Below are 144179 nucleotides of genomic sequence, written 5' to 3'. Positions count from 1 at the left end.
GGACGAGCCGCTCAAGAAGAAAGCGAAGAAGAAGGCTGATCCCAAGCAAACCAAAAGTCAAAACCGGCAAGAATGGAAAGGCTGGTGGAGCAGTTTAGAGCGGAAAGAGCTCTAAAGGGGGACTTTGAAGAAATGTGGGTGCCAGACCCCACTAAAGTCGGAACCAGCTCAGCCAGGCCACATGTTGATCAATATGATCAATATATTAGAGCTTATGAGGAGTCGGAGGCCATACTGGAGCAGCAACCTGTCGAGCCTTATACTGAAGAGGAAGTACAGCTTTTAAAAGCTGAGCTAAAAAAGGACGACAAGGGAGAAGAAGGAAAGTAGATGGTCTACTGAACTTCGAGAGAAAGACGGGCAAGCAAACAAAGGAAAGCCAAGATGGACTGAGGGACAATCAGCCCTCCTTTACTGATGTACCAAGCCCGAAGAAGACGGAAATTATTGTGGAGGAGACCACAATAGAAATAGAAACAGAAGTTATGGAAAAGCAGGAGGGCGGGACCAAGGAAAAGGAGATAGATCCAGTTCAGCAAAAGAAAGATGATTATGAGGATCTGGTAGCGATCGGATACAGTGAAGAAGAGGCCCTGGAGGCAGTTTATGGGATATCCCTACGAAAACAAGATGATCGGAAAGGGACGAAGGAAAAGACAAAGGGTACAATGGAGAGTGAAGAGAAAATGGACGAACAGAACATACTAGAAGAGCCGAAGCCATTGGAGGTGGTGGCAGAAAGAGCTGTCAAGTTGACAGATGAAGATGAAAAAGACATGCACATGGTGCATGAACTGCTCAGCAAGATTAAAGAAAGATCCAGAGCAAAGGAAGTAGCAATTGAGACAGCAAAACAAAAGGAAGCAGAGTTGCAGAAGAAGTTAGAGAATGCTATGACTGAATCTGAAAGTCATAAAGCATCACTCTACGACGCAGAAAACGAGAGAGACGGCTTGATACTCCAACTAGCCGAAGCTTCAAGAGAGGTAACAAGTTCACAGGAAGCAAAGGAGCGAATAGAAGATGAGCTGGAGGCAGCCAAGGATGAGCTCATTGAGCTAAGGGAAAGAGTCGAACTTCAAGAAAGGACAATCACGAGACTCAGGACCACCCCTAGAGCTAGCAGAGTAGGAACAGAACAAGAGGGAGCCCTCGTACCAGCTTTGGAAGATCAGGTCATAAGTTTGCAAAGAGAGCTAAGGTTAGAGCAAGTGCAAAGATTGCACATGGCGGAGGGATCATTGGCTGCAGAGGAGAGGCTCACATCAGAAAACCAAACACTAAGGACAGAAAATGAGGCCCTCCGCAAACAGCTCCAAGACCTCCAAGAGCAACAAAGAAGAGAAACAGAGACACCACAAGAAGAAGCAGGGGGAGCAGCCATAGAGCTACCAGAAACTGGAGAGGCAACCACAATTGAAAATCCAGCCCCAGTTCAAGAAGTGGCCTCAACTTCAGGAATCTGTGAAGAAGAAGAACAAAGGCTCCAGGACCAAATAGAAAAGTCAACAGAGGAAAGTGCCAAGGCGGAAATGGAATGGGAAAGGAGACTCCTCATCTCCATTAGACTTCAAGGTTTAGACACAAAAGTGCTCCATGAAGAGTGGATGCAACCCAGCCTGCCTTTCCCTCTGATGAAATTTGAAGTGATAAAGACGAAAAAGAGAATAGAGGAGGAGCAGTATGTCGCTCTTTACGAAGGCGACATCACAAAGGATGAACAATCAAAGAAGATTGTAGATTCTCAACCTAGATGGAGGAAAGGTTGGCTGAACAAATACCCAGCCTACCTCATCTACTTGGTAGAGGCTCCAAAGGAGATTCGGGAGGATGCAACCTTCTGCCCGGTGCCAAGAGTCAGAAGCTGGAAAGAGCATGGCAGGATTGCAGAAAAGAAGCCAAATTGGCTTAATTACCCAAGGATGCCAGGAACAAAGGCAGGAGAGAGAATAGGTAAATCCTACATGGTGAAAACCCTAACGGGCACCATCAAACTCTTTACTGGCTCTCCTGACCTTTCGTGTCAGATGCTAAAGAAAATCTGCAGGACTCTCTTAGCATGCATTGAAGTGTTCGCGCCAGATAAAGCCACGACCTCGAGTCTACTATCGACGGCCGACACAGTGACGGATATGATGTATGATCTTTCATTGCAGCCATCACCAAAGGTGTTACATCTCTTATACCAAAGAATTATGTTTTTGCCTAGCTTCCACATGCAAACATTCGAAGAAGCTTTCTACACCGGCTTTTTCACTCACGAAAGCAAAATATTCGGCCCAACCTTGACCATCGGCAACCTACGTTACGAATCACATTTGCAGATGCTCAAGACGACAGGACTCTATTGACCAAGCCTAAAAGTCATGTCAGGGACGACATGAACGCGGAGGGGGGGAGTGTTGAGCCAGCAGAGGATCACACCCGCATTTTTGCTCACACCCATCATTTTGTAACCATTGATTGTAATAAATGTCTTTCCGACATTAATTTTGATTTGAGCCATTCATTAAGTAACGGGACTCAATTGAGTTTCCAGCTTGTAATCCCGAAGTAATTTCACCTGTTGATGTAAATAATTAGAGATGTTCTCACCTCCAAGGCTGAGGTATATAAGCCAAAGTTTTGTAACCTAAAGGAGATTCAATTATTAATCAAAGTGATTTTTTGAGCGCCGTGACTGTGTCTGAGAGAGAGAGAGAGAGAGAGAGAGAGAGAGAGAGAGAGAGAGAGAGAGAGAGAGAGAGAGAGAGAGAGAGAGAGAGAGAGAGAGAGAGAGAGTGTCTTATCTTCTTGCTATGCGAGCTACGGGGCCGCCATTGGAGAAGCGACACCGCCATTGTGTTAGCAACGGTGAGAGCTACGCACAGATACCAAGAGTGCGCGCTATCGGCTTCTATGTGTGGTAAGTTCCTACGAGCTTCGGTGTGAGTTTTCTTCCAACTCGTGTGTCGGAATAGAGCGTGCAGCATATCTATAGAACCACAACGAGTAGAGCTACGCATTAGTACCATCGGGGTCAAGTTTCGGTCACCTGTATTTTTCGGCTTGTCTTCATACGCGTTTGCCGCACGGAGTGGTTATAGGTTGATTTTGTAGTTCAAGTCTTTAGGGTGTTGTTCTTACCTAGTGTATAGACTTCCTCTTGAGTTTGAGATCGATTCAATGATTCTAGATCCTGTTTCGTATAGCATTCGTTCGTAGTACGGATTTCAGTCACCTACGTATTTTAGAACTTAGATTTGATTTCCTTAGTAGTGATTGTCATTAGAAGGTCGAGTAGGTGATTTGACACCCACCTAGTTGTTTCCATGCGCCTGCGGGTCAAGCTCTGTCCTCGTCTGACAAATTCTGTTGTTGGTTGAGTTCTCGCTATTTAGCTTCCGCTAGCGGCGTAACCGCCTTAACATACATAAAACTACCGCGTGTGAAGTAACTCTTCGATTTACTGGAGCAGCTCACCACAGGGGCTTGAGAAAAAAAAATGGGCCTCGAGATCCTGCCAATAAGGTGTTATTTGCAGGTGGTGTGGTTGTCAGTGGAAAATGTCCCCTTTTGTATATGGGTGACATGGCAACACAAAATGCAAAAAAAAAAAGGAAAATGCTTGAGCCTTGCATTATTGATGAGATGGGCAAAACGGGTGCAACTTGATAAGCTGTGTGAGAGCTCGATGGCGAGCGCTGGCAACAGGGGGCACTTATTTGAAATTGAGTAGAGTGCAAAGCGATGTTGCTTGCAGTTTTTCCACAACCGCGAACACCTAAAGATTTTGCCATCTATTGGTAGGGAAGCTACTGAGAAGCATTGACTATGCAGTTGCATAGGGTCGAACAAAGTGAAGAGATGGTGGCTATGGTGGTGCAACAGATCTGAGAGCAACCAAGAGGTGCCAGAGTGAATGGATGTTGAGAGGTAGTCAAGAAAGGTATGGAAAAGATGAGAGTTGTGGTTGATTAGAAGCTTAAGCACGCAAGTATGGGGTAGCACATAAAGAGCTCTAGGGTTGCTGACAAGGCCACGAGTCCGCCTATGTTGGGCAGCTTGGGGTGATACAACAGATAGGTCAAATGATTCTTAATGGATCTAAACGGGTCTAGAGACGAGACTAGAACTAATGGCTCTGCTACCACATGTAGAGATTCGGGTTGGGGTGGATAGAAGTTAGTAGCATTCATGTTATAAGCTAACACTTGTGTAAATTAACAAAGACGAAAACTCAATGACAATTTGAACATAAATTAAAATTGTGTTCAAGAGAGAGTTTGTACAATGAGAAGTGTGTTTTTATATAGCACTAGGATGAAGCATCTGATGATGCAGTGGGTGAGGTGTAATCCTTTTGACCTTCATTCAATTTGGTCTTTGGACTTCATTTAATGAGGTCTTCACAGGTCATGGATGTATGCATGCATGTATGCCTCATACATTATGTGTCGTAGGAAAGATATGGTTCCCACATGAGGAGGTATACACTAACATGTATGATGTGTTCCGTGCTGTTTTTGGGCATGCTGGAGAGGTCCCAATGGGACCACAAGACTTCATCTAGTCTTTCTTGTGTGAGCGTGTGGATGGGGCCTCCTACCATTAGGTGTTGTGTGTGGAGGGCAAGTGTGCCCAATGTGGGGATCTTTCACAACTTACATCCGTCCTGGGCGATGCTAATGCGGGTGTGACAATTACATGGCAATAGTATGACTACCAGACATGCACACGGCTTCAAGGTGGAACATCTCATATGTTGCAGCTTACATCTTATACTGCAACACGTGCCTTCTTCATGCAGGCTTTTAGGTCCTCTATGTATCTATATGTGCAGCATGTGCATCGCGTGAAGTGGTATCATCGTCAGTTTCATGCTTGCCTTGCCTCCTTCCCCATTGACACTGTGGTCTTTGTCTTGGAATTCGCATAGAACTACACCTTTGCCCCACAACAAGAGATCTAGTTTGAATATTACTTCTCTGAGCATGTATAAATGATAATAATTGGAAAATTTACATTCACTTTACATTTTTAGCCACATGATGTAAATGTGTTGTCTCATGTACTCTAACCTTTTCAAATGCTCTTGAAGGTGGTGATCCTTGTCCATATATCAAATCGTCATGCAGAAGCGGCAATTGATGGGGTGGAGGGCTCTGAGGACTTGTGGGTGATCATATGCGAGTACTATTTCTACATTAGTGACGATCACTCTCATAGTGCGCAGTTTGTGCAGCATTATTTCCAGTAACATGATCTTTTATGTCATGATGAGCATCACATCTCATACTCTTTATAGCTATATTTGGTTGGATGATTGTGGTGCGCAATTCAAAAGTGCATCGCGGTTCTTTTGGTTGTACAGATGGCACCATAGCAGTGGCATACCTTACTTCTTTGAGTCGGGGCATGAGAAGGGAGAGCATGCCAGTATAGGCACTTGTGTGAAGCATTCTCTCAGTCAATATCAGCTTCGACTGGACAATGACCGATTTAGAGACGCTAGACAGGCTGTGGAGCGGTGCTCATGGCACATGGCATGTGACTCATCTCCATCCGGTGGATGCTAAATGAGGAGGTTCTTTGGTGTGTGGATAGCCGGGATATTGATCTCACCACCTGGGACTGTGATATTGTAGCAGATACGCACCAGTTTCACAACATTCGGAGCACCACATCAAGGGATCCTACCATCTTTACTAGGTGCCACTCATGCTTTTGCGATGTCTTCGTACATGGCAAGTGGGAAAATTACACCATGATAGAGTGGGCTAACAGGTGGACACTACATCCTCTTTCATCATCACACGATATGATCACATTAAGTAGCTCCATTGAGAGTGTGATCACACAATCTCTCTGATGATGCTGATATTCTCACAGATTACTTGATAGAGGGAGATGGTTTTGTAGTGAGGGAATGCAGAGGGAGTTGACTACTATATTCTTAGATGCCCAACGACCAAAAATTGGCGATTGTGTCTCCCTTGACCGTCCAGACTGATCACAATGGCCATGAAACTTTGCAGGGTCTGGGATTAGTGTGCTCCCCCTACCCTTAAAAAGTTTCATTGCCATCCGTTCCCGTCTTGTTGGTCCAGGGTGGCACAATTGCCAATTGTTTTGGATTTGGGCTTGCAAAGGGCCCAATGACCAAAAATTGGTGATTGTGACACCCTTGACCGTCGAGACGAATTGCGATGGCCATGAAACTTACAGGGGCGGAGATTACTGTGCGTCCCCCACCTTGCAAAGTTTCATGGCTAGCCATTCATGTCTCATCGATCGAGGGAGACACAATCATCAATTTTTTGGCTTTGGGCTCAGTCACCAAGGGCTCAACGGCCAAAAGTTGGGGATTGTGCCACCCTTGACCGCCGAGACAGATTGCGATGGCGATGAAACTTTGCAAGGGTGGGGATTAGTGTGCTTTCCCCACCCTTGGGAAGATTGATGGCCATCCGTTCCCGTCTCGTTGATTGAGGACGACACAATTGCCAATTTTTTGCCTTTGGGCTCTCGTCAAGGGTCCAACGACAAAAAAATTGGTGATTGTGCCACCCTTGGCCGCTGAGACGGATTGTGATGGACATGAAACTTTGCAGGGGTGGGAATTAGCTTTCCTTGCCCTTGTAAAGTTTCATGGCTATCCGTTCTTGTCTTGTCTGTCCAAGGCAGCATAATCGCCTATTTTTTGGCGTTGGGTTTGCCAAGGATCTAACAATTAAAAATTGGCGATTGTGCCGTCCTTGACCGTCGAGATGGATTACGATGGCCATGAAACTTTGCAAGGGTGGAGATTAGTGTGCTTCCCCTACCCCAAAAAAGTTTCATGGCCATCCATCCCCGTCTCATGGGTCCAAGGTGACACAATCGCCTATTTTTTGGCTTTGGGCTTGCCAAGGGCCCAACGGCAAAAAATTAGCGATTCCGCCCTTGACCGTTGAGACGGATTGCAATGGCCATGAAATCTTGCAAGGGTGGAGATTATTATGCTTCCCCCACCCCCGTAAAGTTTCATGGCCATCCGTTCTCTTCTCATCGGTTTAAGACGGTACAATCGCCAATTTTTTGGCTTTGGGTTCTCAACCGCCAAAATTTGGCGATTGTGTCGTCCTTGATTGTTGAGATGGCCATGATACTTTGCAAGGATAGGAATTAGTATACCCTACAAAGATGGCCATTTGTTACTGTTTCATCGGTCCAGGGCGGCACAATCACCTTTTTTTTTTGGGCTTTAGGATCCAACGACAAAAAATTGGCGATTGTGCCGTCCTTGACCGTTGAGACGGATTGCGATGGCCATAAAATTTGCAGGGGTTGGGATTCATGTGCTTCCCTTAGCCTTGCAAAATTTCATGGTCATTTTTTCCCGGCTCATCGGTCCAAGGCGGCACAATCGCCTATTTTTTGGCTTTGGGCTCGCCAAGGATCCAATGTTAACAAATTGGTGATTTTGCCACCCTTGACCATTGAGACAGATTAAGATGGCCATCAAACTTTATAGGGGTGGATATTAGTGTGCTTACCCCACCCTCGTAAAGTTTCATGGCCATCCAATCTCATCTCATTGGTACAAGACGGAACAATTGCCTACTTTTTTGGCTTTGGGCTCCCAACAATAAAAAATTAGCGATTGTGCCGCACTTGATCGTCGAGACGGATTGGTGGATGGCCATAAAGCTTTGCAGGGGTGGGGATTCACGTGCTTCCTCTACCCCTACAATATTTCATGGTCATCCATTACCGTGTCATCGATCCAGGACGGCACAATCGCCTATTTTTGGCTTTGGGCTTGCCAAGGACCCAATGACCAAAAATTGGCGATTGTCATCCTTGACCATCGAGACAGATTGTGATGGCCATGAAACTTTGCAAGAGTGGAGATTAGTATGGTTACCCCACCCTTGCACAGTTTCATGGCCATCCGATCTCGTCTCATTGGTCCAAAGTGGAACAAACACCTATTTTTTGGCTTTGGGCTCGCCAAGGACCCAAATGCAAAAAATTGGCAATTGTGCCATCCTTGACCATCGAGACGGATTGCGATGGCCATGAAACTTTTCAAGGGTGGAGATTAGTGTGATTCCCCCACCTCTAATGAGTTTTATGACCATCCATTCTCGTGCTATTGATCCACGGTTAATGATGACAAAATCGCCAATTTTTGGGCTTTGGGCTCGCCAAGGGCCCAACGTCCAAAAATTGGCGATTGTGCCACCCTTGACCATCGATACCGATTGCGATGGACATGAAACTTTGTAGGGGTGGAGATTAGTGTACTTTCCTTGTCCTTGCAAAGTTTCATGGCCATCCATTCCCATCTCATCGGTCAAGGGCAACACAATCGCCAAATTTTTTTGGCTTTGGGCTCGCCAAGAGTCCAACAACTAGAAATTGGTGATTGTGCCACCCTCGACCGTCCATATGGATTTTGATGTCCATGAAAATTTGAAAGGGTAGGGATTAGTGTATTTTTTCCATGCGTACAAAGTTTCATGGCCGTCCATTCTCGCTTCAGAGGTCAAGAGCGGCACAATTTCCTATTTTTTGGCTTTGGACCTGCCAAGGTCTAACAACCAAAAATTGGTGATTATGTTGTCCTTGATCGTCGAGACGGATTGCGATGGCCATGAAACTTTGTAGGGGTAGGGATTAGTGTGATTTTCTTATCCTTGGAAAGTTTCATGGCCATCCATACCTGTCGCGTCGATCCAAGGCGACACAATCACCATTTTTTTTTTGGCTTTGGGCTCGCCAAGGACCCAATGACTAAATATTGGCAATTGTGCCACCCTTCACCGGCAAGATGGATTGCAATGGCCATGAAACTTTGCAAGGGTGGGGATTAGTGTTGTCATGACAGCTCTGCATAAAAACCAGACATGGAAGCTAGTTAAATTACCACAGGGCAAAAAGGCTCTACCTTGTAAATGGGTTTACAGGTATAAGATCACCGCTCATGATAGTCAACCAAAGTACAAAGCAAGGCTTGTTGCCATAGGCTTTAAGCAAGAACAAGGCATTGACTTTGATGAAGTCTTCTCTCCGGTGGTCAAGATGACTACATTGAGATGCTTTCTTGCATTGGTTGCCATATTAGATTTGGCGTTGCACCAAAGTGGATGTCAAAACAACGTTCTTGCATGGTGATCTAGATGTGGAAATTTGCATGCAGCAGCCAGAAGGGTTTGTTGAGAAAGGCAAGGAAGATTTGGTATGCCAGTTGTTAAAGAGTCTTTATGGCTTAAAACAATCACCGAGGGCATGGTACCATAAGTTCCACAAGTTTATGCTTTCTCAAGGCTACAAACGTAGTGAGTTCGATCACTGTCTATATGCAAAGAAGGCTAACGATGGCAGTTGGCTGATCCTATTTTGTATGTGGATGACATGTTGATTGCTGGCAAGCACTTGGAAGAAATTTCAGCTTTGAAGTCAAAGATGGCAAAATCGTTTGACATGAAAGACATGGGTGAGGCAAGTCATATACTTGGTATGCGCATTGAGAGAGACAAATCAAGGAAGTTGATTTGGTTATCTCAAACAGAGTACATTGACAAGGTTTTGCAACGTTTCAATATGGAGAAGGGAAAGGCATTGAGTGTTCCATTGCCACCATATGTGAAACTTAGCAAACAAGATTGTCCTGTGTCTGAGGAAGAACAGACTGAAATGGATAAGATTCCATATGCGTCTGCAGTGGGTAGTTTGATGTATGCAATGATTGCTACTCGCCCAGACATTGCATTTGCAGTGGGAGTAGTAAGTCGATACATGTCAAACCCAGGCAAGAAACATTGGGAGGCAGTGAAAGGAATATTGAGATACCTGAAAGCTACAAAGAGTATGCGTATATGCTATGGGAGTCAGGAGCTAAGTGTAAAGGGTTTTACAGACTCAGATTATGGAGGTGACTTAGACAACCGAAGGTCTACGTCAGGGTACGTCTTTACATTGGCTGGTGGAGCAGTATCATGGTGTTCTAGATTATAAGATTGTGTTACTCAGTCTACTACAGAGGCTGAATATGTTGCAGCATCAGAGGCATGCAAAGAATCAATTTGGATTAATCGACTAGTAACAAATTTGGGAATCAAAGAAGAGATGCCTGTGTTATATTGTGATAGTCAAAGTGCTATACAATTGGCTCGCAATCCAGTTTATCACTCAAAGACAAAGCATGTGGATGTGAAGTATCATTTCATCAGGGAAATGCTTGAGGATAAGCAACTTCATCTTGTCAAAGTTCACACCACAGAAAATCCTGCTGATCTACTTACAAAAGGACTTTCCTCAGAGAGCTTTGCGCATTTTCGCAAGCAGTTAGGTGTAGGGTAGTACATCACTTCTCTACATCTCTTGTATATTAGCTTCTCTCACACTTAAAGTACCACATTGGACTTTAAGTGGGAGGTTGTTGGGGTATAAAGCCCAATGTGGTCGCCCAGGTAAGTGGGCGGGCCGCCAGGTATGTACACATATTCTTTTGTAAAAATCTAATAAGAACTCACTATGCTCTACACATTACAGTAGAGCGAGTTCACCATATCGTCGTGCTCTTCTTCTCACACTCTCTCTCGCATCGCAGTTCCACTCGTACTCCTTCAACACCAACGGCCAGGACAGCTCAATAGGTTTCGAATTCCATGTTTTTCTTGGTGTCTGTATAATTTTACATTCCAAGAGCTCTTCAGGAGATTTGCACAAGTTAATTATTGATTCAAGGATTACTCTTGTCCAATCAAGGTAGCGGTGGTAACGAATGTTGATGCACCGCACGTTGCTTCTTTGTTGATTATTGACACGATTTTTGTCATGCATGGCATGCGAATTTTCCTATGAAGCAAGGCTCCTTTCTCTCTCATTCAAAGTTCCCAAGAGGAGCAAGGCTCTATACACTTACTTGGTCATAGAGTTTGATTAACAAGTATCTCTTTGATTTATCCTCTTCCTACTATCAAGAGGAGGGGGGACACAGGAAGCAAGGATTCAGTTTGCTAGGGCATGGCTCCAAGGCAAGTTGTCTGTCATTAACGCAATCAGACAACGAGAGGATCCACACTTTGTTGGCAAGTGTGACTGACAAGTTTTCTAAGATATTAGGGGAGCAAGGCTCCGTCTACAAATCCTCAGGAGAACAGTAATCAAGCCAAGCAGATACAAGGTACATCTCTTGTACGTATTTTTCTATTTTTCAGTACATTGTACAATTGGACAAGGTCGATTATTTGTGAATGCTTGACAAGGTCGACTTTCTTTTGCTATAACATTGTGAATTGAAAAGAATATGTGTTAGCTATGAGCACTAGAACTCCATGAGTACTTAAATGAAGCAAAGCTTCCCTTTCGGCACTTGGCATAGCGGTTTCCAAAGTTTGGAATTTGCTATTAGCATATGAACTTGGGGGAACTTGCCAAGATACCTGCAATATTTTACGTCATAAGAGGGCGTATATGATACACTCGACCAGTCCTCATACTAGTACATATGACTATGAGCCAAGTTCAAACAACTTTTTTACTTAGGCATTACCAAAAACCTGGCCACAAGTGGGTGACAAGGTTAGTAAATTTAAACTATGGTTGTTTTGTCTATTTTTTACTTTTCACTTTGCAAAGATCTCTCTGCTCTACAAAGCAGAGTGCTTAGCTAGACTTCATATGAAGCCACTGTACAAAGCAAAGTGCTTTGCCAGATTTCATGCGAAGCAAGGCTTCTCTTATGTACAAAGGTACTATCGGTTGACTTCAGATCCACAATAATGCACACATCTTTGGCACCACGTGGATGTAAGCTCACTGTTTACGTAACGACACATTGTGATGTATCCATGCCAGTGTAATCGTGCAAGGCACGTATACCAATGGCTCACATGGTTGAGATTGTCATTGAAGACAAGGGCTTATTATTCAATTAATTGATCTGTATGCATGGCATACTAGAACGATGGACATATGTCACCCCATCATTGTATACGCTTCTGCTATCACACTAGCTACTCTTTCAAGGACGAGGTAAGTTATTGACATCTTAAAACAATCTTTATTTATGTTTATTCATGGGTAAAGTGCCATACCTAAGTCACTTTAGTATAGTCATGACCACATGTGAATTATGGTACCCCTCTCTACTAGAGCGTTGTACAAGCACACTGTTGCACGCCTATAGGATAAGCTATGACACAGACATGGTATGCATTGGAGCATATGCAAGCGACATACAACACATTAGAATAAGTTATTTCCCTCATCCAACATTCTCTCTATCTCTCTCTCTCTCTCTCTCTCTCTCTCTCCAACTTCTATGAGGGAAAGGTGAAACTAGGCATGATTTTTTTGAAATCTTTCTATGTCAATAAGATAACAGGCAGGGCTAAGAGATAACATGAATGGCTAAGAGCCATCTATTGCCTCTTATTTTGGAATAGCTAAGAGCCATCTGTTTGTAATCCATCAGTGATTGCTTTCAAGATCAAACAATTCTATTCAGTTGAGTACCCATCGATTCTAATGGACAAGCAAGAGTCTTGCCATTAGCAATTTTTGGGCATTATTTTAACACTACACACTTTAAATGTGAAGATCAAGTTGAGTTTCTGAATGTCTTAAACTTGTAAGGGCTTATCTATACCAAGGTGTATAGATGAAGCCAACATTTTAGACAACACGACTATTCACAAAAACCCAAGATTATGGATTTTTAGGTCTAGAAAAGATCCAATTGTGAATACGATTCCAACTTCAATGGATCTCCTATTGTATCTATAGCACTAAGAATGTCTATATGCGTACAATTTTGGGATAAGACCCATCTCGTGATTACTAAATCACTTATTAAGTGTTGATGGTCAATTCTTGGAACCGTCACATTGCACTTTCAAGGAAAGAAGTCCACAAACTGCCAAGGGATATTGGACAATTTCAACTTCCAAAGTAATAAGGGCAAACCCAAGGGGAGTCTCGGACACAGGCCAAGGTCCAACTGTTAGTTGAGCAGTTTTCTTGCAAAGTTTAGCCAAGGGGTTTGACAATTTTAACCAACGGGTTTGAATTGCAAAGGCAGCACCCAAGGTTACATGTGCAATACTATTTGCATATCAAGACTTTTCAATTAGTGTTCCTAAGCCTTTGCAGGCAGGAAATTTGGGCACATGCCTTTCACTACGGATAAGTGAACACTATGTTCAACCTCCAAGTACGCATTTGATTTGGTTTTCTTTAATAAATATTTTTGTTTACTTTTCCAAGTCGGATGCATAAAATTCTATGTTTTCATCCATATTTGCTCTTAAGAGAGATGACAAGGTCATGTAAGAGCCAAGAAATTTGGGTTGTAGTGTCCAAAATAAGTTTTCAAATTACGTAGTTATTGAGCCACTTGTAGGGTTTGATTTGGCACATGTTGTCACATGGGATACAACATGGTCTAGGAACTCAAGGAGTTCGGTTTAGCCAATATGGACTCTAAATAATTAGGGTCCCTCTCACTCACGCCATGGAGTGTTGCAGTTACCTCCACACACAAGTACATCTCGTACTTGAAGGATGTTCTTTTTTCAGACATCCTTACATGAGACATATTCCACATGTGGAGAATATGAGTCTCTGGGACTTGGCACCCACAATTTCATTTATGTGTCGTGACAAAGTCCCTAGGTGCTGACCGAATTTGTTTTCTAGACCATTTTCAGCACGACGTATTAGGAATAATTTCAGTGGAAAAAAATTGTTAGATACTTAAGAACGACTTATTAAGTTACAAGTGTTGCTGTTTAGTCTCTTCATGTATAATTCAGGTTCTCAACCTTGAACACTAGCTATGGTGGGGTTGTTTACTGATATGAGAAAATAGCAAGTTAAGGACTTACACTTGGTTGATGAGTTATGTCAACATGTTCCTTTCATGCAAAGTGAAAAGAGATACTCTTTTCAGTATATCTTTGTTTTGTGATAACTCGTTTAGCATACTCAAGTGAGTTCTAAATGGAGTCTACACAAACCTCAAACAAGTGAATGTTGCTACTATCAGGGACAACTATGCACTACCCATAATATACCACATTATTGAGAGAGTTGCAGGGAAGGAGGCTTATAGTTTTTTGGATGGGTTCTCAGGCTACAACCAGTTGATTATAAAACCAAAAGATCAACATAAAACAATTTTTGAAACAAGGTGGGACGTATTTGCATACATGGTGATGCCTTTTGGTCTGACCAATGCCCCTGCCATTTTCAAAGACTAATGAGTCATGCATTCAAGGAGTATCTCATGCAATTTTTGGAGATATACTTGGATGATGTATAATTCAGGTTCTCAACCTTGAACACTAGTTATGGTGGGGTTGTTTACTGATATGAGAAAATAACAAGTTATGGACTTACACGGTTGATGAGTTATGTCAGCAATTCCTTTCATGCAAAGTGAAAAGAGATACTCTTTTTAGTACATCTTTGTTTTGTGATAGATCGTTTAGCATACTCAAGTGAGTTCTAAATGGAGTCTACACAAACCTCAAACAAGTAAATGTTGCTACTATCAGGGACAACTATGCACTACCCATAACATACCACGTTATTGAGAGAGTTGCAGGGAAGGAGGCTTATAGTTTTCTGGATGGTTTCTCAGGCTATAACCAGTTGATTATAAAACCAAAAGATCAACATAAAACAATTTTTGAAACAAGGTGGGACTTATTTGCATACATGGTGATGCCTTTTGGTCTGACCAATGCCCCTGCCATTTTCAAAGACTAACGAGTCATGCATTCAAGGAATATCTCATGCAATTTTTGGAAATATACTTGGATGATGTATGTGTGCATTCTCAGTTGAGAAGTGAGAACATAACGCACTTGGAAAAATTCTTTGAAAAGTGCACATCTTACCGTATTTGCTTCAATCCTAAAAAATGTGTCTTCACGACAAGGTAAAATCTTGGGCCACATTGTGTTCAAAAATGATATTTCCACTGATCAAGATAAGATACAGGTAATCACTTCACTACCAACACCAACGAGGATAAAGGGAGTACAAGAATGTATGGGTCATTGTGGGTATTATAGGTGCTTCATATACATGTATGTTCTAATAGCAAAGCCCCTGTATGCTCTCATTGCCAAATTTGAGTGGACTTAGGAATGTGAGAAGGCTTTTCACAAATTGAAGGAGGGATTAATTTCTGCTCCAATTTTGCAATCCCTTGATTGGAACAAGATCTTCCATGTACATGTAGATGCATCAGCCTATGCCATAGGGTGCATATTAGCCCGATCAGGAGAGAAAAAAATGGATTTTCCCATTTGCTACTCTAGTAGGCAGTTAAATAATGCAGAGAAAAATTATACCACTACAGAGAGAGAAGGTCTAGGGATGATATATGCTGTCAAAAAATTTAAACACTACCTTCTTGCGAACAAGTTTGTTTTCTTCGTAGATCACCAAGCACTATTGTATTTGGTATACAAACCTTGCAACACTAGAAGAATTTTTTGTTGCTTTATAATATTGCTTGACTTTGATTTCACCGTAGTCGTAAAAAAAGGAATGACACACAAGAGAGCAGATAATCTTTTGAGATTGTTCGATGGAGAGCACCTGACGGTGTTGATGATGATCTTCTAGATGCGTATCTGTATAACATTGAAATGGTTCCAAGGTGGAGGGAAGAGGTCATCCCACCTTGGAGTGAAGATGTCATCCCTCTACTCACCATAGGATCATTACAAGTAGAAAGACAACCACCAATTATTCATCAGACAAGAAATCTCTAGCTTTTAGCTGGACAACTCTACAAGAAAGGTAAGGACGAGATTTTGAGACTATGTGTACAGCCAGACAAGAACGAATACTACCTAAAACTTGCTCATATACAACACATGGGAAACCATAATGGGAAAACACAAACATACCAAAGACTAATGAGACTTGGGGTCTACTGGCAAAACATGGAGAACAATGTCCTTAATTACGTAAAATCATGTGAAGCCCCCTGTAAAAAGAAACCGCTAGTGGAACATGCCACACTCTTTAAAGCACCCAAATGGAGTATTTACATTATTGAGTACTTAAAATCCAAGACCTTACTAGAGGGATGGAATAAGGCACGAATGAGAACTATAGAGGAAGAAGCAAATCACTATTTGCTGATTTCAAACCAACTGTACAGGCGGGGAAAGGACAATCAATTAAGATGGTGTGCTACAAAAGCGAATATTTCTCCATCCTAGAACAAGCACACTCAAGCTAGCCAGGTGGAAATTTTTCTGCTAATAAAAATGCAAAGCTAGTGTTTCATGTAGGAATATGGTGGCCAACATTGTTCATAGATGCGAACGCATATATAAAACGGTGTGATGAATGCCAACGCACAAAAGCACCTCTCGACGAGATGAAATTCCATTACGAACGATGATTGGAGTACGAGCCTTTGCCAAGTGGGGTATAGATTTTATAGGGCCCATCATACCTCCTGCATACCGCATTCACGCACAATATATCATAGTAGCCACCAATTATTTGACCAAATGGGTGGAAGCGAAAGCAAGGTAGAAAAATGATGCATGGAGTATGGCACAATTCTTCTTGGAAAATATCTTTACCAGATACGATCTACCCATTGAGATTGTGAGCGATAGAGAAACACACTTTGTAAACAATGTCATTAAAAGTTTACTCGACAAACTCATGGTGATTTATTGCAAATCAGCACCCTACCACCCCCAAGCTAATGGACAAGTCAAGAGTACCAATAAAATCTTATGCACGGTGCTAACCAAAATAGTGAGTGACTCAAGAACCGATTGAGACTTAAAGCTACACTCAGTGTTATGGGCTTACAGGGTAGCATTTGAAAGACTAGACATCTTAGAGCAACTAGATGAAACTAGAATGAGGGCGGTAGTAGGAATATATGCTCAGAAACGACGAATGAAATCTTTCCATGACCAACATGTAATTAGTGAAGGTGCTGCGAGAAGCGTGTGTGAGTGCAAGTGCGAGGTACCTAAGAATGTGTTTCACTGCTTCCCAATGCTTGCTGCCAGGATTTGCCATATATCGGCTCACCAGTCCCACTGCAAAAGCAATGTCTGGCCTTGTGGCCACCATAGCATACATGAGACTGCCCATTGCCAAAGAATATGGTCATTTCTACCCGCTCAGCATCAGCTTTGGGTGCATTTTCCTTGCTGAGTTTCAAGAATTCCTGCATTTGGGTACTCAATGCTTTCCCCCCTACATATTGAAACGCTGCAAAACTTTCTCAATATATGTTTCTTGGGATAACTCAAGAATACGACGTTTGCAATCTCTTTTGATTCGCATGCCAAGATAAAGTGTAGCATCCCCCAAATCTTTCATTGCAAAATTGTTGCTAAGTGTTTTCTTCAAGTTGGCAATCTCCGAAATGGATTTCCTAGCTATAAGCATGTCATCAACAAATAGAACTAGAATGATTATCGAGCCATCATCTAGCTTTCTCATGTACAAGCAGTGATCCTCTTCGCTCCTTTTAAACCCCTGAGACTTCATATATGCATCAAATTTATGATACCACTACCTTGAACCCTGCTTTAAGCCATTAAGTGCCTTTTTGAGCTTACATACTAGCTCCTCACGAGATGCGTTCTCTTGAACAAACCGTTCAGGCTGTTGCATGTAAACATCCTCATCTAGATCCTCGTGAAGAAATGCTATCTTCACATCCATTTGGACAAGTTCCATGTCCTCAATCACTACAAGACCAAGTACGGTTCTAAGTGTTGTCATCTTGACCGCATGCAAGAAGATTTCATCAAAATCGACTCCCTTTTGTTGTTTGAACCCTTTGGCTACAAGTCTAGCCTTGTACTTTGGATTTGAATCACCTGAGGTAAACTTCATTTTGTAAACCCATTTGCAACGTAAAGCTTTCGCATCATTTAGCAGTTCTACCAAGTCCGAAGTGTCATTAGTAGAATCGACTTATACTCAGATTCCATAGCCTGCTCCCACTACACCACATCATCCGTCATCATGGCTTCTTGGTAGCAGCTTGGCTCATCTCAATCTAGTGGACCGTATCACTCCTTGACCATTGCTATCCGCTCCCTCTGGAGCATTGCTAGTGGAAGGTACATCACTAGCCTGCTGAATTTATTTCACTGTCTCTGAGGCAACATCCTCAAAAGTGACTCTCTGAACCTCTCTTTCCTTGATAGGTTGTTTATGCATCTTTGACTCATTGAAGATCACATATGAACTGCGGATGACTCAACGAGATCCAGGGTGCCAGAGATGATATCCATCTCTCCATCTGCACCATTTCTAATGAAAATACATTTGTGTGACTTTGGCTCTAACTTTTGTCGAAGTTGTTTAGGCACGTGAGCATAAGCTTCACAACCAAACACGTAGATGGTCATAGTGGGGCTTACGTTTAGACCATAACTCTTTTGGAATCTCATAATTCAATGGCATACTAGGCAAACGATTTATGATGTGCACTGCTGTCAAGACGGCTTCTGCCCAAAAGCCTTGTGTGAGATTTGCCATAGAAAGCATGGCTGTGACTCTTTCTTGAATTGTACGATTCATGCTCTCAGCAACTCTATTCTGAGTTGGTGTGTATGGTGCAGTAAACTCCCTTTCAATCCTCCTTTTAGCACATAAATTGTCAAACTTGTTGGAGACATACTCTCCACCGTTGTCAGTCCGCAACCTCTTGAGTTTCTTGCCAAACTGATTCTCAACGAGTGCCAAGAATTTTTGGAACATAGAAAGAACTTGATCCTTATGTTCAAAGGATATGCCCATACCTTTCGAGTAGAGTCATCTATGAGTGTCACAAAATAGCTGCCCCCCCTAGAGATTTGGTTAACATAGGACCACAAACATCACTATGTACTAAATCTAGAGGTTCAACTCGCTTTTGACCCAATGGTAAGTGGACGGACCTAGTCTGTTTTCCATAGATACAATGTTCACAAATAGGAAACTCAACATAAGACAAGACAGGTAAGTAGCCAAAACGAGTCAGAGTTATCATCCCTTTTTGGCTAATATGACCTAGCCGGCAATGCCACAACTCAGTAGATGGAAGATCGGCTATAAATATGTAATCATGACCAACATTTGACGCATGCATGGAATACAAGGTACCGTGCTTCAGACCTCTGAGTACAACAAGATTACCTTTGCGTACCATCCACGAACCATTGCCAAATGTGGTGTTGTAGCCCAAATCGTCAAGCTGAACAACAGAAAACAAGCTCTTAGTCAACTTGGGAACATGTCTGACATTACATAAAGTAAAGTGAGTGCCACTCCTTTGATGTAATTTGACGTTTCTGACACCCTCAATGTCTAGTTCATAAGCATCACCAAGTCTCACTTTTCCATAAGAGTGAGAATAAGTACAGAACCACTCTATGTGGTGTCACATGGAAACTCGCACCAGAATCTACTATCCAACTCTGTGCATACTGCACATCTTCTGTAACAAGAACCTTGACAGGTAGATTTGCTGTGAAGACCAATACGTTAGAGGTGAGTGGCATAACAACCACTGGAAGAGTCTTTACAATAGGAGCATTTGAAGACTCTAACACATTGATCTCCTCTAACTTTGCTTTGCCCTTGTTTGAATCATCAAACTTAGAAGTGTCACTGGATTGTTTATCCTTCTTGCTTTGCTGCCATTTCTTGCAATCCTTCTTCACATGCCCTTTTTTATGGCAGTGATAACACTTGACATTACGCATAGAACCCCGAGACTTACTGTGTGAGCCCCCACGTTCCTTGCTTTTGGCACGACTTTGAGTGTGACCCCTTTGTCTATCACTAGAAACATACGCATCACCATCCTTCTTGCCTTTGAGAGATTTCCTACGAATCTCCTCGGTAAATAGACTCCCATGGAAGTCATTGTACACAAGACCAGTACCAGGTGGTGAGTTGCTAATCGCAGTACAGAACGTATCCCAAGATGAGAGTAAACTGCATAGCAAGAAGATACATTCGATTTCCTTATCGAAGACCAAACCCTGAGTGGTCAACTGAGTGAAAATGATGTTGAACTCATTGATGTGAGTAGAAATAGTGCCCTCTTCCTTAGTAGGAATATCAAACAACTTCTTCATCAAGAAAACCTTATTAGTGGCACTTTTGTTCTCACAACTGGAACACACAATTTATCCCATACATCTCTATCAATCCTTTCTCCAACTATATTAAAGTACAGAGATTCGACCAAATGCAAACGGAGGGTAGATTTGGCCTTAGCATCAAGTCTCTCCCACTCAACATCTGTATACCCGCCCTCTGGGCGCTCCATGATAGGAACTAGCTAGACTTTTTGTATGAGAACATCTTGAATCTGCTCTTTCTTGAGAGCAAAATTCATCCCATCAAATTTCCGAATATTGTAAATATCCTTTTCACCGCTAGATGGCATGGCTGCAAGCTAAAGATAATATGGCGATAAACACTGGTAATTCTAAGAAAAATTCGATAGAGTTTCTCTAGAAAAACTAACAAAATTTCAATCCAAAACTGTCACAAGAGATCAGTAACACATCAAAAGCAATGCTCTCAGAGCATAAGACAAGTGCATCAACCACTAATTGTGCATAAAAAGTCAAAAGCTGACCCAAGACTGCCAACACGGTGTCAAAAGCACCTAGCCCTCTCTATACATGTCCTATGGCGAGGCCACGAAAAAGGGGTACTCCAGCAACCTGTATCACTGAAAGGATCTCAACATTTGAGAATCTCCCAGCTAAAGAAAATCTCACGCTATTGACCCTCACAAAAGGTTATGCAGACAAGAAACTAGTCCAGTCTCAGAAAGGGCCTCCGAACCGAGTCTCAGAAACGGTTGGGACTGCAAGAAATTGGCTACACAAAAGGTATATATGGCAGTTTCCGCAACTCAATGTACATCCACTGTCAACAATACTGCAAGGTGCAATTTACGTGCTCAAAAAAGCACCAAACAAAATGTGCAAGCAGTAAACAAATCCATGCGGGAAGTAAAACCACTTTCAAAAGAGCTCAAGCACTATCAAAATTGCTTAAACGATGCATATGTGCATCAAGTACTCCCACTAAAATTTGTGCTGATGCAAAACACTGTAACCTGTAAGAAATTTGAATGTCCTGTATGTATGCAAGAACCTGTGAGGAGATGGATGCCTAAAAAACCTGAGACAATGTCGATGCCAAAAAGTGCTCCTAATCAGCCCATAAACACCGTCTCAATAGCACATAATAGCCATAAAATGGTTATATACAATCCCAAAATAGTCTCTGAACAACCTGCACATGTGTCCTATATTTGTACTTGTACCTGTAGCAAAAATGGAGTTGAAAAATACAACTCTTGAAGCGTAGCTCGGATAAAGATTTCGACTGCACGAACATCTTCGAAAGGGGGGTAAAACCGCAAGACACCTGATGGAAACGCTCTCGAAATGCTTAATTTTCCGATTCCGAAATCGAAAACCTGTTTGCACTTTTGAAAATGCGCGCACGCGATGACGCAAAAACAGTAGGCACAAACCTTGCTCTGATACCAGTTGAAGGTGCCCCAAGAAGCGTGTCTGAGTGCAAGTGTGAGAGCCAAGAGAGAGAGAGACCTACTGTTGGGTGGAGCGCACAACAACGTTATCCTATTGTTGCAGCTCCTTATTCTTTTGTATTAAAGAATAAGTGTATATGGTTAAGTTAGTAAATGGGTTAGTAATAAGTGGGATGTCTGGCCAGGTTGGCATGAATCTCAACAATTAGCAAGGAGTTACAAAAATGGGCTTAGGTTTTGGTGTATACCCTAAAGCAATACTCCCAAAAACTCAAAAAGTGAGGCATTGGGCCTTTTGCAATACATGATATATCGCAAAGTGGCGCCATCAAGCTTGCAACATTGTCCGGTGAGGAGATGCCTAATTGGATAAGTGGATGCAGGGTAAAAAATATCTTCTCCCATTGACACTAGAAGAGCTACAAACAATTCATGCAGCAGACCAACGGAGAAATCGAGCCATGCTATTTAGGAATAGGCTACAGAAGAAGTCAGGATCAGAATATTAAAGCGGAAGGAATAAGCAAACCTTAAGGAAAATTGGTGGCAGAACAAAGGCATCAATCCTCTTCCAATAACATCAATTCAAACGCAGCCTACATGGTTAGGTGGCATAGATCTATGAATTTTACTTCAACTTCATGATGGTTCCATCGAGCACGCATTAGTGAACACTGGGGCACGAGAAAATGTCTTCAACTACTCAACATTTTTAAAAATGACAAGGGAACCTCTAACGCCAAATACTATTGGGTTCAAGGTGGCCAAACATGGAACAATGAACAGCCTGGGTCATGTCAATTTATCAATAATTGTTGATGGAAATTCTTATCCTCGTCAATTTCATGTAGTTGTGGATACAGACCTTAATGACGGTAGTAATTCTGGGAGTGCCGTGGATGTGCACTTTTAAGCCACACTGAATTGGTAGAACAATACCTTACAACTCATGTTAAATGACATATCTTTTGCCACACCATTCGCATAGTTAGATTACCTATGGGAACCTCTTCTACTAGCACCTGGACTTATACCACAATTTTCTACAAAGGTGATCATGAAAATATGCGTTAAAAAATCCATTATGCAAGCCCATCCAAAGAAAATATGGATACCCAAATGACATTGTACTGAAATTTAACCTACGCCACACCAACCATCACCAAACCTAATTCACACCCAAACAAAAAAAGCTACAACTTTTGTCAAGACAAAAACGCCAATACAATCAAACCATCAATAACCAAAAGAAGTCATTTGGGTATGGAGACTGAAACAAACTCGCCAATAGGATATCTCAAAGTCTTCAAAATCCACATCAAAGCAATTTCAGTGGCATCCAAAAAAGAGGCATCATTCTAAAGAAGATGCAGTGTCAAAACTACGAGGTTTCACTGTCAAAGACAAAGCGTGTCTTCTTCAACTTCTTTTGTTTGGACCACGAAGCTTCAAACTAACCTCATCATCAACAACCCCTGAACATATGGTTCAAAACCCATATCTTGCACCGCATTTTGTTACCCCATGCATATCTTTCATTCGCATCCTAGAGCCACAGTATACGGCTATGCATAGACACTTACTTCGTACCCATGCACCTTGACACATGTTCATTCGGGATGACTCACTATGGGAAGGGGGAAAAAATAGCAGCAAGATAATCATCATTATGTATATATTATTTTCTTATCATTTTCTTTTATTAGTTTTTTAGAGCTTTTTAACTCTCAACAGGCATAATAATGAGCCATATTGACACCATTCATGAAAAATAAGATGCCAGGCATATCACTTAAGGACTGAGGGTCCATCGGGAGGGTAAAAAGAAAGGGAAAAAAAAACCTAAGGGGGAGTAGCTGAGGGGAGAGCCCCTTTGGATGTCCGAAACTCCTAAACGATAGTTTTACGGCCTCGATAAACTGCCCATTTACCTTGTTTGTGGGCTTCCGAAATCTTCTTGAGCTCGTCCTTCTTAATTTTGAGTTGATTTTTTGTCAACTCCTCGATAATCCAAAGCTTTGTTCCTCTGAGAAGACGGGATTGGCATAGAAACTTCAACCGCTCATCTTTGTGCTTGAAAGTAAGGATGCAATGCTCGGGACACACATGTCAATGTGTGTCATTGATCCAAGCAATGACCTCAGACTTGATGTTGACTGGCTGAAGAATGTTGTTGAGCTTGGTAATTTCTTCTTCAAGGGTGTCCTCAATGGTGCACCACGGCAAGGAAAGGCCACCGATGTGGACCTTGAGGGCATTCTCTTCTTGAAGTCTTCGTTCATAGAGCTCCTTTGCTACACAAGTGTTCACTTGGGTGATGGTTTCTGAGTGACTTTGGCTAACCTTTGCCTCAACCTCCTTTACTTTGTCGATGGCGAGGTCAACCATGGAATTGAAGCGTTCTTCTAACTTGTTGAGGTGATTTTTGAGCTCAAAATTCTGTTCCATGACTGGATCGAGTGCTGCTTGAAGCTGGATAATGTGATCAAGCTTGCTAGGGGCTACTAGCACCGCTGCAAAACTCGGTTGTGTTCTTGCAGGTTTCTTTGGGGTATTCATCCCAATGCTTAGGATGGTATACATATCCAAGAAGAGCCCAAGGGAAACCTTATGGGGACCACAAACAATTTGAGAAGGGAACAAAGCAGAACTTGCATTAGCTTCATCAGGATGCTACAAGCCTACAGGCCTGTGTTGAACAAGTCCTGCCACGAGCCGAGCTTGCTGGATTGCCTGTAAGGAGACAGAACTTGTCGAGCTCCAAAAACACATGTAGGTACTTTTCCCAAGGCGGTCAAACTGGCCCAGAACCAACCCCCGACAAAAATTTATTTGGAAATATCTTGACCTCTAGGACCCCAATTGTCGATCTAAAAGGACCGCTGTGTTCCACATCACAAGCACTTCAGGCCCATCCACTGAAACTAGCTTTGACCACCTGGCATCACCTACCCTGTCCGTTTCAGATTTGCAATGCATTGCACCTTCAAACTCAAATATCTTGGACTCTGTAGCACTGCACATTGGTGTTTTATCCCATGACTAGCCAGAAATGCATTAAATTCATGAGACATATACTCCCCCCCTCGATCAAACGGAGGGTGCCCATAGTATATTTTGAGACATTTTCAGCCATAGCCAGAAATTGTTTGAAGCACATAAAAACTTCAGACTTCGCTCTAAGCGGGAATAGCCATGCATGCCTGGAGTAATCATTAGTGAAAGTCACAAAGTAAAGGTAATTGCCCAAGGATGGAGTTTGCATGGGCCCACAAACATCACTATGCACAAGTTGCAACCTACATGTGGCCCTAACTGAACCATCCTTTGGAAACTTAGAATGTTGCATCTTACCCAAAATACAACCTTCACAAACATGTTTGACAGGTGCTTCAAGAGGTGGCAAAGAAGCAACCATATCAGATTTCTGCAAACGTAGCAAACTCGCAAAATCAGATGCCCAAAACGTGCATGCCAAAGTTTTGCATCTGAAATAGCCTTAGAAACCACAACTGCATTTGCAAAATTCTGCCCACACTTGTCATACAAAGTGAGCTTATATAGCCGACGACATAATATGCCAGTCGCACCAATTTCATCACCAAAACTAAGATCATGGACTGTACATCTATCATTCACAAACTTGACTATAAGTCTAAGTCTAGCAAGTGTAGATATAGACAAAAGATTCTTCTTGATCCCATGTATATAAAGTGCATCAACAAGCGTGAAAGAACTACCATTTGTAGCAGTAAGCACAATCTTTCCAACTCCCTGAAGCAGATAAGAGGCATTGTTGGCACAGGTGACTGAATTCCCATGAGGACAGACTCTAGAGAGGTGAACAATTCACCATGTGAGGTAATGTGCTTTGTAGCACCACTGTCAAAATACCACACATGTGAATCTGCAGCAACTGAAATGCAAGCATCATGGATAACAGGATTGTAAGTGCACTCTGCACTTAAAGCCCATTCTGCATCAACATCAGCATCATAGTCTCCTTTCACAGAAGACTCAACAATGGCTGCATTTGTAATGGAACCATCATTTGCAGTGGAATCACCCTCTTTCTTCTTAACCTCTTTTGCCTTGAACTTAGGACATTGCTTGATCAAGTGATCATTAGCTTTACAATAATGGCAATGCATCTTCGTTTTACCCTTATCACCAGAATTTCTAGATAAATTGCTGCCAATAGAAGCATTAGAAACATGCGTTTTTCCACTCGCAGAAGAACCATAAGACGTGGCTGCATCGCTGTTATCACCCTTTCTTTAAGCAGCAATAAAAACTTGTTCAATTGCAGGCTGTCTAGTCCTGTTTTTTTTTGAAAAGTGACTCTTGCAACAGCAATGTGCACAATGCATCAAAGTTGACAACTTCAGGATTTCCTTGGGTCATGAGTCTCCAAGTACTAGCAAAAGTCTGGTAAGAGTCTGGCAAGGCATCAAGAACAGTCTGCACAAGGGAACTGTTTGAAATAACTTCACTTGCAGAAATAAGTTTCTCATTGATATCCTTGACACCAGCAACGAAAGCGTCCATATAATCTTCCTCATGCAGAATCTTTGACTCCATTTCTTTATGTAACAATGCAATTTTTTTCCTCATTGCGACTTGCATAAAGACCAACCAGAATATCCCAAGCCTGTTTTGCAGATTTTGTTGAACGAATGTGAGAAGTAATGGTGCACTTCATAGACAACACAATCAACACATGAGCTTGCGCATCCTTTACATCCCAACGAGCTTGTTTTGCCATAGGCAAAACAACAACAACAACAGCAATCCTTGCAGCAAGACATGCAACATCCTCAACATCGCCTACATCCTTAGAACTAGGATGTACATCAACGCCCTGCACAATATTCCAGAATCCCTTTGACACAAGAACATGTTGCATCATGTAAGCCCACATAGGATAATTTTCCCCATCCAATCTGTCCTCAACAACAAACATCTTGAACACATCTGTGTTGTTGTTAGCCATGGTAAATGGTGCAGTTGATGTGAAAACTTCTTGAAAAGAGGAGAAACGAAGCGGGAACAATATGTGCTATATAGCACAAACCGTAGAAGACAGTAAGGGACCTGTTATGTAGAGAATGGCACTGACAAAAATTCTGCACAAAATGATGAAATAGCTTGTGCAGTACTACATGTAGTGGAAACAGAGGCCGAATTGCGCCCAAATTAGAGATTTGAGTAGACTGGGCTCTACGAGCGACCTTGAAATTATTGTCGACCTGCGAATGCTTGCCAAAGCTCACTAAAATCGAAGAAAGGGAACAGGGCGTATGCTGGAGTTGCTGGCGACTAAGCCCGAGAGGACGCAACCTGCTCTGATACCAATTGTTGGAATTAGGGTTGTAGGAAAACACACACAGCTTGGAGAAGACGAAGGAAGCTCAAGGCACACATTAGAGAGTGTATTACTTAGTGTGCAATGGAAAGATAGATAGCCCTAGAGTGATGGGCGTATATACAATGCACGGGGAAAAAAACCTCCTAAAGAGGGGAAAAATCCCCGGACGGTCCTAGTGTGTTCATACACATCACTACCACATGTATATGGTAACAGGGAGTAGTCGTACTCATCGAGGATTTTCAAGCTTCAATTAGGTCGTTTTTCAATGGTTGATAGCTTAGACTATTAAAGAGTCTAAGAATTGACGTACTTCTCAAGCAAAAAACACAAAAGATTCAATGCTGGTGGACACTTTTCACTATCTTTTGACTGATGTGATTAGGAGTAGGGTAAGTAGGAATCGAGGAAGGTATCTGATCTATTTCACCCTCTAAATTGATATCACTGAAGTTGCTTTGCAAAAAATTTCAGAGTTTTTAGGTACATGACTCATAAGTTGAGTTCAAAGCTTCAAAATACCATTTTGGGTCAGCACTCATTTTGGAAAAGCTGTAGCAACTTACTGATAAGTCAAAGATGAACTTTCAAGGAAAATTTCAAAGACAGATCAAAATTCAAGTTATTACCTTCCCTGTGATAGATGGACGCAAATGTGTTTTTTTTTTTTGGCCAAAAGTACGCAATAGACTATATAAAACCTGATTGCCATCAAAATTCTAAAAAATTGCAATTTTTGGCCTGTAAATAATAAGCACTTTTTTTCTGAGGCCTAAAATTGGAGTTTTTTGCATAAACATCTTGTTTAGGTGATATTATAACACTTTTGTGCAGGCTCAAAAGATTGTGACTCCATTTGAGTGCAAAACTTTATAAACCAAAACAACTTTCACTCTGAATAGACAGGTAACTGAAGGTAAGAACACTCAAAACAAAACAAACATCGCAGGAAGATAAGTTTGTGCATATTCGTGGCTAATATATATATATGGCATGCACATATCTTGATGCACGATTTGGAGACTTTAATTTTAGGAGAAGCATGTTTAAAAAGAAGAAAAGAATCTCTAATCTTGACTTACCTCTTTCTTTGCTAAAAATACTTCTTTGCTAAAAATATTCCTCCTTTCCTAAAAATAATTTCTTTTTCAAAAATACTATTCCTTTCCTAAAACTTAGTCAAAAGTTTCTCTTTCTTTCTTAAGGGTCATAAATATAGTCTTAAGGCTTAAAGCTCCCATAGCAGCCTATTGTTGCCAAGTGAGTTGGGACCATACTTAATAGTTTCCAAAGTTTGATTTTTGATTGTTTTGTTAAAACTCTCTATGATTTAACAAAAATGTGATCCTCAAATACTTTGCAAAATAGCTAAATTTTTTTTATTGAAAATTTTTGGGTATATTACAATCATTACAAGTTAGGGATTCGAGATGTCCTCATCTCGAGAGGAAGTAAGGGTAGTCCTTCTCTCGTCACCAGCTCGTCCATTGTTATGCCCAAAAGGATGGTGTCTTTGGTCTAGTTCAGATACTATGGTTGCTCTATTAGTTAGACATGGGCATCTAATTTGATAATGTCCCAACATTCCACGCTCGAAGCATAGAACATTCAAACGTGGAGGATTTTGTGCATTAGTGGCATAAGATCTTTGTGGTTGTCTTTCGTTGAGAAATCTACTTGGTTGTCTAGCACCATTGAAGCTCTGATTCTGTTCAACTTTCCTTCTAACCCCTTGCTCCTTCATTAAGGATTTAGCTAATTGATTCTCTTAAACCTTGACAAAAATGGGCTACCTTTTGCTCTATGGTCATTGGCTGTGCGTAACGTCTAAGCCTTGCAAACTTTGAATAGTACTCTTCCAGAGATAAGCTCTATTGTTTTAAGCTTAAAAAATCATTCATCTTTATCGCTTCACGGGCAGGAGGAAAGTATCTATCCTTCACTGCTTGTTTAATTTTCCTCCAACTCTGGGAGTTCTCCAATACTCCCATTCCCTTGAGAGGCAAAATATCCCTAACATCGCTTAATTTGTAGGTGTGGTCCTTGTATCAAAGAAGTAATCATCCATACCTTCAATACATACTTCCAAATCCTTCTCAATATCATCACCTTCTCCTTTAAAAGAAGGTGGTTGCATTTGCTTGAGCAACAACTTTTTTTTTTGAATTTCTGTGTAAATAGCATTGTCTGAGGGTTTTCCAATATAGGAGTGATTTAAGGGTTCCCCTGAATATATGAATAGATTAACATCAATGTTCATAAAACTCAAAACACTAAAATATTTTCCAAACATGGATTTATCTATGCCACTAAAAGCTCAATCACATGACTTAACCAATCATGACTTATCCAGTCCCTTAAAACTCAATCACATGACTTACCATTCTTCACTTATCTCAATGACATGACTTAACCAGTCGTGAATTATCCAATCAACTAAAAACTCAATGAATTGACTTAACCAGCCAATTTTTTTTTTTTTTTTGAAGAAAACAACTTGATGTTCTATTCATAAAGTCATCAAAATGTCATGGGGGGGGGGGGGGGGGGTGTTCTACAAAGATCTCTCCATGAGTAACACATTAGAGATTTCAACCATAACTATGATATACATCAATTGGCATGTTGTAATATTCTGGTGGGTTAGGCTATGGGTATAGAAAATGATACACACAAGGAAGCTCGGGGTAGCCAATGAAAACTTTTAACCTAAGGATCTAATACAAATTGCGAGGTCCCCAACCCGAAAGATTGGGGCGACTTGATAGTTGGCTTTCCTTTAATCTCAAGTTCCATTGACGACACCCTAGTTTGATTCCACAAAGCAAGGATACAAGCAACAGAAGAGAGGAAGTCCTCTATCCATCTTGATCATGGTTGTAAGTGTCATACACCATAAGCCAGGTCAATAAATCAAAGGATTCTAATGGAAGCTAATTCCTATATCATAAAGATAAAATCTCATTGACATACCTAGGATCCATAAAAAACGCTTTTTTTCCACATTGAAGAGGCACGGCTGCCATCCCATAAGTCCGAAATGTGATATGAGACTTATTCTAGACTAACTAGTAATATGTGAAAAGTACCCGGCTAAGTGGGTCCACCTGTTTGTATAGACATAGATCTGTTTGGGCATTAGTCTCCCACTTTCCACACTGCACTCACCCATTCCTCTTTTTGAAAAAAATTACCATCACATTGTTTTACAAACAGGGTTCCTTCATTAATTCCGGACACAGGTTCTTTCTTACAGCCCTTCAAACATCACCAAAACAATTCTTTCTCAAACAGGGTCTAATGAAGACCGTCCTATACTTCAACAAAAAGAATTATCCAATTTTCTTATGAGTTTTTCGCTACTACCCGCGGACTTTCTCTCTCTAACCAATTCTTAATATCAAACAACTAACTCTCAACAATTTATGAAACAATGGTAATTTATCGAACAAATCTTTCACTACTCTAATCATATGCTTATTTCTAAAGATACAATCACGTTTCTTGGATGATTTAAGGGCTTGACTTACCAGGTCAGCATATATAATAATGTAAAATTATAATTTTGTCTCATCGGATTAGCGGCGTATTCGACTACCTCCCGTGTTGGATGTTGGATGATGGAAAGGGGGAAGGGGATATGCATACAAAACACAAAACCAACGCCTCTCTATAGCCGAGGATATACATAGTATCCCTAACCACTCAAATTCACCTTCAAAGAAACACAATATCACCTGCAAACATCCGCCATAGTACACCAACACACACCTATCCATCTTGGAAAGCTCAAGCACACACCATGCACTCACAAACTATGATTCCACACTACAAACGCACACAAACCTCTTCCTCACTTTGCACACCACAACCTCGGTTTAGGGTTGCACATAACCACACCGACACCAACACCACAAAGCAAAGCATAAGAATAAAAAGAAAGGGGGCAGGGAATCAACACCATGTGTGGCAATTGCAAGCTCTTCCTTCAAAGAGACAATTATAAAAGCACCTTAGTGTTGTGCAAGATACTCGAGCCTCTTGTTCTTCTTCTCCACGTTGAGCCCTCCTCGTTGAGAACTCCCTCGTTCAAAATTCCCCCAAAATGAAAAAGGCCGTATATGAGGCATTTTCAACTCTTTTCGCATGTTTTTCACCTCTAGACAAGTGTCCCTTTTGCCCTTTTGGGACCGCATTAGCACTCCTAACTTGCCTTGCTTGGACCCGTGTGAGCACCCCTTGAGCCCTGGGGGGATGTCATGGCATCATGACAACCCCTCTAGGCTACTTTCCCTTCAATAAAAAAGTGTGGCCATGGGAGGCCCCAGGGGAACCCACCGCATGTGCTGCCACGTTATCATCCGCTTCAAGCTATCGTCGACAGCTAGCACCACCACCTAATGAGTGCACATGTGCGTGCGCGGTGTGGTGCATGCGGAGAAGGGGGAAGAGCACAAGCCAGTGTGGGTAGAGCAGCCTCACTAGACTCAAGATGAGGAGCTCCTTATTCTCATATGTAATGAAGAATAAGGGTATGTACACACGTGGACGGGTGGTCAAACACTAGACGTTCGGGCGGGCAAAAGGTGTAGCGCCTTTATCGCAACAATCTCCCACTTAAAGGCAATGTGATGATAATTGAGGCCTACTAGCTAAACTACTAGTATGTACAAGAAACTAGGTGAGAGACTCTCTCAACCTACGCCCACTGGCTCACTTTGTCGATCTACACGCAGTCGTATTGGCTCTGGTGGTAGGCTAGTGTGTGTACCCATTCTAGAGCCTGCATGTAAATCCTATAGACAAATCTGTATGGTGTGCAAAGCTCCACAAAGCATCATGCTAGTGTCAGCCATCGTACGGCTGACAATCCCTGCTGCAAATGCTCCCACTACAGCTGCTAGGTCGGGCCTCAATAGTAACAAGTCAAACATGAGACGTCCGAATGCTAGAGAAATCTTCACAAGAGTGGCTGTACTCACCACCCTGTGCTATCTGCAAAAGCTGCATCCTCAGGACTACCCATCGTGTATGGATGTGTCAACACCGACAATGAAGAAGCTACGTCCCTCTCACCCATAGGCAAAAATGTGCATCCTGGCACCAACTCATTAGCCTCTAACATGAGCATGTCAAAAAACTCCATAACTGTCATCTCTATCTATGTCTTTAGGGAGCAGACTTGCTCTGCCTCTGCCTGCACACTAACAACACCTGCTATGTCTCACTAGGCACTGCCGCTCTATCTATGTCTCTACAGAGTCTACTAGCATGTCCTGCACAGCTAAATGCTCCATCTCCTGAGCATGATGGAGATCACTGGCGAAAAATACATGTCTCCATCATGCTGTGTCTCCTGAGCATGATGGAGATCACTGGCGAAAAATACACGTCTCATCTCTCGCTCAAAGCATGCTAGCAAAAAAACAGAGACTACACCGTCTCGAACCTCAGACACATGCATATGATATACTAGGCCACTGCGGACTCCTCTGGCAATCACTAATGAACCGTAATGCATCTGGAAAGACTGCTCTCTAAGCAGTACCTGACAACCAAAAGCTGCCAATTGTCTCACTGAGTAGCTCTATCTCAGGTGAGGAACATAGCACGCATGTCATAGCGTGTATGACGCACCATTGGGAAGAGACAAACAAACATCTCCTGCACCCTCTATGTCAAACGTCAAACCATCGGCCAAGTGCACACAGCCAAGTCTCCCACTAGAAAATGTGCTAAACCACTCACGACATGGTGTGACGTGGAAAACTGCATCGCTATCTAGTAACCATTGTGGAGAAAGTGTGCTAACCATAGACAAATCTGCAAGAGGTACACTAGAGGCAAGCGTGACATCACTGTCATCACTGGCATAGATTGTCACTGGAACTGCCTCTCTAAGATGTGTCAAAGTCGTATCTCTCTAACATGTGTCAAAGCCGTATCTGCATCTCGCATACATCTCCGTTGTTGCTGTCTCATACATCTGAAACAACACGTCTAATGTGTCCTGTGTGACTGCAATGCCAACAACGCATGTATCGGCAAGAACGAGACCGTCGTCTCTCAATGTCACACATGTATGTTGCCATAAGTGAACGCCAAAATGGCAACAAAGTGGGAGATCACTCAGCCACTATGCTAATTAAGTATAAACCGGCCAGCACCTCAATAGTAGAAAACTTGTAACCTGCATGCTGTAGTCTCACGCTCGGAATATGCGTCGATGTGAGAACATGAAGCAAAATCAAAGGAAACCTGTAACCACTATGAGCATACCATAAATGTATGGCTAAGAACCAAACTATGGTGAGAAATCTGGGAAAAATCTGACAGAATCTCCCCTATAAACTGAGCAAAACCTCAAGTACAATCTCAACCATAAACCATGCCAAACTGGCAACAAAGTGGGAGGTAACTTGACCACTACACAATGCTCAAAAGCTTGATCAATCGCATCAAAACTGACATTCACATATGCCTAAAAGAAACTCCACAATTTGCAAACTCTGCAAGCATAAAATGGGACAAACTGCTCAACTGAGCGTAAAGTGCATAACCATATACGCAAGTAGAGAGCAAACTAGCTCAAAACGCATCCCACGAGAGAAATTGCATGTAAAAATATTTGCAAAGACCTGTGAAACCTGTGACTGTCTATTTGTAGCCAAACAAGCATACACAATCACAATCCTCACTCGTGTGAGAGTGGGTACAAGAACATCAATCTATGTCCAAGCTGACAAAACCTGTCAAAATCTGTCAATGTGAGAATAAGGACTCGATCACTGTCAAATTGGGAATATATCGACCACTGTAGAAGATGGCATGACACTGCAAACTTTTATGGCAAGAAGACGGGGAAACACAAACAAAATTTCCTTTGCAAAATGAGTCAAAACTCAACGCAAACCACAAGCAAAAAAACTGTAGATAACTGCCAGAGTGGGAGTCAACTCGACCACTAAACCATCATAGAGCAAAATGTGAATGCGTGCAAACCATGGCGAGAATCTGGGAAAAAGCCGGTAGAGTTTCCCCTAGAAACTGAGCAAAAACTAAAAAAATCTCACCAAACCGCATGAAAACTAGACACACGGTGTTTCAGTAAACAAATCCACAAATGGTCTACATACGCTGCCAAAAGCTTGGCAAACTGCCTCACTCCTGACCGAGTGGCTCTTTGGACATGTACCTATCCAAAAACACTTGTAAACCTGTAAATCTGCTACCTGTGAGCTATACCTAGCTCAAGTTGTATTCACATAAGTATACATAGCCTGAAACAACACCAAACTGTGTGAAAAATGCTCTCTACTGCTCCACAGAAGCTGCACTACAACCTGTGAGCAAAACCGCTAAAGAAATGGCAACTACTACCTCATTGATCGATAAACACATCAATCAAAAATGCTATCCAAGAGCTGTGTGTGCTCAAGGAAGAACTTGCTCTGGAATGGTCCGTCAGAGCCGTATGTTTTGGTATGTGCCGTCGAAGCCAAAACTGGAGATGATTGTCGAAGTCGAAAAGCTGGGGATGGCCGTCAAAGCCATCCCGCTTGCCGTCGGGCAGAAGTGCCAATGCTATGGCCACCTGTGCTCGAAGTCGGGAAAATGATCGATGTCGGCTTTCAACGTCGGGCGAAAGCACGCCAATTGAATAGCTGCCTGATCGATGTCGAAATCGATGCATCAGGACGGCTAATCGTCGAGCTTAAGGCCGATAGTGAGCCAATGCAAAATGTCAAGAGGAACCGCTAAAGCCAAGCCGCTAAATCAATGTCGTAAAATGATGCCAATAGCCGGTGCTCAAAGTCGTGGAGGAGAAGCGCTAAGAAATCGTCGAATCAGTGTCAAAAACTGATGCCGATGTCACCTCCCGCCACCGGACGGGAGTCTTTGATGCCGAGGTCACCTCCCGCCACCGGACGGGAGTCTTTGATTCCGAGGAAACGGGCCGATGCCGGGTGTTGTCCAGGCTTACTCGCCTCCTATAGCCAAACACAATTGTCCACTCTCTCTCTCTCTCTCTCTCTCTCTCTCTCTCTATCTTCAAGCTGGGGTGTGTTTCGCCGATACCGGGATCAAAAATCTATCCTCTCTCCCCCCCCCCCCCCCCCCCCCCCCCCCCCCTCTCTCTGTGTGTGTGTGTGTGTGTGTGTGTCTCTCTCTCTCTCTCGGGGTGAGAGAGTTGTGGTGTGAGAAAGGCGAAGGGCTGCGGTGTCGAGGAGTCGGAGAGGGGGGGCGGGGGGGGGGATGGACCCTTGCACAGAAATTCAAATTTTTGTTTTAAAAAACAAAAAAATCCAAAAGCTGACGAGCACCTACACACTGTCAGTTTTTTGACAAGCTGGGGGAGGGGGAGTGTGTGTGTGTGTGTGTCCACACCATCACAGAACCACTCGATTGTCTGCAGCTCCTGTCGTCTTCCCCAAGCTCAGTGCTGCCTTGCAATTGGGTCCGCTCGGTTTCTCCTGTGCCCCCTGCTGAGACTGCCCGCTGCCTAATTGGCTCAAATGTCGAAAGCCTGGCTGCTTTGCCTTCAATTTCTCACTTTCTTTTGGTTGTCTTTGCCGTCCCCTGCCGAATTTGCACGATTGCAAAATTTGAGTGTGTGTGCGTATGTGTGTGTGGACACACCACCACACACTCCCTTTGCTTCCTCTGCCTTCGATTCCCTCGCTCAAGCTCCCAAGACTTCAAGGCCCGATTTCCTGCATCAAATGCAAGATTGAATTGCAAGCTTGAATTTCACTGCAGGCCTGCCCGACTCAAGCCTTGGTAAGACAAGTCCTTCAAGGAACCTCCATCTGCTTGCCTTTTGCACAAAAGCCCTTGCTCAAGGATGATTTCTTGCACTCAATGCCTTGAGGGGATTAGATCTCCCCTGCTCAAACCCTGCTATGTTTGCAAAAGCCAAAAACCTGCAAGATGCCCTTGGAATCTCCAAGATCTCCCTCTTTGGGAGAGAGGCTACGCACGCCTGGTAGCCGGGAACCGTCGACCTTGCCCAATCTCTCCGATCCGTGCCGGATCCACCCCAAATCAGCCCAATCCGGTGCCGTGAAGCGTCGAGCTCCCACCGAGATCAGTCGCCGTCGAGAGGTTGCCGCCGATGCCTAGCCATAGCTCTGATACCAATTGATGAGTGTGCGTGTGCGTGGATACGTGCGTGATGAGGTGCGTGCGGGAAAGGGGGAAGAGCACAAGCCGGTGTGGGTGGAGTAGCCTCACTAGACTCAAGATGAGGAGCTCCTTATTCTCATATGTAATGAAGAATAAGGGTATGTACACACGTGGGCGAGCGGCCAGAGGACACTGGACATCCGGGTGGGCAAAAGGCGTAGCGCCCTTTTACCCCAACACCACTAACCATTCCACATAGGGCCGCCCGCGAGGGCACACATGCCAACCACAATGCCCATAGGGCATGCGCCATAGCCAGGGAGCTCCCAAGGAGCTCTCTCTCTCCCACCTCTTCTCCCAAATGGCCTCACGGCCTGGGTCAAATACCCCTTGCTCTGCACTCATTGTTGCACATGTGGGTTAGTGTTTGCTACCACGTGGCACGTCCGCAGGGTGCCCACCCTCTTTGAATCCAAAAAAACTCCACGTGGCATTTCTGCCTCCACTTTGCAAGTATGCCATTTTTTGCTATGGCATCCAATCTTCATCTTGTAAAGCCATCGTTGGAGCTTGCATTATTGACTTTAATAACTCTTGAAAATCTTGCTACATTTTGAGACTCCTACTCCCACCAACCAAGGTTGCAAAAAAGAAAAAAGAAAAACATTTGGCCTTCTCCTTCTAGCATTTGCAATCAACTTCTCCTCGCCATATCTTGCCATCCAGGAATCGGATTGATGAGCCGTAAGCTCCAATCAGCTCCACATATTATCTTCTACCTTCTAAAACCTTGTCAAGCCAGAAAAAACATAGAGTTTTGAATGTAATCTAGCGGGCACATAACTAGCCCCTTGTAAAATTCAACTCGCAATATCCCCCCGTCCAAGGTCCGATTGGCATTCTAAAAGGACCGTCATGCTCCACAAAATAAGCACTTTAATCCTATCTGCAAAAACATGCTGTGTCCTCACCTACCCTATCTGCCAAGATTTTGCAATGCACTCTACCTTTAGACATATATAACTTGCACGTTGTGGCTCCGTTTGAGGAGCTGTCTGGACCGGCTTCTAGAGCACTTCAAACAATACATTCTAGAGCATCAATTCAGCACTTTAAACACCTAGATCTACAAACCCAATGTGAGTGCCCGGATGCGGTGCGTGTGCGGAGAGTGAGAAGGAGAGAGAGGGAGACAGAGAGCAGGACACAGGATGTGGGGTGGAGCTCCCAAATCTCAATGTGTGAGCACCATATGAGAATGTGAGTGAGAGCTCCTTATTCTTTGTTTGTATAAAGAATAAGGAGATAAATATGGGCAGCCGGACACTGGCCGGCGGACATGGGCAAAGCACGGTGAGGCACACCGCCTTTACCTAACATTCTCCCACTAAAGGCTGTGTGCCGATAAGTGGCGAGAAGACTAGCCTACAACTAGTATATACAAGAGGTGAGAGAAGACGACTCTCAACCTATGCCCACTGGCTCACTCCAAACATGCTCTAGTGTAGATGCAACATGCATACCACTAGGACTAGAGCTACAATGACACTCATGATGCAGGTATCGAGTAACGACCTGCATGGCTCCACAATGCACAATGACAGTGTCAGTCATTGCACGACTGACAAATCCCACTGCAAATGCACCAACCGCATAAGCAAGATCAGGTCTCGAAACCAAAAGGTCAAACATGAGAGACCCAAAAGCTGACGAAACATGCACTATGTGTGCCAACCTATCCCTGTCAGCAACCTCAGTGCCACATGCATTCTCATTAGGAACCACCTGACTATGCATCACTATGTCAGCATCATCTGGCAAAGGCATATCTCCTGAGAATGACTGCAAAACCGAAAAATCAGCACCACTGCAATCATACACAGCTGTCTGAAGGACATTGTCGCCCTCAAACGTATCAGACGCATCATAGAACAATGCATCGGTCTCTGGCTCAATCGATGTCATCTCAACTGATGACTGGCAAAGATGTGCATCCCCAGAGATACCACTGTCTGCGTGAACATCACCACAAGACAAATGCACAACCTGCTCTCCATGCAGCACATCCGCAAAAGGGACACGCCTCGTCTCTCGCTCCAAACATGGCTGCAAATACACAGAGACTACACCACCTCGTGTGTCATAAATATGCAAAGGGTATACCAGACCACTCCTAGCACCTCTCGCTATCACCGGTGATCCCCTATGCATCTGAAATGACCGCTCTCCAAGTAGTACACAATGTCCACTAGTCTGCAACTGACGCACTGAAATGAGACTCTGACTGAGTCCTGGTACATAACGTACATCTCGTAGCGTAAGCAATGCACCGCTAGGCAAGGACATACATACATCTCCAACACCTTCTATGTCGTATGCTGAATCATCAGCAAACTGCACACAACCAAGTCTCCCACTAGAGAAAGAGAAAAACAAATCATGACGTGGCGTCACGTGAAAAACTGCATGCTCGCCTAGTAGAAAACGCGTAGACAATGTGCTATCCCAAGACACAAAGTAGTCTGAAGGCAAGCTAGACTCAAAAGTGACATGTCCGTCACATGCATACTCTCTAGCATCTGTCCTCATAGTAGCACTATGCATCTGCCTCTTCCGCTGCCTCATACGCCTGAAGCAACGGTGCCTAATATGCCCATCATGGCCGCAGTGCCAACATGTCAGTCGCGATCGTGAACGAGAACCGCCTCTAACCTGAAGCGTCTCCATGCCAAAACTATGGCAAACAATGCTCGAGATCACAAGACTCTCCCACCCGAGAGCAAACCACTGTCTCAAGCAAAGAAGGATACAAAACTCTTCACTCTTGTGAGAGTGGATACAAAAACACAAAACTGTGTCCAAACTGACAAAACCTGTCAAAGTGAGAGTAAACACTCGATCACAAACTATGGCGAGAATCTGGGAAAAATCCGGCAGAGTTTCCCCTGAAAACTGAGCAAAAACTCAAGTACAATCTCTACCATAAACCATAACACTACTCAATGCCAATGAGTAGAAATGCCAAAATGGCTCCACATTTTCACATACAATGGCAATCCGCACTCAACGTACATCAACGGAGTGATCGTGCATAAGCAAGCGCCAAAAGAGTTGCAATCCGGAAACTTGATAAATGCAAAAACAATACTCTCAAGAGAGCTCACTGGCACTTGAAAGTGCTCGCCAAAATGCATATATAATGGGCATCAACTATGCACCATAACCATATGCAAACCCATTCACAAAGACCATGAATCCAAGCACAAAATCACTGCCAAAGTATCCTGTGAAAACCAGTGAAAGAAGCTCCACCTGTGTGCTCCAAAAAACGTGTCTCTCAAGAGAACGCTTTGATGGTGTGTAAACGTCTTCGTACTTCGTTGCCCAAATCTACCAAAAAATCCTCAAACCACAAGCTTAACACAAACTGCAATTGCATCTTCAGCTCAAAATTTATGCACTCAACTTCAAGCATCTCCCGTGCTCTTAAAAGTGCATCAAACTCGCACACAATGCGACAACAGAAAATCTGGAATTTCTGTATACAGTCAGTCTGAGCTGAATATCAGCAAAACGGTGAGGAATTTGCAAAAAGTTTCTTCTGCAAAGTTATAGACCGCGTCGAAACGGATGGGCATGGTGGACTGAATTCTCAGATCTGCATTTTACAAGGAGAAAAACGAATATGAAAACAGTGCTGCTGAGCACACAGTTTTAGGGCAGCACCTTCACTTACACACAATCTTCCACACTCCTTTCTGAGCTTTCACAAGAGCATACATCACTCTCAATTGAGCTCACAAGCTCCCATTGCATTCTCACAAAGCTTCCAAGCTTTCTTAATCTCTCCACCGCCGAGAGCGAGCGAGCTATCGCTTCGAAGCTCTCAAAGCCGCCGTGCTCTCCGCGGTCACCATGGCTCTGATACCAATTGTGAGTGCGCGGATGCAGTACGTGTGCGAAGAGTGAGAAGGAGAGAGAGGGAGACAGAGAGCAGGACACAGGATGTGGGGTGGAGCTCCCAAATTTCACTATGTGAGCACCATATGAGAATGTGAGTGAGAGCTCCTTATTCTTTGTATGTATAAAGAATAAGGAGATAAATGTGGGAAGCTGGACATTGGCCGGCGGACATGGGCAAAGCATGGTGAGGCACACCGCCTTTACCTAACACCCAATTGGCACTCTCGAGCTCTTATGGCCTAAGAAACCACATCAATCATACATCAAAACTGCCCCTTGCCTTCCCAGGCATTATATACCCGCCTTAGCACTTCACCCCACACCTGTCAACATTTGTAGCATTGCACATCACATCTCTCATCATCAACAAACTTTGGTTGTGCCATCATTGGCCACCCCCTAGGATTCCCCTAGTTGAGCATTTATGATCAACCGCATGCATGCTTATTAACCTTCAAAGCCGCAAAGCTAAGCAAACATTGCGCAAATAAAAAAACACTGTAAACCATATGTACAAAGCTTTATTCTTGCTTCCTACCACTCCTTCTCAAGAGGGTTGACCAATCCCCTACATAGCTTGACCTCTTGGATCAAAGACATAACCTAGACCATAGCCATCCATCTACAACAATTGCAAGTAGAATTGTACCCATGCACCTAACCAATGGTACATATAGAGTGCCTGTAAAATTCCCTCACTACTCCATGATTCCATAAGCATCCAATCTACTTCAAATGTAGCATCATCATGCTCACCATACTACTCAATAACCATCCCATTCATACTTAACATATCTTCCCAGCCATTCATTGCACTCTACACCTGTAGCAACTTCAACGACTTTCCTTTCCAAGCAAATAGAGCCATATGACTCCACCAATTCCTCTTGAAAACTATCTTCTTCAACCTGTCCTTGTTCCATAACAAGAACAAATCTATGTTTGTTGGCCAAGCTTTGTACACGTTCCACTACAATTGCATAGTCCATTTCTACCTTCATGAGCACAACCATCAACATGGTTCCACATAGTACCTTAACCTATTTATCCTGTTGCACGGGCGCCAAAACTTGCTCCTGCTCTTCATTTACACTGTTGATCAACATGTCTTCAAACACACAATGAGGGATCGTCACTCCTACCAGCTTAGCCTCATTAGAATCGGTTTGCTCACCATAGGATGTGAACTCTTCCTCTAGACTTTCCTCTTTGCTTGTCTCCCACAAAATCGAGCTCGTATCATCATCGTCATAACCATAGGCCGACTCTGTGTCAGCATCCTTGTCCACCTACTGCTCCACAAATATTTGACCAATACCCTAGCTTTGCACACTTTCTTCATCTACCTTCAGATCTTGGGCTGCATCTCGGATACAATCTACTATTTCGTCATGCATTAGCTTTAAAAAAACATGTTTTACCTCTTCAATGGAATTTTCATCCTCTTTGACAAGCTCATCGTCCATGGGCATAGGCCCATCATAAACTGGAAACTTCAAAGGAGAAAAATCAATCACATGCCTTACCACAATAGGCTGAACAATTGGAACCATCCTCGATTGATCATAGCACACACTACCTTCATAGTTTGCATATACCGCTGCAGTTACAAGGGCATTATTTGCTGAGCAACAGAGGAAAGACGAACAACCTTTTGGTATCATTCTAACTTCCTTAGAAGACAACTTTATTCATTATTTGGATGATGTTGATTCTTCAAGTGCTGCCTGGATAGAGTTAGAGAAGCTTTTCAGCACCAAAGCTAAGTATTCCAAAATGAGTTTAAAAATGGAATTATATTCTCTTCGCATGCATGAAGATGAAAATATTGCAGCTTTAGCTAATAGACTGAAGAGCATCAAAACACAGCTAGTTTATGTTGAAGCCCCTGTGCTAGATGAAGACCTTATAGACGTTTTTCTGAAATGCCTCCTTGCAGAATTTCGTCAAATTGTCACTATTTTAAAGGAGAAGGATCCTTTGCCTTCTTTGGATGGTATTGTTGACTCATTATAGGGAGAAGAGAAACGAGTACCACGAATCAGTTCTTTCGTATAAACTGCATATGTAGCCCGTGGTTGTACTTTAACTGCCAATTCCACCAGGTCTACTACTAGCACTAGACCTTGTGCCATATGTGGATGCAACAATCATCAAACCAAGGATTTTTTCAACAAAAATCCTTGCACCCATTGTGGAAAGACTAATCATCTGTCGAACAAATACTTTAAGAAGAACAAGCGACAGATCAATATGGTTGAAGGTGATGAAGACGATGCAACACCAATGCTTTTTGTAGAAAGTGATGTCTCGTAGTTTGTTTCTTCTTTAGTGTGTTTTTATGCTTTTCGTTATGTCAGTTATTTCTAAAAAATTGTATGGGTTATAGACACTACCATAAATATAATGTTAAGACCACCCTTGTTGTTTGGTTCAGTTCTGGCATGTCTCACACTGATGGTTGTTTGAGGGAAGTACACACACACACACCTATGTTATTGTCAAGGGGGGGACTTCTACTCATGGTTTCAGGTGAATGAACTCTGCCATGGTCTGTCTGTCTTGAGTCCACTGTCAGTAGTTTGGGCTTGAGGGGGGGGGGGGGGGGGGGGGGGGTTGTTGGGTATCCAAGCCCTTTGCAGTGATGTGGGAGCACCTCTTCACACATGCAGAGGCTTAATGGAGTTTGCATGAGTCAAAGAATGGTTGATAGCATTTCACAAAAGGATATATATGTAAAGAAAACTTAATTAAAAAATATGTAGCGTGTTCTTTTTGCAAGCTGAGTCGATCTCTCTCTCTCTCTCTCTCTCTCTCTCTCTCTCTCTCTCTCTCTCTCTCTCTCTCTCTCTCTCTCTCTCTCTCTCTCTCTCTCTCTCTCTCTCTCTCTCTCTCTCTCTCGCTCTCTGATGCATGCCATGGCCTCCCACCTGCACCCTCCATAGCCCTCAACCCTAGCAGGCCAGTGGTTGTAGACAAGAGCTTAGCACACGCTCAAACATCGGATAAAAGAGTGCAGATAGAGTTGATTAATGGCTTAATACACGTAATACTGGTGATTAAATAGAGGTTAAGAGAGAGAAGATTGCAAATAAGAACTCTAGTAATTGATACGACAAAAAGAAATAGAGATTCAAGACTCAAGAGATGCTGACAACTTACAACAGATACATCTTAAGATCTTTGACTGCTCTTTTACAATTCCGTTGCATACGCCCGCTTCAATATGCCCTTCGAATTGCAACCCTCGGATCAGGAAACTCCTTCAAAGTGCACTGCCATCCTTGTGCTCTTGATGCTTTTCCTTTTCCCTTCCCTTGTCTTCTCCAACTGCTCTCAAGCTCCAGAATTTGCTTCTGCTGTCGGTTCCCCAAAAAGCTCCCCCATTAACCCTCAAAATTGGCCCAAAAAGAAGAACCCTCTCAAATTGTGTGCTTCTCCTTTTATAGGAGTAGCTAAGCCCAAAATAAAAAAATTGGGTGTTTTTCTCCCCTTGTACAATCAATCTTGAGCTCAAAATGGCATCTCTTTACATTGCACCCATTTGGCCCACTCATTTTAGGCATCCTTGCATGGCCGCCACATCAGTTAAGCTTCTAATCTCTCTCTCTCTCTCTCTCTCTCACAGCTCCACATGACTCCTCCCCTTTGACCGGCCTTGCCCCTTTGCTTTTCCCGGCCACGTCCTTTGCCTTTGAACTCTCTCCCTCTCACTCTAGCTTTGTTCGTCTGGCTTGAGCCCATTTGCTTTGCCTGACCATCAACTCTCTCTCACTTTCCCTTTCTCTCTCATTCCACAGAACACGTCCCCTTTTGTACGCTTTCCCGTATGCATTGAAGGTTGGGAACGTGCCTGTGCACTGTGTGCAAGCCTCAAAAGGCTGCAAACACACAGCTAGAGAGTCCTAGCAAGCTCAAAGAACAATGGTGTGTCACTCACCTCTCAATGCTTCCGTCGTGAAGGATCCTGTGCTGCAAAGAAGAAGGAGCTCCTGCGATGCCGCGCTCTACCGCTTCACCACCGCCGATGTCGCCACACTGCTCGATCACTCTCTCTCTCTCTCTCTCTCTCTCTCTCTAGCATACACACACACATACACAAAGGAGAAGGATACAGAGATGGAGCAACATCACTTCTTAGATTACAACTCAGAGAATGAAGATTTTTAGGTCAAATGGACCTTTTATAAGAGTTTGGCCCATTCACACATGGACGCTCACACTGGTCGGTCGTTGCAAAACTTCGGTAAAAATAAGATAAGTGGTGCATCTCTCATTGACCATCACCTACACACCTATTGGACCGACAAGCCCGGTCCATGACTCAATCAAATAAATAATATGCGTCCATGGAAGGTGATAGGGTGTCCGTGAGGGTTAATGGCAGTCCCCGTTCCTGATGTAGATTCCGTCCTCAAAAGCTATTGAGATGAAGTACGTTCGTCGAGGTGGAAGAGCATCCGAGATTGAATGTCCTTAGCCTTCTCCAATCACTGCAAAATCAACCAAAATTGGCACAGTAATTGCATTCTCATATACAATTAAAAAGCATTTGCAATTGTAGACAGACAAATTGATTGGTAACAAAATATTAAACAATCTATCAACAATAAACATTAAACTATAATATAATCAAACACATAAACAATTGTAAAGGTAAAAAATTAAACAAGTCTAGGGTCACTAATTTAACGATTGAAAGGCACTAGAGATAAACTATTAATACCATGGGCAATCTTCTCAATTTTCTTTGGTCAATTAAGCTGTTTAATTGCGAGAGCCAAGTATTTTATGTTCGAGGGCTGACTAGAGGCTATACCTAGAAGACCTTGTAGTTAAGCTACGATAAAAGGAATTGCTCATGAAATCATCGCCCGACTTATTTCCTTTTCTTTGACCCCCCAAGGTCTTTTCACATTGACTCAATTTTGATGTGTGTACTTATTTTGTATGGCTTGGGTTTTTTTATTTTCAAGGAAAAGCGCCCACACTGGGAACCTCTAGGGCTCTAGTACCATAGATGATACATGTGAGTGAAGTACCAAATCAAGCTGGGATTTCTCTTCCGACATAAGATTTTACATTGTGGCACTTTTGATTTTTTTAATTTGTTCGTTTTCAACATTTTAATTTTGTAACTTACTGTTACCCTCCCCAGGCTCATAACATTAGTAAACTCCCTTTATAATACTTAAGCTAAAGGTCAATAGAGACTAAGCCCACTAGAAAGCCCTATTACATTGCACACAATGTTGCCTAAATTGGATTAAGAACCTAAAGTAACCATTGACTATTAGGAAGGATTCCCCATCATATTAATAGAAGATCTTTAACTCCTAACTTGGTCAAACCAGCTTAGTCAGACTGCTTGATTCTGAAACCTAGACAAGGGATTATGACAGAAAATTATATAGAATCTAATGTTTAATCTAAGCAAATGTGCGAAATATTGTGCTACCAATCACATTTAAAGCAGACAATCATGGATGCAAAAACAAAGACAATGGACAATGCATATGGTCAAGAAATACCTGTTTGTGTTGATGATCGTGCTTGATTTGAAGAGTGAAAGAGAGAAAGATTCCATGAAGGTCCATATCCTATCAACAGCAACACGTTCTTGTACATACTAGAAAACACAAAGAATACCTCTAAGAGGCACATCAGTGGGAAGAGGCACAAACCCTTATTGAACACAATCAAACGACATAAGGAACCCTAACCTAATTATTTGCACTCCCCCAAGAGAGTCAAGGGAATAGAATATTGTAGAGATTGGGGGGAAATCCTAATACTAAACCCCTACCCTCATCATCGTTGAGAAAAACAAAGTCATGATCCGTGAAACCATATGTGCCATCCGTGTAATCATGTAACTCTTCCTCATCATTAGAGGCACAAATGTTCACTAAGAACATCACTAGACATCTATGGTCATCTTGGTTAAAAGGGTAAGTTTGTACAATCGGAGAGACGTCCTCTACTAAGTATGGTCAATCGTGGTCAAGAGACATATCGGCCATACTCTCACACGCTAGCATATCTACCAAATTCCACTCACATGCAAGCACTGGGTAGACTATGTGAAACACTTGTGCAAAGTAGAGAGGGTACCTCTCACCCAAGGTAGGAGTGGATGACTCTATCGTACTAGCCATATTTGTACACACAGATAGATGATGGTTAGAGTGCAAATATTATAAGGGTTGTGTCAAAAGATTGTGTCTTTGTGCATAATGTGTTTTGATGATTTTGTGTTATGTATATAACTCGTAGGTTTCCAGATTTTAGTTTGCTGGCTCTTGCTCTTTTACTTTTTAATTTTGTTTTTTTGACAAGCTTTTCAATTTCTTCTTGAACAATCTTTGCATACTTAGGATTCATTGGGTAGGGTTGTTGCTGAACTGGTTTAACCATGCTATTCACGGGGATTGTGTGTTGCACCACTGAAGGTGGAACACCTTTCATATCATGATATGTCCAAGCAAATATATCCTTGAATTCCTTGAGAAGTTCTTTAAGTACATACTTCTCAGTCTCCTGTTAGATCTTGGGCAATGAAAACAGGTTTGGACTCTCCTCCTGGGTCTGCTAACTCTATCTCCTTAACTATCGCTAGACCATCATAGACTCCATTGTCTCTATTGATAGGTTTTCTTTGAGCCTTTGTATACACAACCTTACACTCCTCCGTGGTGCATGATTTGTAATGATCGGGTGCAGGGTGTAAGTCTGTGGGGTCTTTTTGTTATGTGGAATTTGATTTCACTTCCACTTCCTTTTGTTGTTGAGCTAACTCTGATTTTGTCGTCTCCTTACGGTACGGATGTGCGATGTCAATGGGTTGTGGACTACACCACATAACGCTTTGAAGCTATTCACCCCAATTATCTACCAGCTTCTAATAAGCATCACATACCCTTATATAAATAAGCCATTCTGCGGTAGATTTCTTTTCACTTATTCTAGCACGCACATTTACTCGATAATGTCGCCTCTTATATCTCTTACTCTTCTTGTCTAATTTTTGATTACGACCGATCTCTAGTGAAGAGTCACTAGATGAATCGCTACTCGTGTCTTCTTCTCTATTGGATAGATTGTCATCTAGGGTACCACTGGGCCCTGAATGGTTTGTCCCGACATTTTCTTTAAGATTCAACTCAGATTATTTGTCCTCAGAGTCAATTTCAATTGATGATTCTAACTGCGAAATGTGTGGGCTATAGTCTTGTGAGACACTACTAGTTCCAATGTTAGTCAAGCTTGCATCTTGTAGGTCAATAGAAGCTATATGTATTACTTCTATCATATTTAAAGGCACAAGTGGTGGCATTTCATCCCCCTCAGGTGTTACCCAGGTCATCCCCCTGTTTCCCCAAGTGTCTATGGTTGCTGCTAGGTGGACCCAATCCACATTGTCAGATTCAGTCATCCCACGTAGAACATCCATATAAGGAGAATATTCCCCAACATCAGTGTCCATTTTACATGTTTAACAATACTGAAATGGGGCCAAGTGAATTGTGGTGTCAGATCTATGATCAATTATAAATCTGTTTCCTAGAGGATGTGCTTGACCAGTTACAAGATCCACTCGAATGACAAAGTCTTGGAACTGCAAGTAGACATGGTTTTTAGACCAGTCATGCACCATTTTTTCTTCCCCCATGAAAGGATGTCCTAAGATCATCTCAAATGTCATAGTGTGCTCGGAGAAATCCATAACAATGAAGGTATTTCTTATTTTGTGTCCAAAGACCTTGATCTTAAGATCTTCTAGCATCCCAATAGGTTTAACAACAGACCATTGGCCATCTTTACTACTATGGTTGTGGTCCCAAGGTGAGGTCTTCCCATAGTTTCCCAGCAATTTTTAGTCACAATGCTAACCCCAGTGCCACCATCAAGGATTTCCTTTAGTGTTAATCCCTTGGTAGTGATTGGTATGGTCGCATTGGATTCATCACTCTCAAAGTATTGTCCCAACTTGTTAACAGGTATTTCTACAACAAAGTTCTCATTTAGGTTGGGTTGTGGATCTAAGTGTTCCTCCTCTATTGGCATCTCCCTAGCTCCATCCATCTGTGCAAACAATTCAGGCATAAGATGTCTAAGAGCACACATTCTACAAATTTAAGGAAAGTTCCTCAGCCCAGCATGCTCTTCTTTTCTCTCTTTTTCTTATTTCTTTCAAGAATAACGAAACTCTTCTAAGAAGCTTTTGATACATATTCTGCTCATGAGTCAGCTTGAGCCAAGATGATCTAACTCACAGCTAGCACGTGGCTAAGATGCTACTCAAATTAGTCTTCATCGGTTCATCGATTGAACACTATTTTGCATAAGGGCTATGAGCCAAACAGGCTAAGAGCCAGTGTTAAACCTAGGATACGATCCACTTGTTGGTATTCCTTGGAAGATTGTTCTCAAGATCGAACAGCACTACCCAGTGGAGTACACATTGATGTTAATTGACAAGAAAGCGTCTTGTCATTACGGATATTTAGGGTGTCATTTTTGCACTACATGTTTTTAGTGCGACGCTCCAGTGAGTTTTTGATAATCTTACACTCACACCAGTTGCTCTCTACCACGGAGTATAGTCGCAACAATCAGTTGTGACAGCATGGTTGTCCATAAGAGCTCGGCAGTTCACTTGTGTGGAACTACGGCGTGTCTATGGACATACTGTTTTGAGATAATACCCGACGGGTGATTGTTACATCACCCCATAGGCATTAAGGATCACAGTTTGATCTGCATTGAGGATCACAGTTGATCTCTCCCAGTTATACTTTCAAGGAAAGAATTCTGCAATCTACCACACACGGTAGCAGACGGACACACTTCTCAAGTTGATTCCAATCATTCTGTACATGGTTGACTATGTTGTTTACCGTTATGTGCTAGTTGAGCAGTTTCTACAAAGAGTCTTACCAAGAGGTTTGACTACGTAGATTCTAATTCAAGGGCTTGGGTTGCAAAGGCAACAACCAGGGTTCCCAGTGCAATACTGTTTGTTTTTTAGGTAGGGGACATGCTCCTCTCCATTTGCATACAGGTAAGTGTACTGATTTGGTATGTTTAGTATGCTTTGCTCGGTGTTTCAAGACGTCTACGTACGCTTGAATAGTACAGACCCATGCCAAGGGCATGTCGGCAACAAAGTATTTTGGGCCAAGTGTCCAATCTATCTTTCTGCCTTATGTAGTTACGAACCTACTTGTAGGGTTCACTTTGGCACATGTTGTCACATGGGATACAACACGGTCTAGGAACTCAAGGAGTTCGGTTTAGCCAGTGGAGCAAGACTAATGAGGGTCCCTCTCACTCCCGTCGTAGAGTGTTTGCAGTTACCTCCACACACAAGTACATCTTGTACTTGAAGGATGTTTTTTTTTACACATCCTTACATGAGACATATTCCACATGTGGAGAATACGAGTCTCTGGACTGACACTGGCGCCATTATTTCAATTATGTGTCACGGCAAAGTCCCTAGGTGCTGGTCACATTTGTTTTCTACACCATTTTTAGCACGACGTATCATGAGCAATTTGTGGCCAGAAATTGTCGGATACTTAGAATGACTTGTTAAGGTACAAGTACTGCTAAACAACATTACAGATGGTTGTTTATACATATAACACGGCTATAAGTTGTTAATGAAAAATTTTCATTATCTGTACCTAGAAGTGATCAATGTTTCACCGTCTATTGTGATTTAGACGTTTCAGCAAGGCTTGCAAAAGATTGCAACTAAAAGTATTTAGTTTCTTTCAGAACTATTTACATTCCTTTTAATGCGTGCTAGGCGCATCAGATTTGCCATAAGTATTGGCAAGGATCATTATGGATATACAGGTTCGGGTTAGTTTTTGCCAAATGCATGCACACTAGGTGTTATGGGCCCTAGTGTTTAGCAAAGGCTAATTTGGAACGGCATGCATATTCCTCAGCTTGTTGCTTATGAAGCATTTTGCACTCTATGTGCACTATCTCTATGAGATTACTTTTGGCTCTACTAATCACCAATAAAGGTCATGGCTTGGTTTGGACGTTTGCGGATTTTTCCAAGTTAACCACGATGGTTATTTCGGACATTGTTGATTCCTCACCAATGTTATACACTATTGTGATTCCCCATTTACCAGACATCTGGGACGACTGTCTGTAAACCGTTGTCGTGCTGTGGCACATATATAGTGGGAACGGGCATTAAACGATTTATCTTGTGACTTTTTGATGCATAAGTATACTTCATATAATACTCATATGCATAAATAAAAGCTTTCTACCATACCTTAGTATTACCTTTGAAGTAATATAAATGTACATTACTATTAGAAAGTACTGCAAGAGAAGTATCAATGATTGTGCCTCTTTTTGTCTGGGGGAAAAGCATTTGTATATTTCCTCTAATATCTCAACTATACCCTACCATATATAAATTATTTTCTTCTTTTCACATTTATTCAATAATATAACCCTTCAATAATTCATACCTTCTTGGATACATACAAGAGGGAAGGGCCCACTGGAAGACTTTATGAAAAGGAAGATCCAAAGCTTCTTGGACCATCCCAATTTGAAAATCCTGACCTATGGACATGGAGAAAAGGCAAAAACCAAGTCAAGCTCTTTTAGTAGGCCAATTTTTCCCTTTGAAGCATGTCAATCCGAGTTACAGGTCAAAAGTTACAGGGAAACCAATGAAAAACCCTCTCACAACTACACTGCAAGAAGAGATGGTAAACAGGTGAATCAAGTGAAAAGAGGTAATCTTGGTCTTTTTCCATAAAATAAGATATTTGGAGGATAAAAGACATAAGCATGTGAATGTGACACCTCAAAGATGCCTTGAAGGACAAGACACACAAGTTGGGACCCCCTGCTGGAGCCACACAGAAGATGCCTAGGTGGGGCCCACATACATCATGCACCCACATGGAGCCTCAACGACTAAAAATTATGAATTTCATGATATTTTGAGTCATAATATTTTCCATTTTAAGAAATATCCAAAGAACATTTGATTTGGGCTAACTCTTTAGCCTAATCAAGTGATTATGTAAAACATGGCTCCCTCACCTATAAAAAGGACAACCTTCTCTTCATTGGGAAAAAGTTAGGAGTGAGTGAGAATAGCTCAATTCCATAGTGTCACACTCATCTTAGTGCCACACTTTCTCTTGAAGAAAGGTTGAAGTCTTGCCTCATCTTCTCTCTCCATTAAGGTGGTGCGATTGCTCTCATGTAAGATATATGTTGCTAGTTTTTCTTTCATTTGCATATTTAGTCCAATACTTGTCTTTAACTCCTTCTCTATCTCTCATTATTTATCTTTAATACCACCACCACACTTAGATCTATCTCTAATTCTATCTTTACTCCTCCTTTCATCTCTCTTGTTGTGTCCTAATTGTTTCATTGGAAGGTATTCAAGCAGCAATCTTGTCAATGTAACGGGCACAACCTTCTTGCGGGAAACAATTATGTGCACAAGGTTAGTAACCATATCTTCATCTTTCACAAGCATCTCTCTCTCTTAAGGTTCTCATTCTCTTCCACAAACTCTAAAATCTCCTTGCTACAGGTACTTCTCTCCCCGCAGTATCCTTATTGCCTAAGGGAAACAATAGGGCTTGGGAGAGAAACTCTCTTCTTCTTCTCCTTTCACTTCTTTCACACCTTTATCTTTGAACATACTAAGTATATCATCGATGAATAACCATAATCCACATAGAGGTGATTTCTTTCATTTCCATTCTGTGCAATCTATTAGGGTCAACATTTGGATTAGTCGAAAGATTCACTTTCAGCAACGCATAATGTTTCTATTTGTTCCTGAAAGGCTCAACGAAATACTTCTCTCACCAGATCCCATCATACTACCTATTATTGACTATAACTTCTCTTTTGATGTGAGTGTCGTTATTTTATTATGAATCAAGAGGATTTGTACTCACAACTAATCCCCATCGCTAGACAAAACATATACATTATAGTAAGCACAAAGCTACAGTTCCAAAGAGCAATCTGTAGCTTATTTGGACAACAAAGATTAAATATCATTAACTCATCCATTAACCCTTTTATCCTACCCATGATACGATATGATCGTAATCTCAATGTTTTCATTTTTGTTTTGTTTTGATATCTTTCATGAGTTCTCTCCATCACGTGTGTGTTTGTAAGGAAAAGTGAGCGGCTTCTTTGGATACATTTCTTCTTTAGCTCTAGAAGCTATGTTATCTACATCTTAGCTCTTTCTCATAACCCTTGAGCTTCCTCATAAACTCTCACAGCAAGAGGCCCGGTGACTTCCTGGCAAGACCACCTACTTCTTGACATATTTTTGGTGAACCCGACGTGAAACTGCCAGGGTGAGAGTTTGTGCGTAACCATGGGTGATCATGTTGAGCAACAGGGTATGCATTTTGACCCAACAACAATGCAAATGTTTCAAGCTTTTGCAATGTTCATGCAACAACAACATGACACTGAAAGAAGGGAGATTTCGGCAACGAAGGCCATACAAGCGGTCGTCAACAGAATGGATCAATTCAATGGCAAAGATGTAACCAAGTACTTACGCGAGTATGTGAAGGAGATGGAGCTGCATCGCATGTCAGAAGGTGAGATGATTCAAATATTTGAGCTAGTTGTTGCTCCAGAAATTAGAGAGCATGTCAGTGCAATTAAAGATGGGCATGGGAGAAATTGGGAAGAACTCAAAGTAGCTTTGAAGGAGGAATATTTCATGGAGGACTCTGAGAGAGTAACCAAAAGGACATTCTTAGAATGGGTAGTCAAGCCAAAGCAAGGACTATCAATAACATAGCTACTTAGGGAATTTGAGCGGCGCTATGCACAACTCACAAGGACAGAAAGGGCCACACTAGATGCAGAGAAGACATATCTTTTCTTACAAGCTGCACAGGTAAAGAGTTTCAAGAAAATTTGGAGCTTCTTCTTGAAGATAAAGATGTTGAGCAAGGACTAAAGACCGACTGGAATGAAGTTGAAGGTGCCGTCTCGTTGCTTGCCAAACGACAAAGAAGAAGGGACAAGATGGTAGTAAACACTACAAATCCTTCAACCTCAACTTCCGACAAAATGGTAAAGCCTACTTTTATCGCTCCTAAGTTTGATGAGTCCATGTTAGATGAGCTTGTGAAGGGAATGCGTGACTTGAAGGTGAAGCTTGCAAAGCTTGAAGAAAAAGGCCAACCATCAGGGCCACTTCCTAGGCAAAGACAACAGCCCAAAGAAGGGTTTGTTAATAGATATATTTGGTGTGATAGTACAGACCATGTAAGAAGGGATTGTGATGATTTTAGTGATGCTTTGTCAAAAGATGTTGTCTTTTTTAAGGATGGTAAAATACACTTAAGAGAGACAGGTCTACCCTTGAGAACTAACTTTGGGAAGGGGGGAATGCAAACCTTAGTTGAAGATATGGCAACTAAGCATGCCACCTTTCAGTTGAGGCAGCTACTTATGGAGTAAAAATTGAACATTTTTGTGATGAAGAGGTGAGTGACCATCATGGTCAAATTTGGCCAAATGTCATGCAATTACCTAAAAAGGAAAAGCTTACAAAAGAGATTCTACATGAAGCAGGTGATTGCATACGTCTAGAAACAGGATGGAATGATCCAGTGGACTCATTGTCAGTGCATGCCTACATTACAAAATGCCAACAAAATGAGGCAATTGTAGAAGAGAAGCGCAGACGTGAGAATGCTGATGAAGGAGCATCAAAAAGAGCTTCTAGAAGTGGAGGAAGAAGCGACTCAATGCTTTCTCAAACACCCTCAACAAAAGGAGCATCTCCATCTGAAGTACTCATGGAGGAGTCTACAACAGGAAAGAAGAAAGAGCCAACAAAAGGTAAGACAAAAGGTCCAACTTATAAACTACAATCTGATATTGAGGTTGCTACAGATTTAAAGAAATTCTTGGAGGAAAGGATCTTGAATAGCAAGATTGAGTTTACTCTGGGAGAATTTCTTGGCATTGCAAAGCGTGAATTCCATGAGGAGATCATTGACATCATCAAGAGGAAGAGGAAAACCCTTGCTGAAGTTTCTCGTCCACAGGATGAAGGGGAAACCTCGAAGACACAAGGAATGCAGCTGCAAAATAAGGAGGATGATGGAGCTGTGGTAGGATGCTACCAATCTAGTGGGAGAGTGAAGCAAGTGAATTTCTCAAATGATGATGAAGAAGTTGAAGCTATTCCTAGGAGCTACTATTCACGAAGTCACTGGGCAAGGGCTAGTACAGGAACTTTGGTCAAGGTAGGTGATCTTGAAAAGCCATTTGTTGCCTTGATTGACTATGGTTCAAAAATAAACATAATGTCAAAGAGTCTCTACAACAAGTGCAAATGGCCGATGGACACAGATCATGGTTGGATGGTGAAAGTGGCAAACAATTCATCCGGTGAATTGTATGCAGCATGTCCAGGTGTGAAGGTGACAATAGGTGATGTAAAGATTGACCAAAACTTCTTTGTACAGGATACATCTTCATATCATCTCATCCTTGGACAACCCTACATTGTGGGAGTTCTAATGGAAACAAAGGTAATGGATGATGGTTCAACATATGCTAGGATATGTAGCAAAGATGGTAAATGAGCTGTCCAATTTCTCACAATTTGTGTAAACCATGAAAGAAACCGTGACAACCTCAGAGAACATCCTCTACCAAAGGTGAGCAAAGAGTTTCATGATCATAGAGAAATGATGGGTTTTGGCCAAGTACCATTGTAAAGCGGGATTGCAGTGGTACAGAAAGAAAAAGGGTCTCGCCTGATCCAAAAATAGGTGAAACTTTCTCAATGAGCTCCTTGGTAACAAGGAATGGATCAATATGTTTTACAAAACTTGAAGATTTGAAGAGATGTGAGAGGCAATATGTGCATAATGTACAAATAGGCATGATAAAGAGTGGGTTGCTAGAGCCTACTGAAAATGTTTTGGGTTTGTGTGAACAAGTTTCTTTTGTAGATACTATGGATGAGCTTGATGCTATAATGGGGTCTAGTTTTCATCTTGAAAATGAAGTTGTGGAAGTTTGCTCTATGGAAATGTATCAAGTAATAGAAGCCTTTAAAGAAAACCAAACAGTTGGCACAGAAGTCCATGTTGAAACTAAATACAAGAGTGTAGCAAAGAAGGTGAAACCATTAGCTTCACCCTTACCACCCAACAATAGGGAAAAGATTGAGCAGGCTTCTTTACAACCAAGTTTGAGGAATCCTAAAAAGATTGGGCATACCTTCACAAAGGAGTCTTTCCAAGAGTTGCAGATTGGTCGCGAAGAGTTTCTAACACAGGAGGAGACAAAGTGCTTCAAAGAAATGCTTTCAAAGCATGATAAGGCTTTTGCATTTGATCCTTCTATTGTAGCTCCTATGGTAATTTTCACAATACCTCATGTGCCTTGGAATCTGCGGCCTATTCCGGTTCCAAAGGCTCATTTGCCAAAGTTAGTAGAGCTACTGAATGAGAAAATCAAAATGGGAATCTCGGAGCCTTCTTGTGCTCCATACTCAAACAGGTGGTTCACAGTTCCAAAGAAGAATGGTTCTCTACGCTTCATCCAAGATATGCAACTAGTGAACAAGGTGACAATTAGAAATGTAGGTACATGTCCAATTGTGGATGAGTTTGTAGAGGCGTTTGCAGGGAGGGCAATCTACTCAATGGGGGATCTCTACTCAGGGTATGATCAATTTCAGCTTGCAATTGAAAGCAGAGACTTGACAACCATGAGGATACCTTTGGGTTTGTTAAGGATGTGTACCTTGCCACAGGGGGCAACCAACTCGGTTGCACATATGATGAATGGGATGAATAAGGTCTTACGTGACTTTATTCCTCAAATCACAATGCCTTTCATTGATGATTTGCCTATCAAAGGATGTGAAGAAAGTGACAAAGATGAAGCTTTGTATCTCAAGGGATGTCGGAGGTTTGTGGTAAATCACATAAATGATTGTGATAAAATTTTGTCTAGGTTGGAAGAAGTGAATCTTACATTGTCAGGGAAAAAGTCTATGTTTGGTGTCAAAGAAGTGCTCATTGTGGGGCACATGTGCGGGCCATATGGTAGGAAACCTTGTCCATCAAAGGTAGATGCCATCCAAAGAATGAAAGAAACATGCACTAGCATCACTGAGGTTAGAAGGTTTTTGGGAGCATGTGTCTTCTATGTTATTTGGATTCCACATTATGCACATGTAGTTAATCCTCTTTATCAGCTGCTTAGAAAGAATCAAAAGTTTAAATGGACAGAAGCACATGTAAAATCCATGAAAAAGCTAAAGGAGTTGCTCTAGTCAGCAACAACTTTGAGAAAGGTAGACTATGAGTGTCAAAGGCCAGTAATTGTGATAGTAGATACCAGTCCTACAGGGATTGGATGGGCAATAGGACAAGATGACAAAGAAGGACAAAGGTATGTGGTAAGATTTGGAGCAAAGGTACTAGGTGCTCACCAAAGAAACTATCCACATATAAAGAGAGACTTATGGGGTATGGTTACAGCCTTGAAAAGTGGGAAAGAGTACCTAATTGGTGCATGTGTGGTTGTAGAAACAGATTGTCTACCACTTCTTGGGATGATTATAAGCTGCTCAACACCAAACATTGCTATGTTGCCGTGGATTGCCTACATTAAGTCCTTAAATCCTGAGTTTAAGCACATTACAGGTAAAGACAATACAGTGGCAGATATGCTATCAAGGACAAGGTATGAAGATGAGTCACAAATGATTGATGAGGGAGATGATGTAGGTACAAAGTTCTATTCTATCTCTCATGTCAAAGGTAACAATGTTTGCATGACTAATTCACTTGAATTGTTCTTGAAAGATCTTTATGAAGGTGATTGGCTTTCTATTGGAAGCTACTTGAGTACTCTAACAAAACAGGATGATTGGTCTGAACAAGAATTCAAGAGGATATGCAGGAAAGAATATGGGTACTTTTTGAGGGATGGTTACTTGTAGAAGCATCCTAAACAAAAGGGTGCTACACCACAATGGGTTATATGTAAAAAAGAGACTCAAGTAAAGCTCATGCAAGAGTTTCATGAGAGTCTATGGGAAGGACACAGGGGTGTGTGGGCAACCTTCTCCAAGTTGAAAGAAAAATACTGGTGGAAGGGTATGTATAAAGATGTATCTCAGTAGGTAGAGTCATGTGTAACTTGTCAAATGTATTCAAATGTTTGACATCGTGATGGATTGCACCCTACATATCCACTAGCCATGCACTATAAATGGGTTGTGGATCTAGTCACAATGCCTTTAGGACTCTGGCAGAGGAGATACTTGGTTCTTGCACGAGAGGACCTAAATGAAGGAGTACGAGCGGAAGTGCGACGCGAGAGAGAGTGCGAGAAGAAGAGCACGACGATATGATGAACTCACTCTACTGTAATGTGTAGAGCATAGTGAGTTCTTATTAGGTTTTAACAAAAGAATATGTGTACATACCTGGCGGCCCGCCCAATTACCTGGGCGACCACATTGGGCTTTATACCCCAACAACCTCCCACTTAAAGTCCAATGTGGTACTTTAAGTGTGAGAGAAGCTACTATACAAGCTAATATACAAGAGATGTAGAGAAGTGATGTACTACCCTACACCTAACTGCTTGCAAAAATGCGCAAAGCTCTGTGAGGGAAGTCCTTTTGTAAGTAGATCAGCAGGATTTTCTGTGGTGTGAACTTTGACAAGCTGAAGTTGCTTATCCTCGAGCATTTCCCTGATGAAATGATACTTCACATCCACATGCTTTGTCTTTGAGTGATAAACTGGATTGCGAGCCAATTGTATAGCACTTTGACTATCACAATATAACAGAGGCATCTCTTCTTTGATTCCCAAATCTGTTACTAGTCGATTAAGCCAAATTGATTCTTTGCATGCCTCTGATGCTGCAACATATTTAGCCTCTGTAGTAGACTGAGTAACACAATCTTGTAATCTAGAACGCCATGATACTGCTCCACCAGCCAATGTAAAGACATACCCTGACGTAGACCTTCGGTTGTCTAAGTCACCTGCATAATCTGAGTCTGTAAAAACCTTTACACTTAGCTCCTGACTCCCATAGCATATACGCATACTCTTTGTAGCTTTCACGTATCTCAATATTCCTTCCACTGCCTCCCAATGTTTCTTGCCTGGGTTTGACATGTATCGACTTACTACTCCCACTGCAAATGCAATGTCTGGGCGAGTAGCAATCATTGCATACATCAAACTACCCACTACAGACGCATATGGAATCTTATCCATTTCAGCCTGTTCTTCCTCAGACACAGGACAATCTTGTTTGCTAAGTTTCACATATGGTGGAAATGGAACACTCAATGCCTTTCTCTTCTCCATATGGAAACGTTGCAAAACCTTGTCAATATACTCTGTTTGAGATAACCAAATCAACTTCTTTGATCTATCTCTCTCAATGCGCATACCAAGTATATGACTTGCCTCACCCATGTCTTTCATGTCAAACGATTTTGCCATCTTTGACTTCAAAGCTGAAATTTCTTCCAAGTGCTTGCCAGCAATAAACATGTCATCCACATACAAAATAAGGATCAGCCAACTGCCATCCTTAGCCTTCTTTGTATATAGACAGTGATCGAACTCACTACGTTTGTAGCCTTGAGAAAGCATAAACTTGTGGAATTTATGGTACCATGCCCTCGGTGATTGTTTTAAGCCATAAAGACTCTTTAACAACTGGCATACCCAATCTTCCTTGCCTTTCTCAACAAACCCTTCTGGCTGCTGCATGTAAATTTCCGCATCTAAATCACAATGCAAGAACGCCGTCTTGACATCCATTTGGTGCAACACCAAATCTAATATGGCAACCAATGCAAGAAAGCATCTCAATGTAGTCATCTTAACCACCGGAGAGAATACTTCATCAAAGTCAATGCCTTGTTCTTGCTTAAAGCCCTTGGCAACAAGCCTTCCTTTGTACTTTGGCTGACTATCATGAGCGGTGATCTTATACCTGTAAACCCATTTACAAGGTAGAGCCTTTTTGCCCTGTGGTAATTTAACTAGCTTCCATGTCTTGTTTTTATGCAGAGATGTCATCTCTGACTGCATGGCTAATTGCCAATTCCCGGAGTCCTTCATTTGCACTGCTTCCTTGTAACATGAAGGCTCATTGCAATCAGTCAACATGACATAGTTCATAGATGGAACAAACCTATCAGGAGGTCGCGTGACACGTCCAGATCTACGCACAATAGGCGGCTCAGGCTCAGCCACAACCTGTGGCTCCACTCTATCCTGTCCTTGCTCCTCTTGAGCCCTGACATTTTGTCTTGCACGTGCAGGTCCATCTTCTTGGAAGACAACTCTTCTAATCTCCTCAACCCTCTCTGGTTTAGAATGATATTTGGATTCATTAAAGTGAACATCATTGCTGCGGACAACCTTTCTGGATTCGGGATCCCAAAGTCTGTACCCCATCTCGCCAGAATTACCATAGCCTAGAAAGATGCACTTTCTACCCTTTGGCTCAAGTTTGTTCCTAAATTCCTTTGGAACGTGAGTATATGCCTCACAGCCAAAGACTCTGAGATGCTTGTATGAGGGCATTTTGCCTGACCATACCATCTCTGGCACTGGATCCTTCTGCAAAACCTTGCTAGGAGATCTATTTACAAGATGAACAGCTGTTGATACAGCTTCAGCCCAAAACCCATTTGGCAGCTGTGCATTAGACAACATACTTCTGACCTTCTCTTGTATGGTCCTATTCATCCTCTTAGCAACACCATTTTGAGGAGGATTGTAAGGAGCAGTAAGTTCACGTTTTATACCTTTTGACTCACAAAAGTCCTGAAAGGCCTTTGAAACATACTCTCCACCATTGTCAGTGCGTAAGCATTTAAGCTTCTTGCCACTCTGATTCTCCACAAGTGTCACAAACGTTTTGAAAACACTAAACGCTTCATCCTTGTGCTTGAGAAAGTAAACCCATACTTTCCTCGAGTAATCATCTATAAATGTCATAAAGTAAGAAGCTCCCCCTAGAGATAGGTTAGGCATAGGTCCACACAAATCACTATGAACAAGTGCCAACTGTGTATCTCTTCTACTGCTTCTATGCTTATGTGGCTGCTGTGTTTGCTTACCATACAGACAATGTTCACAGAATTCAAAATCATTAAATGAAAAGCCCGGCAAATAACCAGAACGAGACAAGATTTCCATTCCCTTCTTGGACATATGTCCTAACCGGCTATGCCACAAAGAAACGTTCGGCTGCTCGGTTACATTGATTACATTTTTAGAGACATTTGATACATAAATCATGTAAAGTCCTCCAGACTTTACTCCATGTGCTACTGTCATAGAACCCTTGGATATCTTCCACATGTTCTGTCCAAAAGTGGTGACGTAGCCAGCATCATCAAGTAAACCTGTGCTGATCAAGCTCTTTGTAATTGCGGGAACATGTCTCACATTCTTCAGCATGAAAGAAGAGCCATTCTGAAACTTCAATTGAACATCTCCAACATCTAAGATCTCACATGTCTGCCCATTGCCTAGCCGAACATGATCTTTGGTGGTCGTATAAGAACTAAACCACTCCTTGTTTGGAGACACATGAAGTGATGCCCCTGAGTCTATAATCCAGTCACTCAGTGCATTTCCATCAGATGCTGTAAGAAGAGCTGAGTCCATTGTATTCTTCAAGAAGTAGATGTCTCCTGACACTAGACTGTCATCCTCTGCAACAGTGTTTGTCACATTTATTTCTTGAATCTTCACAGAGGACTTGTTCTTCTCACCATGGTCTTCAGCTTTCTCTTTGCCTTTTTCTCCTTTCCATTCTCTGCAGTCTCTTTTCATGTGACCCTTCTTGCCACAATGGTAGCATTCTATGTCACTCTTGCCTTTAGCACTGCGGGACTTGCTACGAGACTGATTCCTCTTTCCACCTTTGTACTTTTCTTTGGTCCTTCCCCTGAGAACTAAGGCTGTTCCTTTGACTTTTTCCATTGTCTTTCTATTGGTTTCTTCAGTAAGCAGACTTCCTTCTACACCTGCTATGTTCAAACCATCTGGAGGTGCAAAATTACTCAAAGCTGTGCGAAAAGTGTCCCAACTTTCCGGCAATGTGATCAACAGGAACATAGCTCTAACAGGTTCATCAAACTTGACACCTTGAGGTGACAACTGACTATAGATTGTGTTGAATTCATTCAGATGATTGGACATAGGTGTCCCTTCTTTCATCTTCAAGTCAACAAGCTTCTTAAGCCAATATACCTGTGAAGCTGCACTCTGCTTCTCATAAAGATCACTCAGCTTTAACCATGCTTGATAAGCCGACATCTCGTCTGCTACATTGAAGTAAACGCTTTCTGCCAAAGTCAGCATAATGGTAGAAAGTGCCAATTCATCCATTTCGCTCCATTCATCTTCGTCCATATCTTCTGGTTTTATCCCCTTGGGCTTTATAGGTTTTATCTGCTTCTTTTGTACCAACACGTGCCAAATCTGCTTCTTCCACAATGGGAAATTGGTTCCATCCAGCTTCTTGATATTGTAAAGAGCAGTGTCCTGTGATCCAGCCATAGCTACGCTTCACAGTGGTTTACTTTCCTGGGAAAAATTCGGCAAAGTTTCCCCTGTAAACTGACCTCTGAACCAATATCAACCTGTCAAATGAACCAAGAAAGCTTCAGATTTTGCAGAAATTTTGGCAGAGTCTCCTTTGTAAAATGGCTCTGGTGTACTAAAAACAGACCAAAAAACAGCTCAAAAAACACTGTCTCTCTGACACTGTAAGCTGCGGGTAAACCTGTCTTGCACCTGTATTGTCTCTCACTTTCCTGTAAGCATAGACTGTGACAATGCCTCAACGGCAGTAAAGCAAAGATGCAATCCCAATTGTCTAACTCACAGTCAATACATCCTAGCTGCCTATCTAAGGGTGCTCGAGGGATCTCTCAAAGGCCTGTATCACCGAAAGGATCTCAACATTCGAGAATCCCCCAGCTCAATAAAAACTCACTCGACCCTCAACAAAGGCTGCAGTAAATCTGACAGGACATAGACTTCCCACTAAGTCATACATCCACAAATTTCCCACTGTATGCTGTAACCGCTGCGGCGGTTGTTTGCTGCGTGACTCACAGCCAGCAAACCCTCAACAGACATACATCATCTCTGACAATACATCCCATGTGGAAGTACCTGCAATGTCAGGATGAAATCTGGAATATCAAGTAGCAAACACAAGCTACCTGATGAACTAGTGGATGTCTCCTACAGTCTGTGTGTAGATGCGCCCGTGTCGTGTGTGACACGCCTCCAAGAACTGTGAGCCGTCCTTCGATGTGTAGACAGCCACAAATCAACACTCTGGGAGTGTCGATATCCTCAGCACCTGCAGTCGTAGGCCAAAAACCCCAAATTTGCAGAGTCGGATCTGCACCCTCGAGACCACGTAGTTGAAAATGGCCTGCGCAGACCTTTGTCGAAGCCGAACGGTGGCCGAGATGACCTCAGAATGAAATTATGAGAACACCAAGGCCTTCGGGCTCTCCCACAGGATTTGGGGCCGTGTCTTCGCCTGTCGAATTTCACTCCAATCTGAGCTGGTGACTCTAGCCTCTTGTAGTGCTGCCCCGAGCCTCGATCTGAGCTCTGATACCAGTTGAAGGAGTACGAGCAGAAGTGCGACGCGAGAGAGAGTGCGAGAAGAAGAGCACGACGATATGGTGAACTCGCTCTACTGTAATGTGTAGAGCATAGTGAGTTCTTATTAGGTTTTAACAAAAGAATATGTGTACATACCTGGCGGCCCGCTCACTTACCTGGGCGACCACATTGGGCTTTATACCCCAACACTAACTAATCAGGTTGAAGGAAGAGCATTAAGAGCTAAAACCACAGAAGCTATGTGCAAATTCCTTCTTGATGAGGTGATTTGCCGTTATGGTTGTGTGGGAAAAATCACTGCAGATAGAGGTGAACTGGATGCCGAAGAAGCAAGGGAGTTCTTTTCTAGATTAGGAATCAAGCTTTCTCTTACTACAGCTTACAACCCTGAAGGCAATGGAAAGAGTGAAAGAGGGCATCCTCCTATCATCAAAGCTTTGGCCAAGGCTTGTGAAGGAAGAGTTGGTGAGTGGCTAAAACTGTTACCATATGCTTTATGGGCTGATCGTACAACACATAGCTCAGTAACTGGCTACATGCCTGCGGAGCTAATGTATGGTGAAAAGCCTGTGATGCCGATTGAAGATACAATTCCCACATGGAATGTACTACCTTGGCAAGAGGGGCTTAGCAGGGAAGATCTCCTTGCACTACGTATAAGGAAACTAGAGAGAAGACCTGGAGACATTGAAGCTGCAAAAGAACGACTAAAAAATGTAAGGTTGAAAAACAAGGACTACTTTGATAAGCGACATCGACTCAGGAGCAAAGCAATTGACAAAGGTGACTGGGTTTTAGTGTATGATAGTAGCCTTGATAACCAGCACACAGTCATGCGCAAGTTCTCAAAGAGATGGTTTGGACCGTATGTTGTAAAGCATGTGCATGAAAATGCTACAAAGCTTGTCTGAACTAGATAGTATAGAAGTAAAGATTCCCATTGCAAGAAAAAGGATTAAAATGTTTAAGAGAAGAGGAGACAATGATCTAGAAGATGTTGATGAGGAAGAAGAGCAAAACACAGGTGAAGATCAAAGTGAACATGAGGCTCTGGAATCATCCAGTGAAGAAGAAAGCAAGGAAGATGTACAAGAGGTTTGATCTTACAAAGAGACAATGTGGCACATACCGGAGGATGTGCAGGTTTAGAGGGGGTGGATGTCGTGCTATGGCATGTATATAGTGGGAACGGGCATTAAACGATTTATCTTGTGACTTTTTGATGCATAAGTATACTTCATATAATACTCATATGCATAAATAAAAGATTTATACCATACCTTAGTATTACCTTTGAAGTAATATAAATGTACATATAGTTTTGAGTTGCTGGGATGGGGTATCATGAGGATTTTGATTGCCCGAACAAGATGTGAATATATGAACACCTCTGGCTTTCTGTTCAAAGGCTCGTAGGTTTGCTCATTTATCATAAGATAGTAAAACCCTTTGATAGCATAGGATCCTCGCCCAATGATATTTCCCCAGTCATCTTCATTGTTTGAATGGAACTCTTGAATAGCTGCAGTGCATTTCACTATATAGAAATCCACTTTTTCTTCATTGTCATTTGGTGCGGGAACATCAAAATTATCACCAACAATAAGAGCTTGACTAAGGGTGTCATAGTGTCCTTCATACGCTGCATCCTCATTTATTTCGTCGTCATCATCCTCCCCTTATTCTGTAGGCTCCAAAATAAGGTATGTCCAGAAAGGAACGTGTGACTTGCTCACACATCTCCTCCACTTTTCCTGTTTACATGCACTACAGAAACAAGACAGTGAACGTGTTCTCAAAGTAGTTGTGTCATGCTCTGAATATGCAGAAACAGAGTGCATTGAGCGGGTATTTTTAACAGCCTTCACATCCCAATTTTTTCCCCTTTTGACATCCCGCAATTCAATCACCCAAAAAATCCTGCTTACATAACGGGCCTGGGATGCATAGGTGGCTGTAGCACCATCTGACAAGGTCCGTCTCAATAATGCCACAACATCTGCAGCACAGTCTATCTTTGGGCAATGTTGCTGCAATTGGTATTGAATTAAAGACCTTTTTATCACTACTCCCGCACCGTCGTGTTCTCCCTTACCATGGCCGGCGGATCCAAAAAAGTTCCAAGACATTTTCCATCCCGTAAAAACACTGTATCTGCATTTTATTCAATGGATAGAAGAAGATTAATATACTCTTGGCAAGATAAAATTACCAAGAAAACACGTATTATAATATTACTGATGTTAGACAAGCATTTTATTACTTCTTTAATGTCAATATTATAGGTCTTTATATTAAAACCACCTTCAGATAATGCTTGTTAGAACATGGTATACCTGGTAAGGAAATAGAATGGTCTTCTTGCTTTGAATTGTGAAGCTGCTCCATCAGACCATACCCATTGACGCCTTATGTTTAGACCAAATTGCTTTAGCCATTCCGCATGTTTCAGAAAACAGTGTTGAACAAAATGTGTGTCATGTTGCTTGTCATATGAAATGAAGAAGTGAATTGTCTTGTGGATGTCACCTGCATAATATAAAAGTCAAAAATTATTGAAGGCTTAATACAAAAGAAATAATACTGATCTAGGGTGATGCCGTTACCTGCAATTTGGAAATATGTTATGTGCACAAAAATAGTTACTTGATTTGAATACCAGTGCATGGACTGAATCTCATTTTGTTCTTTGAAACTATAATTTTCAGCAAAGTCAACAACTGACACAACAACATCTTCTGGAAAGCTTTGTATACATTCCTTATATTGTTCTGCTTGCCATCTATACACAAAGTTATGCATTATGTATTTCTTAAGTTGGTCTTTGAACATGACTGAGAGATCCTGGCATGATATTTCCTTATGCGACAAGACTTTCCTTTTCTTCTTCTGACCGTCATGCGCAGTTCCTACTTCTAGGTCCTCAAAAATCTTCACCACAATCTTTTTAGCAATAAATGCAGCCTCTGTAGCACAAAAATCTAACTTATCCGGGCCACACCTTTTACATTGACCACTCAAGCAGGCAAGGGCATGGAAGGTGGACGTATCTGATTTTGGACACAATATAGAGTCCAATAAGGCTGTTACACTCTTGAGGGGTTTTTTGGTGCCTTACATCCACCATTGTCTTTGCATATGTTGCATTGACATCGGCAAGCTTTTCCATGCAGACCGAATACAGAACTTCGCATGTGATTTATGGCATCCTTTAGGAAGGACATTTGAACATGTGAAATGCAGCAGCAAGTATATCGGTCTCTCAATTTCCGCACAAAATATGGCTTCATGTACTCAAACGCACGATGCCTTATTACAATTTCAGAGTATTGTTCTTTGAAGTTGAGAAAGAGATCCACCTACAATGAAAGACATATATGGTTAAAGAACATTGAAGAAAACTGCAGGTTTTTATTATCTTTGAAGAAAACTGTTACATTACTATAAACTAGTATTTTTATTTCAAACGAGTATGTTTTTTCACTTAATTGGTTAGGCAAACCAATACATATGAGCACATGTCATTGGTACGTACCAGTGGTATATAAGTGTCAACCAGTTCAAATGTTCTTACTGCTGATGTAAACCAGTCTTTTCATTTAAAACCGGTATGTTATTTACCGAACCAGTACATGTGAGCACTTAACCACAATGTATACTAGTGAGAAATAAGTGTTAAAAAAAATGGACACATGCCCTTGGTACGTACCGGTGGTATATAAGTGTCAACCAGTTCAAATGTTCTTACTGCTGATGTAAACTAGTCTTTTCATTTAAAACCGGCATGTTATTTTCCTAACCAGTACATGTGAGCACTTAACCATGATGTATACCAGTGAGAAATAAGTGTTAAAAAAAATAAACACATGTCCTTGGTACGTACCAGGGGTATATAAGTGTCAACCAGTTCAAATGTTCTTACTGCTGATGTAAACCAGTCTTTTCATTTAAAACCGGTATGTTATTTATCTAACCAGTACATGTGAGCACTTAACCACGATGTATACCAGTGAGAAATAAGTGTTAAAAAAAATGAACACATGTCCTTGGTACGTACCAGTGGTATATAAGTGTCAACTAGTTCAAATGTTCTGACTGCTGATGTAAACCAGTATTTTCATTTAAAACCGGTATGTTATTTACCTAACTAGTACATGTGAGCACTTAATCACGATGTATATCAGTGAGAAATAAGTGTTTAAAAAAATTTACTGGATATGTAAACCAGTATTTCCATTTCAAACCGATATGTTTTTTACCTATCTGACATGACAAACAGTACTTGTGAACACTTGACCAGTACATGTGAATACTTAACCACGATGTATACCAGTGAGAAATAAGTGTTAAAAGTTTTTTACTGGCTATGTAAACTAGTTTTTTACCTAACCAGTTTATACATATCATACGCATGTGAAAGTATGCGTCTGCAAACGTATGTTTCAGCAAACATACGCGTATGATAAAAACTATGTGGGTCAAAGCATGGTTTGGTGGTACAAAAAGTAGTGTCCTTGACACAACATATGCTTGGTGATTCTTGTGTGTAAAAACCATGGGCATTTTTTTGGAATTGGGGAGGGCAAATAAACTTCTTTTTTAAGTGGACTTTTTTTTAACTTTAGAAGCATGCAATCCTAAGAAGAGGTGGGGGTGACGGCGGGGCTGGGGGGTGGGGTTACGGTTAGGAGCTTTCACTCTAGCACCTCTCTCTCTCTCTCTCTCTCTCTCCCTTGCACGTCCCTCTCCCTGTGTGTCTCTCTCAGTTTTGAACCCTCTCGCCTTCCTTGCCGCCTCCATAGCCACCAAACTGCTGTGTTCGAGCTCTCTCTCTCAGTGTGTACTATGCAAAGTGCAAGAGCTTCCTCTCTTTCTCCAAGCAAGTAGAGGTTGAGAGCCTACACCAACACTCTTGGCTATGGAGTGTGAAAGCGGGAAAAAGAGCAGTGCAATCGGGTGGCCTCTGTACTCGTGCACACTCCACAAACCACGCCTCATGCAAATAAGCAAAGAACAAAACAAAGGGGGCACCACCCTAAATTAAGAGGTTTAGGGACCTCACACATAGTGCTCATAGGCAAGTGAGACTTCTGGCATTATGATGGCATCAAAACATATGGCAAAACACATAGAAACGAAGCTTAGGGACCTTATGTAGCATATATATACACAAAACATCAGCTTAACAATACAACGGCATCTGATCATACATAGCAAGGATATAGAGAAGCAAGCCAAGGATGGCATAATCCCTTGTCAAAAAAAATCAACCCAGCAAGTAGGTATGATCCTACTAGCAACACATCAATACCTTAGAGAATGATGGCGAGGATGGTGGCCATGGAGCATGAGAGAAGACTCCTTATTTAGGTTTTAGGGCTAGTAATGTAGCATACTAGAGGGAGAGAGAGAGAGAGGGAGAGAGAGTAGAGCTCCATCCATAGCTCCTCGTTGTGAGCAATGTCGTCATAGCTTCATTGCTTGGTGAAGTGGGTGAAGTGTTGTCGTTTTGAGTGAGAGAAGGCCTCCTTATATAGGTTTCTGAGAGGGTTTAAGATTAGGGAATAACATGCTTAAATCCGCTGATTGGGGTTACTTTTTGCTTAGGGTGGTCAACAGATTGAGGTCACTTGATATGTCACCATCAAGATATTCTCTAGAGTGATGTGAGAGGGGAGGGTAAATGCTGATTTTTTTGATTGTAACACATGGGGATAAGGCCTTGACCAACATTTAAGAGCAGGTAGGTGGCTGTTGAAACTGGAGGTTCTGCACATGTCAGGGGGGGACCTGCTGGGTCCTCCTGAATATCAAATTCTCAAAAAATCCTCAACCATGGCTTCTTTTGACATGTGTTCTTTGAAAAAATCAGCATGTCTCTTTTCAACTCAAAAGTCTTAATCCCTGTTGACTCACCTTTACCATAAGATTTTCCCCTTTTCTCCTGCTGTAACTGCATTGTTGATGCCCAATCACTGCTTCTAGTAACAGTGAACTGCTACCTACCAAATACTTATGGTGCAATAAAAAATATTTACCATGGGTAAAAAAAGTTACTGTAGGTAAAAAGTGATTTGTATTTACCATGTAGGTGAAAAATATTTACTGTAGGTAAAAATATTTACTGTGGTAAAAAATATTTACTGTCAGTAAAAAAGTGAAAACGGAGTATGCTGTGCTGTGAGTCCACACGAACATCCTCGTGTAAATTTGACTAGAAATTCACACCTAGAATGGGCTATTCTGTAAGATATAGGTTGTAGGCATGCATAAGAGCTCGTTCCCACGTATCTTCTGTCCATGGCACTTTTTACTCTTTGGTGCTTGTGAAGTAGATTTTTCTTCTCTTTCGAGATCCCTTGGACTAGAGTATCCTCATCTCCCCAACAACTGACTGTGCCTTTATTGCATCTTCAGAAGGGGTCCTAAAAACCATGCATCATATAGCCCTCCCCCTTAAGCTAGAGGTATTTGATGCCTCTAGCTGTAGGTTGTGCTACAATAGGGTTCTCTTGAATACTTACCCACCTGGTACCAATTGAATTTGCCATGTTACTGCTTTCTTGGCGGATGCACCCTGTTTAGTCCTTTCTGATGAATAATTGTATCCATCCATGACTAACAACTGGTCTCCTAGACCCTTGAAAGCCATACCCCATCCATTGTCAATATCCGCTTTCACTGGTAGCATTCTCTTTTTTTCTTCTCTTTTTTTCCTTTCCTTTTTTTTTTTTTTGAAACGACTATGTACATGATTGTTACCTTAGTTGGAGCTCGAATATGATGAGCTCTCCTCTGAACCATCCTTAGCATTGATTTCACCAGCATATGGCTGTGAAAGACGACATTGGTAGGCCTTCAATTGCCAACCATTTACTGGGGTCTGATGTACCTTACCATCTAGGTCACCTAGTTGGTAACTACCATTTGAGAACCTCTGTATCACTACAAAAGGGCCTTCCCACTTAAGCAAGAACTTACCATCCTTCCTGCGATCAAAGCGATTGTCGTATTTGAGAACTAAAGAACCTTCCTTGATACCTTTCTTGACAAGGTTGCGATTGAACTTCTTTCGTTTCTTCTCTACCTGGGCTGCATAGTACTTCACTGCTGACTCTCGATCTAGCCCTAACCTCTCCAAATCGATGATTCTTCCTTCCACCTGCTTCTCTTGACTATCCTCTTGATGTGCTTTTAGAACTCGGAGGCTCGCTAGCTCCACTTCTATAGGCAATGGTGCCTCTTGCCCGTAAACCAAGTGAAAAGGTGTATACCCTAAGGATGTTTTAAAGGATGTTCTATAGGCCCAAAGTGCTGCATCTAGGTGTTTGTCCCATGCCTTAGGATGTAAATGCACTTGCTTAGTGATGATTTTACATATAAGACCATTTACCTTTTCGACAAGACCATTGCACTTAGGGTAGTATGGTGTAGAGTGCCTGCGCTTGATTTTTAACTTGCTCATCAATTGCCCGACTAAATCAGCTCAAAATCCCGGTCCCCTATCCGAGAGAATCTCCAAAGGTGTGCCAAAACGGCAACAAAGGCATTCAAAAATGAAATCACTCACGTCCTTGGCTGTGATGCGCTTTGTGGGACGAGCTTCTGCCCATCTGGTCATGTACTCCACCCCCATAATGATGTATTCCTTCCCTGATTGAGTGCAAGGTAGTGGCCCTATTGCATCTATCCCCCATTTTTCAAATGGCCCATAGGTTTTGATTGGATGTTGATTTTCATGGGTAAGACGCCTTGGTCCAGCTTTTTGGCAAACCTCACATGTGCGGCACCAATGTTGTACATCTCGATGGAGGCTTGGCCAGGTGAACCCTGCTTGTAAAATCTTTCTGCTAGTAATCTCTTGTGCAAAGTGGCCACCACACACACCTTCATGACAACTAAACAAAATATCCTTTATCTCTTGGGATGCAGGAACTCTCCTTAAAACAGCATCTTTCCCTCTACAATACAAGTCCTCATTCACTAAGCTATAGCTGGTAGCCTTTTTTGCCAACCACCTACGTTCACTTTTACTCATACCAGAGGGTGCTTCACAATGCTCAAGAAAGTAAAGTAAATCATGTAGCTCCTCCTTTCCCTGGTATAAAGGACTTTTCACAAGGATAGCACCTACTATGAGAGTTTGTAGTTCTTCACCTGCTAAGGCATCTGCTTCTCGATTTTGATCTCTAGGTACAAAGTGCACTCGAACTTCTTTAAAACCCTTCAACAAGGCCTTTGCTTCCCTCATCTTAACAGGCAATTTGTCATTTTTACAGGCCCATACACCAACCATTTGCTTAACAATCAACATGGAGTCACCAAAAACATTTAGCTTTGTGATGCCCTGAGAAAGACAACATTGCAACCCTAAAACAAGGGCATGGTACTCAGCCTCATTGTTGGAATGAACCTCTTTTAGATGAAACCCTTTTGCAAAGATCTTCTTCTTCTCTGGACCTAATATTACTATGCCTGCTGATGCCTTGTCTTTGGTCCTCTTGTAAGCCCCATCAAAATACTGACTGTGTGCTCCCAGTAGAACTTCAGGCTCCGGGATAGGCGGTACCTTACTAGGTGCCTCTTTCTTAGCCTTCTCTTAACACCTTTGTGTGAGGACATCTTCCAAACAAGCACGGGTGGAATCCTCTACTTGTAGTGTGTAGTCAAACTCTTGAAGCTGCACCACCCACTTTGCTATTCTTTGAGACAATTCCATGTGTTGTAGGGCATATGGAAAAATCTCCTCAGTTGTGATCACCACAAATTGTCTCGGAAGTAAGTAAGCCCGAAACTTCTCCACTGCAAACTTAAGAGCTAGCACCAATTGCTCAGTTGCGTTGAAACCCTTTTCAGCAGCTGTCATCACTCTACTAGAGAAGTAGACTGGTCTCATGAGAGATGTCTTTGGGTCTTTTTGCATCAAGACAGCTCCTAGAGCTTCTGGACCTACACTAGGATTTACATAGAATAATTCACCCCATGTGGGTTGTAGGATGACAGGCAATGAGCTCAAAATGGTTTTAACTTCTTGAAAGCACCTTTCACCCTCCTCACTCCATGTCAATGTAGTGTGTTTAGTGAGTTGCTGCAAAGGATAGATTGCCTGAGAAAGGAGATGTATGAATCGTCCCATGTAGCGAACCTTTTGAATGAAGGAGACTAGTTGCTTCACGTTTGAAGGAGTAGGTAAAGCTAACAATGTCTTTACCTTTTCAGGGTCAGCCTCAATACCCTCTTGAGACACAACATGGCCTAGTAGAGTGACCTTGCTCTCACCTATATGGCACTTGTCTTTATTCAATTGCCCACCCAATTGGGCCAGACGGGTGAAACCTTCATCAACCTTGGACAGATGTACTTCCCTAGAGCTGTAAATGCAAAAATCATCAATGAAGACTCGTATGGACTTACCAAAGTAAGGTTGAAACACCAAGTTCATAAACCTCTGGAAAGTAGCTGGGGCATTAGTTAAACCAAAAGGCATAACTCTATAAGCAAAACACCCCCAAGGTGTTATGAAGGTAGTCTTTCTTTGGTCTTTATCTGCAATTCTGATTTGGAAGTAGCCTGAGTACCCATCACACACTGTGTACCTTTCATGACCAGCCACTTCATTTAGTATTTCATCTTGAAAAGGCAAAGGAAAATGGTCCCTTTTTGTGGCTGCGTTTAGAGGCTTGTAATCCACACATACCCTCCACTTCCCATTTTTCTTTGGTGCTACCACAATTGGAGACACCCACTCAGAATCTTCCACTGGGTAGATAAATCCTGACTTGAGTAATCTTTTTACTTCTTTTAAGAGTGCATCTTGTTGCACTAGCCCTAATCTCCTTAGCCTTTGCACCACTGTTTTGGCACCTTCCTTTAATTGGATATGGTGTTGGGTTACCGTCACTCGTTTAATGTGCTCGTAATCAGTTATAAAGAGGCCAACATGCTTCTTTAGTACCTGCAAATAGGGTTCTCTCTCTTCTTCTAGTAGGTCCTTAGCTAGCATCTCCTCTAAGCCTGTGGCTTCTTCCTTGTTTAGAGAGTCTTGACCACCTTCTCCTTCTGGGTTTCGCAGTATTATACCCATGACTTCCAAAGAGCTAGCATCCTCCTCAGATGACTCATCCTCAGATGAAGAGCAACTGCTTGTGCTCCATTCATCCATAGAAGTCTCCATCTCTAGGTCTTGTTGTCTACCCTGCTTCATGTCATACACAATTTTTTGTTGCTTGCCACCTACCTTATGATTTGGTCGCAACTCAAGGGAACCTGTCTCCCAATCTTGCCTAGCTTTCATAGCCATAAGCCAAGGTCTTCCAAGGATTAGCGGATAGCCCTCCCCCTTAGTTGGGATCACATAAGCATCAATTGAGATTGCCACACCAAAAGCTGAAACCTTCACTCCATTAACCTTTCCCACACAAGCCACCCTTACATTATTTGCCATCTTAGCTTGTAAGGAAGTTTGCTCGTTTACTTCCAAACCCAACCTGTGCATTAATTTCTCTGTCATAACACAAATCTCGGCTCCACCATCTACGTACATATTGGAGACTCGCTGAATCTTAATCTCTGCATCAATGACTGGCACGATATCCTTCATGCCTCTTGCACTAATGGACCCAACTGACTTTGCCTTAGCCCTCCTGGTGCTGACCATCTTAGACCAGGTTCTACGCATCTTTGGGGAAAGGTGGAGGAGTTGCTGCCATGAAATCTTTGGTCCTTGCTTACTCACATCTGCTACCAGGTCGTAAGGTATGGATCCTACCCCAAGTGGAAAGTCTTCTACTCCTATGTGCCTCCTTGACCTACTCTTCCTTTTCTTGTCTCCTATCACTTGGGAGGAACCCTCATTCCCTTTATTCGGCTCTGAAGCTTCCATTTCATCAGTTCTTTGTCTCCTAACTCTCTTTATTGGCATGGCAACAACTTCCTCCATTTTTTCTTTCCCTTTATCCTTACCATTGTCAAGACTTATGACAGAGACAGCCCTGTCCTCCCCTCACGATGGTAGTGGAGGGATCTCTGCTGGTGCTTGTGGTGGTGGAGGAGGGGGTCTCAATATTTGGATTGGTGGAGCCGCGTGTGCATTTTGTCCATTTAGTGGCCTAGCTCGAGGAGGAGTGACTTGCTGAAGAGGAGGCCGTCTTTGATTACCATTTCCTTGATAGAGTCATGGATGGGGGCAATAATACATGCCGTGACCTACCTCTCCATAGTTGTAGAAAATGTACTCACGTGCTTGCCTTTGTCCTTCTTGTCTATTTCGTTCATTTCCTGGCTGGGGAGCCCTTACACCTCGAACCAGATTGATGGACAGGCTCTCTAGTTGATTGGTGATTTGTTGAAGTAATTCTTGTTGAGAGGACTCTTGGTCTGTTGCTCATGTCCCTGCTACTACCCTTGCCGTAGGTTGAGCTAGCGGTGGAGGCTCCATTCCCCCTTGTAGTTGAGCTTGGAATTTTAACTTCCTATCCTTCTCCCTTGCATAAGTCATAGCTTTATCAAAGGTATCTGGGAATTTACTTTTTACCTTTTCTCGAAGGATGGGGTAAAGCCCTGCCAGGAAACAATCCTTCTTTAGGCATTCTGGCGCCCTTTCTCCTTCACCTAGTGATGCACACCATTTCTCCCACAGGTTGGAAAACTTTCCTTCATAGCTTCTATAGTCATTGGGTGATGTTTGGCGTAGCTCTAAGAGCTGTCTCGCTCATGGCGGCGAAATTCTTCGATGAAGGCCATCTTTAAGGACTCCCAGTCTCTTCTTTCTTCAGGTGCCAAAGTTTGATACCATAATTTTGCACCTTCCCTCAAGACCAAAGGAAAGGCCCTTAACTTAGTAGCTTCGTCATCCCTTCCCGATACCAGAAAGGCCATTTCCAAATTATCCAAAAAGTCTGGAGCAACCTCCCCAGGCTTACCATAAAAATTAGGAAAGGCCATAAGTGAGAGAGTAAAGAATTACACAAACAGCTCTAATTTATTTTAAAATAGAGTATGGTAATTACAATTTGGAGCTTTAGCACAAATTAGCTCAAAATAGGATGAAGATCGACACATCAAAGGAATGGTAATAGTCTAGTAAGGGTAGAATGACAGGATGAGGAGAGCGCAAGATTTCCCCAAGTCTCTCGGCTCCAAACAACAGGGCTATTCTTTGCTGATAAAAGATTTTTCTATCAATACAAATATTCACACGGATATGACGCACAAAATGGAAAGGAAACATGCGGGGATCATCATTCTCATTATTGGCATTCATACTTACACACAAGAGCCTAGCTTAGTTGCACCACCTTGGGACCAATGAGCCTGATCAGCCACAGAAGGTCAGCACCTCGGATCACTTCGACTCTTCTTGATGCATCTGTGAAGACGTAAGGCATGATGGCAACACTTTGTACAATGCTGAGCCTTTTAGCAAGCAACAATTGGATGCTATTACCATAATCAGCATGACGAATGATAGTGTGCAGCACATCATCAACTAAGATAGTTTCCTTAGATTGAGATAACTTCTTGAAAATTAGTAGCAAAGGTAGGGCAGGGAGGCTTTTCACCCGGTCTCCAAAGCACTTTGGACAATATCCAAAGTGATCTTCACGCGGACAGGAGGTTGGCTTGGGATTGGTGGTGTCTGGATTCACAAAGTGCACTGGGAGCACTCGCTAATGGGCGGCAATCTTGTAGGCAAGCCTTCGCCTCTTTGCTTCAGGAGGATTTAGGGGTGAGATTCGTGGTTGCAAGTTGGAGGTTGAAGTTGGTTGCTCACTAGCCTTTTTCTTGCCTGTAGTGGTCATGTAATCCCTTATTAATGAGATTAAGCCAAATGTTACCTTACGCTTGAGCACGCGCTGCCGCCTTGGGCCACTTAGGTGTAGAGGTGATCTTCCTCCTCTTAGTCGGCTCCTCAGGAAAGAGAGGTCTGGTGATGCTTTCTCTTCCCTTAATGTGTGTCACAGTACCTTCGTGTATGTTGATGTAGAATATTTCAAGCTCGTGTGCGTTGGAGGTTTCTGGAGCACTCATAGGTTGAGAGGAGAGGTATATCAAGCTCCTCTTCTTAGTCTCCTTCGTTGGCGACGATCACGAACAAGGCATGTAGAAGAACTTACTTCTTGAATTTCAATGACACTGCAACCTGGTAACAAGACCTCGATGAAAGCTTTTAAGGCCTCTAAAGCCTCCTCCTCTTCTGTTCTCCAATTTGCAAACTCCTCACGCCATTCGTCCATGTTGTAGATTGCACATCTTCATTGCTTGTGGACTGAAGGTCTGTGTAGCCCTCCTCCATGGGGGCACCAAAATGAAAGCGGGAAAAAGAGCAGTGCAATCGGGTGGCCTCTGTACTCGTGCACACTCCACAAACCACGCCTCATGCAAACAAGCAAAGAACAAAACAAAGGGGGCACCACCCTAAATTAAGAGGTTTAGGGACCTCACACATAGTGCTCATAGGCAAGTGAGACTTCTGGCATTATGATGGCATCAAAACATATGGCAAAACACATAGAAACGAAGCTTAGGGACCTTATGTAGCATATATATACACAAAACATCAGCTTAATAATACAACGGCATCTGATCATACATAGCAAGGATATAGAGAAGCAAGCCAAGGATGGCATAATCCCTTGTCAAAAAAAATCAACCCAGCAAGTAGGTATGATCCTACTAGCAACACATCAATACCTTAGAGAATGATGGCGAGGATGGTGGCCATGGAGCATGAGAGAAGACTCCTTATTTAGGTTTTAGGGCTAGTAATGTAGCATACTAGAGGGAGAGAGAGAGAGGGAGAGAGAGTAGAGCTCCATCCATAGCTCCTCGTTGTGAGCAATGTCGTCATAGCTTCATTGCTTGGTGAAGTGGGTGAAGTGTTGTCATTTTGAGTGAGAGAAGGCCTCTTTATATAGGTTTCTGAGAGGGTTTAAGATTAGGGAATAACATGCTTAAATCCGCTGATTGGGGTTACTTTTTGCTTAGGGTGGTCAACAGATTGAGGTCACCTGATATATCACCATCAAGATATTCTCTAGAGTGATGTGAGAGGGGAGGGTAAATGCTGATTTTTCTGATTGTGACACATGGGGATAAGGCCTTGACCAGCATTTAAGAGCAGGTAGGTGGCTGTTGAAACTGGAGGTTCTGCACATGTCAGGGGGGGACCTGCTGGGTCCTCCTGAATATCAAATTCTCAAAAAATCCTCAACCATGGCTTCTTTTGAAATGTGTTCTTTGAAAAAATCAGCATGTCTCTTTTCAACTCAAAAGTCTTAATCCCTGTTGACTCACCTTTACCATAAGATTTTCCCCTTTTCTCCTCCTGTAACTGCATTGTTGATGCCCAATCACTGCTTCTAGTAACAGTGAACTGTTACCTACCAAATACTTATGGTGCAATAAAAAATATTTACCATGGGTAAAAAAAGTTACTGTAGGTAAAAAGTGATTTGTATTTACCATGTAGGTGAAAAATATTTACTGTGGTAAAAAATATTTACTGTCGGTAAAAAAGTGAAAACGGAGTATGCTGTGCTGTGAGTCCACACGAACATCCTCGTGTAAATTTGACTAGAAATTCACACCTAGAATGGGCTATTCTGTAAGATATAGGTTGTAGGCATGCATAAGAGCTCGTTCCCACGTATCTTCTGTCCATGGCACTTTTTACTCTTTGGTGCTTGTGAAGTAGATTTTTCTTCTCTTTCGAGATCCCTTGGACTAGAGTATCCTCATCTCCCCAACAACTGACTGTGCCTTTACTGCATCTTCAGAAGGGGTCCTAAAATCCATGCATCAGAGTGCAAATCCATCCAAGAGCCATGCTTCAATGCTTGAGCTTGCCATCTATTTCTTCTTCATTACTATGCTATTATGTATGCTAACACAAGAGTTATGATAAGTGAGGAACTAGCTCTTTCTCGTATGAAATGTTTCTTCTTCCTCTTCTCTACCCTCATTCCGTGCTAGCTCTCTCCACCTTCGAAGGTGTTTGAGGTCTTGGGACTGAGGCTTGGGATAGTTAAAGCTTTCTTCAAGTTTATGTTATGTTTGTGATGCATGAAGACTTCCATCTTCATGGCATCACCTAGGTCACAAGGAACACAAAGACTGTATTGTAACAAGTCTCTCTTTATGGGAGAAATCATAATACAAATGCCTATTGGAGGAGGGACCGGCTCCACATAAATCCGGTCCTCAACTGTTGTCATGTTCTCTAAACTCTCTCTCTTGCAAAAGTATTGTCTATGCCAAGTTAACTAATTGCTATGATTATGTTGCTATCTTCAATTATGTCAACCCGCTATGCTCACAAAATCATTTCTTGAAAGTACTCTCATTAAATTCCTCTACTCTCAAATTGAATAGGCAAATTCCATTACATTGGTATCAGAGCATTTGGTTTCTCTTTTCTTGCTTAAGAAGAGAGGTCCTTAAGTAGCCTATAAATGTTTGATGTTGTTAATTATAATAGAGTAAGTGGAACTGGGATCTAATATCGGTTTTGTTAAGCCCACTATGTGGGGGATGGTGCACACCTCGGGAGCTTTGGACTTAATAATGGAGTCATTTTAGACTTGCCTACAGCTTTACCATTATTGAGCCATAAGAAGTCCGAAAGGAGCTAGCCCTTGGCAACTCTGCTATGTTAGACCTACTCCTCTACTCTCTATAATTAACCACTTTGAGCCGTGGGTGTAGATACTTAAGAGCCGATTTTCAAAGGCTAAGAGGAGTGGCAACTAAGGTTTTGAACTGCGAAAGCATACACTAAGTATAAACATAAATTTTGTTTACATGGCTGACAATAATCAAGAGAGTAGAATGAACATTGATAGCTTTGATTTTGCACATGAAGGTGCTAATGATGATGCTCCCATGTTTGTGAATTATCTCGTCACTAGGTTGCAACAAGCTATGGGCAACCCTGTTTTGAAAGCCGAAGTTACTCAACAACTTCGTGCTTATGGAATTTCCCTTCCTCTCCCAGAGGAGAGAGAGCTTAGGAGGCCTCTTGAAGAGACCCCCAAAAGAAGACTCTCTCCCATTCGAGAGGAGGAATCCAAAGAGAAAGAAAGCAATGACAGTCTAAGTTCTTCTGAAGATGTGGCTCCACGAAGACGACGGTCTAGACGATCGCCTACTCCTCCCAAGAGGAGAAGAGCAACCTATAGTCCTTCTCCTCATCACTCTGAAAGGCAAGAGAGGAAACAAAGGAAGAAAAGGTCTAGGAAGAGGTCACCCTCTTCTCCTTCTTCTTCACCTTCCTCCTCTTCCGATGAAAGTTATGGCTATTCTCCTAGAGAATACAAGAGGGGAGGACATCGCAAATCATTTCCTGCATGGCGAAGGTCACAAAAGCTAAAGAAGTTCAAGGAGGGAGGAAAGAGTATCTCTTTTCTCACCTACGATGGAACCTTTGGTGCTACCGACAAAGTGTTGGCCTTCATCCATCAATTTGATGCGGCCTTTGGGGACGAGGGATTCACAGAGTCCTCCAAGCTACGCCATGTAGCTATGCACTTCCAAAAATCAGCTTGTCAATGGTGGGCTAGCTTTCGTGGCAATGGAGAAGCCCCAAAGACATGGAAAACTCTACGAGTTTCCATCATGAAGCAATTTCTTCCAAGCGATACTAAAGATAAAGTTCTTACCGAATGGCGCGGCTTGAAGCTTCTCTCTCATGAGTCTATCAACAAGTATGTAGACAAGTTTTGGGATTTACATCTCAAAGCTACTGTCTTTCAAAAGATGGACTTTGCCGAACAAAGACAACAATTTTGTGCGGGATTACCTGAAGAGATGGCCGAATACATCAACTCTCAACGGCCCGGTACTATTACCGAAGTAATCCACCACACCATGGTTGCTTCACGCATCAATTTCCATCAAGGGGCTAGACGTAATGTCAAGCCCATGGAAAACAAAGATAAAAATGATGCAAAGGGGAAATCCAATGCTCAAAATAATTCCCAAGGCACTTCCAACAACAACAATAACAACAACAACAATCGGTCCAAGGAGAAGGGAGTTTACAAAGGTAAAAACAAACTCTCTCCTGAAGAGCTTGAAACTTTTCGCAAGGACCATAAGTGTTTCAAGTGTGGGGAGCAAGGACATGGCTATCGTTCTTGCCCCAAGAAGAATACTCGCAATGAGATTCCTAGGGCTTCCACCATCGAAGCTCCAAAAGAGGATGCTCATTGCAAAGGATCATCACTTTCCTATGCGTGGGGAAAGGTAAGAGAGCACGATGCCTTCATCTTGTTTGACCCAGGCTCTACTCTCAACTTCATATCAATAGAGTTGGCCACCAAGTTGGGCATTCAAGCTTTTGAGATGGGAGATATAGTAATAGCTGATGCAGCTTTCAAGGGACAACAAGCCTCCGTTACTCCCTTGATTGGGAAGTTGAGGCTTCATGTCCAAAGCTATGTCGACAAAGAAGACTTCTTCATCTCTCCTCTCCAACATCAGGATGTTATCCTAGGGGCACCATGGTTTGATCGCATGGCTGCCAACATGAAGTTCCGCGAAAGGAGAATTTACTTCACCTACAGGGGAAAGAACATGTATATAGATGCTAGTGAGCGTGGTCGCACTATTCCACTTGTAAATCCTCTTTCTTTTGATAAATTAATGAAGAGCTCAGTTTCTGCGTACATGATTTATGTCAAAGAGTCTCTAAAAGCTAATAATGTTTCATCAAATGAAAATGATAGGAATCAAGAAGAGTTAGACTTTTCTACTTTTCTAAAAGGATTCCAAGATGTGTTCATCGATGATATCCCTATGGACCTACCTCCAAAATGAGGGGATGATGACCATCATATTGAGCTCCTTCCAGGAAGCTCACCGCCTAACAAACCTCGTTATCGAGTCTCACAAGCTCACCAAGAGGAGATTATGAGGCAAGTACAGGAATTGGTAGACAAAGGGATGGTGAGGCCTAGTTCCTCTCCCTTTTGTTCTCCAGTCCTTTTAGTGCAAAAGAAAGATGGTACATACCGTATGTGTGTGGACTATCGAGCACTAAACCATATCACTATCAAAAACAGATTTCCCGTGTCTCGGGTAGAAGATCTGTTTGATAAGCTACAAGGCTCTACCTACTTTAGTAGGATTGACCTTAAGAGTGGCTATCATCAAATAAGGATAGTGGATGAAGATATCCTAAAGACCGCGTTTCGTACAACATTTGGTCTTTATGAATATCTAGTCATGCCTTTTGGCTTGACTAATGCACCAGCTACTTTCAATCGTCTCATGGAGAAAATTTTTACACCATATCGTAAATTCATTGGAGTGTTCTTTGATGATATCATCATCTACTCCAAGTCTTTGGAGGAACATAAGAAACATCTCCAAGTGATTTTTCAAGCCTTGAGGGAGAACAAACTTTTTCTCAACCAAAAGAAAAGTGAATTCTTCCTTCAAGAGATTCAATATCTAGGTCATATTATCTCTCACGATGGTATTCATATGGATCCATCAAAGTTAGAGGTAATAAAATCATGGCCTAACCCAAGGAATCTACATGAGCTAAGAAGCTTTATTGGTATGTGTGCATACTATAGACGCTTCATAGAAAAATTCTCTCAAGTAGCAGGACCACTACACGACTTAACAAAGAAGAACGTTAAGTTTGTATGGACCGCTAAGGAGAAAAATGCTTTTGAAAAACTCAAAGAGAAGCTTACTTCCCAACTAGTCCTCGTGCTTCCAGATCTCTCAAAGTCATTTGAGGTCCAATGTGATGCGTGCAGTGATTGCCTTGGAGCGGTTTTGCTTCAAGAAGGGCATGCCATAGCATATGAGAGCCGAAGGCTCAATAGTGATGAACGAGTCTTGGGCATTTATGAGAAAGAGCTTTTAGCTGTTCTACATGCCCTAGACACATGGAAGCACTACCTATTGGGGACTCCATTTATCCTATGAACCGACCACCAAAGTCTCAAGTATTTCATGACGCAAACCAAGCTTTCCGACAAACAAATGAGGTGGGCAAATTTTCTTTCGCAATTTAATTTCCATATTGCTCACATAGCTGGTAAGCACAATCAAGTTGCCGATGCACTTTCACGACGACCAAAAGTTAATGCGGTGTCTATAGCTACTCACAATGATCTATCCTCTATGATAGATGAGTATGCTATTGACCCTGACTTTAGAGACATAATGTCAGCCCTTGCTTTGGGGAAGAAAGAGGAACCATTCACCTTGCAGGATGGTTATCTTCTCCACGGCAATAGGCTATGTGTTACCCATTCCCTTCGTGAGAAGGTTATGTATGAATCCCATGCTCCTCCATATGCAGGGCATAGAGGTATTCAACCTACTCTCCGAGGAGTAGAGACGTATTTCTATTGGCCTACCATGAAAGTGGACATACAAGAGTATGTTTCAAAATGTGTAGTATGCCAAAAGACCAAGTATGATAGAGGGAAGCAACCTGGATTACTCCAGCCATTGCCTATTCCAAATTCACCGTGGGAGAGTATATCCATGGATTTCATCTTTGGATTACCCAAGTCTATCCATGGGAATACAGGAATATGGACAATAGTCGACAGGTTTAGCAAGCAAGCACATTTTATTCCTGTCAAAAAGACTATTAAGGCACATCAAATGGCAACTCTCTTTATATCTCAGATTTTCAAGCACCATGGATTACCCACATTCATCGTGTCAGATAGAGATCCTAGAATGACCAGTAATTTTTGGAAAGGTCTCTTTGAAAATCTAGGCACAAGATTGAATTTCTCTTCGGCCTATCACCCACAAACGGATGGCCAAAGTGAGATAGCCAATCTTACGATACTCGATCTACTCAAGACTTATGTTACCGAAGTAGATCAACGCTCACAATGGGAAAAGTATTTACCTCTAGTAGAGTATGCCTACAATAATACTGTACATACTTCTACGGGGAAAGCACCTTTCGAGATCATAGAGGGAAGACCTAAAAGTCCCTTGCTACTCAAAGTACATGGGAAGATCTTCGCCGCCGATGAGTATAGCCGTGACCTACAAGAATCTTTTCAAAAGATTAGGGAGGCTATAGCCATCTCTCAACAAAGGCAAAAAGCTGCTGCTGATAAACACAGAAGAGCCTTAATGTTCAAAGAAAATGATTGGGTCTTACTCAAGTTTCCTAAGGCTCGATTAAGGCAAACGACGGGCAAAAATCCTACGGGCCATCAAAAGTATTATGCTAAACTAGCAGAAAGATACTATGGTCCTTTCCAAATCTTGAAGCCCATCAATGAGACGGATTATCAACTCAAGTTGCCCAACCATTGGCTTATACACAATTCCTTTCATGTAAGCCTACTTAAGCCCTACAAAGGAGAGCCACCATCTGAAACAATTATTGAAGACCCTCCCGAAGTTGAAGACCAAGAAGAGGTGCTACAACCCGAAGCTGTCCTTCGGCATGAAGACAAGGTACTACGACATGGTAAGATAATCCGACGATATCTTATTAAGTTCAAAAATTATCCTTTTGAAGATGCTAAATGGATCCAAGGAGTACAACTTAAGGATAGTATGAACCTTGTCAATGCTTACAATGCTACATTAGAGTAAGCAAATGTACAACTTTCTTTTAAATGACTCATGTTTTTGTCTTATATGACTAGTCCTCTTTTTAATTGTGCACAAATTTAACTAGTATGCATGCTTAGAATCATGTTTGTGATGACGACGTCTCTCAAACACCAAGTAGAATTTGTCACTCTACTTTGGGAGAATGAAATGGACTAAAGAGCAGACATGCTTGTGGCAGCTATGTCTCCCAAGCACCAAATGGATTAGTCATCCATCTTGGAAAGATGTCGTAGGGTAAAAAAGGGATCCTCTACCCGCTAAGTACGATCGACTAATGACTAAGGCTTTATCTCTTCTACCTCATAGTCGAGGACGACTATGATTTCAAGAGAGAGGTAATGTCATAAAATCTAATATCTAACCAACCCAAATGATTTAGAAACGTGCTTATAGATCTATCTCAACACGGGACAAATAGTAAAGGGGCCCAAATGGGAGATGGTCTATCAAGAGCAAGGCTAACCAATGGAGCATAAGACCTTAGGGTTAGCTTGATTGAAGACCTCCAATAATGTGTGTAAAAGTCCTTTGACCTTAGGTAAGCTAGGGCTGAGCTTGAGGTGGGAACCCGGCCCAAGCTCGAGGTGCTTGACCTGCTTGAGGTGCTTGTCGTGCTTGAGGTGTTTGTCCTGCTTGAGGTGCTTGATTAAGGTGCTTGAGGTGCTTGAATTACTCCATGCTTGAGGTGCTTGACTTGCCGCTTGATTAAGGTGCTTGAGGTGCCTTGACATGCTTGCCTGAGATGCTTGTGGGAATACCCCCTAGTCCAAGTGCCTTGTCATGCTTGATGACTAAGGTGCTTGAGCTCCTAAAGTCAAAAGCATCCCTACAAGAGGGGGGGCGAGCCCTTTTCCTAGGGATTAGAGAGAGAACACACACTCACACTCACAAGGGAAGCCCCAGCTTGAAGAGGTAGCAAGGACACATGTCAGGTCCCTACCCATGTTACCTTCATGTGTTGCTTGAAGCCTATTGGCTAGGCTTCAAAGGGGTCCAATGATAAATTACTTGAATTATCTAATTGTTTTTGCATTTATCAAGTCCTCTCTCTCAAAGGGGAAAGGGGGACACTTGTCCCAAGGCTATCCTTGTTGCTTGTAATGGATTCTGCTTGTGATTGGCTAAGCCTGGAGGGGTCCAATGAGCTTCAAGCATGAGCTACAAGGGGGGGTCGACCCAAGCAAGCTAGGGGGGTGCTTAGGGGGTATACTCACCCACACACACTCACAAGCACTCTCAGTGTGTACTATGCAAAGTGCAAGAGCTCCCTCTCTTTCTCCAAGCAAGTAGAGGTTGAGAGCCTACACCAACACTCTTGGCTATGGAGTGCAAATCCATCCAAGAGCCATGCTTCAATGCTTGAGCTTGCCATCTATTTCTTCTTCATTACTATGCTATTATGTATGCTAGCACAAGAGTTATGATAAGTGAGGAACTAGCTCTTTCTCGTATGAAATGTTTCTTCTTCCTCTTCTCTACCCTCATTCCCTGCTAGCTCTCTCCACCTTCGAAGGTGTTTGAGGTCTTGGGACTGAGGCTTGGGATAGTTAAAGCTTTCTTCAAGTTTATGTTATGTTTGTGATGCATGAAGCCTTCCATCTTCATGGCATCACCTAGGTCACAAGGAACACAAAGACTGTATTGTAACAAGTCTCTCTTTATGGGAGAAATCATAATACAAATGCCTATTGGAGGGGGGACCGGCTCCACATAAATCCGGTCCTCAACTGTTGTCATGTTCTCTAAACTCTCTCTCTTGCAAAAGGATTGTCTATGCCAAGTTAACTAATTGCTATGATTATGTTGCTATCTTCAATTATGTCAACCCGCTATGCTCACAAAATCATTTCTTGAAAGTACTCTCATTAAATTCCGCTACTCTCAAATTGAATAGGCAAATTCCATTACATTAATCTTCCAAGCAAACCCGATATATAAGTAGACCAATTTCTCCACAATTCTACAAAGGGCATGCATTGTATAGATGTGGACATTCACAAGTGGTATTTTCAAAACCGGTCGAAAAGTAGGATCCTCAATGTGACGTGTTGGAGCTTTTCTCCACCACTTTGGGTCCATGACCTTTGCAGGCTCCATGCAGAACAAACACGGCGACTTTGCCATTGCACCCATTCCACAATTATACATGCACTTTAATGTTTTGAGGTCACCTGCAAGATGCCACTGAACTTGAAAGTCTCCCCTTCCATCTAGACGTAGTACCTCTCCCTGGTTAGTCTGCCGATCAATCACCTCCGGAATATTAGTTCGATGGAACACCCAATATAGAATCTCATGATCTTCTTTCTTTACCTGCAACACAAAATAAATGAGACTTAAGTAGATGTGAACATTTGAGCTTACCTGAGAATCTCGCTTACTTCAAACGCACCAAGCCACCATATGTTAGATTCTGATTGAACACTAAAATACAAAGGATCATCACTGGGACACTTTGAGAGGGCTCATTTCATTAAAGTAATAGTAACACGCTCTAGCTGTTTCTCTTTAACAAGCTCACACTCATCCAGTTTTAACACAAAATGTAATACCCCTCGTGACTCTTCAAATGTGATGTTGTAAAACTCCACCATTCTCTTCTGTAACATCTGCAGGTCCATAAAAATATTATTGAACTCATCATATGCCATGTTTGCTCCATGGCCACTGTAAGTTGCTTTAATATGAAAGGGCTGTCCAAGATAGTCTCCCTGTGCCTCGTTAAGCTGAAGCCTCTCTTTCCAAACACTTGAGGTTGATGGTAGAAGTTTGGATTTTATACCCTTCTTAACAAAGATGGATGAGACAGACTTTTGGATAGCCGAATATCCTCTTTTGCTTACACCAAGTGAATCAAGTGTGCCTTGTATCTCTTTTGCAGGCACTGAGTTCTCTGAAATAAAGTGGTCCACTACATTTCGTTGTAGGACCTTAAACTTCTTGTCATGTACTATATCTGCTGCCAGGCTTCTACTTATAAGTGGCTTCAATCTCTTTCCTATATTGGCTTTGGGGTCAATGTTTTCCTTGTCAAGATAGATTGAATCTCTACATGAAGACAATGCATAAGTAAATAACAGAAAATTTGCTTCACTAACACTATTTAGGCACATGAAAACAATGCATAACAAGAAAAAACAAAAAGATTACTTAACTAAGACAATGTAGCCAACCAAGAAGCATCACCTTAATGCTCGGATTATTTTCTTGAGACCTCCGGATGCAACCTGCAATGTTTCAAGATTGCGCAATTTCTTCTTTCGGATATGACCACCCAAGATGGTGTCCTTCATTTGACAACTTCGCACCTTTCCTTTCAGTTCTTGTACCTCTGTTTTGTGTTGCAAAATGGTAACCTGATCTGTAGAATGTAAATGTGAAAGGAGAACAATCTCACATTGTTGAGCTTGGAGAATGCCCTTGTAAGTTTCAGCTTCTCTTGTAAGAGATTTACAATAACCTAGAAGGCCCTTTTCTCCATCACAAGCAAAGGTAAATAAGCTTGTAGGATTGACAAACGGTGGAGACGCATTAGTCATTGGATTCTTAGGGTAGAGAGAGCCTCTCGTCCAGATATCTATTTGTTTAGCTCCTTGAGCTCTGAGCGTGTCTATGGAAGCGGGAGGTATATGTGTGTTTGTTTTACTACGCTTAATCAATGGTTGGTACTCATTGTCCAAATCAATGTGAAGGTGATATTTGGCTCGTTTCTGGGTAACATTTGTGCCATTTGAGGAGTGCACCATTGTTGGGGTATAAAGCCCAATGTGGTCGCCCAGGTAAGTGGGCGGGCCGCCAGCTATGTACACATATTCTTTTGTAAAAACCTAATAAGAACTCACTATGCTCTACACATTACAGTAGAGCAAGTTCATCATATCCTCGTGCTCTTCTTCTCGCACTCTCTCTCGCGTCGCACTTCCGCTCGTACTCCTTCAACTGGTATCAGAGCTCAGATCGAGGCTCGGGGCAGCACTGCAGGAGGCTAGAGTCACCAACTCAGATTGGAGTGAAATTCGACAGGCGAAGAAACGGCCCCAAATCTCGTGGGCAAGCCTGAAGGGCTTGGTGTTGTCAGAATTTCATTCTCAGGTCATCTCGGCCACCATTCGGCTTCGACAAAGGTCTGCGCAGGCCATTTTCGACTACGTGGTCTCGACGGGTGCAGATCCGACATTGCAAATTTGGGGTTTTTGGCCTACGACTGCAGGTGCTAAGGATATCGACACTCGCAGAGTGTTGATTTGTGGATGTCTACACATCGAAGGACGGCTCACAGTTCTTGGAGGCGTGTCACATATGACACGGGCGCATCTACACACAGACTGTAGGCGGCATTCACTAGTTCATCAGGTAGCTTGTGTTTGCTGTTTGATATTCCAGATTTCATCCTGACATTGCAGGTACTTCCACATGGGATGTTTTGTCAGAGATGATGTATATCTGTTGAGGGTTTGCTGGCTGTGAGTCACGCAGCAAACAACCGCCGCAGCGGTTACAGCATACAGTGGGAAATTTGTGGATGTATGACTTTGTGGGAAGTCTATGTACTGTCAGATTTACTGCAGCCTTTGTTGAGGGTCGAGTGAGGTTTTATTGAGCTGGGGGATTCTCGAATGTTGAGATCCTTTCGGTGATACAGGTCTTGGAGCGATCCCTCAAGCACCCTTAGATAGGCAGCTAGGATGTATTGACTGTGAGTTAAATAGTTGGGATTGCATCTTTGCTTTACTTCCGTTGAGGCATTGTCGCAGTCTATGCTTATAGGACAGTGATAGGACAGTGAGAGACAATACAGGTGCAGGACAGGTTTACCCACAGCTTACAGTGTCAGAGAGACAGTGTTTTTTGAGTTGTTTTTTGGTATGTTTTTAGTACACCAGAGCCATTTTACAAAGGAGACTCTGCCAAAATTTTTGCAGAATTTGAAGCTTTCTTGGTTCATTTGACAGGTTGATATTGGTTCAGAGGTCAGTTTACAGGGGAAACTCTGCCAAATTTTTCCCAGAAAAGTAAACTACTGTGAAGCGTAGCTATGGCTGGATCACAGGACACTGCTCTTTACAATATCAAGAAGCTGGATGGAACCAATTTCCCATTGTGGAAGAAGCAGATTTGGCACGTGTTGGTACAAAAGAAGCAGATAAAACCTATAAAGCTCAAGGGGGTAAAACCAGAAGATATGGACGAAGATGAATGGAGCGAAATGGATGAATTGGCACTTTCTACCATTATGCTGACTTTGGCAGAAAGCGTTTACTTCAATGTAGCAGACGAGATGTCGGCTTATCAAGCATGGTTAAAGCTGAGTGATCTTTATGAGAAGCAGAGTGCAGCTTCACAGGTATACTGGCTTAAGAAGCTTGTTGACTTGAAGATGAAAGAAGGGACACCTATGTCCAATCATCTGAATGAATTCAACAAAATCTATAGTCAGTTGTCAGCTCTAGGTGTCAAGTTTGATGAACCTGTTAGAGCTATGTTCCTGTTGATCACATTGCCGGAAAGTTGGGACACTTTTCGCACAGCTTTGAGTAATTCTGCACCTCCAGATGGTTTGAACATAGCAGGTGTAGAAGAAAGTCTGCTTACTGAAGAAACCAATAGAAAGAAAATGGACAAAGGCAAAGGAACAGCCTTAGTTGTCAGGGGAAGGACCAAAGAAAAGTACAAAGGTGGAAAGAGGAATCAGTCTCGTAGCAAGTCCCGCAGTGCTAAAGGCAAGAGTGACATAGAATGCTACCATTGTGGCAAGATGGGTCACATGAAAAGAGACTGCAGAGAATGGAAAGCAGAAAAAGGCAAAGAGAAAGCTGAAGACCATGGTAAGAAGAACAAGTCCTCAGTGAAGATTCAAGAAATAAATGTGACAAACACTGTTGCAGAGGATGACAGTCTAGTGTCAGGAGACATCTACTTCTTGAAGAATACAATGGACTCAGCTCTTCTTACAACATCTGATGGAAATGCACTGAGTGACTGGATTATAAACTCATGGGCATCACTTCATGTGTCTCCAAACAAGAAGTGGTTAACTTCTTATGTGACCACTAAAGATCATGTTTGGCTAGGCAATGGGCAAACATGTGAGATCTTAGTTGTTGGAGATGTTCAATTGAAGTTTCAGAATGGCTCTTCTTTCACGCTAAAGAATGTGAGACATGTTCCCGCAATTACAAAGAGCTTGATCAGCACAGGTTTACTTGATGATGCTGGCTACGTCACCATTTTTGGACAGAACATGTGGAAGATATCCAAGGGTTCTATGACAGTAGCACATGGAGTAAAGTCTGGAGGACTTTACATGATTTATGTATCAAATCTCTCTAAAAATGTAATCAATGTAACCGAGCAGCCGAACGTTTCTTTGTGGCATAGCCGATTAGGACATATGTCCAAGAAGGGAATGGAAATCTTGTCTCGTTCTAGTTATTTGCCTGGATTTTCATTTAATGATTTTGAATTCTGTGAACATTGTCTGTATGGTAATCAAACAAAGCAGCCACATAAGCATAGAAGCAGTAGACGAGATACACAGTTGGCACTTGTTCATAGTGATTTGTGTGGACCTATGCCTAACCTATTTCTAGGGGGAGCTTCTTACTTTATGACATTTATAGATGATTACTCGAGGAAAGTATGGGTTTACTTTCTCAAGCACAAGGATGAAGCGTTTAGTGTTTTCAAAACGTTTGTGACACTTGTGGAGAATCAGAGAGGCAAGAAGCTTAAATGCTTACGCACTGACAATGGTGGAGAGTATGTTTCAAAGGCCTTTCAGGACTTTTGTGAGTCAAAAGGTATAAAACGTGAACTTACTACTCCTTACAATCCTCCTCAAAATGGTGTTGCTGAGAGGATGAATAGGACCATACAAGAGAAGGTCAGAAGTATGTTGTCTAATGCACAGCTGCCAAATGGGTTTCGGGCTGAAGCTGTATCAACAGCTGTTCATCTTGTAAATAGATATCCTAACAAGGTTTTGCAGAAGGATTCATTGCCAGAGATGGTATGGTAAGGCAAAATGTCCTCATACAAGCATCTCAAAGTCTTTGGCTGTGAGGCATATACTCACGTTCCAAAGGAATTTAGGAACAAACTTGAGCCAAAGAGTAGAAAGTGCATCTTTCTAGGCTATGGTTATTCTGGTGAGATGGGGTACGGACTTTGGGATCCCGAATCCACAAAGGTTGTCCACAGCAATGATGTTCACTTTAATGAATCCAAATATCATTCTAAACCAGAGAGGGTTGAGGAGATTAGAAGAGTTGTCTTCCAAGAAGATGGACCTGCACGTGCAAGACAAAATGTCACGGCTCAAGAGCAGCAAGGACAGGATAGAGTGGAACCACAGGTTGTGGCTGAGCCTGAGCCACCTATTGTGCGTAGATTTGGACGTGTCACGCGACCTCCTGATAGGTTTGTTCCCTCTATGAACTATGTCATGTTGACTGATTGCAATGAGCCTTGATGTTACAAGGAAGCAGTGCAAATGAAGGACTCCGAGAATTGGCAATTGGCCATGCAGTCAGAGATGACAGCTCTCCATAAAAACCAGACATGGAAGCTAGTTAAATTACCACGGGGCAAAAAGGCTCTACCCTGTAAATGGGTTTACAGGTATAAGATCACCGCTCATGATAGTCAGCCAAAGTACAAAGCAAGGCTTGTTGCCAAGGGCTTTAAGCAAGAACAAGGCATTGACTTTGATGAAGTCTTCTCTCCGGTGGTCAAGATGACTACATTGAAATGCTTTCTTGCATTGGTTGCCATATTAGATTTGGTGTTGCACCAAATGGATGTCAAGACAGCGTTCTTGCATGGTGATTTAGATGTGGAAATTTACATGCAGCAGCCAGAAGGGTTTGTTGAGAAAGGCAAGGAAGATTGGGTATGCCAATTGTGAAAGAGTCTTTATGGCTTAAAACAATCATTGAGGGCATGGTACCATAAATTCCACAAGTTTCGTAGTGAGTTCGATCACTGTCTATATACAAAGAAGGCTAAGGATGGCAGTTGGCTGATCCTTATTTTGTATGTGAATGACATGTTGATTGCTGGCAAGCACTTGGAAGAAATTTCAGCTTTGAAGTCAAAGATGGCAAAATCGTTTGACATGAAAGACATGGGTGAGGCAAGTCATATACTTGGTATGTGCATTGAGAGAGACAGATCAAAGAAGTTGATTTGGTTATCTCAAACAGAGTATATTGACAAGGTTTTGCAACGTTTCAATATGTACAAGGGAAAGGCATTGAGTGTTCCATTGCCACCATATGTGAAACTTAGCAAACAAGATTGTCCTGTGTCTGAGGAAGAACAGGCTGAAATGGATAAGATTCCATATGTGTCTGCAGTGGGTAGTTTGATGTATGCAATGATTGCTACTCGCCCAGACATTGCATTTGTAGTGGGAGTAGTAAGTCGATACATGTCAAACCCAGGCAAGAAACATTGGGAGGCAGTGAAAGGAATATTGAGATACGTGAAAGCTACAAAGAGTATGCGTATATGCTATGGGAGTCAGGAGCTAAGTGTAAAGGGTTTTACAGACTCAGATTATGCATGTGACTTAGACAACCGAAGGTCTACGTCAGGGTATGTCTTTACATTGGCTGGTGGAGCAGTATCATGGCGTTCTAGATTACAAGATTGTGTTACTCAGTCTACTACAGAGGCTGAATATGTTGTAGCATCAGAGGCATGCAAAGAATCAATTTGGCTTAATCGACTAGTAACAGATTTGGGAATCAAAGAAGAGATGCCTGTGTTATATTGTGATAGTCAAAGTGCTATACAATTGGCTCGCAATCCAGTTTATCACTCAAAGACAAAGCATGTGGATGTGAAGTATCATTTCATCAGGGAAATGCTCGAGGATAAGCAACTTCAGCTTGTCAAAGTTCACACCACAGAAAATCCTGCTGATCTACTTACAAAAGGACTTCCCTCACAGAGCTTTGCGCATTTTCGCAAGCAGTTAGGTGTAGGGTAGTACATCACTTCTCTACATCTCTTGTATATTAGCTTGTATAGTAGCTTCTCTCACACTTAAAGTACCACATTGGACTTTAAGTGGGAGGTTGTTGGGGTATAAAGCCCAATGTGGTCGCCCAGGTAAGTGGGCGGGCCGCCAGGTATATACACATATTCTTTTGTAAAAACCTAATAAGAACTCACTATGCTCTACACATTACAGTAGAGCGAGTTCACCATATCGTCGTGCTCTTCTTCGCGCACTCTCTCTCGCGTCGCACTTCCGCTCGTACTCCTTTAGCCATTAGCCAAATGTGCAGGTTTAATGGAAAGTGAATAGCGGCTATGCCTTCATCCCTCCATGTTAGCCTCATTCCCTCCATATTGATGAGGTTCATTCAATGCAACTGAAAAGAGGATTATCCCTCAATCACTACGAACGAATTTTCAGAAGAGTAAGGAATCTACTTAAAGTACACTTTTTGAACTTTTACTATGAAAGACCCAGCTCTATTATTTCACCATTTTTTCTAGAGAGAGACTGCAAAAAATACATTTTCTTAGAAGGCCCTCCAAATGACCTCCGAAATTCCCTAATGATAAACAGTTCTACCAAAAACTCCCAAAACTACCAGCACCTGTTGCTCTAGAATCTCCTTGTCGAGCAATGACGTATCTTCACTGATTCCGTATCGACGTAGCATCCTTCGACTGGCAGCCAAATCAGCTTCTATCACATTGATTTCTGCGTCATCGCTAGTGTTGGCCTCTCTCAGTGTTTCCAGTTGGGTCTCATATTCCTTGATGTCATCCATAATCTGCTTGACAAGTTTATTGGAACCCTCTGCCCTCAAGAGTGTTTCCTTCTTCTGCTTCAGAGACATTGTCAGCTCTTTCAGCCTATCGACTACCCCGACACATGTCCGAGGGACTCTCCCAACCATAGCTTCAAGGTCTGCAATATAATCAGGTGTCTTCTCCTCATGACGCTGTGGGGGGACTTTCTGTGTAGGGAGCATACTACCGACTGGCGTAAGTCGGGGCTTCTTGGTATTTGACGGGTGGCCTCCTTGGGATGCACCGTTTGCCTTTCGCCAATTCTCAACCTTCTTTTCCAAGCCGCCTTGTCGAGAGGAACACATGTTTAGTACACTCTCACCAAACCTGGCCCATGCAACCCTATGGCCCGCAGGGTCCTTTGTGGCTGCATGACACTTCTCATATGCAAAACAACGGGAAAATTTTGTAGTGATCTCCCCACATGATGGTGGGGCTTGGTACACCTTATGGAACAAGAACCTGCATTCATCCTGAAGCCGTGGTTGCACGTGATTTAATTAAATCTTTGTCTTCTTCTGGCTGGAATGCCTGAATACAGCGAGCCACTGGTCATCGGGGATGTCATCTAGGCTGTAAGATCCTTTGGCAGCACCCCCTCCATGCTCAAACCATACTCATCATGAAGCTCTTTTGCTGTATAGCAGAACTTTGTCAAGATAGGGTACTCCTCCATCTTGTTTTTTCCTGCGATGTGGAAACAACACGCAAGTAAAGACATGCCCTCATTATATGCCTCATTTCAGTTGTGGAAAACAAAACACATGGAATGAAATGAATGTATGTCATTCAGGTGACAATTGCAAAATTCAGTTGTGTACAAAGCCAATTTTGGTTGTGGTTAGTATCAAATTTGGTACTGGTTAGTACCAAATTTGGTACTAACCAAATTTGGTTATGCTGACATCCCTACTGAGCTTCAACTTTGTGCTATGCTCATGCACAACATATACTGATTTTTTCACTTGCATGCATGCAAGTTAGCAATTCAAAGAGCAGCTTATACATGTAACTTTGTAACTTTCCTAAACCCTAAATTCCTAAGAAGATCCCAAACATGCACATGTACTTGCTGCATGCAAAAAAAGCAAATGCAGAACTCATCAGATAAAAGACATGCAGAAGCTTGCATGCATGGAAAAGAAAATGGTAAATCACCAGAAAACGCACAGCTCTCATAGCACCTACCTTTAGATGTTGTAGATGACCGTGGAGTCTCATCATCGGCAAAAAGAGGCCCAGGCTTAAATGAAGTCTCCATGGACACAGCAGGTTTCTCCCTCTCCACAAAGGAGGCCCCCTTGATAGCCCTCGTATTTGGGGTGTCGATGTTCCGAGGGGATTTTGCATCCATTGTCCTCTTCTTCTTTTTCCCATTGTTCGGTGACGCTTTGGCTGCTGATTTCCTCGCTGGCGTCCTCATCTTCCTGATTGTAAGTAGCCGGGGAGCTTGTTATCTACAACTGTAATGGTTTGCAAAAGGCGATGTAGTAAGAGAGCAAGGCGGAAGTTGGAAAATGTGTTGAGCAACTGCGCCGCTCACAAACGCAGTTTGTGATGTGACTTTTGGCACGGTTTCAAAACACCACTCCCATTACTTATTGCCCCACCCACGTTTTCTTTCACGGAAAGTTTATTTCATACAAATTTCCCTCCTACCATTCTTTAACATAGATGAAAAAAAAGGTTCCCTCCAAAGTGTGGACATATGTAGAAGTACCAACTAGGTAGAAGCAAAATAGGTCCTTTTTCTGTACCACCAAACCATGCTTTCACCCATGTTTCCATTTATATTCTCCTTCACATCCAATATTTATCTACTCTTAGTCTAGGACCAAATACAGATTCCCCTTATTTCCATTTATAACTTCCTTCATATCTGATTTCATATCTACTCTTATCAACCCAATTATAGTGAATATAGGTCATGAATGAAAATATTACAAAACAAAAATGGATATAGTGAAGCAAGTTATTACCTGAGATTGTTCAACAAGATGCACAGGATGTTTGACATATGAATTTCTTCCAATACGCTTTCTGCACACATCCTTCTTATTGGGTGAAACACGAGTGTTAGACATCCAAAAAGAGAAGATCAACTCTTTCTCATCAGGTGTTATGAAACCACGATCCATGGGCTGTCTAGCACACAAAGAGATTGGAAAATTTCCATCACCTGCTGCCCTCAACCGACTATTCTTTGCAGCTATGAAGTTCCTCTTGTGCAAATTTAGCAACTTAGATGCAGCTGAAACATTCACTTTTGAGGTAGATGTACACTCAACATTCATAAGCATTGTGGTGATGAACCTGTTAAGAAAGAGCTCATGTCCGCTCTTAGGTAATTTGATTGCATCTATTGTGTTGCGTATGACTTCAACGAAGGTTGTTTGTGCCCTGGGAATTTCAAGGTCTCCAAGAGAAGGATGATTGACAAACTTGCACAAAATATCTGAGCGTGATGCAACATCGAGGGCCTTTGTACACCGATTGAAGAGCATAACAAGGTCATTGCAAAGTCTTTGACGCTTTGCATCATCAGCACCATTTTGATCATTATCTTCCTCACGTGCTACCTGCTCAAGCTTGTTCTTAGCATGCCGCTCCCTCTTTCTCCTAGCATGACATTCCTTGACCGCATCGACAACATACCTAGCACACAGTTCACAGTGAGGCTGAGAGCAGTCACATACAATGTGAGATTCTTGCTCCATGCTAGAGAGGGAGAGATTGAGCAAGGTGATAGGCCTACAGAGAGCAAGAGCAGTATATGACATCAATAGATGTGTGATAGGCCTACAAAGTAAAACAGTAATCTGTGCTCGTACACAGAGAGTTAGAGAGAGACAGGAAAACGAGAGAGCGGGAAGACAAAGAGCTGGCTGACGTGCATAGTTAAGAGCTACAGAGCCGTCTTCTATATTTGAAAAAGAGACGTGGAAATAGTAATGGTGTGAAGAGCTGGCTGACGTGCATAGTTAAGAGGTACAGAGCCGTCTTCTATATTTAACAAAAAGCTGTGGAAATTCTATATTTAATTAAAAATCTGTTCAAAAGAATATATCGAATTGAACTAATATAGATGGTTTTATGTACCAGTTATAAAACCTTTGTCCGGGACAGGCTTTTTGGTCCACCTATTCATGCATCCACCCATTACTCTTATGTAGGTCATTCTGTTCTCCTAGGAAATCACATATTTGTTCAAACACTTTGATATGCTTTCTCACATCCCCATCTCCACTAAATTTTTGTGTGAGCTTGGCTATTTGTACCGCCTTACTTCTAGGCTCTCTATCAGGTGTGTTACGCATATTCTCAGCAATAGATCGACCGATAGCTTGAGCAAATGTTGACAAGTCACCTAAGTGAGCAGGCACCATGGGTGAAGGCGCTTCAGAGACTACATATGGAGTAGGGATTATTGGGCTTGGCGCATAGGAAGCCATTGGGTTCCAAGTTTGATACGGTGTTGTGCCATGTGGCAGTCCAAAGTTCATATGTGTGGCTCTAGGCATAACAGACATTGGATGTGACATGCTAATGCTAGCCGGTATGGTCCCATTGAAATAAGAGCTTGGGTGTTGTGGTTGTGGAGCATAGGTTTTTGAAACAATGGGAGGGGTAGGAGCTACATGAGTATGAGGAGCCATAGGTGTATACGATTGGTACACACTTGTAGGTACTGTCGCAGGCATTGAGCTACCATGTAGTGGTGCTTTACTAACAAATGAGGTCCATGGCATGTTTCTTGGCATGCCCATCATTGGGGTAGGCATGGTAGCCGTGGTGTCATCAAGGGAAAGATGAGCTAGACTTTGAAAGGTAAAGTTATCACTTGTGGGCTCAGATTGCACTGAGACCCCTGGCGAAACAACATATGGAGGATCCATCGGACTTACCGAGGGAGTCTCCATTTGCGATAAGGTTGGTTGTTTAGCCTTCCCTGTATCCAAGAATCTCATGAGACTCGTTGAAGGCATGTGGATCCCCTTGTTTTGTCTCTCTATCTCAATAACCCTATGGATGACCTCACAAACTCTTTGTTATTGATCCTCTACACTAGTAGCACCCATTGTGGATTGTAGGACATCTAACCAATCCACGTGATAGGTGTGACCTGTGTATAGGTCGGTTAGAGTTTTCGTTTGTAGTTCGTACTCCCAGTTGTCATTTAGGAATGCTCCATCTAGGATTGAGGTGCTAGGGGTGTCCTTTGAACTAGATGCAATGTGGCTCTCTATGGGTTGACCCTTAGTGGTCGCTAATTCAGGAGCACTCGATTGCTCTCCTAGCAGGGATATTGACATAGTGGCTTTTGATTTTAATTCTCTTCGTTGTGCTGCCTTGCGTAAGCTCTTGATTTCCTTTTCCCTAGCCGCAATGATATACCTCTCAACCTCTTGCACTTTGGCAAGGATTCTATGATCAGGTAATATAACTTTGGAGGAGAGTAGCTCTGAAGAGTCAGGGGGTGCAGTGAATGGAGTATTCACGTGCACACTCTCCAGAGCATGGGGTCTACGTTGGTCATGAATGGCAATTATACTTTCCCACCCCCCTCATTTACATCGTTAGCTCCATGTTCGGAGCGAGTGGCTCTACTAAATGTTTCCTTCAAGCGGCTAAGCACGCTCGGCCCGGACCGTGGGCCCATGGCATGCATTGATGGTTGGTTTTCGAAACCGCGGCCGTGATAACCAACCCCACTTGGGAAGGAGCATAATATGAGGAAAACAATAAAAAAAATGTTTTTTGCATGCACCACCACCCCTTCCATGCTTGCAGGTGGGGGGCCGCCTCTCAGTTTGGCCACACTCCTCCATTATCACCAGAAGACAACTCCTCTCTCTCGTGCTCGGCTCCGCCAACATAGTCTCTCTCTCTCTCTCTCTCTCTCTCTCTCTTTCTCTCTCTCTCTCTCTCTCTCTCTCTCTCTCTCTCTCTCTCTCTCTCTCTCTCTCTCTCTCTCTCTCTCTCTCTCTCTCTCTCTCTCTCTCTCTCCTGTGTCACCTAGCCCAATGGGTGCATAAAACAAACTTTCTCTCTCTCAGGGGCCGCCATGCTTGGGGACAAGAACTCTCTCTCTCTCTCTCTCTCTCTCTCTCTCTCTCTCTCTCTCTCTCTCTCTTTCATTATTCACACACACTCTCACTACTATCTCTCTCACCCCTCTCATCCATATTCCCTCTTTCTCCCTCTAGTGGGCCGCCATGCCACTCTCTCCCTCTCCCCGCTTGTCCACACTCTCTTGTCCTCACCAAGCCCCCTGTCTTCCCCTCTTGTTTGTCAACCAAGGTAGGACGCTCCCCTACTCTCTCTCCCTCATCCACTCCGCCCCCTTTACCCACTTCCTCTCTCTCTCTCCCTGGCCCGCTATATCCCTCACCCTATCTCTCACACTCTCCATACTCTCTCCCTCTCTCCCTTGTTCACCCACACCCTCATCCAATCACTCTCTCCCTCTCGTTGAATCTCCATCACTCTCTCTCTCTCTCTCTCTCTCTCTCTCTCTCTCTCTCTCTCTCTCTCGTCACACCCACCCATACACCACAGACACCCTCTCACTCTCTCTTCCCAACTCCCTCACCCCTTCCTCCCTCTCTCCCCACCGCTCACCATCTCTCTCTCTCTCTCTCTCTCTCTCTCTCTCTCTCTCTCTCTCTCTCTCTCTCTCTCTCTCTCTCTCTCTCTGAGTAGAAACTGAACCAGTGCAGCCAGAGGACAACAATCTCTCTCTCTCTCTCGCTACCTACACAGGCGCACACACACACACACACACACACACACACACACACACACATACACACACAGACACACCACACTACCCCTCGCTACCTACAGACTCACTCACTCACACACACACACACACACACACACACCACACTACCCCTCACACTCCTTCTCCCCATCTCTCACTCCCGCCCTCTCTCTCACTTTCCTGTGTCGTGGGCCAACCAAAGAACCCCATGCGGGTGCAACAATTTTTTTTCTCTCTCTCTACCTACACACACACACACACACACACACACACACCCCATCCCTCTCACGCCCCTACCCTCTCGTTCTCTCTCTCCCTCATTTTTGTACCCTGCAAGTAAGCAACCAGCACGTAAAATAAAAAAAATACAATAATATATATATATATATCTCGTTCCCATGCACCCTCTTGCCGACACACAGAGACACACCCACACACAACCCCGAGCCATACGCACACACACTCACATCACTTTTAAAAAACACTCACACAATTCCGTACACTCTCGAATACGCACATACACACACATTCAAATGCATACGTGCACACACATAAACACACAGTACACGCACGTCATACGCACCCACAAAAGTTTTTTTGGCATCGACGTCGAACACCAAAGAAGGACGGCAAAAAAAATCACGCTGTGGAAACCTAAAATCAAGAAGTGACGCCAAAGGCATGCCCCGACCGACCCCAAAACTGGCAAAATGCACTACACTGACGCACCAGCGAGGCCCGCCATTCGCCGACATCTCATCCACTGTGCATCTCCGCAGTAAGATTCGTAGGTTATTATTGTTTTCCAGTTTCAAGCCAAAAATCTTGTATAAAAACCCATTGTAAATTATGACCTCTCTCTAGGTGATGGTCACAAAGGCCCACCTAGGAGATATCATTTTAAAAATTCTCCTAAGACAAAGCAAGGATCAACCATCTGGGACCCAATTCCTTGCTATGTCTCTCCTGATTAGGACCCTAACTTAATCAGATTATCCTAACCTAATGCAACCTACACCTATAAAAGGGCACTGAGAGGTCACTATCAGGGGGACTGGCAACACTTGCATAAAGAGAAAGGGGATTTTAGGGCATCATTTTGGGAAGTTAGCACTATGAGAAGGAAGCCATGTCCACACCCTGACTCCAAGGGTTTCCACTCATACACAAGAGCAAAATCTCCGTGCTTATGGAATCACCTCTAGAGAATGCACTATAGGCTCACTATCTCTCTCTATCACCATAGTCGCCATCTCGTTGAAGCTAAGGTTTCTGTAAATATCGCAGTGATTTAAAATTCCCTCACATCCCAAGGGGTTTTCATCACCTGCACCTGTGTGTGTGTGTGTGTGTGTGTGTGTGTGTGTGCTATTTCAACACACCGTTGTCCGCGTCCTAGCTGCCCAAAGCTAGGTGGTGCCCCCTTTTCATTTCCCATGGCCAGCTCGACGTGCACGGTCCTTGCGTTTGAGGCCATCGGGGTCCGTGTCGCACTTTGCGCTCGTCATTTGGTGCCCTTACTGGTGAGGGCTTCTCAAAAACCTCCAGTTTACAATGCTGTAAACAACACACATTGTCGACCATGGACAAATGGCTGCAAGAATTCTCCAAATGGAGAACGGAGGAGGAAGAGATTCAAGAAACACTGACCGCCTTCATTGAAATACTGCTGCGACGCTGTAGGGTCATCAATACCCAAGAGGTAAGCTCCCCATCTCGCATTGCTCATGCTAACCGCAAATCAAGAGCATTAAGTGGGAGGGCTACGAAATGTCGTCACTATCGTCAACCAAAGCGTTCTGTAAATGAGTGCCGATAGAGGAGGTAAAGAAAGAACGGTGAGTTTTGTTTTTGAAAACGGCAACACTCTCACAACAGTCAGATTTTGTGTAGCACCAAGTGTTTTCTCTCTAATGGTCCGAGAAGAGTCGTCAACTACATCAACCACGAAATCCAAGCCATGGAGCCTAAAGCATTTGGTGGACGTAAGTGGGCCTGCGCTCTCTCTAGGCCTAGAGAGTTCAAGTGAAGTGTGACCACCCAAGCGTCGTCGCGCCGCATGCAAAATGGAAAGCCAATTGAGGTAGACTCTTCTCACCCAGTCTGTTTTGAACCTAATGTGGAGGATTGTGCGGACTTCAACAGGAGGTAGAGGCATGTGGTGAAGGTGTCACCTTGTCAACACTTACGGTATGCAACTCTAAGTAATCAGTTCCCTACACCCGACATGGATAATAACTATAGGCCAAGAGTCTTTCCTTTCCATTTCTTGCAACACATGCATGTAAATATATATATTGAATGGAAGATATTCTACCGGCAAAAGATTGTTTTCCTATTCGGAGCAGAAATGCTAAATGAAATCCTGAGATCTCCACGTCCCGTCATCTTACCTCTTCTTGATTACTACCACTCTTTTGATGTAAGCACCTTTATTCTGTTCTAGCTTTGCGACCCTCTTAGCTCCTATTATAAATCTATCCACCCAACCGCGTAAGAAAGCCGCTCTGAGCCACTGATGTCATTTGTGATTTAAAAAGAAAAAAGAGTTTGTAATTCCCTGCTTATCGAGTTACTACCATGGAAAGAGTCTCTTTTCCCACATTCAGTGGAAAAAAGGGAGAAGACATCACCACCAATTTTTTGGATGACTTTGACATTGCTTGTGTGGTTTTCAACAAGGATGATGATGCCTCACGACTACAAATTTTTCCTCTACTGAGGAAAGTAGAGTCCAAGTCTTGGTACAATGCTTTGCCCCAAGCTAACAAGAATGCATGGGATTTGCTACGTGCTGCCTTTGTGAAGAGGTTTGGTAGAGGCACAACCTCAGAAAAGTTATGGTAGTTGCTGATAGAGTGAAAGCAGGGAAGTCTGCTAGAGTATGCCACTTACGAATCCAAGTTTGTGGATTTGTGAGAGCGATGGGTTGCCTCATTGGAGGAAGGTGAAGGAGCACCTAATTTCTTGAAGAAGAACTACTTAAAGAGAAAGTAAAGGGGAGATTCCCTGCAACGTATGAGTTGGCAGTGGAAGTAGCCCGCCTTAAAGATAAGAAGCTGTGCATGTAAGCAAGAGTCAACGAGTCAGAGGATCGAGCATGTAAGCAAGAGTCAATGAGTCAGAGGATCGAGCTTAGTCCAACTAACCCCAGTGACTGCAACAGCCGCTTAGAGAGCCCAACCGCAAGAGGCATCAAAAGAGCAGCAAGATCTATTGAGTCGCATCACTACTCAGCTTGAAAGTTTATCCGTGCATTTGGTGTAGCAAGGGCATGCACCTGTCAGAGATCTAGAGCAAGGGAGAAGACAACTAAGGCAAAATTGAGAATACCACTACTAAAATTGTGGGGAGAACGGCCATGGCATGTATTACTGCCCACATTCGAGAAGGCAAAACTTCAATAGAGGAGGAAGACAAAATCAGATCTCCCCACCAAGGGCAAGACCACCACCACCCAGGCAACCAGGGCCGATTCCACCAGTCCAAATCCTTCGACCACCTGTACAACCAACACCACCACCACAACCTCTTATTCCACCGCTACCTACACCACCTACTGGAAACCAAGCACTGAGTGTCATTAGCCTGGAAGCTAAAGGGAAGGCAAGGTGGAAGAACCGATCGGAGAGAAGAATAAAGAAAAAGGAAAGGTAGAAGAAGTGGATGCCATGGGAGTGAAGCGTGCCAAGCATGAAGAAGCCTCTCAAACGGAGGAGAAGATAAAAGGAAAAGGCGAGTCTAGCAAGCAGGCATCTAAGCCTTGACGAAAGATCGACCTTGTGGATTTTTCATTGGATGAGAATGCTAAACCATATGACCTAGTTCAGGATGTATTAATGTAGGGTCCAAAGATAACTTGGCCCCAATTACTCCATCTTGCACCAAGTATGAGGAGGCAATGGACGAAGATGGTAAGTACAAGAAAATCAAGACCAAGGATAGTTGGGGTTATCTCTGGGAAGAATCTTGACGAGATCCTACCAACCATGGATGCCCACATCAAGGGGCAACATATCTCAAACGTCTACATAGATGGTGGTGCATAGATATGCATCATGAGTGAGAAAATGATGCACCATCTAGGCCTAGAGGCAAGTAGGCTGGCATCTAGGCCTAGAGGCAAGTAGGCTGGCACCTTGCCGAGCTAAAATGGCAAATAACGTCAGAGTGAAGTGCGTAGGCATTGTAAATGCAGTCAAAGTAAAGGCATTCAACACAGAAGTGGAGGTAGACATTTTTGTCATGCCACACAAAGGGGAGGGCTACCCAATCATTCTTGGAAGACCCTGGCTCATGGCCATGGAGGCTAAGCAAGACTGGAGTACCGGAATGATCCAAATGAAGGATGTTAAAGGGAAGCCCATATTCTATGACATGAAGACTGGAAAGCAACGCAACATGATCTTGGAGGCATCGAAAGAAAATGAGTTCACCAGTGACTCTTCGACCACCTCAGGAGAAGAGACAACAACAACTGAAGAGAGCGACAGTAGCATCGAACTAATGGGGGTCATCCTCAAAGACCCAAAAAGATTGACACAATCTAAAACACCACCGGAGAACCAAGAGGGACCATCAAGTACGCAACCCTTGGTGGATACAAGTAAGTTACATCGAATGCTCTCCAGTGAGTTAACTGGTGAAGAGAGGAAAGAATATGTCTCTATGCTAGGTAACTTCACCACATTGTTCATTAATGGTTATGACAAGATCACAGGCATCACAATGGTACAACACTGCATAAGACTCAAGGAAGGAAGTAAACCCGTAGTGCAAAAGCTCAGAAGGCTTGGGGTAATTCAACAAGAAGCATTGCTCAAAGAGGTAAGGAATTTGCTACAAGCAGGTTTCATTTACCCCATCGAAGACTCAGAGTGGGTCTCTCCAGTGGTAGTCACACCAAAGAAGAATGGTAAGTGGAGAGTTTGTGTAGAGTACAAACCTCTCAACACAGCAACAAAGAGGGATCATTTTCCCCTCCCATTTCAAGATGAAATTCTCAATGAGGTAGCAGGTCATGAACGCTACAGAGTATGTGGTGGATATTCGGGCTATTTTCATATTTGCATTGCAGAAGAAGACCAAAAAAAGACAACTTTCATAACACCATGGGGATGTTTTGCTTACAGGGTGATGCCTTTTGGCCTCACCAACGCTCCGGCCACATTCCAACGCTATGTAACTCTTGTCTTCTAGCCATACTTTGGTAAGTCAATATGAGTCTTCATAGATGATTTTTGCATCTACAGTTCTCGCTCCCTCCATTTGAGCAAGGTCTATGATGGCCCGGCTAGCCTGCAAACCTTGGGTGACCAACTTAACGTGGATAAGTGTCACATTGGTGAAAGCAAGGTCACTCTTCTTGGCCATGTAATTTCAGCAAAAGGGATTGAGGCTAACCCTAGCAAGATTCAAGTTTTGGCATCTTTGTCATCAGCCACCACAACTAAGCAATTGGTGTCTTTTCTTCAAAAGGTAAGGTACTTGAGCAAATTCATTCACTTGCTCTCTCAGGTGGTTCTCCCTCTACAACAAGTCACCCATAAAGATGTCTTCCTACGTAGTGAAGAAAATGAGGAGCAGTTTACGGAAGTGAAACAGATCCTGGCTACTCTTCCCACCATTGCACCCCTTAGATGGGATGAGCCATTTTATATGAACCCAATGTAGGAAGTGATACACCGTTGGAGCCGTACTAATGCAATAGGACCCCCAAAACTCTTTCATGCGTCCTATCTACTTCTCTAGTTGTGTCATGATCCCATCAGAAAAATGATTCACAACAGTAGAGCACATGGTGCTTGCATTGATGTTTACCACTACAAAGTTCCACTCTTATCTATTGCCTAGACCCTTTGTAATTCTGAAAATGGAAGAAGTCTTTCCATATGTGATGCAACATATGGATGTCTCATCTAGAATCTCTAAGTGGCTTGTTAGATTACAAAAGTTTGATTACACCATGCAGGTAGAAAACTCCACCAGGGCTAGTCTAGCAAGTATTCTTACTCATCGTCACTATGAGGAGAAGCTAAAGGTCAACACAAAAGGTAAGGAAGTGACACCAATGGTAGAAATTCCTAAGCTAGAAAGAGCTCATTCTCTTTTCTTTGATGGAGCATACAAAAGAACAGTGGACCAGGCTGCAGCTGGCATCATCATTTTCAATTAGCAAAAGGAAAAGGTATTCTCTAATGGGCAGCTATTACACTCCCACTCCAACAATGAAGCAGAGTACATAGCTTTAATTCTTAGATTAGAACAATGTATTTTGCAAGGGATTCAACACCTAAATGTGTTTGGCGATGCTATGCTTTTGATAAAGCCGATAAATGGCACTTGGTTTTGAAAAAATCAGGTTTTACTTGGCCAATTGCCCCAAGTTAAGGATCTTCTAAGAAAGTTTGAAGCAGTGCAGTTATTTCATGTCCCTAGGGTAGAAAATCAAGAGGCAGATGCTCTCGCCAAGGAGAGAATACAAGATGTTCCCATAGAAGCAATCAAACTGAAACTACCCCTCTTTCAGGGTAGGGATGCTATGCTTGATATCATCAGCTTCTTAGATGCAAGGTGAGTTGAAGGGTTAGGAGCCCTTATGCATCATCTTGCAAGGTTTGGCTCCCTAGCTCCCCATCAATCCCACTCTCCACCACAAATTGGCTCTCCTAGCCAAATTTACCTTTTGAAGACATGTGGTATTTTGTAAGTGGCATTACACTAAACCTAGGCTTTTCTTGAGCATTGCACTGGAGACTTTCCAACAATTGATGGTTATATTTAACGGTTTTACTAGTAAACCTCTCTAGATTTTTTTGCGTTTCTCATCTTTAAATTTTTTAGAGGTGAATTAATTATATTCGAGTTTTAATATTTTATCCTTCAAATTCATTGATGTCACTTGCATACTACAATCGAGACTACTGCTACAACCTCTCTCTCTCTCTCTCTCTCTCTCTCTCTCTCTCTCTCTCTCTCTCTCACACACACACACACACACACACACACACACACACACACACACACACACACACACAAGGAAAATGGACAGTCTATTGAGGCGGTAAATCCATCATCCAAGAGATTTGAACTCCCAAACTGGTCTCTCTGACCCCTCTTAAATTTAGTTTTAGTTTTAGTTTTTGTTCTTTTCTTTCTTCCTAGCCAATAGACCCTCAGTCCGCAACTGATATGTACCCAATGCCTCCACTTAGAAGCAGCATTGTAATGTTTTTTTTTTGGTCCCATAGGTCATATGTGACCTTCATGGATGATAATTCAATCAATCTCTCTCTGTCTCTCTCTCTCTCTCTCTCTCTCTCTCTCTCTCTCTCTCTCTCTCTAGTGATAGAGGTTGTAGGGGCACGCTTCTCCAATGAGGGTAGTCAGTAGAAGCATCTGTGCCGAGTCTATAAGTTGGAGTCCTTTGCTACAACATCTGACCTAAAGCAGTAGCCCACCGTCTCCCTCTCCCCACCCCATCATGATGATTAACTAGCGATCAAGCAACTGGCTGCCTTTTTGCTGACCACCATTAATACAGCGCTAGCTTCTTGCCCTTCCACTGCACTGGTAGTAGCAGAGTGGTAGCTTTGACATAAGAGGTAATTACACCACATCTTCCATTCTACACCTATGCTCACTATCATGGCTCCAAGAGCTCTTGACCAGCCACACCCAAAAATTAACAAAGACTACAAAAGACCAAAATGCATTCACATCTACTATACTATACATGAAGCCTGCATCTCGCCCAAAAAAACAAGACTCTTTTATCGTATCTATATACCTCCTATTTGACCACATGATAAAGCCTATATTGCTTCCAAATGGAAGGCCTTTGCTATATCACTCCACTCATCTTCTTCCACACTTCAATGAGTCAAAACAAGGGTTGCCATTAATGACTAGGGATTGGGGTCTCTCCTAGTATTTGGAAGCATAATGAGTCATCTCCAACAGTCTTGTTGCATCTTCAGCAGTTATAATTCTACTCTTCTTATTCTTTCTCACCTGAGTCAACTTCGGACACTGTCAAGCTTGTTGCTCTCCAAAATCCATTCAATTAGTTGTTGAAGGGTCACCATTGACTCGCCCGGGGGGGGGGGGGGGGGGGAGAGAGAGAGAGAGAGAGAGAGAGAGAGAGAGAGAGAGAGAGAGAGAGAGAGAGAGAGAGAGAGAGATTCAATGCATGTGCCATGGGCCAGCAGAAGCAAAAACAAACAAAGTGAACGCGTTTAGAGAGCCAAGAGAAAATGCATAGGAGATTCTCTTCCCTTTTCTTGCTAACTGAGGCCTCAGCTTCTGCCCTCTCTCTCTCTCTCTCTCTCTCTCTCTCTCTCTCTCTCTCTCTCTCTCTCTCTCTCTCTCAGCCAAAAGTTTTGTTGGACTCATCATAAATGGACACGTGGAGAGTGGGTTGCCTGAAAAGCAGCCCGCCTTATGCCAACACCTTCTTTGGGAGACTGAGCATCATGTAGCTGTGACACACTATGTGGGAGACGAGATGGGCTACCATATGGAAATCAATATCTCCTCCCCTGTAATTAGATACATAGATGCTCTATGTGAGTCCTTCAATCACCTCTGACTCAGTTTTTTGGTCATCACTCAGGAAACACAAAATCTTGGTTAGACTATAGGCGCACGTGAAAGAGAAGGGAATAGTAGTATGCCTATAACAACAGAATCGAGTGAAGGTGGCTATGATCCCTTCTATATTCATCCTCTCTGTCATGGTATCTTTAGTCGTGTTTGGGCCTGCCCAGCTTATACATCCATGAGGGCGTCCAATTGGTTCTTGCATGTTCTACCTTTTAGTCTTCACTCAAGCAATGCACCATTCTGCCCTGTCTAGAAGTGTGCATTGAAGAGAAGGTGCGAGTTCTCTTCGTGCAACCATATTGGGGCCTAGGGGCGGCCATCCCAACCTTGCATGATGATCAGTCCACAACAGAGACAGAAAGAGAGGCTAATTCCTTGGCATTTACTCCTTCTCATCCTCGTTGTTGTTGCAACTCCTCATGCAAGAAGCTCTGTGTGTGTGTGTGTGTGTGTGTGTGTGTGTGTGTGTGTGTGTGTGTGTGTGTGTGTGTGTGTGTGTGTGTGTGTGTGTGTGTGTGTGTGTGTGTGTGTGTGTGTGTTTGCCTCCGCTTGTTTGCCTCCCACCCCCTCAACCAAGCATAATTTTGGGTCCTCGGATGTGTTCCTTGCTCATTAACAGCTTGACCACCTCTGCTTGGAGCCACGTGGACTTGCCAAAATTTGGCCTCGCATAACAGAGTAGAAAGATACCTCCACTCCCAAACAGTACCTCCACTCCTTGCCTGTTTGGCTACCTTCACTCCCAACTCCGGCCATCCCTCTCCAAACTCTCGACTCATTCCTTTTGTAGTGGCCATGCGGAATTGCCTAAATAGTGCTTTCCATAATAGATAAAAAAGAAAAGATTCTCATTTTCATGCACACTCATCCTCTGTGGGTCCACGGTGTGCACTTAACTATAAATCTAGAGAGGGAGAAGAAGAAGAAGAAGAAGAGAATTTTTAACGTAGTGGGAAGCTATCCCAAGAGACCTCAAAGATCTATTAGACGAGAGTTGAACTCAAGACTCCTTATTCAAAAGAGTGGAGTCCAACAAGGGTGTTCTCCAATCATCAACTAACATAATATGGCGGAGGAAGTGACCCTTTACACGTGTCATGTTCTGCGAGATGAAGGCTATAAGCCAAAAGTGAGGGAGCGACAAAGAGAGAGAGAGAGAGAGAGAGAGAGAGAGAGAGAGAGAGAGAGAGAGAGAGCTCAAAGGGGGGGCAAAGGAGAGAGAGAGGCTGTCAAAGGCGGTCGCGGTGAAACTCGTACCAGTAATGGCGATAGGTGGGCGACGGGGCCAGCTGGAGAGTCGCGACCATGAAGGGCGCTCATGCTGGGCCGGTGGTACCTTATGTTGCCCAACCTAGAACAATGGCCAAAATTCAACAACATGGCACAACGGATAGGCAAAGCATGCCCAGCTATGTTGGGGGGAGGGGGGGGAGAGAGAGAGAGAGAGAGAGAGAGAGAGAGAGAGAGAGAGAGAGAGAGAGAGAGAGAGAGAGAGAGAGATTTCCCATAGAGGAGGGGAAGCCTCTACGGGCTCAGGCTATGAGCAGCAACATGCACCCTACCTGTGGAAAAGCAGTTGCCAACTTGCAAAGGGAGAAGATTTGATGGCCCTGCATCCTCTTCCCCACTTTTTTGCACCACGGTGGGTGAGATCCTCCTCCTCCTCCCCCCTGTCTTGTTAGGGCATAATCATGCTCCAAAATGCACACCCCCCTCTTGGTATTTTCACCTACCCCCTGCCAGAACCAACGCTTGGGATCAGTCCAATCTCCTCCCCACACCGCTCCTTAGTAGTGCCGAATGTAGCACACTCCACAAGAGTAGCAACATGGCGTCCAAGCCCCTGACCCAGGAGAAGTGGGCATCCATCAAGGCACTTACTCAAATTTGTCCCCGAAGCTCCGACAGAATCCCTGCAGAAACTGCTTCTCCTTGCCATCACCCTGAAGCAGGCAATGGCCATTCCCAAAGAGGCAAGCCCTCTATGCTCCTTGCTTCTCATAGTAAGAAGATCCAAAAGGATCTAGAAGACCGATCTAGATGCATCAAGGAGTGGATCAAGATGCATTGGTCTTCAAGAGGTGCTCAGATAGAATGGATCCATGCCCTCTGAAAAAGTCAAGTCTTGATTTTTTTTCAAAACACCAGACATGTCGTTCTGTGTGTTCAGCTCATGGAAATGAATGATTTGACACTTGCCTCTCCTGCTATTTAAATGGTCACCTGCATTCAACCCAAATATTTTTGGAGAGAGAGAGAGAGATTTCCTCGAGAGGAGGGGAAGCCTCTAGCAACTCAGGCTGTGAGTAGCAAAAGGCAACACCCTACATGTGCAGAAGCAATCAGCAGCCTACACAAAGATAAGGTTTGACGGCCTTGCATCCTCTTTCCCACTTTCTTGCATCACAATGGGTGGGAGCCTCATGAAAGAAAAGTTTTACTATTGAAGGATTGAAATCTTGGAGAGAAAGATGGAGAACGCATGTGTTGCCATGTGGCCCTTTTGAATTTTGCCTCCCATAATAGAGGTAAGAATACCACCTCTTCCTTTCTACACCTACGTTCACTATCGTGGCTCCAAGAGCCCTTGATCAGCTCCGAGGGGGGGGGGGGGTGCACCTTAAAGAAACTATTCATATAACGTGCGTTCAAAGGGTATTAAAAAAAACCCTTTACATGCTCAAGGTAATAAACTGGCCCCTTTTTCTTCAAAAACTTACAACTTTTTCTCTAAAATCAATTTGAAAACCCCTTCTATTGATATAATCCTATTAAAATTTTAAAATTTTGGCAATGGAAAAATCCATTTATTTGAACTCACTTGGTAACTTGCATATCTAAGAGGTGAACCCCCTGAGTTGATCAGCCACACCCAAAAATTAATAGAGACTACAAAAGGACAAAACACATTTGCATCTACTATACTATACATGAAGCCTCCATTGTTGCCAAAACAACATGACTCAGGATAAAGCCTATATTGCTCCCCACTGGAGGGCCTTTGCTATATCACTCCACTCAGCTTCTTCCACATTTCAACGAGTCACAACAAGGGTCGCCATTAATGACTCTAGAGTTTGGGGTCTCTCGTAGTAGTTGGAAGCATAATGAGTCATCACTAGTAACCTTGTTGCATATTTAGCAGTTAGAACTCAACTCTTCCTCTTCTTTCGCATGTGAGTCAACTTTGAACACTGTCAAGATTGTCGCTCTCCAGAATCCATTCAATCAGTTGCAGAAGGGTCACCATTGACTCTCCGAGAGAGAGAGAGAGAGAGAGAGAGAGAGAGAGAGAGAGAGAGAGAGAGAGAGAGAGAGCTTCAATGCATGTGCCGTGGGCCAACAGAAGCAAAAACAAGCAGAGTGAACGCGTTTAGAGAGCCAAGAGAAAATACGTAGGAGATTCTCTCTTCCCTTTTCTTGCTAAGTGACGCCTTAGCTTCTACCCAAACCTCTCTCCCTCCCCCCCTCTTAGCTAGAGTTTTTCGGACTTAGCATAAATGGACACGTGGAGAGTGAGTTGCATGAAAAGCAGCCCGCTTTAAGCAAGCACCTTCTCTGGGAGATTGAGCCTGCGTAGCTGTAACGTACTATGTGGGAGACAGGATGGGCTACCACTTGGAAATCGAAATCTCCTCCACGGTAATCGGATACATAGATGCTCTATGTGAGTCCTTCAATCAACTCTAGCTCAGTGTTTTGGTCATCACTCTAGCAATGCACAATCTTCGTTAGTCTATAAGTGCACGTGAGAGAGCAGGGAATAGTAGTACACCTATAGCAGTAGAAGCAGGTGAAGATGGCTATGATCCCTTCTATATTCATCCTCTCTGTCATGGTCTATGTAGCCGTGTTGGGGTCTGCACAGCTTTTCCATCCCCGAGGGTGTCCCGGTTCTTGCATGTTCTACCTTTTAGTCTCCACTTTGGCAATGCACCATGTTGCCCCATCTAGAAGCGTGCATAAAAGAGAAGGTACAAGTTCTCTTCGTGTAACCATATTGGGGCCTAGGGCTGGCCATCCCGACCTTGCATGATGATCAATCCACAACAGAGAGAGAAAGAGAGAGGCAGAATCGTTGGCAATTACGACTTGTCATCCTTGTTGTTGTTGCAACTCCTCAGGCAAGGAGCTCTCTCTCTCTCTCTCTCTCTCTCTCTCTCTCTCCCTCTCTCCCCATAGTTAAGTGCACACCCTGGACCCAAAAAGGATGAGTGCATGAAAATGAGAATCTTTTCTTTCTGATCTATTATGGAAAGCACTATTCAGGCAATTCCACGTGGCCCCTACACAAGGAATGAGTTGGCAGTTTGGAGAGGAACGGATGGAGTTAGGAGTGGAGGTAGCCAAACAGGCAAGGAGTGGAGGTATCTTTCTACTCTATTATGTGAGGCCAAATTTTGGCAAGTCCACGTGGCTGTAAGCAGAGGTGGTCACTTAACTGGAGAGAGAGAGAGAGAGAGAGAGAGAGAGAGAGAGATTGCCCCAAGAGGCCCGGGAAGCCTCTACGGGCTCAAGCTGTGAGCAGCAACAGGCACCCTTCTTATGGAGAAGCAGTCTGCAGCCTGCAGAGAGAGAAGGTTTGACGGCCCTGCATCCTCTTCCCCACTTTCTTGCACCACGGCGGGTGAGAGCCTCCTCCTCCTCCCCCTTGTCTTGTTAGGGCATAATCATGCTCCATATATAATGTCTCCCCCCCCCCCCCAAAGGGTATTTTCACCTACGGCCCCCTGTCGAAACCAACGCTTGGGATCAGTCCAATCTCCTCCCCACACCCCTCCTTAGTAGTGCCGAATGTAGTACATTCCACAAGAGCAGCAACATGGCGTCCCATACCGTGACCCAGGAGTCTGGAGAAGTGGGCATCCATCAAGGCGCTTGCTCAAAGTTGTCCCCGGAGCTCTGACAGACTCCCTGCAGAATTGCTTCTCCTTGCCGTCACCCTAGATTTACTGGAGCAGGCAATGGCCGTTCTCAAGGAGGCAAGCCCTCTATGCTCCTTGCTTCTCATATTAAGAAGATAAAAGGATCTAGAAGATCGGGCTCTCGTAGGCCTCATAGCAAGCCCGTGCCTCCTTGTGAATGTCCTCAAGGAGCGGATCAAGATGCATTGATCTCCCAGAGGTGCTCAGATAGAATCGATCCATGCCCTCCCAAAAAGTCAGGTCTTGATTGTTTTCAAAACGCCAGACATGGAGTTCCGTGTGTTTAGCTCATGGCAATGGATGATTTGAATCTTGCCTCTCCTGCTATTTAAATGGTCGCCTGCATTCAACCCAAAGATTTTTGCACTCGGAGAGAGAGAGAGAGAGAGAGAGAGAGAGAGAGGAGGGGGAAGCCTGTATCGGCTCAGGCTATGAGCAGCAACAGGCAGCACCCTGCATGTGGAAAAGCAGTCGGCAACCTACAGAGAGAAGTTTGATAGCCTTGCATCCTCTTCCCCAATTTCTTGCATCATTCGGCGGGTGGGAGACTCAGGAAATAAAAGAGTTGCGGTTGAAGGATTGAAATCTTGGAGAGAGAGAGAATCGGAGAACGCGTGTGTTTCCGCGTGGCCTTTCGGAATTTTGCCTACCATAATAGAGTAGAAAGATGTAAAGATTACCTCTTTGCAACATGTTACTCTAGGTACTATGCAAAACATGTACTATATGCAACAACCACCAAGCAGCCATGCTACAAGCACGATTAAATGCTTGAAAGATCTATTTGATGATTCTTAAGCTCAAGAGCGATTAGAGGATGCCAGTGCTAAAGGGTGCCCATGTACGTGGAAAGGGAGTTGGGGGGGGGGGACTATGCCCCGGGGCGATCCTGCTTCCACTTTGAGGTGCAGATAGATTTCAAGCCTTCTAGCCTCCCTCTCATTCAACCTATACGTGAAGTGTTATCTTTTCAAAATGTCTAATCAACCTCTCTTATGATTACTCCCCGAGGTGTTTTCTCCAAAATTTGTTGGTTTTCACACTTTACACCTTTAAATTTTAGAGGTAAATTTTAAATTTTTGTAGATAGGGCTACTCTGGATGTTTTCGAGCACGCACCTTAGGCTCATGCATGTGAGGATGCATGCATAAAATGTACCTTGATGCCCTCTAAGTAGTCAGCCATGCTAGAGATGAAGCGGGAGCGCAGAAGAGGGCTCATGTCGGGGCTGACTGGGCGCCACAAGTCGGCCAAGTTAGCTAGCTGGTTGGAGAGGCGCCGATCGAGGAGGTGGTAATTCCAGAGGCGGCCATCGATAAACGCATTTGCAGGTTGTGTGAGGATGGTGAGGAGGCAGTACGAGCGATGGCAGGTGGCGACGTAGTCGGAGCCCAAGACCTGAGGATCATCGTCATCGTCATCGCTGATCATGAGCCACGCCACCAGCTTGATGGCCTGCAACAGTCGCTTCCCAGGAAGAGCTCGCGGGATTAAGCGACAGATTAAGAGAGGCAACAAGCAGTCGCGCAGAAAGCAGCGCGCGGCCGCAGAGGGCAGCTCGGCCACTCTCTCGATCCACTCGTCGCATGCCGTCTTCACCTCCTCATACTGTGGGTGCAGCTCCGACGAGAAAGAGCTTGCTAGCGTCGGTAGCCGTATGTCCTTAAGCTCTTCCGCACTCACCGGTCTGAATCTGGTGTTGCGGCCATTCAGACTAGGGCTAGCCCGCAGGCTGCTGGCTGCGTCCACAGCGGAGGCGTTGACCATGGCATAGCCCACAATGGTCCTTGCAGGCGAGCATTGTATGTTGTAAATACTTGCGGCGCCTGCAAGGCACTGATTTGCAACAACCATATCTCTCTCTCTCTCTCTCTCTCTCTCTCTCTCTCTCATGCACAAATACTCACGACTCTAGCTGGAGTTTATAAGGACGAAAAAAATAAATGGTAACGCGTTCCAAATAGTACATGATCATCATTCGAGCTATATTTTTGTCCCAAGTCCCATCGCCCTGAAATATGAAATACTACTACTACTAAATGCCACTGTAGTCGCTTTTCATTTGGGCCCCATTTCGTAAACTTTTGCATATATGAAAAGTTTGTACAGCTAGAAAAGTTTTCCATGGTCCTGTTGGTCCACTTAGAAACGAGTGTGACTTCCTGCCGCCTCCTTTGGCGGTGTTAACATGGTCATTTATACAATTCACAAGAAACTTTGGACATGTTATCATAAAGCAACACCCATTGCGTTTTGTGTACTTCCTAGATAGAACTAGAAACTTTAGAGCTTTTTTCTAGATGGATCTAACAAAATTATTATTTTACAGAATTTTCTATATGGTGAGTTGTAGTTTGCTACATGGAACTAGCAAATTCAAAGTGCCTCTAGATTTTCTAAATGGTAAGTATGTGGAGTTGCTAGATCTAAGTAGGAAATTCCAAATTTTTTATATGGTAAGTTAGTAATTGCTAGATGAAACTAGCAATTTATAAGCTCCGTTGGGTTTCCTATATAGTAAGTTTGTAGAGTTGCTAGCTACAAAGAGCAAAATTCTGAGTTTCTATATGGTAAGTTAAGAATTGCTCGATGGGACAAGCAATCTCAAGGTGCCTCTAGAGTTTTGTTATAGTAGCTATGTGGTTACTAGTTAGAGCCAGCAAATCCTAGGTCCAACACAATTATTGAATAGCAAGTATACAAATTCACACTTAGAACATGGTAACTATCTATTGCTAAGCATTTACAATGAAAATCTAAGATTAGAATTGGTTTTCTATACATTTCTTCTGATGATCTGTTTGTTAACAAAAGCACAACATTTTGTACATTTTATCATGTAGGAAATTATATTCTTTCTCATTGTATTTGATAGAGTGCTTAACATCATGAGCTTCTAGTGAACATGCACAAATATCTAGTTAGGCGAAGTTGCGGAAAGGGAAAAGATAGGCCCTTCAGGCATGTTTAGAGTAGTGTATTAAGGAAACTCAAATGTGGCTTGATAGTGTATGGCTCCATGTCTTGAAACTATGGCTTAATGTACTGAAGAAAGCAAGTAAGTGCAATGAGCGGGTTATGAAACTTTAAGGCATCCATCTGCATGTGTTGTGATGCAAGGTTGCTTGCAAGCCATAATTTACATTACACTTGCCATATAGTCGAAATTGTTCATGATATTGCAAGCACTTTTTAACTATTTTTGGACTAGTCTCTAACACAAGCAATTCTAACTGCTTTATTTTTGCAGAGTTAATTCAACTTTTGACATCAGCTTTTATTTTCTTTTGTGTTTATTTGTGTTACACTGTATTGCCTTTGCAGGACCAAGGTGTTGATAGAGGGATTGAGCTCTAGAATAAAATATAACAACTTGTCATGCCTTCCTTAGCTCTACATGCCATCACCCTCAACATAATCGCATGTGCCATATTATGCTACAAGCAATATTAGCACTCTTTGAGCAACACCGCTTGGTTGAAGCTACTTGCCAAAGTTTGGCAAGTATAATAACGAGCTCAAGGAAAACTTCTTCTTCTTTGAGTCTTGCATAAACTTCATCCAAGCCTAAGTAATACCATGAGTGATTGTCAACAAAAAAACCCTTTTGGTTTCAAGTTTTACACTATTTTCAAATTTCTAGCAATTGTCCATGCAAGCTTCTTTTGATGGACTAGCTTTGTTACCTGTTTCAATGCTTCACTATATTACAAACTCCACCATAGTACTCTTTCCACACAAGCTAGAGCTCAATGATGTAGCTTTTCTTGAACCAAATATTCTAGCTATTCCAATCAACTACCTCGATCTCCAATAGCATGTTCTCTCTTATAGAAGCTTTCAACAAAATTCCTTGGCATGTCATGCATAATGACTTTACCACAACATAGTGAGCTTCTAGAAGACACACCACATATCTAGCTAAGTGTGGTTGATGTCCTGATTCCTCACACCATATACTTACATATGTGCATTTTGAGGGTAGGAAATTACACAGATCTTATGCAACAAAATCGCCTATTTGCATACATCTTGACCAAAATGAGAATATATCCTTATGTAAGTTTACTTGTATTTTGATTGTTGATTGCTATTTTTTTATTCTTTCACTTCTTCAAATTCCATCTCCTCTCTTCAGCTGTTTCACACTTAAAAGCTCAATTCTAGGACCTGATGCATGAAGTATATCAAAAGCAATCAATATGTCAAAAGCTTATGATGCCTAGGTTAACTTTTTCTATTCATGAAAATATCCTACGATGGGACTTACATGTTGATCGTTCTTCACCATTAAGTGGAAGTCACCATGCTTATGTGTCATGCACCCTTAAAAGCCCACACAATTTGCAAAGTTTGAATTAAATTATGCAACTTAATGTTGTGGCTATAGATTTCAATGTATAATGAGTATTGTCACATACATGAGAGAGAGCAATGAGTGGTGTATGATCATTGTTCACATGTGTGTGTGTGTGTGTATGTGTGTGTGTGTGTGTGTGTGTGTGAGAGAGAGAGAGAGAGAGAGAGAGAGAGACAGAGAGAGAAATGAAATGTTATATTAACGTCTTCAAAAGGCCAAAGTGACCTATGAGACCAGAAAGTTACAATGTGGTGGATCTGATATGAAGTCAGAGTAACAAGATGACAAAAATGAAATGACAAATGTCACAATAAAATACTATGGAATCCTAAACTACTAGGTGTGAACTAAGCAGCTAGTTGGGATAGCTAGATCACAAGAGATCCAGCATCGGTTGTTCTGTCGACGAGTTATAAGCTACCAAGGAAATAAAAAAGAACAGTTTTCGCACTACATGAGAAAACTCATATAATTAACACGTGTTCATATCTCCATGGCTCGCGGATCTCATAAATCTCCTCCATGGTCAGTAGTCTGACCGGGCGTCGTGCATGTCGAGCCAAAGTGATCTGAATCCTCTGATGCAGCCTCCATTGATGCTGTGTAGTCCTCCACAGTCGTGGGCATCTGGATCTCCCCAGCTTAGTCGCTCAATCGAACAGTGTGCCTCTGGTGTGAGACGATGAGCTCTACTGTGATAGTAACTCCTCCGGGTGTCCAGTGGCAGCTCTAAAGAAATCTATGATTTGTCTCTGAGACTGGCTAGCCTCTCCTCTCATCAGGCTCTCTCTGTGTTTACGTAGCTCGAGCAAAAACAAACCCAAGCATCTTTGATCCTCGTACTGCATGACCTTGGAGAATGGTCCAAAGCCCTCTCTGAACAAGCAATGGAAGCGGCCTCGTATCTCGTAGTAGACGGGGCAATGGCATGTGTAGTGCAACTCTGTCTCAAGCTTGATGTCACACAGGGGGCATGTCCTGGCCTCTGCTAGTACTCCACTGTATCTCCCAGTCTCGATCCGCAGCTGGTGTGAAGATGTGTGTATCTTGCCGATAGCACATCGTATCCCATGAGACAAGTGGGTGTCCATGTATCTGGGCCTCCTCACAAAACCATCAACCGTAAGCTGGAGGAGATGCTCTCTGCAGAAAGCCATCTTCATGCCCAACTCTTGTGTTGGCTGTATCCATGTCCTCCTAGTGTCTAGCTGAGTCAAGTCCTGGCGGATGATCTTGGTGATCTCGAATTGTGTAAGAGTCAGAGAGGGTGCATCTAGTGAGTACTGGAAGGAAGGCAATCTGTCTATGCTGAACCCATGCGCCTGAAACCATTTCAAATTTTGGTCCCCTATTGAGATAAGTCTAGAAGCACATATCTATATCCTATCTCTTGTTCCCTTTTATCTTCCCATACTAAATGATCAGTTTAAAATGAGGAAATCATTTGGGTTGGCTAGATATTAGATTTTATGACATGTTTGTAGGCTCACCAAAAACATGTGAAGTTATGTCATTTCTCACATAAACATTTTCTTGCAACGTAGTGGTGGTGTGCTTTTATAATTCCCTTGTTTTGTTGAAGAATTTCTTTTGTTTCTTGTTAAAAACTTGGGAATTTATTGTTCCAAAATGGGTCTCATATGTTACACTGGTTTATTGTTTTAATGTGTCTCATATGTTACGCTCTATTTGCTTTGAAGTATGGTGGATCAAGTACCGTAATTTGGAAAGGATTTGATTATATCTAGTTTAGTGGGTTACTTCTTCTTTGGAATGGTTTCACTTCGAATCTGTTGATTGCAGGATATTGTCAACATGGTTGTGGCAAGGAAGCATTGTTTTGTTTGCGCCACAAAGGGAAGGCCTGTCTCCAAGCAGAGTCACCTACAATGGCACCTTAAAGACATGTGGCCTTACGCAAGATGTTGACATGGGTGAGAGAATGCACCTTGTGATTCCTGGTCACAATCTGTTAGAGAAAGATGTTGTGCTTGGTGGTGCTTTAATTGATATGTTCCTAGTGGGAGATTTGTCAAATCATGCTCCTCGTATTTCAACAGCTGTTGATGGGTGGTATCCTGATGGATGCATACTTAGGGAACACATTGTTGTTTGTGTATCAAATGTGATACCCTCATGAAAACACAAGGAGTTCTTGATGGATTTCTTGTATGGAGTTTAACTATGAGGACTTTTTGTGTTTGCGATTTCACTACCCAAGGCCTCTCCTATTTCGATAAGATGATTGCGATTTGGTATTGTTATGGTGAGCGACCTGGACCTTGCTCATGTGCGCATGCAAACGAGTTTTTGACACTTTCTCCTCACCACACTTCAACATTCTTCACAACCGTGGTTTCTCATGTGCATGAGATATCAAGATTAGCATGGTTGTACGTGTGCACACAAACAACTAGGAACACAAACAACTAGGGAACAATAGTGGATTAGTTCAAAATCGTTTGTGCATGGGGATGATAAACAACCTTCACAAGAATGGGTTGCTTTAGAAAGATGCCTATTTAGGGAGACTCCTGAAAGCACGATAACTTCTTGATAGGCTTCTTGTGTGGAATGTGGTACCCTCATGAAAGCTCGAAAGGTTCTTGATGAGCTTTCTATCGAAAATGCCTTCGCTTAGACCACAATGATGGTCGGATATGCCCAACATGGCTATGGCAAGGTAGCTCTGGGTTGCTTTATCCAAATGCAAAGGAAGACCTCTCTCCAGATGCAATCACCAATGCTAGCACCTTCAGAGATTGTTGGAGAAACACGTTGAGCATGGTAATGCTTATGTTGTGGGAATGAAGGTCTAGGCTATCTTATCCATATGAAAAGAGAGAGACTTTCTCCAAATGCAATCACGTAAACTTGCACCATGAAGTCCTATGGCCTTATGCTGAAGACCTTCACATGGGTGAAAGAATTCACAATGAGATTTTTAGTTAGGAGTTTTCGGAGAAACATGTTGCTCATACCTCATCCCTCGAGATACACTTCGAGCCCAAGGCAATTGCAAATAGTTGGACGAGCTTGAGTGTGACATTAACAAAAACCTCCAATCAACAAGGCATATTGTGAACGATAAGGTCTTTATCTCCTTACAAGATCCGTTTTTGTCATGTCACCTTGGGCGCGTGTCCTAGTGTGACATAGGTTTAAGGCATAAATGAGTGGAGTTCAATTTTTGGAGCTAAACGGGAAAGGCCAAGAAAGAAAAGTGAGCCTCCCGCCACCCAAAAATAGAGTGCTTACAATCACTTGCACGAACACGCGAGAGAGAGAGAGAGAGTGTCGTCGATGTCCTGTCTTGGAGTGCTCTTTCCTGCTGTGTCAGCTCGCGCTCTTTCCTACTATTCATGCTCTGCTGTCGTCGTCCTGTCTTGGAGCTCGTGCTGTGTCGAGCTCTTTCCTGCAAGCGTCGACTGCCCGAAAGCTGGACCTTGGACCTCAAGTAATTAACTTATCTTGTAACCTTCCCCAAAGCCACCAACCCTTGCCATCTTTTAATCCGTCTTTAAAAGAAACCCCCCCCCCCCCCCCCCCAAAAAAAACAAAAACAAAAACAAAAACCAAAAACCCCACTTTTTTCCAGAAACTTGGCAAATAGCATGATAGATAAATTGCCACATTTGAAGGTTTTTACCGCGAATTACACTAATATTTTTCAAAAATTTGTAGGTTTTTTCGTCTTCAAATATAAAATTTAGAGGTAAATTTCAAAATTTGTAGGTGGGATTACACTAAACCTAGGTTTTTTTCGAGCATAAGTTCGGGAAAAATGATTTTCACAAACATTTAAAAATCCCTCCAAGACAAATATGAACCGGAAATTTTACAATACTAGCCAGTATTAGGGCAAAATTAAACTATTTAAAATGTTTTAAAATTTTCTCTTGGAAAATTCAAGGAAAGGAATTTTGTATGCTACGACCATAGCTTGAGCCTTCATGTCTGTGAATGGAGCTGAAAAGTGCCCAATAGCGGTACATTTCCGGAGCGAGGGGGGGGGGGGGGGGGGGGGGGGGGGGGGGGGGGGGCAGGGCTAGAAAAATACATTTTTCCTAGCCGAACAAAATAAGGGGAAACTTCAAATTCTCCTGGTTTTTAGGTCAAAATTTGAAGCTTTGTCGATAATTACACTAAAATTTGTGTAAATTTGCCGGTTTTCTTAAAGGCAAGCTCAAAATCTAACCGGGGTTTTATAATTTCAACCGGTTAAAATACACAAATAAATCTTTAATTCTTTACTGCGCTTAGCATACCTTGTGTAGAGCAAAAACCATAACTTGTGTAGAGCACATAACATGAGGGCCTACACTTTGGCATACATGACTCAAAATAGGTATACATGCATACATGCTCCAAGTGGGACCTCACATAAAGGTAACGATAATGGCCATAGCCCAAACCCTTCCCCTTGGGCTTTGGACTACGATCGAGATAATCGACAACTAAGGAAGACATACACCACCCCCATGACCTAGACCACATATAAACCATCCACTATTTAAATGGGCGAGGGGAAGACTTATAGGCATTTGCTGTAGATTGAAAAGAACCGTAGAAGACATAGCCCGAGTGTTTGTTAATTTATTAGGACGGTGAGTGGGTTGCTTGTAATAAGCACACCATTTTGCATGAAGGGGCTCACCAAAACTCGGTTTTGAGAAGCTGATGTGTGTGTGTGTGTGTGTGTGTGTGTGTGTGTGTGTGTGTGAAAGAGAGAGAGAGAGAGAGAGAGAAAAAAACTTTGGTGCGTGTGTGTGTGTGTGTGTGTGTGTGTGTGTGTGTGTGTGTGTGTGTGAGAGAGAGAGAGAGAGAGAGAGAGAGAGAGAGAGAGAGAGAAACTTTGGTCCCCATAAATGAACAATTCCTTCCCCATGTCGGGACATATCAAATCTGTTAAAGATGCTAATGGCTTTGTGTTAAAGATGCTAATGTTTTGATTGTAAAGATGCTAATATTCTAAATCCGTACTATTCTTTTCATTGTTCTTTGGTTGCTAGTTCAAAATGTCTCTTCAAAATCACTTGTCCACTGGGCTTCAAAATGATGGAGAACGAGCTTTCTTTTTACGAACATTTTCTCGTGAGCTACGAGAAGATCTAGCATCACAATATTGCCAAGATCTTTTGCAACGCTCGGAGATAAAAGTGTTATGCCAGAAATAAGATATAACTTATTTTCTAATGGGAAAAAAGTTTGGAATATACAAAAGATTTTTCTTGACGATTTGGTTGATTGGGATGGAAATTTAAACTTAGTGTTGGCAAAAGAAAAGTTAGGCCTAATCAAATATTACAAAGTGACCCACTATGGAAGTAGAAACATGCCTTTGTCATTGATGCACTATAGAATGAGTATGATAATCCGTCTCATTCCGGAAAAATGACTTTGTACTTATGAAAAGCCTTGGTAGATTCAAAATAAGTTACATAGAAGAATGCTTTTATGAGATCATTTACTTCTTGTGAAGTTAAAGTAATTTATGTATTTTCATGTTTGCTAATTTCTCAGAGCATTGAAGTGCTTAACTTTGTAATGGAGAGAGAATTTGTGTTTGATGAATGGCCTAGTACCTCTTGGAAAGCCATAGTTTATTTCTCTTAGAGCATGTTGTGTCGTAGCTTAATGAATATTACAAACATGGCTAGTTATTTTTCTTTGACAGTTATGGAGAGAACACAGTTTTGGAAGTGTGATTGCAATTATCTTTGCAAGCATTCCAACAATGGCTGGTGCCTTGTAACCAAGCGTACCTTTTATCACCACAAACAACAAGATGTTCTAGGAAATCTCCATCCTTCCGTTAGCAAAAAACAAAAAATGGATTCAGAACAAAGACTAGATCTTGCCAATGACCTGAGTGATAGTAGAGCAATTAACCATCTAGTCAAACACATTGATGGACCCCATAATGCAACACCTACCTGAGCCATGGGACAAGGCAAGAAGCTCAACAATTCTCAAAGAAATACATGGTGCAAATGTAACATGTATTGTGCAGGTGGTAGACAAGTTCATGCATCAACCTATTATCGCCATCAAGCTTTGGCACATAACTTTGAAAGCTTCAAAAATAGTTTTGGTTTATCTTCTCCACTAGATTCAGAAGGCAACATGGAAGAGAATGATGAACATCAGGCTCAAGTCTCTGAGTTTGATGATGATGGCAATGACATCATTGATGAGCCAATGTCTATTAGTGAGAATGAAGAAAATCAATCTTCTCCTCTATACTTGGAGCTAGTTGAGAGGATACTAGAGCTCCAAAATTTATGGGATGAACATAAACTACCAATAGGTGTGCAAGATAGAATGCTTCGCATCCTATTTGGAGACTTTGGGGGGGCTAGAGTGATTAAAAATGCTTCCAAGAGAAGCATGGCTAGGCTATTAGTTCAACTTCCTCCTACATGGGAAGGTGACCTTGGAGGGATTCAAATTCCGGCTTGTTGGGATCAATTGCAAACCATGCTTAAAGGTCTTAGCATGGTTTCTTCCTTGCGCTATCAGTGATGTAGCCAAGCATCCACTCAAGCTTCTTCAACCAAGCAATGAGGACAAGTTTACAGGAGAGGTTCTTAAGTGCACATGTGAAGGTGGATCATTATCATCGAGGCTTAAACATGATTACTTCGAATGCTGCGAGAAGTGTCCAGTTTGTGCCAAAGCAGGGAAATCAATGCTTTCCTTTGACTACATTCCCATCGGGCCTTAACTGAAGCTATTGACAAAGAGTAGCACTTATTGCCACGAGCTACTATGTTTATGGAGGCACAAAGAAAAATGGCTCAATGGAGATGCAATTAGCAACCAAAGAAGCATTGTTGATTTTTGGGATGAAGAGTACAACTTTGTCTGCATCGAGTGTAAAGAGGACATTGTGTGTAAAAAGAGCCTACAAAAGGTACATAGAAGCATCATATTGTTTTTTTTTTTTAAGATCTCATGATTTCAAAACAAACTTATTTTTTGGGTGGCCATGTGAATAGGGTGATCCTCGAAATGTAGCATTGTTGCTACATTGGGATGGATTTCAGACATCACAGACAACCCAAAAGAGTTGTGGGGTAGTGGAGGTCATGGTGTTGAATCCAGGAATCAAGTCTTCTATTGATATCTTGCCAGTTTTGTTTATCCCTCAAAGTTGCAAGAAAATTATGAAGGTTTCTGGAGAAGTTTTTGGGGCATTTTTGGAACCTTTGCTAGATGAGTTGGAAAGCCTATATCAAAATGGTGTGGAGGTGTTGTATGACTATCCCATAGAGAAAATCTTTGGTGCCAATCAACAAGGCCTTTCAAAGCTAAGCACGCTACGCGCTATGGTCATGATGGTTACATGCGACCATCCGGCACAGTGCAAAATAGGCCTCTTCAAGAATGGAGGACAAGAGTTTTGCAGGCGTGATAAACCTCAAGCAACTCTAGTACGACCTGGTATAGGATCAAAAGAGGGGCGATACGTCTATAATGAAAATCGCCGACAAGCTAGATATCCGCCTTCAAAGAGGACCATTGAGGAGATGACAAAAGCTCTTGATGAGGCTAAACGGTTTTGCACAGACAAAGAAAAGGAAGCATCATGAAAAGAAGTTGGTCTCTCAGGAGAGTCCATACTCTAGAGATTATATGATCTATATGGATTTGATCTCTCTCTAGATTTAGTCTATGACCCAATGCATATCTTATCATTGAATGTATTTAAGAAATATATCTCACATTTATTTGAAAGTGTTGAGGCTCCTTTGAAGAAAGAAATCGATGCTGCTGTGTGTGTTGTTAAAAAGGCAGCACCTACCTCCATTCGATATGGACGTTGGCCTAACTCCCCAAGCATCTACTTTGCAAGTTTCAAGGCAGAGAAGAATTCCTCCTGAAATGCATGTTTTGGGATTTTTGCTGATAGACATTGCACACAGCTTCTACAACCATAGTAGAGATCATGGATGGTCTGTGAAAGACATAGAAGTTGTGAAGACATTGCTACAATCATGGAGAGTTTGAAATGAAGAAATCTTTGGTGCGAATGTCATAGTGAAGGTGGATACCGATGATGCAACGGTGGAACACAGAGGTCACTGGAAGGCTTGTATAACATCCTTGTTCTCAACACAGTTTGATGGAAAGTGTATGCTTTTCTTTGGTGGATGGTATTACAAGCAATGCATTGTGGGAAACGGGGACTCAGAACAATTGTTAATGGATCCAGTTACTCAAATGAGTTTTCTTGAGAAGGCCCCTTTGCCTTTCACATGGGATTGTGTTCAGCCCATCTACTCTATACTTCACAAATTTATTCCATTTCCAATACCAAGGAGGCAGAGGCTCATTGCTTATGAGGTGAAGGATTTGAGGCAGCGTGATAGCTTGTTAATGGAAAGAGATTGTGGAAATGTTCCATTATGGGTGGAGGTCCATGATATAGTTCAAGTGTGCTTGAATAGTGAGAATGCAATACAGATTCAACATGCTATTGTTAGAGAGACTGATTACGAAAGGAAAAGGGCAAAGCTTGCTTTATTGGAGAGTGATTCATATCAACGAAACACTTATAAAGTTTGCAGAGAGGAGCATCAATGGAGAAGTTGGGATACATGTTCATTCAAATTAAAGATTGGACAGTCACAAAACAAAAAAAGGTTATAAAGCCTAGACAGGCGACTAGATGGTGATAGCCGTTTTTCGGCTCTCCATAATTTCCATAGTAAGTTACTCCACCCTACCAAATTCACCCAAACGCTATAGCTATCCCTACCATTTCACTGTACATAGGCATATGTGAGTTAGGGGGCTTTTCCCATATCTTCTTAAAAACCCTCAGCTAGCTAGTCACTGGGCTAGTTGAGCCAAAAAAATAAAAAAAATAAAAAAATAAAAGTATATTATGGCCTCTTTGTGTGTAAATATTTCATTGTATATATGGCCTAAATATAGGGATTTTTTATAATTATTTTGGTATTTTATTTAAATATTTCTACTTAGGTGTGTTTTATTAAAATCTATGTACACCTTCTTTCATCCTCTTACACCATAATTATATTTTTTTGCCAATATGTACATACTCTAACCTCATATTTTTCCTTTATACAAATCACTCCCACATTTTCACCCTCACCCTCGTGAAAACAAAAAATTGATTTCTACTCATTGGTTACGTTTATTATATTATTTACTTGCATACCTTTTCCTCTTTCACCCAAAATAATTCAAGGAGGGACCATATCATATGATTCCAATATCTTTCCATATCCATAACTCCTCCATATTTTTATTATTATTTTTACTCATTATTCTAACACCGTGTGCTCATTGAGCTAAAGTCCATGAATAGTCCATACACTAGTCCCACCATGTATATATTTCTTTATTCACCAATAATCCTCCTCCATGCATGGGTCAAGGGCAACTTGGATGCTTTGTATTATAATATGACAAAGGAGGGGCTCACTCTTGGATGCATTGTACAAATTCAACAAAGGCGAGGGCCACTAAAAGACTTTTGCAGGCATAAAAAACAGGCTTTTTGGTGAGAATTTTGGCACCTATCTCCACTCCAAATTTTGAGCGGTGGTCAAAAGAGAAAATGTAGCCCACGCTATGAATAATCACCTCAAATTTTTTCATGATTTTTGGAGCTACCAACGGTGAGCTATGATTTTTTGAGTGGACCCTAGTCTGCCCACTTTTCTCACAAGTAGCCCTTAGTCTTCTCTCACCCTTCCACACACCTACTCACTCTTACACATCCCTCCCTCTCCTTCCCTCACTCAAACCTGCAATTTCCATGGCTTCTCCCACCCTCTTCACCATTACCCTTCTCTCTCATCCCTATAGTTCTTTTATGAACCTCTACATACATACACCCTCTCCATGTCTCTCTCTATTGCTTCTATGTTACAATTTCATTTACCTCTCCTAAAAATATCTAAAATTCAGCATCTTAACCATGATAACTTCTGCAAATTGAGGATTTTTCATCAACAAATCCTCTTTTCATCGTGGTGGTCAACCGTGGCGGCGGCGTAAAGAAGCGAAGAAGAAGAAGAAGACCAGCGGTCATTTTTTCCACAATCTACACAAGGGTGAGTTCAAGCTTCTTCAAAGCTTCACCATCTCAATGATTCTCTTTTAATTCACCCCTCTTCCTTCATCAAATCAACTCACTCTACCCATTGTAAATGTAACATTAACTTTCTAGTGATTACTAACGACTAACATACTAACACAAAATAGCATTGACCTAACCATAAAAGACACCTCACCTCAAGACATGTACAAAGTAACTCTCTCTCTCTCTCTCTCTCTCTCTCTCTCTCTCTCCTTTTACTTACTTTCACCTTATCTACCATCAATAATGCTCTCTTTTGAGCCTACATCCATGACTCAAGCAAACAAAGAAGGCCCACAATGTTTTGATATTCAAAAAAATCATAATCCTGATTTGTTAGCTTGTAAATTAAGATTTTCAATAATCTTTATGAGGGGTCTCCAACCTATAAATAGACCCCTCTCCTTCTTGTAAAACAACCTCCAATATCTCACATAGCACCCCAACACTCTATGCGTGAGGAGAGACTTAGGTGTAGCAACCACTTGTGAGCTTCACTCTTGGTGTGAGAGAAGCCTTCAAGCTACACATTGTAAGTGAGAGAGCGTGAGTTTCACAAATCTCAAAACCACTATTGTATATGCTCGTTCATCATCAATAAATTGAGGTTTGGTGCATCAAAGGCGTGATTCGACGTTCAAATCTTCGTCCTTCCATTTGTGCAATACGGTTTGGTGAATTCAAGGTGACTTGTGTATTTTGAGTTTTTATCGGTTGATCTTGATTTTAGAAAGTGTTTTAGTGTGTTTTTCATTGCCATTTTTTTGTCCATTGTAAGAGGGTATTGTGGTGAGAGGTCTCTCACACCCTAAGACAATGTGTGTGTGTGTTTTGGCAATGTTTAGCAATCACTAAGCATTGAGTGAGTTTTGTACAAGTTCTATGATAGCATCATAACGAACCATCTCCATTTGCAAGTCACAAATAAGGTATCACTCAAGATCCTTTCCTCTCTCTCTTCCCTTTTCTCTAGCTCTCTCTGGTCCATTTCATGTGTGTCTTGGTGTGAGGTTGTTTGTGTGTGTTGTGTGGTGCATCTTCTTGGTTGTGCCAAAATCTCTCTTGCGTCCTAGTTCACATACCATAACTAGGTGGTGCCCCTATCTTGTTTGGGTTTGGCTGTGGGTTTGTTGTTGTGTTGTGCTTGTGGTTGCCCCAGCCCCAATTGAGCAGCACGGGAGCCTTCAGGGGTGTTTAGAGGTCGCCTCTCTTGTTGCCCGCCCCGGACCGCCTCAATTTTGGTGCCCCCACGGAGGACAGGCTTGTGTATGTTTTGTGAAGGCTCGACCTTCAGCATAATCAAGTAGCTTGCATGAATCACGAGAATTTGTATGATCCCTTCATTCCCATTGCAAGGCAAAAGGTACACATAATTGTTAGTACTAAGTTGCAATTTCAGCGAGTAATTCGTAGAATTTTAGGTCCTCTTAGGTTGGTAGAGATAAACGCATCAGTAAATCCTTTTATTTTGCCTCTCATTAGGTACGACCTTAGTTTGGATGTCTATATTTTTGTTTTGTTTTAAGAATTAGGTCATGCATAGACCATGGATAATGGCCCAGGAATACAGGTTTTTCCCTTTCATTTCACTCCACACATTAGAGTAAACATTGCAATTAGTAGAAAAATCCATTTTCAACAACGTATGGTATTCATGTTTGGTGCCCAAAGAGTAGGAGAAATTCTCGCATCACCAAACCCTGTCATTCTACCTCTTATTGATTATCATAGGTCATTTGATGTGAATATTTTTATTTTGTTATAGAATAGATTGCAATTTAGAAAATATTATTGTGTAAATCTTTTAAAGAAAGAAAAAACAAAAACGCATCACTTTGAAATCAATTCAATGGAGAGCCAACGCCAAATGTCTGGATATCCTCTTTTCTTTGGAGAGCCTGGAGAGGATGCAGAATTATTTCTAGCGAATTTCAAGATGTCTTGCCGTATCAAGAGGATAGTAACTGATCAAGAACGTGTAGAAATGTTTGAGGTGGTCCTTAGGAAAGATGCTAGCACTTGGTTTGACTCTTTGCCTGAGGAAATAAATTGAATACCCATTGATTCTAATGGACAAGCAAGAGTCTTGCCATTACCGAGTTTTTGGGTGCTATCTTAGCACTACACACTTTAAGTGTGAAGATCAAGTTGAGTTTTTGAACGTTTTAAACTTGTAAGGGGTTATCTCTACCAAGGTGTCTAAATAAAGCTAGCATTTTAGACAGCATGGTTGTTCACAAAAACCCAAGATTATGGATTTTTGGGTCTAGAAAAGATCCAATTGTGAATGCAATTCCAACTTCAGTGGATATCCTATTTTATCTATAGCACTAAGAGTGTCTATACGAGCATAGTTTTTGGGTAAGACCCAGCTCTTGATTACTAAATCACTTATTAAATGTTTATGGTCAATTCTTGGAACCTTCACACTTGCACTTTCAAGGACAACAGTCCACAAGCTACCAAGGGGTAGTGAACACTTTCAACTTCCAAAGTTGATCTCAATTACTATTGGCTACTAGTTGAGAAATTTTCTTGCAAAGTCTAACGAAGGGATTTGACAAGGTAGATTTCAACCAAGGGGTTTGGACTTGGGGGGGTCACCATAAGTAAAACGTACATATCATGTGCATTCCAAGGACTATTTATAAATCCCCTTAGCTGTGAAATTTTCACCAATAAAAGGAACCCTTTTCCTATTCAATCTATTAAAAAAAAATCAAGATCATTATTTGACACCCTTTTGTATGTAAATATGTGACAAAGTATAGAATAAAATAATCCCTACTATTGAACCCACGTGATAGGCATTTTTTTTATTATAGTGACCCCCCCTTCCCCCCCCCCCTTAAGGGTTTGGATTGCAAGGACAACACCCAGGGTTACATGTGCAATACTACTAGAACTTCAGTAATTTTGAATTAGTGTTCCTAGGCCTTTGCAGGCGGGAAATTTGGGTAGGTGCCTTTGATTACAGGTAAGTGAACACTATGTTCAACCTTCACGTGTGCATCTAATTTGGTTTGTGGGCCAAAGTATGTATTGGTGGTACCAAAAAGGGGTGTCTTGGACACTCCTTTGATATCACTTTACAAGCCCCATCTTCATGTGTTAACATGTAAAATAAACTAGCATGTTATATATCAATGGATATATTTTTTCATGTAGAATCTAAAAGTATAAAGTCCGACAAGTTTTGAGTTTTTTTGCACAAAATTTATCGGTCCCCACTTTTTTAAAAGGGTATCACCAAAAGGTGCAAAAAGTGGTACCACCAATACATGCTTTTACCCTTGTTTCTTTTTTGAATATGTTTTTGTTTACTTTTCCAAGTAGGATGCATAAACTTCTATGTTTTCATCCATTTTTCTCTTTAAGAGACATGACAAGGTCATATAGAAGCAAAGTCTTTTAGATTATAGTGTCTAATATACATTCCTGCATTATGTAGTTTGGCACATGTTGTCACATGGGATATAACATGGTATAGGAACTCAAGGAGTTCAGTTTAGCCAGTGTGGAGCAAGGCTAATGAGGTCCCTCTCACTCCCATCATAGAATGTTTGCAATTTCCTCCACAAACGAGTACATCTTGTACTTGACGGATGTTCTTTTCTTCAACGTCCTTCATTGAGACATATTGCACATGTGGAGAATATCAGTCTCTATGATTGACACGGGTGCCCAGGTGTTGTGTCACAACAAAATCCCCAGGTGCTAATCAAATCTGTTTGCTAGACCATTTTGAGCACACTATATCAAAACAATTTCAGTGGCCAAAAATTATCGGATACGCAGAATGACTTGTTACGATTACAAGTGTTGTTAAACAACATTAACGGATGATTTTTAATGCATATAGCAAGGCTATGTGTTGTTAATGAAAATGTTTCATTGTTTATATCTAGAAGTGATTTTTGTTTCACCTTCTATTATGGCTCAAACATTTCAGCAAAGATTGCAAATGATTGCAATACATAGTATTTAGTTTCTTTCTCGAACTATTTACACTCCTCTTTCATGCGTGCTATGGGCATCACATTCCCCATAAGTATTGGAAAGAATGATCATGAGTATGCAGGTTCGGATTTGTTTTTGCTAAATGCATGCACTTTAAGTGTTACGGTCCCTAGTGTTTAGCAAAGATTGATTTGGAGCGCCATGCATTGGTTGCTTATAAAGCATTTTTCACTCTATGTGCAGTATCTCTATGAGATTAATTTTGGATCTACTAATCACCAATAGAGGTCATGGCTCGGTTTGGGTGTCTGTGGATATTTCAAGTTAACGATGGTTAACCTATCCGGATATTTTGTTTGACTTAGAAATTAAGACCATCAGTTGAAATGGCAAACAAGAGGGGGGCCGAGGGTCATCCCTGCCTAATCGATCACGCCAATCCAAATGGGTCAAAAAGACCATTGTTGATTGCTCTCCTTTCTTTGGCACTTCCAAAAAGGGTAGAGACAAAGATGATGAGTTTGGTTCCAAAGCCCATCATATGCATACATTCAATTATGAAACATCTACTTTCACAAAGACATAGTCCATTCTTGTTTGTTTAGCATAGTCAATGCCTTCCCATAGACTAATCATTGTTTCCAAAATCCTCCTTCCCTTAATAAAACCTTTTTATTTAGCATTTATCCACTTGATGAGAGAAGGAGTAATTCTGATGGCAATGGACTTAGCAAAGACTTTGTAGGTTGATGTGAGCATGGTCAAGGGTCTCCAGCTAGAGAGGTTTTCCCTAGACCCCCACTCCTGGAGTAACTTTATCACACTTGTGTTGATGGATATTGGCAAGGCTTGGTGAGGAATTGATTCCTCCCATACTAGCAACAAGATGGGGGCGGTTTTGTCTTTGAATGTATGGAAATTTTTTGAAGGGAGACCATCTAGCCCAGGAGTCTTTTTTACCTTCTGCGATTCCATAGCCATTTTAATCTTTGTTAGGAATAGCTAACCATCAAGCTAGACAACTATTTCATAAGGTATCACACATTTCTTGTAGTTCCATAGTTTCTTGTTGGCCATTCTTTTTGAGTCCGTGAGAACCTCACGAGTGATAAATAGAGATTCATAATGGGTTCTAACTACTTCTAGGTTTTCTTCCTCTAAGGTGGCAATGCCTCTCTCTGTAATTAGAAGGGGGACAATTTCTCTGAGATGTTTCTTCCTAGGTATCTGAACAATTCTTTGGTAGGTCTATCTACCTTACTTGCACGCCATTCACAAAAGAAGGTAATTATATGGAGGAGGGTGAGCTCCTCTTTGTATCTCAATTGTTTCTTGAGAATGGTAAATTTGTCTTGGGTATCATGCCCATTAGATTTTGCAGCTTCTAATTCCACCAAATCATTGTATAATGATTCTCTCCTCTTCCTTCTGATACTAGCTACTTATTTTTTGAATTGAATGAGGGATTTTTGGGTGGCACACTACAAGAGGTTCTTCACACTTGTGACGGCCTTAGTGACAAAAATACATGGGGATATTTATTTCCCGACGTCACTATATGTGTCGCAAAGATAACGTCGCTATATGTATCTCTATATGCATCGCTATATAGTGACACATATATCGATGCAAATAGAAATTGCACAGTTTCTAATTTAGCGATGCATATAGAGATGTTGCAGATCCAAAAAGAGCAACGTATATGGCGATGTTCGAGAATTAAAAAAACTTGTGGCAGGGCACACATTGCCCTGCCACCCCATCAACCATATTGAGCATAAAGTTTCCAAAATTAAGATACAAAATTGACAAAAGTTTATCGACAAAAGCTAATTGACAAAAGTATATCGACGAAAGTGAATTGACAAAAGTAATAAAGTGACAAAATTATACACATCATAGGCAAAATCACTTGATTGCATCACCTAGGTCACAAGGAACACAAAAATTGTATTGTACCAAGTCTCTCTTGATGGGAGAATCTATAATACAAATGCCTATTGGAGAGAGGATTGGCTCCACATAAATCTAGTCCTCAACTGTTGTCATGTTCTCTAAACTGTCTCTCTTGCAAAAGTATTGTTCATGCCAAGTTAACTAAGTACTATGTTTATGTTGCTACCATCAATTAAGTTCATCCCTATGCTCACAAAGTAATCTCACAAAAATGCTTTCTCTAATTTTCCTAATTCCACTAGTCTCAAAGTTCATAGGCCATTTCCATTACATTGTATCAGAGCATTTGGTTTCTCTTTTCTTGCTTAAGAAGAGAGGTCCTTAAGTAGCCCATCAATGGTTGATTTTGTTAACTATATTAGGGTAAGTGGGACTAGGATCTACTATCGGTTTTGTTGAGCCCACTATGTGGGATATGGTGCACACCTCGGGAGCTTTGGTCTTAATAATGGAGCCTTTTTAGACTTTCCTAGAGCTTTACCATTATTCAGATATAAGAAGTCTGAAAGGAGCTATCCCTCGACAAATCTGCAATATTAGACCCACTCCACTACTCTCTATAATTAACCAATTTGAGCCGTGGGTGTAGATACTTAAGTGTTGATTTTCAAAGGCTAAGAGGAGTAGCAACTAAAGTTTTGAATTTCCAAAGAATACACTAAGTAAGTACACAAATTTTGTTAACATGGCTGACAATGACCAAGAGAGTAGAATGAACATTGATAACTTTGATTTTTCATATGAAGGTGCTAATGATGATGCCCCCATGTTTGTTAATTATCTTGCTACTAGGTTGCAACAAGCTATGGGCAACCCTTCTTTGCAAGCTAAAGTTACTCAACAAATTTGCGCTTATGGGATTTGCCTTCCTCTCCAAGAGGAGAGAGATCTTAGGAGGCCTCTTGAAGAGAACCCCAAAAGAAGACTCTCTTCCAAATGAGAGGAGTAATCCAAAGAGCAAGAAAGTAATGAATCTTTAACTTCCTCTAAGATGTGGCTCCAAGAAGACAGCGGTCTAGATGATCGCCAACTCCTCCCAAGAGGAAACGGTCAACCCACGGTCCTTCTCCTCATCACTCCAAAAGGGAAGAGAGGAAACAAAGGAAGAAAAGGGAAACAAAGCGGTCACCCTCTTCTCCTCCTTCTTCACCTTTCGCTTCTTTCGACGAAAGCTATGGCTATTCTCCTAGAGAATACAAGAGGGGAGGACATCGCAAATCATACCCTGCATGGCAAAAGTCACAAAATCTCAATAAGTTCAAAGAGGGAGGAAATAGTATCTCTTTCCTCACCTATGATGGCACCTTTGGTGCTACCAACTGGCCTTTATCCAGCAATTTGATGCGTCCTTTGGAGACAAGGGCTTCACAGAGTCCTCCAAGCTACACTATGTAGCTATGCACTTCCAAAAATCGGCTCTTCAATGGTAGGCTAGACTTCGTGGCAATGGCAAAGCCCCAAAGACATGGAAAACTCGACATTCCTTGCCAGCAATGCAAAGGATAAAGTGCTTACCGAATGGTGCAGTTTGAAGTTTCTCTCCCATGAGTCTATTCACAAATATGTGGAGATTTACATCTTGAGGCTACTGTCTTCCAAAAGATAGACTTTGCCGAGAAAAAGCAACAATTATGTGCGGGATTACTTGAAGAGATGGCCGAGTACGTCAACTCTCAACGGCTTGGTTCTATCATCAAAGTAATCCACCACACCATGATTGCTTTTTACATCAATTTCCAACAAGGGGCTAGACGAAATGTCAAGCCCATGGAAACAAAAGACAAAAGTGATGCAAAGGGGAAAACCAATGCCCAAAATTCTTCCCAAGGCAATTCCAACAACAACAACAACAACAATCTATCCAAGGAGAAGGGAGTTTACAAAGGTAAAAATAAACTCTCTCTTGAAGAGCTTGAAGATTTTTGCAAGGACCATAAATGTTTTAAGTGTGAGGAGCAAGGACATGGCTATCGTTCTTGCCCCAAGAGAAATGCTCGCAATGAGACTCCTAGAGATTCCACCATCGAAGCTCCAAAAGAGGATGCTCATTTGCAAAGGATCACCTCTCTCCTATGCTTGGGGAAAGGTAAGGGAGCATGATGCCTTCATCTGGCTCTCCTCACAACTTCATATCAATGGAGTTGGCCACCAAGTTGGGCATTCAAGCTTTTGAGATGGGAGATGTTGTAACTGCCAATACCTCTTCAAGGGACAGCAAGTCTCCGTTACTCCCTTGATTGGGAAGTTGAGGATTCATGTCCAAATCTATGTCGACAAAGAAGACTTTTTCATCTCTCCTCTCCAACATGAGGATGCTATCCTAGGGGCACCATGGTTCAACCGCATGGCTATCAACATGATGTTCCCTAAAAGGAGAATCTACTTAACCTACAGATGCTAGTGAGTCTGTTCATACTATACCACTTGTAAATTCACTTGCTTTTGATAAATCAATGAAGAGCTCAGTTTCTACGTGCATGATTTTTGTCAAATAAGGTCCTAATGTTTCATCAAATGGAAATGGTAGGAATCAAGGAGTTAGACTTGTCTAATTTCTTAAAAGGATTCCAAGAAGTGTTCATCGATGATATCCCTATGGACTTACCTCCAAAATGAGGGGATGATGACCATCGAATTGAGCTCCTACCAAAAATCTCACTGCCTAACAAGGCTCCTTATCAAGTTTCCCAAGCTCAACCAGAGGAGATCATGAGGCAACTGCAAGATTTGGTTGACAAAGGGATGGTGAGGCCTAACTCCTCTCCCTTTTGTTCTCCGGTCCTTTTAGTGCAAAAGAAAGATGGTACATATTGTATGTGTGTGGACTATCGAGCACTAAACCATATCACTCTCAAAAACAGTTTTCCCGTGCCTCGGGTAGCAGATTTGTTTGATAAGCTACAAGGCTCTACCTACTTCAATAGGATTGACCTTAAAAGTGGCTATCATCAAATAAGGATAGTGGATGAAGATATCCTAAAGACCGCGTTTTGTACAATGTCTGGTCTTTATGAATATCTAGTCATGCCTTTTGGCTTGACCAATGCACCACGTTCAATTGATTAATGGAGAAAATATTTATACCCTACCACAAATTCATTGGAGTGTTCTTTGATGATATCATTATCTACTCCAAGTCAATGGAGAAACACAAGCAACATCTCCAAGTGATTTTTCAAGCGCTAAGGGAGAACAAGCTTTTTCTCAATCAAGAGAAAAGTGAATTTTTTCTTCAACAGATTCAATACTTAGGTCATATTATCTCCCAAGATGGTATCCAAATGGATCCATCAAAATTGGAGGTAATAAAAGCATGGCCTAATCCAAGGAATCTACATGAGCTAAAAATATTTATTGGTATATGTGCATAGCGTAGACGCTTCATATCAAAATTCTCTCAAATAGAAGGATCATCACATGACTTAACAAAGAAGAACGTTAAGTACCATGGACTTCTAAGGAGAAAAATGCTTTTGAAAAGCTCAAAGAGAATCTTACCTCCCAACCAGTCCTCATGCTTTCAAATCTCTCGAATCCATTTGAGCTCCAATGTGATGTTGAAATTAGGGTTGCAAAGAAACGCACACAGCTTGGAGAAGACGAAGGAAGCTCAAGTCACACAATAGAGAGTGTGTTACTTAGTGTGCAATGTAAAGATAGATAACCCTAGAGTGATATGCGTATATACAATGCACAGGGGCAAAAACCTCCTAATGAGGGAAAAAATGCCCCAGCGGTCCTAATGTGTTCACACACATCACTACCACATGTATATGGTAACAAATCCCCCGTGGAGTGATGCGGCGAACGAGAGATGGCACATGAGTAAAGGGAAGTGCCATGCCCTAAGGACATGATCAATCTACAAAGGGGAGTAATCCCAAAGCTTTGCGGAAAGCTTTGAGCTTCTCACAAGACAATGTCTTTGTGAAAAGATCTGCAGGTTGTCCTGTGTTGGCACATAAGCCAAGCTGATCTCTCTTGATGAGAGTCTCTTCCTGACATAGTGGTAATGCACCTCAATGTGCTTTATGCGAGCATGAAAAATTGGGTTCCTCGCAACTGCCAATGCGCTCTGACTATCAGTGTAGATAGTGTTGGCAATGTTTTGTCCAACACCCAAATCAATCAAAAGGCATCTGAGCCATACACACTCAACCGTAGCTGTGAGGACTACCCTGTACTCAGCCTCACAACTAGAAGTGGCCACAATAGGTTGCTTCTTACTAAACCATGATATACATGAACTGCCAAGCATGAAACAAAAACCACTTGTGGACACTCGTGTGTCAAAACAACTAGCCCAATCTAAGTCCAAAAAAGCATGTAAGTCTGGCGGAAATGATCCCTCCTTGGGATAAAACAAGCCAAGATGTAAAGTGCCACTAAGGTAGCAAAAAATCCTCTTGACAGCCTGCCAATGCTTAGACCCTGGACTATGCATAAATCTGCTGACCTCTGAGACTGCAAACTGAATATTCGGCCTCGTGTCGCATACATAAATGAGATAGGCAACAAAAGTTTGGTAAAGAGTGACATCAGCAGGATCACCAACATCATGTAGACTTAACTTCAAACCTCTTTCCATGGGAGTGGCAATAGGTTTGCAATCCTCAAGTCCAAACTTACATAGCAATGTGTCTATGTAACTCTTTTGACACAAGGCAATGCCACCATCACACTGCTTAAATTGTTTGCCCAAGTAATGATGCAACATCCCCAAATCTTTAATCTTGAAACTAGCATTCAAAACAACCTTAAATTTAGCAATATGTCTCTCATTTGGTCTAGTGATCATCTACATAAAGAACCACAACAAGAAGTATATCACCCTCACACTTTACATACAATGTGCTTTCTGTTGGACTGTTACGAAAGCCTCGTTTGACCAAATGAGTGTCAGCCTTCTCATACCAAGCACGAGGAGATTACTTCAACCCATACAAAGCCTTCTTACATATGCACACTTTGTCCTCTTGTCCTTTCTTGACAAAACCGCGAGGCTACATTACATAAACTTCCTCCAATATGTCACCATTCAATAAAGCAGTAACAATGTCAGATTGATGTACATCCCAACCAAAATGAGCTGTCAATGCACATAGAAAAAGCACAGTAGTCATACGACAAGTGGGAGAAAAAGGCTCTTCATAATCTATGCCTTTTTGTTGTGCATAACCCTTTGAAACAAGTCGAGCCTTATGGCGATCAATCTCACCATCCGGCTTGCGTTTCAACTTGTAAACCCACTTTGTACCAATGGCCTTTTTTCCAGGAGGCAAATCACATAAAGTCCATGTGTCATTTTCTATAAGTGTATCATATTTTGATTGCATGGCAGCCATCCAATTCTATGAATTTTGTGCTTCATCAAAAGATAAAGGTTTCTCAACATCATATAAGCTAGACACAGCCAAATCATAACAATCTGATGCATAAGATGCATAGCTAGATCCTGAACGAGTACGACTAGACAAAGGTGCATCCAATTTACTATCACACAATGTATGCACCATCCATTTTGGCATACCTCTAGCGTGCTCATTTTCAGCCCTTTCCTCATCAAGTACATCATGTATATTTGCATCAGTAATAGGTTGTACATTCGCCTCATTGGAATTTAGATTCAAACTTCCATCACTGAAAAGAGGCAGCAAAGTGTCATAAATGTCATGTGAGCTTATATTACTGTCTCTAGTACATGACAACAAGGGCTGAACAGAATCTTCCACAAACACTACATCCCGTGAAACCAAAATACACTTTGTTTGCGGATGATACAACCTGTAACCTTTGCTTTCAGCACTATAACCAACAAAAATACATTTGAGCGCCTTATCATCCAATTTTCTGCGCTATGTTTGTGGCACCAAAGCATATGCCAAACAGCCAAAAACACGCATGTGATCAATAGAAGACTTTCTATCATGCAAAGCTTTCATAGGACACCTGCTAAGTACATAAGTGGCACACATGATGGCCTCAAGCCAAAAAGAATGCGGCAAAGCTTGACTTTTGACCATACATTGTGCCATTTCCGTAAGTGACCTGTTTTTCCTCTCAGCTACACCATTTTGCTGAGGCGTATAATGCACTATACATTGGTGTTTTATCCCACGACTAGCCAAAAATGCATTAAATTCATGAGACATATACTCACCCCTCGATCGGAACGGAGTACATTTCGAGACATTTTCAGCCATAACCAAAAATTGTTTGAAGCACATAAAAACTTCAGACTTCGCTTTAAACGGAAATACCCATGCATGCCTAGAGTAATCATCAATGAAAGTCACAAAGTAAAGGTAATTGCCCAAGGATGGAGTTTGCATGGGCTCACAAACATCACTATGCACAAGCTGCAACCTTCATGTGGCCCTAACTGAACCATCCTTTGGAAACTTAGAATGATGCATTTTACCCAAAGTGCAGCCTTCACAAACATGTTTGACAGGTGCTTCAAGAGGCGGAAAAGAAGAAACCATATCAGTTTTCTGCAAACGCAGTAAACTGACAAAATTCAAATGCCCAAAACGTGCATGCCACAATTTTGCATCTAAAACAGCCCTTGAATCCGAAACTGCATTTGCAAAATTTTCTCCAAACTTGTCATACAAAGTGAGCTTATACAACCCACGGCACAAAAGGCCAGATGCAACAATTTTGTCACCAAAACTGAGATCATGAACTGTACATGTGTCATCCACAAATTTGACTACAAGTCAAAGTCTAGCAAGTGTAGATACAGACAAAATATTCTTCTTGATCCCAAGTACATAAAGTGCATCAACAAGTGTGAAGGAATTTCCATTTGTAGCAATAAGCACAATCTTTCCAACTCCCTGAATTGGATAGACGCATTGTTGGCACAAGTGACTAAGTACCCATGAGGGACAGACTCAAGAGAGTAAACAATTCACGATGTGAGGCAATGTGCTTTGTAGCACCACTACCAAAATACCACACATGTGAATCTACAGCAACTGACATGCATGCATCATGGACAACAGGATTGTAAGTGCACTCTATACTAAAAGCCCATTCTGCATCAACATCAACATCACAGTCTCCTTTCACAAAAGACTCAACAATGGCTGCATTTGTAGTGGAACCAGCACTTGTAGTGGAACCACCCTCTTTCTTCTTAGCCTCTTTGGCCTTCAACTTAGGACACTGCTTGATCAAGTGATCATTAGCTTTACAATAATGGCAACGCATCTTCTTTGTACCCTTATCACCAGAATTTCCAGACAAATTGGTGCCAGCAAAAGCATTAGAAACAAAAGTTTTGCCACTCGCAACAGAATCATAAGAAGTGGCTGCATTGTTGTTACCACCCTTTCTTTAAGAAGCAATAAAAGCCTATTCTATTGCACGCTGCCTAGTCTTGTTTTTTCTGGAAAGTGACTCTTGCAATAGCAATGTTCATAATGCATCAAACTTGACAACTTCAGGATTTCCTTGGGTCATAAGTCTCCAAGTACTAGCAAAAGTCTGGTAAGGCATCAAAAGCAATCTGCACAAGGGAATAACTTCACTTGCAGAAATAAGTTGCTCATTTATATCCTTGACACCAACAAGAAAAGTGTCCATATCATCTTCCTCATGCATAATCTTCGATTCTAGCTCTTTATGCAGCAAAGCAATTTTAGCCTCATTGCGGCTTGCATAAAGACCTGCTAGAATATCCCAAGCTTGTTTTGCAGATTTTGCTGAACGAATGTGAGGAGTAATGGTGCGCTTCACAGACAACGCAATCAACACATGAGCCTGCGCATCCTTTACATCCCAATTAGCTTGTTTTGTCGTAGGCAAAACAACTCTAATAGCAACAAGACCTGCCACATCCTCAACATTGCCTACATCCTCAAAACAAGGACGTACATTAGTGCCCTGCACAATATTCTAGACGCCCTTCATGTAAGCCCACATAGGGTAATTGTCCCCATCCAATCTGTCCTCAGTAGAAAATATCTTGAACACATTTGTGTTGTTGTCAACCATGGAAAATGCCTGCACTTGATGTGAAAACTGCCCGAAATGAGGAAAAACTAAGTGTGAACAACACGTGCTATATAGCACAACCCGCAGTAGGCTGTATGGGACCTGCTATGCAATATTTGGTGCTAACAAAAATTTTGCACAAAATGACAAAATTGCCTGCACAGACTTGGTTGTAGTGGAAACAGAGGCCGAAATGAGCCCGAATCAGAAATTTGAGTAGATCAAGCTCTATGACTTTCCCCAAAAATTTTGTCGACCTACGAACGCTCGCCAAAGCTCACAGAAATTGGAGAAAGTGAGCAGGCGTTTGCTGGAGTTGCTGGCGACTAAGCCCAGGAGGACGCAACCTGCTCTAATACTAATTATTGGAATTAGGGTTGCAGAGAAACGCACACAGCTTGGAGAAGATGAAGGAAGCTCAAGGAGAGTGTGTTACTTAGTGTGCATGGAAAGATAGATAGCCCTAGAGTGATGGGCGTATATACATGCACCGACGGTCCTAGTGTGTTCATACACATCACTACCACATGTATATGGTAACATGTGATGCTTGTGATGATTTCTTTGGAGCAGGCTTGCTTCAAGAAGAGCATGTTATAGCATATGAGAGCCAAAGGATCAATATGGATGAACGGGTCTTGGGAATTTATGAGAAAGAGCTTTTAGCTATTCTACATGCCCTAGACACATGCAAGCACTATCTATTGGGGACTCCATTTATTCTACAAAACGACCATCAATGTCTCAAGTACTTCATGATGCAAACCAAGATTTCTGACAAACAAATGAGGTGGGAAAATTTTCTTTTGCAATTTAATTTTCATATTGCACATATTGCTAGTAAGCACAATCAAGTGGCCGATGCACTTTCATGAAGACCAAAAGTTAATGCGGTTTGTATAGCAGCTCATAATTATCTATCTTCTATGATAGATGAGTATGCTACTGACCCTGACTTTAGAGACATAATGTCAGTCCTTGCTTTGGGGAAGAAAGAGGAACCATTCACCTTGCAGGATGATTATCTTCTCCACAAAAATAGGCTATGTGATACCCACTCCCTTCGTGAGAGAAAATTATGTATGAATCTCATGCTCCTCCTATGCAGGGCATAGAGGCATTCAACCTACTCTCCAAGGAGTAGAGACGTATTTCTATTGGCCTACCATGAAAGTGGACATACAAGATTATGTTTCAAAATGTGTGGCATGCCAAAAGATCGAGTATGATAGAGGGAAGCAACCTAGATTACTCCAGCCATTGCCTATTCCAAATTCACTATGGGAGAGTTTATCTATGGATTATATTTTTGAATTACCCAAGTCTATCCATGGGAATACAAGAGTATGGGAAATAGTCGGCAGGTTTAGCAAGCAAGCACACTTTATTCCTGTCAAAGAGACTATTAAGGCACACCAAATGGCAAATCTCTTCATATCTTAGATTTTTAAACACCATGGATTGCCAACATCCATCGTGTCAGATAGAGATCCTAGAATGACCAGTAAATTTTGGAAAGGTCTCTTTGAAAATCTAAATACAAGATTAAGTTTCTCTTTGGCCTATCACCCACAAGCAGATGGCCAAAGTGAGGTATCCAATCTTACAATACTCGATCTCCTAAAGACTTATGTTACACAAGTAGATCAACGCTCATAATGGGGAAAGTACTTACCTCTTGTAGAGTACGCGTACAATAATAATGTACATACTTCTATAGGAAAAGCACCTTTTGAAATCATTGAGGGAAGACCTAAAAGTCCCTTTGCTACTTAAAGTACATGGGAAGATCTTCGATGCCGATGAGTATAGCAGTGACCTACAAGAATCTTTTCAAAAGATTAAGGAGGCTATATCCATCTCTCAACAAAGGAAAATAGTTTTTGCTGACAAGCACAGAAGGGCCTTAACATTCAAAGAAAATGATTGGGTCTTACTTAGATTTCCCAATGCTTGATTGAGGCAAACCACTGGCAAAAGTTCTATGGGCCATTAAAAGTATTATGCTAAATTAGCAAAGAGATACTATGATGCTTTTTAAATCTTGAAGCCAATCAATGAGATGGCTTATCAACTCAAGTTGCCCAACCATTGGCTCATACAAAATGCTTTTCATGTGAGCCTACGTAAGCCCTACAAAGGAGAGCCACCAAGCGAACCAATTGCTGAAGACCCTCCTGAAATCGAAGGCCAAGAAGAGGTGCTACAACTCGAAGCTATCCTTCGGCATGAAGACAAGTTACTACGACATGGTAAGATTATCTGACGATATCTTATTAAGTTCAAAAATTATCCTTTTGAAGATGCTAGATGGATGCAAGGAATACAGCTTAAGGATAGTATGAACCTTGTCAATGCTTACAATGCTACATTAGAGTAAGAAAATGAACAAATTTCTTTTGAATGACCAATGTTTTTGTCTTATAATACTAGTTCTCTTTTTATTGTGCACAAATTTAAGTAGTATGCATACTTAGAATCATGTTTGTGATGACGACGTCTCTCAAACACCAAGTAGAATTTGTCACTCTACTTGGGAGAATGAAATGAACTAGTAAAGAGCAGACATGCTTGCGGTAGCTATGTCTCCCAAGCACCAAATGGATTAGTCATCCATCATGGAATGATGTCGTAGGGTAAAAAGGGATCCTCTACCCGCTAAGAAACATTGACTAATGACTAAGGCTTTATCTCTTCTACCTCATAGTCGAGGAGGACTATGATTTCAAGAGAAAGGTAATGTCATAAAATCAAATATCTAACCAACCCAAACGCTTTTCTCCTATTAAACTGATCATTTAATATGGAGAAATAAACGGGAACAAGGGTTAGAATATAGACATGTGCTTACAAATCCATCTCAACACGGGGCCAATGGTAAAGGGGTAAAGGGTCCAAGTGAGAGATGGTATGTCAAAGATCAAGGCTAGCCAATGGAGCTTAAAGACCTTAGGGTTAGCTTCATTGAAGAATTCCAAAGGTTAGTGTTAACATTCCTTTGAACTTAGGTAAGCTAGGGTTGTGCTTGAGGTGGGAACCCAGCCCAAGATTGAGGTGCTTGATGACTAAGATGCTTGAGGTGCTTGTCATGCTTGAGATGTTAGGGTTGTACTTGAGGTGGGAACCCAGCCCAAGCTTGAGGGGCTTAAGGGCCAAGCTTGTGGTGGGAACCAGGCCCAAGGTTGAGGGGCTTAAGGTATCAAAAGTTCAACAAGTATCCCTACAAGGAGGGACAAGCCCTACAAGTTGGGAGCATGAGAGAGAACACACACACCCTCACTCAAGGCAAACCTCCTCTTCATGTTGCCCTCATGGTGTGCCTAAAACC

The 144179-nt window shown here is 42.3% G+C and overlaps 3 protein-coding genes and 2 pseudogenes across 6 annotated transcripts; 1 reads left to right on the top strand and 4 right to left on the bottom strand.

Moving 5' to 3' along the window:
- Positions 1-23389: 23389 nt before the first annotated feature.
- LOC147440932 (uncharacterized) lies at positions 23390-24106 on the bottom strand (annotated as a pseudogene).
- Positions 24107-44134: 20028 nt separating this feature from the next.
- LOC147440929 (uncharacterized) lies at positions 44135-114343 on the bottom strand. 4 transcript variants are annotated; one of them, XM_086482728.1, is made up of 5 exons: positions 113613-114343; positions 85519-85660; positions 65071-65263; positions 45536-45633; positions 44135-44497 (listed from the first exon to the last, which is right to left on the bottom strand). In XM_086482728.1, the coding sequence occupies exons 1-5, from the start codon at positions 114306-114308 to the stop codon at positions 44481-44483; spliced, it is 1146 nt and encodes a 381-aa protein (XP_086338854.1). In that variant the 5' UTR covers positions 114309-114343; the 3' UTR covers positions 44135-44480. The 4 variants fall into 4 exon arrangements, with proteins under 4 accessions (XP_086338854.1, XP_086338853.1, XP_086338855.1 ...); XM_086482727.1 differs by having other exon boundaries at positions 45536-45604; XM_086482729.1 differs by lacking the exon at positions 45536-45633.
- Positions 92863-93815, bottom strand: LOC147440931 (uncharacterized). Its single transcript, XM_086482730.1, has one exon. The coding sequence runs from the start codon at positions 93463-93465 to the stop codon at positions 92917-92919; it is 549 nt and encodes a 182-aa protein (XP_086338856.1). The 5' UTR covers positions 93466-93815; the 3' UTR covers positions 92863-92916.
- Positions 94348-108325, bottom strand: LOC147440930 (uncharacterized). Its single transcript, XM_086483813.1, has 3 exons — positions 108219-108325; positions 95140-95815; positions 94348-94623 (listed from the first exon to the last, which is right to left on the bottom strand). The coding sequence occupies exons 1-3, from the start codon at positions 108323-108325 to the stop codon at positions 94618-94620; spliced, it is 789 nt and encodes a 262-aa protein (XP_086339939.1). The 3' UTR covers positions 94348-94617.
- Positions 114344-122940: 8597 nt separating the features above from the next.
- LOC147440928 (uncharacterized) lies at positions 122941-123541 on the top strand (annotated as a pseudogene).
- The last annotated feature ends 20638 nt before the right edge of the window (positions 123542-144179 follow it).

The sequence above is a fragment of the Adiantum capillus-veneris genome, chromosome 15 (assembly GCF_014529385.1).
Source record: "Adiantum capillus-veneris isolate H3 chromosome 15, ASM1452938v2, whole genome shotgun sequence".
Classification (NCBI taxonomy): domain Eukaryota; kingdom Viridiplantae; phylum Streptophyta; class Polypodiopsida; order Polypodiales; family Pteridaceae; genus Adiantum; species Adiantum capillus-veneris.
This window is presented reverse-complemented; position numbering and strand designations above follow the sequence as displayed.

Coding starts and splice junctions, on each gene's coding strand:
- LOC147440929 (XM_086482726.1), bottom strand. CDS start 114,308: ATGGTTGTTGCAAATCAGTGCCTTGCAGGCGCCGCAAGTATTTACAAC. Junction 65,264..85,518: donor AGTTCAGTGGCATCTTGCAG/GTGACCTCAAAA, acceptor TATATTATGCAG/GTGACATCCACAAGACAATT. Junction 64,889..65,070: donor CCATTCTATTTCCTTACCAG/GTATACCATGTT, acceptor AATAAAATGCAG/ATACAGTGTTTTTACGGGAT.
- LOC147440931 (XM_086482730.1), bottom strand. CDS start 93,465: ATGTGTTCCTCTCGACAAGGCGGCTTGGAAAAGAAGGTTGAGAATTGG.
- LOC147440930 (XM_086483813.1), bottom strand. CDS start 108,325: ATGGCCACTACAAAAGGAATGAGTCGAGAGTTTGGAGAGGGATGGCCG. Junction 95,816..108,218: donor GGTACTGTTTGGGAGTGGAG/GTATCTTTCTAC, acceptor ACTGTGTGCTAG/GTATGTTGTCGATGCGGTCA.